The sequence below is a fragment of the Desmodus rotundus genome, chromosome 5 (genome assembly GCF_022682495.2).
Source record: "Desmodus rotundus isolate HL8 chromosome 5, HLdesRot8A.1, whole genome shotgun sequence".
NCBI lineage: Eukaryota > Metazoa > Chordata > Mammalia > Chiroptera > Phyllostomidae > Desmodus > Desmodus rotundus.
This window is the reverse complement of record NC_071391.1, coordinates 89,701,019-89,845,197: the sequence shown is the minus strand read 5'-3', so window position 1 is coordinate 89,845,197 and position 144,179 is coordinate 89,701,019. Positions and strand designations below refer to the sequence as shown.

Below are 144,179 nucleotides of genomic sequence, written 5' to 3'. Positions count from 1 at the left end.
GAAAAAGGGACTTACCAACTCCAGTAATCAAAGGAGTAACAATAGCTCAGCCTTGAATTGTGTGTACAAAGGGTAAATTGGCAAGGAAGGGACTTTACCAATGTGTCAGCTTACAGAAAGAATTGCCCTATTCAAGGAACAAAATAGAGAACATAAAAAAGAGTGATCCACACATGAAACTGAACTGAGCCAATGACAAATGTGAGACTGTGTAAGCACCTAATCTGTGTGCACTGATACCTTCTCACCAAATTAACCCAGGTGGAGTGTCCTACACATATCAATTGCAGATTGCACACAGCCACAACCAGCAGGGAACAAGTGAAAGTGGCAAGGGTATAGATCTAGTTCATTTTGGAGGAGAAAGTCCCACAGGTTTCCCAGTGACAACAGAAAGTTAACCCAAGCAAGTGTTCATGAAATTTTACCAGAAGACTGTTTTGAGGGCTCTGGGTCTCATTAATTGGCAACCCCACTGCTTTCCCCATCCATGTCTCATGCACAAAAACAAGCCTGTTTTGTCCTGTAGCCAACACCTCTCTCTGAGAGTCCTCACCTACCCTAACTCTCCAATTTTATTTCCCTATAAATTTCTAATGCCCACCTGTGTTCCACACAGACTGTCACTGTTAAACAAAAAGATGATGGACTGCACTGAAACAATTAAAATGGGTTGTACTATCTTGATGGTGTTTACCTATTCCAAAACACAGCGCTAACCCATCCCTGTTAATTTACCTTCAATACCATGTTATAAGTGTGTGTTCATGGCTCTGTCTGCTGCTAATGGCAAGTATTCTTGCAAATTAAATATTAATTAGTTTAAGTGCAAAATTTACTTTATAGAAATCCAGTGAGTGGTGATCCAAGAAATAAATTTTGAGGGCAAAGTAAATCTTTAATTTGGCAATAATGATTTGGGATTCTGTGGAGTACCAGGAAATTGTATGTTCTAATACTATTCAGTAATGTTTGTTGGTGTTTTTTAGTATTTGAATATTCACTGTGGGTTGGTTATAGTCATTGTAATTTATTTTATCTCATTTTATTTTTAAATCCTCACCTGAAGACACATTTATTGATTCTTTTAGAGAGAGAAGAAGAGAGAGAGAGAGAAAGAGAGAGAGCATTGATGTGAGAAACATCGATCAGTTGCCTCAACCAGGGACCAAACCTGCAACCTAGGTATGTGCCCTGACCAGGAATGGAACCTGTGACCTTTGTGTTATGGGATGACACACCAACCAACTGAACCACAACAGCCAGGGATCATTTGTAAATATTTTAACAGAACAAATGCAAACAGAGGAGATGTGAATGTTGCAGAATACACTGACATGAGATGAAAAAATTTATTTAAAATCAGAACTTGCGAAAGTAATACCAATTTCAAAAAAAAGCAAGCAGACAAAATATTTTCATTGTTAAAAGGGAAATGAGCTTGTATGAAGCAACATTTACTCTAATGCCTAATTTATGGATGCTTTTGGATGTATTTTTAGCAATTTGACTGACATTAATGAAAATAAAAATTTCTTTTATATCTAGAATATCTGTCACAAAACAAAGACAAAGACTATTATATAGGGCAATTAATGCTCTATGTGTTTAAATTTTTTTTAAGAATGCTAACTTTTAAATACTAAATTTGGTAGCAATATCAATTTTTAAACTGATGTTCTTTTTTAGAAGATTTTATTTATTTTTAGAGAGGAGAAGGAGGAAGAAAGAGAGGGAGAGGAAAGGTCAGTGTGTGATTGCCTCTCGAGTGCCCCCTGCTGGGGACCTGGCACGCAACCCAGGCATGTGCCCTGACTGGGAATAGAACTGGCAACCCTTTGGTTTGTAGGCTAGTGCTCAATCCACTGAGCCACACCAGCCAAGGCTAAACTGATTTTCATTTGCCATTTATTTTGTGTTAACTTTTCTCTGGTTTATTTAATTAATTAATTTATTTTTAATTTAAATTTATCAGGGCAACTGGTTAATAGTATCACATAAGATTCAAGTATACAGTTCTCTGATACATGATCTGTATATTGCATTGCGTGTTAACTTTTTAAATTATACTTCATTGATTATGCTATTACCATTGCCCTGATTTCCCCCCCATGCTCTTTCCACCTAGCACCCCTATTACCTCAGGCAGTCCCCCCACCGTTGTTCATGTCCATGGATCATGCCTATAAGTTCTTTGGCTACTCCATTTCCTATATTGTACTTTATATCTCCATGACTATTCTGTAACTACCTATTTCTACTTCTGAATCCCCTCACCTCTTCTCACATTACTCCAAACCCCCCACCCATCAGGCAACCATCAAATAGCTCTCCATAGTCATGATTCTGCCTCTGTTCTTCTTGTTTATTAGATTGATTTTTAGATTAGATTGTTGATAGATATGTACTTTTTGCCATTTTATTGTTCAAAGTTTTGAACTTTTTCTTACATAAGTCCCTTTAACGTTTCATATAATTGTGCTTTGTTGATGATGAATTCCTTTCGTTTTTTCTTTTCTGGGAGCTCTTTATCTGTCCTTTGATTCTAAATGATATCTTTCCTTAGTAAAGCAATCTTGGCTATGGGTTCCTGCTTTTCATGACTTTGAATGTTACTTGCCAATCCCTTCTAGCCTGAAGTTTCTTTTGAGAAATCAGCTGACAGTCTTATGGATACTCCACTGAACATAACTAACTGCTTTTCCTTGCTGCTTTTAAGATTCTCTTTTTATCTTTAACCTTTGGCATTTCAATTATGATATGTTTGGAGTGAGCCTCTTTGCATCCATCTTGCTTGGGACTCTCTGTGCTTCCTGGACTTGCATGTCTATTTCCTTCACCAAATTAGGGAAGTTTTCTTTACTTATATTTTCAAACAGATTTCTGATTTCTGCTCTTTCACTTCTCCTTCTGGAACCCCTATGCTATGAATGTTCGACCTCTTGAAGTTTTCCAAGAGGCTGCTTATACCATCCTCTTTTTTTGTATTCTTTTTTTCTTGCTGTTCTGATTGGTTATTTTTTGCTTCCTTACTTCCTAAATCATTGATTTGATTATCAGCTTTGTCCGCTCTACTGATGTTTCCCTGTAAATTCTTTATTTTAATTAATGTATCCTTCGTTTCTGAATGGATCTTTTTCATGCTGTTGAGGTACTCACTAAGTTCCTTGAGCATCTTTATAACCAGTGTTTTGAACTCTGCATGTGATAGATTGCTTAAGTCCATTTTGTTTAGCTCTTTTTCTGGAGTTTTGATCTGTTCTTTCATTTGGGCCATGTTTTTTTGCCTCCCCATTTTGGCATCCTCCCTGTGTCTGTTTCTGTGTATTAGGTAGCGCTGCTTTGACTCCATGTCTTGGTAGTGTGACCTAATGTAGCATGTGCCTTATAGGGCCCAGTGGCACAGCCTCCCCTATCACCCAAGCAGGGTACTTGAGGTGCACCCTTCATGTGAGCTGACTACACCCTCCTCTTGTAGTTGAGCCTTGGTTGCTATTGGTAGATCAGTGGGAGGGATTTACCCAGGCCTTTCAGCTGCAAGGACCAGCTGTGGCCACTGACCACAAACCTCTGCTCTCTGTAAAGGATCAGCTGTGCAGGGGCAGGGTGGTGGTGCCCCAATGTGGTCTATAGCTGTCCACTGGGTGTGCTGGCCCTGGGGTTTCCTGGGTGATCCAGGCCAAGGTCAGCACACACCTGTGTTTTGCCCAGGGCTACCCTGCCTGAACTATAAAGTAATCTGAGATGGCTGCTACTTGTGCTGGGCTTGAAATTTCCTAGGTGAAGCCAACCTCTGAATCTAGGTGGTTGCTGCTAGTGCTGGGCCTGAGGCTCACTGAGGCCAGCTATTTCTAGTTTGATAGGAAGATGTGAAGCATGAGCCAAGACCAGCCATTTATATGGAAAAGTAGCTTAGATGGGTCCATAAGTTGGGTGGGGCAGAGTTTCTGGGGATCTCCAAGGAGGGTCAAACAGTGTTAGTGAGGTTGATGGAGTGTCAGATATTGAACCAGCTTACCAGCTCTGTGGAGGAGGGTTTAGAAAAGGGACAATGGGCTCTGCTCACCTTGATACAAGACACTTTGGTTTCTCCCTGTATACTATTGGTGCCTTTCAAGCTGCAACTCTGCTGCTGGAGCTTAGAGGGTATGAGTCTAAGTAGGTGAGTCCATGTGTATGTTCTTTAAGAGAAACTGCTGGAAACTGCCTGGGGTTCCAGCAGTTTCTTCCACCAACTCAATCACTGCTGGTTTTGCAAACAGAAGTTGTGGGGACTTATTTTCCTGGCACTGAAACCCTAGGTTAGGGGCCTGGTGTGGGGCTGGGACTCCTTGCTCCCAAGATATCCCCCCCCCCATATTTTTATCCTCCATGCATGGGTGAGGGACCAGCCTGTTCCACATCTGTGCCCCTCCTACCAGTCTCAATAGATGTGATTTCTTTAATTCTGTAGTTTCTTGCTTCCATCCTATTTGATTTTTGATGGTTCTGAATGATCATTTTAGTTGTAATTATGATGTGGTTATGCAAAGAAGTGAGACATGTCTGCCTATGCTACCATGTTGACAAGAAATATCAGGAGACTCCTCTTAAAGGACCTACAATGGTCTTAGGAGTTATGCAGACCAATGCCCTCTGGGATTCAGCAACAGGGCAACACCTGAAAGGGCAGAAGTAGCATATGGGGAGAAAGTGAAATGACTGGCAAGAGGGTGAGTGCTGGGAGACAGCTTCCTCCTGGACAACTCTCCAGAGGCCAGGCAGCAGTTTGGGCCCTCTCTGAGCCATCCCCCACACAGTGCCACAGAACAGTGACATAGGTTACACCGCCTTGGTCATAACCTAAGGCTCTGCCCCATACAACTTACAGGGGCACTTTTCTACAATAGACCATGCTACTAAGACAGGGATTCACAGCAGCTCTACCTAATACATAGAAACAAACACTGCCAAATTGAGAAGGCAAAGAAATATGGCCCAAATGAAAGAACATAACAAAACTGCCAGAAAAGAACTAAACAAAATGGAGAAAAGCAATCTACCAGATGCAGAGTTCAATACAGTGGTTATTAGGATGCCCAAAGAACTCATTGTGTACTGCAACAGCATAAAGAATACCCAGGCAGAAATGAAGGTTACATTAACTGAAATAAAGAAAAATCTACACGGAATCAACAGTTCAGGGGATGAAGCTGAAAATCAAATGAATGATTTGGAACATAAGGAAGTAAAAAGCATTTGATCAGAACAGCAAGTACAAAAAAGAATTCATAAAAACAAGGATAAACTAAGGAGCCTCTGGAACATCTCCAAATGTACCAACACCTGAATCATAGAAGTGCTTGAAGGAGAAAAATAAGATCCAGAAAAGGAAAACTTATTTGAAAAAGTAATGAAAGAAAACTTTCCTAATTTGGTGAAGGAAATAGACATTCAAGTCCAGGAGGCACAGAGAGTCCCAAGCAAGTTGGACACAAAGAGGACCACACCAACACATATAATTAAAATGCCAAAAGTTAAAGATAAAGAGGGAATCTTAAAAGCAGCAAGGGAAAAGTAGATAGTTACCTGCAAAGGAATTCTTATAAGACTGTCAGCTGATTTCTCAAAATAAAGTTTGCAGTTTAGAAGGGACTGGCAAGAAGTATTCGAAGTGATGAAAAGTAAGGACCTACAACCTAGATTACTCTACTCAGCAGAGCTAACATTTAGAATTGAAGGGTAGATAAAATGTTTCCCAGAAGGGTAAAGCTAAAGGAGTTCATCAATACCAAGCCATTATTATATCAAATGTTCAAGGTAATTATATAAGAAAAAGAAGATCAAAACTATGAACATTAAACGACAATAAGTTCACAACTATCAACAATCTAAAAAATAAACTAAGCAAACAAGCAGAACAGGAACAGAATTATAGATATGGAGATCATTTGGAGGGTTATCAGCTGGGAGGAGTAAGGGGCAGAATAGAGGAAAAGATGCAGGGATTAAGAAGTACAAATTGGAGAACCAAGATGACGGCGTAGGTAGACACACTGCGCCTCCTCGCACAACCAGAACTGACAGAGAATCGAACAGCAAGGGGGACCGACACCAAGAAAATAGAAAATAACCATTCATCCAGACTGGTAGGAGGGGCGGAGACGGGCACCGGGGTGGAGAGGACTCGCGTGGCTGTGGCGGGACTGAGACTGGCGGAGTGTGGGACAAATGGCGCAGGCAGTCCGAGCACTAGCAGACCCTGCGGCCCCACATTTGCACAGATAAACCCAGAGGGCCGGACTCGGAGTGGCGGAGAGCGGGGCAGGCAGAGCAGCGGGTAGCACCCCGCGGCACCACATTCGCCCACAGATAAACCGGACAAACGGCAGGGAACAAAGCAGACCGCGTAACCCAGGGCTCCAGCTCCGGGAAATAAAGCCTCAAACCTCTGATTGAAAACCCCCGTGGGGGTTGGGGCAGCAGCAGGAGAGACTCCCAGCCTCACAGGAGAGGTTGTTGGAGAGACCCACAGGGGCCTAGAGTGTGCACAGGCCCACTTACTCGGGAACCAGCACCAGAGTGGCCCAGTTTGATTGTGGGCATCGGAGTGAAAGATTGAAATCCGGAGGAGAGTGAGGCGGGCGCCATTGCTCCCACTCGGCCCCTCCCCCTCGTACAGCGTCACAGCACTGCGACCAGCATTACCCCGCCCTGGTGAACACCTAAGGCTCCGCCCCTTAAAGTAACAGACTCGCCAAGACGGAAAAAAAAAAAAAAAATGGCCCAAATGACAGAACACTTCAAAGCTCCAGAAAAAATACAACTAAGCGAGGAAGAGATAGCCAACCTATCGGATGCACAGTTCAAAGCACTGGTTATCAATATGCTCACAGACTTGGTTGAATCTATTCGAAAAACAGATGAAAAAATGAAGCCTATGCTAAGAGAAACAAAGGAAAATGTACAGGGAACCAATAATGATGAGAAGGAAACTGGGACTCAAATCAATGGTGTGGACCAGAAGGAAGAAACAAACATCCAACCAGAAAAGAATGAAGAAACAAGAACTTGGAAAAATGAGGAGAGGCTTAGGAACCTCCCGGACGCCTTGAAACGTTCCAACATCCGAATTATAGGGGTGCCAGAAGGAGAAGAGGAAGAACAAAAAATTGAAAACTTATTTGAACAAATAATGAAGGAGAACTTCCCTAATATGGCAAAGGAAATAGACTTCCGGGAAGTCCAGGAAGCTCAGAGAGTCCCAAAGAAGCTGGACCCAAGGAGGAACACGCCAAGGCACATCATAATTACATTACCCAAGATTAAATGCAAGGACCTACATCCAAGATTACTGTATCCAGCAAAGCTATCACTTAGAATGGAAGGGAAGATAAAGTGCTTCTCAGATAAGGTCAAGTTAAAGAAGCTCATCATCACCAAGCCCTTATTATATGAAATGTTAAAGGGAGTTACCTAAGAAAAAGAAGATCAAAAATTGGAACAGTAAAAATGACAGCAAACTCACAGTTATTAACGACCACACATAAAACAAAAACGAGAGCAAACTAGGCAAACAACTAGAACATGAGGGTTGTCAATAAGGGAGTGGGAGGGGGAGAGGGGGGTAAAGGTACAGAGAATAAGTAGCATAGATGATAGGTGGAAAATAGACAGGGGGAGGGTAAAAATAGTGTAGGAAATGTAGAAGCCAAAGAACTTATAAGTATGACCTATGGACATGAACTATAGGGGGGAATGTGGGAGGGAGGGGGGTGGGCAGGATGGAGTGGAGTGTGGGGGGGGAATGGGACAACTGTAATAGCATAATCAATAAATATATTAAAAAAAAAAAAGAAGTACAAATTGGTAGGTACAAAATTTACAAATATCTGTTAAGACCAGTATAGGAAATGGAGTAGCCAAAGAACTTATATGCATGACCCATGGAAATGAACTAAAGGGTGGGATTGCTGGAGGGAATGGGGAGTACTGGGCAGAGGGGGGCAAAAACTGGGACAACTTTAATAGCATAATCAATAAAATAAATTTTTAAAAAATTATAATGTGTCTTGGTGTGGTCCTCTTTGCATCCATCTTGTTTGGGACTCTGTGCTTTCTGGTCTTGTATGTCTATGTCCTTCTCCAAACTAGGGAAGTTTTCTTTCATTAGTTTTTCAAATAAATTTTCAATTTCTTGCTCTTTCCTCCTTCTGGCACCCCTACGATTTGAATATTGGTAGTTTTGTTCTGTTCTTTCATTTGGGCCATGTTTCTTTGCCTCCTCATTTTGGCAGCCTCCCTGTGTTTGTTTCTGTGTATTAGGTAGAACTGCTTTGATTCCCTGTCTTAATAGCGTGGCCTATTGTAGAAAAGGCATCCTTGAGTTGGCTGGGGTGGAGCCTTAGCTAATCACCAGGGCGGGGCAACCCATTTGAAGCAAGTTGATGGATTCAAAAAATAAGGTGTTGCTGTTGTGTAGCTCTGTGGGGGGGGAGGGCACAGAAAATGGACAATGGTCACTGCCTGGCCTTTGGAGTTTTTTCTGGGAGGAAGCTGTCCCCAGATAGTCACCCTGATGCCAGATACTTCCACTCCTCCCTGCATGCTACTGGTGACCTTCCACCTGCTGCTGTGGTGTTAGAGCCCAGAGGGAGTGAGTCTACACAAGTCCTAAATCCATTGCAGGCCCTTTAAGAAGAGACACCTGAGAATCACAGTTTCTTCCTCTGCTCCAATCCCCACTGGTATTTACAGACAGAAGTTATGGAGATTTATCTTCCTGGCACTTGAAACGTGGGCTGGGTGGTCTGGTATGGGGATGGGATGCCTTGCTCCCAAAGTATCTCTCCTGATTTCTACCCACCACACATGAATATGGAACTGCCCATTCTGTGTATCCCTGTCTCCATGTCTCTGCCCTTCCTATTTATCTGGGTGAATGTGACTTCTTTAATTCCTTCTTTGTAGAATTTCCATGCAGCTCACTTTTCTGATGATTCTGGGTCATAGTTGTTTTGTAGTGTAGTTGTAATTTTTGCTGTGGTTGTGCAAGGAGGCGAGTTGTGTTTACCTCTCTTTTCACTTTCTTGGTTATGTCTTTTGAAGGAAAAAAATATAAATTTAATGAAGTCTTATTGATCTTTTTATTTTGTCCTGTGTGCTTTGGTGTTATATTTAAAAAGGCTTTGTCTAACCTAGGGTTATGTTATCTTCTAAGAATTTCATAGCTTTAAACTTTTAAATTTAGGTCTGTGATCCAGTTTAATTAATTTTTGTGAAGGAATGCGGCAGGCGGAAAACTTGGAAAGAAAAGAGCAGTGATCCCTTCCACCAAGAATGTACTTTTTTCCAAGGAACCACAGTTGTGTGGATGCGGGTAGACTTTTTACATGGGGACAAGTTCTTCCAGCATTTTTACCTGCACGTTCCAAGACAGTTGGGCACATTGGTTCTTTCAGCAGAACCTGCCTTAGGCACTTAACCTTTCATGGCTCACGCACCCAAGACAAAAAAAAAAAAAAAAGGCCCAAATGAAAGAACAGATCAAAGCTCCAGAAATAATACAACTAAGTGATGAAGAGATAGCCAACCTATCAGATGCACAGTTCAAAATACTGGTAATCAGGATGCTCACAGAATTGGATGAATTTGGTCACAAATTAGGTGAAAAAATGAAGGCTATGTTGAGTGAAATGAAGGAAAATGTACAGGGAACCAATAGTGAGGTGAAGGAAACTGGGACTCAAATCAACAGTGTGGACCAGAAGGAAGAAAGAAACATCCAACCAGAAAAGAATGAAGAAACAAGAATTCAGAAAAATAAGGAGAGGCTTAGGAACCTCCAGGACATCTTGAAACATTCCAACATCCTCATCATGGGGGTACCAGAAGGAGAAGAGGAAGAACAAAAAATTGAAAACTTATTTGAACAAATAATGAAGGAGAACTTCCCCAGTCTGGCAAAGGATATAGACTTCCAGGAAGTCCAGGAAGCTCAGAGAGTCCCAAAGAAGCTGGACCCAAGGAGGAACACACCAAGGCACATCATCATTACATTATCCAAGATGAAACAGAAGGAGAGACTCTTAGAAGCAGCAAGAGAAAAGGAGACAGTTACCTACAAAGGAGTTCCCATAGGACTGTCAGTTGCTTTCTCAAAAGGTTCCTTGCAGGCAAGAAGGGGCTGGCAAGAAGTGTTCCAAGTTGTGAAAGGCAAGGACCTATATCAAGATTACTCTATCCAGCAAAGCTTTCATTTAGAATGAAAGGGCAGATCCTGGAAGATGGCGGCAACATAGGTGGGAGCGGAGTCCACTTCCCCTCAACGTCACGGAAATACCTAGCTGATCTGAGGAGCAGAGCGAACAGCCAACAGTATTCCAGCATATATGAAGATCAGAGACCAAAGATAGAGGACATTGAAAGAGCTGACGGTAAGAAGAGTGCTTAAGGACAATAAGGTCCCCGGGACCCGGGTCCCGGGACCGCGTGGTACAAGGGCGGCAGAAACACCAGCCCAGGCGCAGGGGCTGCTGCAGGAGTCTTGGGAGAGGGCCAGGCTGAGCTGTAAGCAGCCAGGTGCTTGATTGGACCAGGGGGGCTTGAATAGGAGGAATTTCTCAAAAAGAAAAAGAAAATAGAGACACTCAGGGGCTAGTTAGAGAGCTCTCGGCAGCAGCCCCGGCCCCTGGCGCCCCTCCCCCCTCCGCCCCTGGACGGTGAGCGCCAGATAAGCAGCCCTGGCGCTCACCTGAGGCCAGGTTGTGCGCACACGATTAGCGAACTGGGGGCACACACATGAAACCCCGGAGGGGTGCCAACACCTGAAACCTCCGAGAGCATCTGGAGCAGAGGTTAGCTGCTCCACCCACAGGCCCAAAACCTCGGACCCGAGTGCCGCGTGATTCAGTCCCAGGGCGCCCCGCCCCCCGGAGAGACTCAAGCCCAGGGCAGCTGGATCAGCTGGCTGCAGGCTCCAAGCACAAAGCCGCTTGAGAGCTTCACAAACCCAAAGCGGCTGGAGCCGCCGCTTGCGCGTCCCAAGAACAAAGCTGCTGGATTGGCTGATCAACGCCCTGATTGCCTGCCAGGGACCACACCTACAATGCCTACCTAACACCTGCACACAGAGCTCTGCAGGGCCTACTAGCTCTCTAGGACAAAGGCAGAACACCCAGCAGAGGGGAGCTGCAGGTCTAGGGGAGACTGCAGGCTGAACAACAGCGAAGAGTGTGGCCCAGGAAGGGAGAAAAGTGAAACCAATCCTTCCAACCACCGCCTCCCGTTGCACAGACAGGACGACCAGCAGAACTAACCTGACCGGTTTAAAGCCAGCAGAAGACTTTTTTTTTTTTTTTTTACTTTCCTCCTTTCCCCCTGAATTCCTTCTTCCTCTCTCTTTTTTTTTTCTTCATTCCTTCTTCCTCCCATCCTTTATCATTTTTATGTCTTCTTCCTGCCTTCTTTTATCTATTTCTATGTTTTAATTTTTGTTAAAATTCCTTCTTATCTTGCCTCCGATCATTCTTTATTCCTTCTTCCCTCCTTCCTTCCTTTCCTCCTTTTCTATTTCCTTTTTCCCTCCTTCCCATCTTGTTTTTTTTTTTTCTTTCTTCCCCCCTTTCTCTTTTTCCCACAGGTGAGACAACAAAACCTGGAGTGCTGAAAAGATTAGAGTTAGACCGTCTTAAACCCATAAACGTCAGCTCAAGACCAGTGAGCACAGGAGATTAAGGAGACAGCTCCACAGAATCCCATTGGCATTCTACCATAGAAGTTCATACAATAAACACAGGGAGTCAGAACAGAGCAATTTAAGAAGCAGAGTCCAACAAGAAGAGTCTCACAAACAATGGGAAGACAAAGAAACAATTCCCAAATGAAAGGAAAGGAGGAAGTCTCAGAAAGAATGCTAACTGAAAAAGAGGCAAGTCAACTATCAGATACTGAGTTCAAAGCAATGGTCATCAGGAAGCTCACTGAGCTCTCTGAGCTCAAAGAGAACTACCAGAAACTACAAGGAAACTACAATGAACTCACTGCAAACTATATCAACATGAAAAAGGAAATAGAAACTATCAACAAGAGCCAAGAGGAAATGAAGAATACAATTTCTGAATTGATGAACACAGTAGAAGGAATAAAAAGCAGACTTGATGAAGCAGAGGATCGGATCAGCGAGCTGGAGGACAAAGTAGAAAAAAACACCCAGAAAGAGCAAGAAAAGGAAAAGAGGCTCAGAAAGAATGAAGAGGCAATAAGGGAAATGCAGGACAACATGAAACGTAACAATATCCGTATAATAGGAATACCAGAAGGAGAAGAAGAAGAGCAAGGGATAGAAAACCTGTTTGAAAAAGTAGTGACGGAAAACTTCCCTAATATCATGACAGAAAAAGTCATACAAATCCAGGGAACACAGAGAGTCCCAAGCAAGAAGAACCCAAAGAGGCCTACTGCAAGACACATCATAATTAAAATGGCAAAATTCCAAGACAAAGAGAGGATCTTAAAGGCAGCAAGGGAGAAACAGGAAGTAACATACAAGGGAGCCCCAATAACGTTAGCAACTGACTTCTCAATGGAAACGCTCCAAGCCAGAAGAGAATGGCAAACAATATTCCAAGTAATGAGAACCCGAGGCCTGCAACCAAGACTACTTTACCCAGCAAGGCTCTCAATCAAGATAGAAGGCCAAATAAAGAGTTTCCCAGACAAAAGAAGTCTAAAAGAATACACTTCCACCAAACCAGCTCTGCAAGAGATGCTAAAGGGACTGCTTTAAGGAAAGGAAGGAAAAGAGAAAGAGAGAGGAACACAGGTAGGAAAAAATGGCAATGAATAACTACCTATCGATAATAACCTTAAACGTAAATGGATTAAATGCTCCAATCAAAAGACATAGAATAGCTGAATGGATAAGAAAACATGACCCACACATATGCTGCCTACAAGAGACCCATCTCAGGACAAAAGACTTACACAGACTGAAAGGGAAGGGCTGGAAACAAATTTTCCAAGCAAACGGACAGGAAAAAAAAGCAGGGGTAGCAATACTCATATCAGACAAAATAGACTTCCAAAGAAGGGCCATAAAGAGAGACCCAGATGGTCACTTCATAATACTCAAAGGAAGAATCCACCAAGAAGACATAAACATTGTAAATATATATGCACCCAACATAGGAGCACCCAAATACATAAAGAAAATCTTGGAGGATTTCAAGAAAGATATTGACAGCAACACAGTTATAGTAGGGGACTTTAACACCCCACTGTCAAAAATGGACAGGTCTTCCAAACAAAATATCAACAAAGATATTGTGTCACTTAACAATACCCTAGAGGAAATGGACTTAACTGATATATACAGAGCTTTTCATCCCAAAGAAGCAAAATACACATTCTTTTCAAGTGTCCATGGAACTTTTTCAAAGATAGACCACATGATAGGACACAAAGCAAGCCTCAACAAATTCAAGAAAATTGAAAACATATCAAGCATCTTCTCTGACCACAAGGGTCTGAAACTAGAAACCAACCCCAAGGGTAAAAACCCAAAACACTCAAAATCATGGAGACTGAATAGCATGCTATTAAACAATGAATGGGTCAAGAACGAGATTAGGGAAGAAATCAAAAACTTCCTGGAAACAAATGAAAACGAACTCACAACAACCCAAAACCTATGGGAAACAGCAAAGGCAGTCCTGAGAGGGAAGTTCACAGCAATACAGGCCTACCTTAAGAAGTTAGAAACAGTTCAAACAAACAACCTAACCCTACGCCTACAAGAACTGGAGGAACAACAACAAAGACAGCCCAGAGCAAGCAGAAGGAAGGAAATAACCAAGATCAGAGCAGAACTAAATGAAATAGAGACTAAAAGCACAATTCTAAGGATCAATGAATCCAGTGGCTGGTTCTTTGAAAAGATAAACAAAATCAACAAGCCTTTAAGTAGGCTCATCAGAAGAAAAGAGAGAGGATCCAAATAAACAGAATTAGAAATGAAAGAGGAGAGATTACAACTGATACCACAGAAATACAAAGGATTGTAAGAAATTACTATGATGAACTGTATGCTAAGAAATTTGAAAACGTAGATGAAATGGACACATTTCTAGAAAAATAGAATCTTCCAAAACTGAATGAAGAAGAAGCAGAAAACCTGAACAGACCAATAACAGCAAAGGAAATTGAAGCAGTCATCAAGAAACTCCCATCACACAAAAGCCCTGGACCAGATGGCTTCACAGGAGATTTCTACAAAGCATTTAAGGAAGAACTAACCCCTATCCTTCACAGACTATTCGAAAAAATCCAAACTGATGGAAGACTCCCAAACTCTTTTTATGAAGCCAACATCATCCTAATCCCAAAACCAGATAAAGACACAACGAAGAAAGAACACTTCAGGCCACTATCGCTGATCAACATAGATGCTAAAATCCTCAACAAAATATTAGCAAACCGCATCCAGCAATATATTAAAAAGATCATCCACCATGACCAAGTGGGATTCATCCCAGGGATGCAAGGATGGTACAATATTCGCAAATCTATAAACATAATACATCACATCAACAACAGCAAAGACAACAATCACATGATCATATCAATAGATGCGGAAAAAGCGTTCGATAAGATACAGCATCCATTTCTGATAAAAACACTCAGCAAAGTGGGAATAAAGGGAGCAGTCCTCAACATAATTAAGGCCATATATGAGAGACCTACAGCCAACATCACACTCAATGGACAAAAACTTAGAGCTTTCCCACTAAGATCAGGAACTAGACAAGGATGCCCTCTCTCACCACTCCTATTCAACATAGTATTGGAAGTCCTAGCCACAGCAATCAGACAAGAAAAAGCAATAAAAGGCATCCAAATGGGAAAGGAGGAAATGAAACTGTCATTGTTTGCAGACGACATGATAGTGTACATGGAAAACCCTATAGACTCCACTCAAAAACTACTCGACCTAATAAATGAATTTGGCAAAATAGCTGGATACAGAGTCAATACCCAGAAATCAAAGGCATTCCTGTACACCAACAACGAAACTGCAGAAACAGAAATCAGGAAAAAAATCCCATTTGATATAGCAACAAGAAAAATAAAGTACCTAGGAATAAACCTAACCAAGGAGGTAAAAGACCTATACTCAGAAAACTACACAACACTGAAAAAAGAAATTAAGGAAGATACAAACAAATGGAAGCATGTACCATGTTCATGGATTGGAAGAATTAACATCATCAAAATGGCCATACTACCCAAAGCAATTTATAGATTCAATGCAATCCCTATTAGAGTACCCATGACATATTTCACAGATATACAACAAACATTGCAGAAATTCATATGGAACCATAAACGACCCCGAATAGCTGCAGCAATTTTGAGCAAGAAGAACAAAGCAGGAGGGATCACAATACCTGATATCAAACTGTATTACAAGGCCACTGTAATCAAAACAGCCTGGCAGTGGCATAAAAACAGGCACATAGACCAATGGAACAGAACAGAGAGCCCAGAAATAAACTCAAGTCTATACGGTCAATTAATATTTGACAAAGGAGGCAGGAGCATAAAATGGAGCAAAAACGGCCTCTTCAACAGATGGTGTTGGGAGATCTGGACAGCTACGTGCAAAAAAATGAAACTCGATCACCAACTTACGCCATACACAAAAATAAACTCAAGATGGATAAAAGACTTAAATATAAGTCGTAACGCCATAAAAGTCCTTGAGGAAAACATTGGCAGGAAAATCTCAGACATTCCACGCAGCAACATCCTCACAGACACATCCCCTAAAGCAAGGGACATAAAGGAAAGAATAAACAAATGGGACCTCATCAAAATAAAAAGCTTCTGCATGGCTAAAGAAAACAGCACCAAATTACAAAGAGAACCAACAGTATGGGAAAACACATTTGCCAATGATACCTCAGACAAGGGCCTGATCCCCAAAATATATAAAGAACTCACACGACTCCACTCCAGGAAGACAAACAACCCAATTAAAAAATGGGCAAAGGACTTGAACAGACACTTCTCCAAGGAAGACATACAGAGGGCCCAGAGACATATGAAAAGATGCTCAGCATCACTAGCCATCAGAGAGAAGCAAATCAAAACCACAATGAGGTATCATCTCACACCAGTCAGAGTGACCAACATAAACAAATCCACAAACAAATGTTGGAGAGGATGTGGTGAAAAGGGAACCCTAGTGCACTGTTGGTGGGAATGCAGACTGGTGAGGCCACTGTGGAAAACAATACGGAATTTCCTCAGAAAACTAAAAATGGAAGTGCCCTTTGACCCAGCAATTCCCCTGCTGGGATTATACCCTAAGAACACTGAAACACCAATCCAAAAGAACCTGTGCACCCCAATGTTCATAGCAGTACAATTTACAATAGCCAAGTACTGGAAGCAACCGAAGTGCCCATCAGCAAACGAGTGGATCCAAAAACTATGGTATATTTACACAATGGAATTCTATGCAGCAGAGAGAAAGAAGGAGCTTATATCCTTTGCAACAGCATGGATGAAACTGGAGAGCATTATGCTAAGTGAAATAAGCCAGGAGGTGAGGGACAAATACCATATGATCTCACCTTTAACTGGAACATAATCAATAGAAGAAAAAAGCAAACAAAATATAACCAGAGACATTGAAGTTAAGAATAATCTAACAATAGCCAGAGCGGGGGAGGGGGGTGTGGGGGCGGGGACAGTGGGAAGAGGGGATTACAGGAACTACTATAAAGGACACATGGACAAAACCAAGGGGGAGGGTGGAGGTGCGGGAGGGAGGTGGTTTCACCTGGGGTGGGGTGGAGGGATGGGGAGAAAAGGCATACAACTGTAATTGAATAACAATAAAAATTAAAAAAAAAAAAGAATGAAAGGGCAGGTAAAGTGCTTCTGAGATAAGGTCAAGTTAAAGGAGTTCATCATCACCAAGCCCTTATTATGTGAAATGTTGAAGGGATTTATCTAAGAAAAAGAAGATAAAAAATATGAACAGTAAAAATGACAGCAAACTCAGTTATTAACAACCACACCTACAACAAAAACAAAAGCAAACTGAGCAAACAACTAGAACAGGAGAGAATCACAGAAATGGAGATCACATGGAGGGTTATCAGCAGGGGAGTGGGAGGGGGAGAGAGGGGGAAAAGGTACAGAGAATAAGTAGCATAAATGGTAGGTAGAAAATAGACTGGGGGAGGTTAAGAATAGTATAGGAAATGTAGAAGCCAAAGAACTTATGTGTATGACCCATGGACATGAACTAAAGGGGGGGAATGTGGGTGGGAGAGGGTGTGAGGGCGGAGGGGAATAGAGGGGGGGAAAATGGGACAACTAATAGCATAATCAATAAAATATATTATTAAAAATATTTTGTGTATGGTGTAAAGAAGGGGACAAACTGCATTCTTATGCTTGTGGCTATCCAATTATTCCAAGTACTGTCTACGGAAGACTATTCTTTCCCCATTGTATTGTCTTAGCACCCTTGTTGAAAATCAATTGACCATAAAGGTAACAGTTTACTTCTGTAGTCTCCAATCTGTAGAAGTACATGTTTGATTACTGTAGCCACCTACTATTTTTAAATAAAGTTTTTATTATAAGGTTTTCAGGAACAACTATAAAGGACACATGGACAAAACCAAGGCGGGGTGGAATCAGGGGAGGGAGGTGGGGATGGCTAGGGTGGGGGGGAGTGGTGGGGGAAAGGTGCAGACAACTGTACTTGAACAATAAATAAAATAAAATAAAATAAAATAATAAAATTCTAACACCTCAACACAAGTACAGTTAATAAATTAGTATATTTTATCCCTTCCTTGTTTTTATGTCATGGGGTTTATTTTTTAACATATCTGAGATTATAATATAGATACAATTTATCTTCTGCTCTTATTTTTTATTCCGGAGAGAAAGGAAGGAGGGGAGAGAGAGAGAGGGAGAGGGAGAGATAAATAGATCGATAGATAGATATCAGTTGCCTCCTGTATGTGTCTCTACTGGGGACTGAACTCACAACCCAGGCATGTGCCCTGACTGGGAATCAAACTGGCAAACCTTTGATTCACAGGCTGGTGCTCAGTCCACTGAGCCACACCAGACAGGGCAGAAAGGAGCTTTCTGAGTAAAGAAGATATTAAAGGATATAGAGATATCTGGAAAGGTGCTTTTCTTAAAAAGTAGAGGGATGAAAAATATGGGATAAGAGTAAAACTATCCATGTTTGAAAAAGATAGTAGCTCTCTGTCACCAGCTCAAATAGCCAAGTAAGTTGACAAATGTACCCCTTAGCAAAGCACTAAGATTTTGGGAATTCCCATACTCAAAAATCTCCAAGCTTAAGTTTCCAATTACTTGCATATAACTTTGAACTTAAGTTCCTCAGGACTATGATAAAGATCTAAGTGGTCTTATATTTGGAAAAGATTTCAGTGGGATGGTGGTGCTGCAAAAGTGATGTGAAGCTATTATCTATTTATCCCCAAGACAGGAAAAGAAAGGCTAAACTTAAAAACTGTCTTAGGGACAGTCATGGGTTAGCTGTCTAAAGGATAACCAACTGTTAAGAGGTGTGAATCTCTGAAACAGGTATTAGTAAAAATCTGTACAAGTCTGTTTGGTTACTTTGAGGAAAGATTCCTTGGTGACTCTTTGTAATAGTCATGTCTTAACATAGAATGGGATGGACTAACTAATTTGGATTCCAGCTAGTCCATTTAAGGTGATATAAATTCAAAAAGTATGACCTCAAGGGCCATGACATCATCACATCTTCCAACCATTTCTGAATTAGACAAGCCCATTAACATGCAGGGATTCTGGGCATGAGTGGGAATCCCACAAAAGTCATACTGTGAGGTTGAAGGTAAGGGGGAATACCAGACCGGAACCTGACATTTCAGACTGCTTCCCTGATAGGACTTTTTCAAAGAAACAAGAACTGAAATGTAGCTTGAACTGGCATGCAAAGCAGGCTGCTATTTCAGTCTGAATCATGAGTAGGGGCCATAGTAGGTATATCTGAAACTGAAGGGCAAAAGAAAACCAAACACTAAGGTATGAACTGCATATAATAAAGAATTGAAACTGTCCAGGCGACTAGACAGTTCCAAGCATAACTATGCTGAAACCTGGGCCACGAAGCAGAATTTTATAGCATTTTCTTTCTGGTTAGATCCATGCAACAGTGATCTTCTCTTCTGCCCCCCTTCCCCAGGATTGCTGTGGTCCTGTGGTTTATAGCGGGACAGGAGGACAGTGGGCCTCTCAGCATTGTTTTGCCTTGTACTGCAATGTTGCCACACCACCTAGTCCTCTGCCCCTCCCCCTCAAGGAGCTGGCATCACCCAGACCAGAAGGCAGAACTGTGGTGGAGGTGGCCTTGTCATTGGTACCCCAGAGTGTTTATGTGCCTTCCAGTCCCCCAATACAAGCATCTGCCAATGACTCTCAAGTTTACTCTGCTTTCTTTGGCCTTTAGAAGTGAATAGCTGTCATGAAAAGAAACCAAAGAAAACTCTAATGGGAAAAGATTTTCAGGCTTCTTTCCTGAAGCACCTTTCCTGCTTTTTTTGTGCTAAGTCATCTTCCTCTCTCCCTCATATTCCTGTGTATCTCCCCTTCTGGAAAGCTTTCCTTAATCCTAAGATCCATTCACTGAGGTTCCTGTTCATCTCTGCTATGAGCATTAGAAGAAAAGAATTTTTCATTCAAACTTTCTCCTAACAAGGGAAGTTAAAGTGTTCAGAAAAAATAAATTAAATTTAATATTGGCTTAAGTTACACATATATGTCTTCAGTACAAAGTAAGCGCCAAGTGTATTTAACTTAACTGAAATCAGATTCAAACACTGTATGTACTTGAGATCCAAGGAAATTTTCATTTTTAAATTATTTACTCAGAAATAATTATTAAAATCTTAGAATCTTGATTTAGACAGACCTAAGTTTAAATCTAGGCTTTACTGATTTCTATTTGTGACCTTGGGTAATTTACTTTAGTTCTCTGAACTACCTTATTTTATAAAATGAAGACCATAATAACATACCTACTAGGGCTTTTGAGAAGATTAAATGTGATATTCTACACAAATGAGCCACTGTTCATACCTGTGAATAGTTAGGCAACAATGCATCATTCCCTGTATATATATATATATATTTTTATATGTTCTTCCTGTGTTCCTCTGCTCTTTGACCATGATCTCTGTAAGGGCAGTGCCAGGCTGTGCCACCTGAGGAACTAGAGTTGTCTAGCTGACTGATCCTACATGCATACTCCCAAGAGAGCTCAGATATAGTCTAATGGTATTTGGGTTATACTTAGGAGAAAGGCCTGGATCATTGATCTTGAGACACAGAATTAACATCTGCATAAAGAACCAAGCATACTACTATGTATCAGGCCTTGATACATAGCTGTGATGTTTTAGGAAACTCATGCATTTGTTTATTGGTTTATTCACCCTAATAGATGGTACTGAACATCTATTATGTCTGAGACTACAATGTTGAAACATACAAGGTCTCTTTCTACCTAAGCTTACAGTTCAGTTTAACCCAAAGAAATAATGAGGCAATTTAATTAATAGCCATTGGGGGGAAAATTCACTATGCAAGGAAACATTGTGCTATATTAAACAAAACCAGAACGTTTAAAGTTTAGGTGTTGAAAGAACTGGCCGACCAAACAGTCCTGAATCTGTCCCGGTTTCCTCTTTCTCAGGTTTCCTGTGTCTTCACTGTTCCCTTAATAGCCATGTACAAGCATAGATTTTAAAACTTTTGTTTGTAAATGAAATGGGTTGGAGGCTCCAACAAAATGCTTTACCAAATAAAGGAGAACAAAAGGACACTCTTGAAAGCTATGAAACAATGTTATGACTTTCAAAAATCACTTAGCAGTATTTATTAGAGTTGATCATTCATATATGTATATAAAATGATCTTGATATATGTATAAAATGACCCAGCAATTTCATTCCTAGGAATGTACCCAATGTGTATTTTTTGTGTGCATTTGTTTGCTACAACCAAATACTAGCTAAAAATAAGTAAATAAAACAAACAAAACAAAAGCAAAAAAACCCGTATACAAGGATATTAATAGCAGTACTATCTGTAGTAGCCAAGTATTGGAGACAACCTAAATGTCCATGTGCAATAGAATGAACAAATTGGGGTGTCTTCACACAATGGAATACTATACAGCACAACAACAACAAACTTTAACTATGTACAAGATGTGGGGAATCTCACCAACACAATGCTGAGCAAAAGGGGATATACTTTTAAGAGTGATTCTACTTCACCTAAAACCTGTATAATTTGTTAACTAGTATAACTCCAATAAATTCAATAAAGAGAAAAAAAGAATGTTTCTACTTATGTAAAGTTCTAAAACAGGCAGAACTAAACTGCAGTGTTTGGAGTCAACATGGAGTTTGTTATTGGGGCTAGTGACTGAAAAGGACACTGGGACTCCTGGGGAGCTGGCGATATTCTATGTCTTTGATTTGGGTGCTGGTTACATGGGTGAAAACTCATTAAGGCATACACTTCTTATGTGCACCTTTATATCTGTAGACTACACTTCAATAAAATGTTTTTATAGAAAATAGTATAGAACAGTCTGATGGCCTAATTATTTCATATTTAACCGACTCATGACCTTGGATTGAATGATCTATAATCCACTCTCAGCTTGGACAAATGACCAAGCACTTTGTATATGTTCCTGTTTTCCCAGTTTCTTAAACACACATTGGGAGCAGGCATGGTCTTATTTCCCACTACACAAGAGCTAATGTCTAGGCAATTTTGTCCCCTGGATGGCTTAAGTTACCATCTTGCTGGGTCTTGTCGGTCAGTCCCTATCTCCCAACCAAGGGATTTTTCAGAATCCAGAGGACTAGTAGGGCTTTGGTGAATAATTCAGTGAGTAGGTATATTGTTTGTGTGAGATCCCAGACTCTGTATCTAAAAGGGGCTATGCCCCTAATATAAACCCAATAATAAAAATAATACTTTAACAAAACAATTATTACTGCATTTACACCATGAATTCTCCCCACCTATAGAACACAATAAGCTCCAGGAGAGCAAAATTTTTATTCATTGCTTCATTTTCAAAATATTTTTTAAATTTTTCAATTATAGTTGACATACTATGTCATATTAGTTTCAAGTGTGTAACATAATGATTAGTTAACTTACAGAGTTGTCACTCCAATAAATCTAGTAACCATCTGACACCATATATTGCTTTTACATTATAGACTATATTCCCCATCCTGTACCTTACACCCCTATGACAATTTTGTAACAACCAATTCGTACTTCCTAATCCCTTCCCCCTTTTCACCCTTCCTCCTAATGCCTCTCCAATCTGGAACCCGTTAAAATGTTCTCTGTATCTATGAGTCTGTCTCTGTTCTGCACGTTTGATTTTTTTTTTTGTTTTTTGTTTTTAGATTTAATTGTTGATAGATATGTATTTAATGCCATTTTCTCATCCATATTTTCTATCTTTTGTTTTCTACTTCTATTTTAAATTACTTTATTATTGTTCAATTACAGTTCTCTTCATTTTCTCCCTACCACTCCTCCCAACCCCAGCCAAACCCACCTCCCTCCCTTGCTTCCACCCTCCCCCTTGGTTTTGTCCATGTGTCCTTTATAGTAGTAGTTCCTGAAAACCCTTCTCCCCACTGTTGCCTCCCCCCTCCCCTCTGGCTATTGTTAGATTGTTCTTAACTTCAATGTCTCTGGTTATATTTTGTTTCCTTTTTTCTTCTATTTATTATGTTCCAGTTAAAGATGAGATCATATGGTATTTGTCCCTCACCACCTGGCTTATTTCACTTAGCATAATGCTCTCCAGTTCCATCCATGCTGTCGCAAAGGGTAGGAGCTCCTCCTTTCTTACCGTTGTGTAGAATTCCATTGTGTAAATGTACCGTAGTTTTTGATCCGCTCATTTACTGATGGGTACTTAAGTTACTCCCATCACTTGGCTATTGTAAATTGTGCTGCTGTGAACATTGGGGTGCATTATTTTCTACTTCTTAAAGAAGACCTTTCAACATTTCATATAATACTGGTTTGGTGGTGATGAACTACTTTAGCGTTTTGTTTTTTGTTTTGGTCTGGAAACCTCTTTATTTGTCCTTTGATTCTAACGGAGAGGTTTGCTGGTTAGACTAATCTTGTTTGTAGGTCCTTGCTTTTCATCACTTTGAATATTTCTTGCCAATCCCTTCTGGCATGCAAAGTTTCTGTTGAGAAACCAGCTGACAGTCTTAGGGGAGTTCCCTTGTAGGTAACTAACTGCTTTTCTCTTGCTACTTTTAAGATTCTCTCTTTGTCTTTAACTTTTGGCATTTGAATTAGGATGAGCTTTCATGTTGGCTTCTTTGCGTTCATCTTGTTTGGGACTCTCAGTGCTTCTTGGACTCGTATGTCTATTTTCTTCAGTAAGTTAGAAAAGTTTTCTGTCATTATTTTTTTTAATAGGATTTCAATTTCTTGCTCTCCCTCTTGTCATTTTACCATCCCCATGATGTGGATGTTGATATGCCTAAATGTCCCAGTGGCTAATTACGCTACCCTTATTATCTTTTTTGGACTCTGTGTTCTTTTTAATCATCTGATTATGTGTCTTTTGATTTCTTACATTCCAAATCACTGATTTGATTCTCAGGTCCATCCACTCTACTGTTGACTACCTATAAATTATTCTTTAAGAAATTTTTAAATTGTTATTCAATTACACTTGTCTGCATTTTTCTCCCCATCCCCCCACCGCCCGAGACACACCCACCTCCCTCCCCCACCTCCACCCTCCCCCTTGATTTTGTCAATGTGTCCTTTATAGTAGCTCCTGTAAACCCCTCTCCCCATTATCGCCGGCCCACTCCCCTCTGGCTATCATTCCATTGTTCTTAACTTCAATATCTCTAGTTATATCTTGTTTGCTTTTTTCTTTTGTTGATTATGTTCCAGTTAAATGTGGGATCATATGGTATTTGTCCCTCACCGCCTGGCTTATTTCACTCAGCATAATGGTCTCCAGTTCCATCCATGCTGTTGCAAAGGGTATAAGCTCCTTCTTTCTCTCTGCTGAGTAGAATTCCATTGTGTAAATGTACCATCGTTATTGGATCCACTCATTTGCTGATGGGCACTTCAGTTGCTTCCAGTACTTGGCTATTGTAAATTGTGCTGCTATGAACATTGGGGTGCATAGGTTCTTTTGGACTGGTGTTTCAGGGTTATTAGAGTATAATCCCAGCAGGGGAATTGCTGGGTCAAAGGGCACTTCCATTTTTAGTTTTCTGAGGAAATTCCATGCTGTTTTCCACAGTGGCCTCACCAGTCTGCATTCCCACCAACAGTGCACTAGGGTTACCTCTTCTCCACATCCTCTCCAACATTTGTTTGTGGATTTGTTTATGTTGGCCACCCTGACTGGTGTGAGATGGTACCTCATTGTGGTTTTAATTTGCATCTCTCTGATGGCTAGTGATGCTGAGCATCTTTTCATATGTCTCTGGGCCCTCTGTATGTCTTCCTTGGAGAAGTGTCTGTTCAAGTCCTTTGCCCATTTTTTAATTGGGTTGTTTGTCTTCCTGGAGTGGAGTCGTGTGAGTTCTTTATATATTTTGGGGATCAGGCCCTTGTCTGAGGTATCATTGGCAAATATGTTTTCCCATAAGGTTGGTTCTCTTTTCATTTTAATGCTGTTTTCTTTAGCCATGCAGAAGCTTTTTGTTTTGATGAGGTCCCATTTGTTTATTCTTTCCTTTATGTCCCTTGCTTTAGGGGACATGTCTGTGAGGATGTTGCTGCGTGGAATGCCTGAGATTTTCCTGCCAATGTTTTCCTCTAGGACTTTTATGGTGTTTCGACTTACATTTAAGTCTTTTATACATCTTGAGTTTATTTTTGTGTGTGGCGTAAGTTGGTGATCAAGTTTCATTTTTTTTGCACGTAGCTGTCCAGAACCCCAAGACCATGTGTTGAAGAGGCTGTTTTTGCTCCATTTTATGCTCCTGTCTCCTTCGTCAAATATTAATTGACCGTGAAGACTTGAGTTTATTTCTGGGCTCTCTGTTCTGTTCCATTGGTCTATGTGCCTGTTTTTATGCCACTGCCAGGCTGTTTTGATTACAGTGGCCTTGTAACACAGTTTGATATCAGGTATTGTGATCCCTCCTGCTTTGTTCTTCTTGCTCAAAATTGCTGCAGCTATTCGGGGTCATTTATGGTTCCATATAAATTTCTGAAATGCTTGTTCTATATCTGTGAAATATGTCGTGGGTACTCTAATAGGGACTGCATTGAATCTATAAATCGCTTTGGGTAGTATGGCCATTTTGATGATGTTAATTCTTCCAATCCATGAGCATGGTACATGCTTCCATTTGTTTGTGTCTTCCTTAAGTTCTTTCTTCAGTGTTGTGTAGTTTTCTGAGTACAGGTCTTTTACCTCCTTGGTTAGGTTTATTCCTAGGTACTTTATTTTTCTTGTTGCTATATCAAATGGGATTTTTTTCCTGATTTCTGTTTCTGCAGTTTCATTGTTGGTGTACAGGAATGCCTTTGATTTCTGAGTCTTGACTTTGTATCCAGCTGTTTTGCCAAATTCATTTATTAGGTCGAGTAGTTTTTTGGTGGAGTCTATAGGGTTTTCCATGTACACTATCATGTCGTCTGCAAACAGTGACAGTTTCATTTCCTCCTTTCCCATTTGGATGCCTTTTATTGCTTTTTCTTGTCTGATTGCTGTGGCTAGGACTTCCAATACTATGTTGAATAGGAGTGGTGAGAGAGGGCATCCTTGTCTTGTTCCTGATCTTAGTGGGAAAGCTCTAAGTTTTTGTCCATTGAGTGTGATGTTGGCTGTAGGTCTCTCATATATGGCCTTAATTATGTTGAGGACTGCTCCCTTTATTCCCACTTTGCTGAGTGTTTTTATCAGAAATGGGTGCTGTATCTTATCGAATGCTTTTTCCGCATCTATTGAGATGATCATGTGATTTTTGTCTTTGCTGTTGTTGATGTGATGTATTATGTTTATTGATTTGCGAATATTGTACCATCCTTGCATCCCTGTGATGAATCCCACTTGGTCGTGGTGTATGGTCTTTAATAATGTATTCCTGGATGCGGTTTGCCAATATTTGTTGAGGATTTTAGCATCTATGTTGATCAGCGATAGTGGCCTGAAGTTTTCTTTCTTTGTTATGCCAGTATCTGGTTTTGGGGTTAGGATGATGTTGGCTTTATAAAAAGAGTTTGGGAGTCTTCCATTTTCTTGAATTTTTTGAAATAATCTGTGGAGGATGGGGATAGCTCTCCCTTAAATGCTCCGTAGAATTCTCCTGTGAAACCATCTGGTCCAGGGCTTTTGTGTGTTGGAAGCTTTTTGATGACTGTTTCAATTTCATCAGGCGTTATTGATCTTTTCAGGCTTTCTGCTTCTTCTTCATTTAGTTTTGGAAGGTTATATTTTTTGAGAAATTTGTCCCTTTCATCTAGGTTTTCACATTTCTTGGCATATAGTTCTTCATAGTAATTTCTTACAATCCTTTGTATTTTGGTGGTAACAGTTGTAGTCTCTCCTCTTTCATTTCTGATGGTGTTTATTTGGGTCCTCTCTTTTTTTCTTGATGAACCTGCTTAAGGACTTCTCGATTTTGTTTATCTTTTTTTTTCAATTTTTATTGTTATTCAATTACAGTTGTATGCCTTTTCTCCCCTTCCTTCCACCCCACCCCAGCTGAACCCACCTCCCTCCCCCACCCCCACCATCCCCCCCGATTTTGTCCATGTGTCCTTCATAATAGTTCCTGCAATCCCCTCTTCCCACTGTCCCCACCCCACTCCCCCCTGGCTACTGCTAGACTGTTCCCAACCTCAATGTCTCTGGTTGTATTTTGGTTGCTTTTTTTCTTTTGTTGATTATGTTCCAGTTAAAGGTGAGATCATATGCTATTTGTTCCTCACCGCCTGGCTTATTTCACTTAGCATAATGCTCTCCAGGTTCATCCATGCTGTTGCAAAGGGTATAAGCTCCTTCTTTCTCTCTGCTGCGTAGAATTCCATTGTGTAAATATACCATAGTTTTTGGATCCACTCGTTTGCTGATGGGCACTTCAGTTGCTTCCAGTACTTGGCTATTGTCAATTGTGCTGCTATGAACATTGGGGTGCACAGGTTCTTTAGGATTGGTGTTTCAGGGTTCTTAGGGTATAATCCCAGCAGCGGAATTGCTGGGTCAAAGGGCACTTCCATTTTTAGTTTTCTGAGGAAATTCCATACTGTTTTCCACAGTGGCCTCACCAGTCTGCATTCCCACCAACAGTGCACTAGGGTTCCCTTTTCACCACATCCTCTCCAACATTTGTCTGTGGATTTGTTTATGTTGGCCACTCTGACTGGTGTGAGATGGTACCTCATTGTGGTTTTAATTTGCATCTCTCTGATGGCTATTGATGCTGAGCATCTTTTCATATGTCTCTGGGCCCTCTGTATGTCTTCCTTGGAGAAGTGTCTGTTCAAGTCCTTTGCCCATTTTTTAATTGGGTTGTTTGTCTTCCTGGAGTGGAGTCGTGTGAGTTCTTTATATATTTTGGGGATCAGGCCCTTGTCTGAGGTATCATTGGCAAATGTGTTTTCCCATACTGTTTGTTCTCTTTGTAATTTGGTGCTATTTTCTTTAGCCTTGCAGAAGCTTTTTATTTTGATGAGGTCCCATTTGTTTATTCTTTCCTTTATGACCCTTGCTTTAGGGGACATGTCTTGAGGATGTTGCTGGGTGGAATGCCTGAGATTTTCCTGCCAATGTTTTCCTCAAGGACTTTTATGGTGTTACAACTTATATTTAAGTCTTTCATCCATCTTGAGTTTATTTTTGTGTATGGCGTAAGTTGGTGATCGAGTTTCATTTTTTTGCACGTAGCTGTCCAGATCTCCCAACACCATCTGTTGAAGAGGCCGTTTTTGCTCCAGTTTATGTTCCTGCCTCCTTTGCAAATATTAATTGACCGTAAAGACTTGAGTTTATTTTTGGGCTCTCTGTTCTGTTCCATTGGTCTATGTGCCTGTTTTTATGCCAGTACCAGGCTGTTGATTACAGTGGCCTTGTAATACAGTTTGATATCAGGTATTGTGATCCCTCCTGCTTTGTTCTTCTTGCTCAAAATTGCTGCAGCTATTCGGGGTCGTTTATGGTTCCATATAAATTTCTGAAATGTTTGTTGTATATCTGTGAAATATGTCATGGGTACTCTAATAGGGATTGCATTGAATCTATAAATTGCTTTGGGTAGTATGGCCATTTTGATGATGTTAATTCTTCCAATCCACGATTTTGTTTATCTTTTCAAAGAACCAGCTCCTGGATTCGTTGATCCTTATAATTGAGCTTTTAGTCTCTATGTCATTTAATTCTGCTCTGATCTTGGTTATTTCCTTCTTTCTACTTGTTCTGGGTTGCCTTTGTTGTTGTTCCTTGAGTTCTTGTAGGTGGATGGTTAGGTTGTTTATTTGAGATGTTTCTATTTTTTTAGGTAGGCCTGTATCTCTATGAATTTCCCTCTCAGGACTGCCTTTGCTGTGTCCCATAGGTTTTGGATTGTTGTGAGTTCATTTTTGTTTGTTTCCAGAAACTTTTTGATTTCTTCACTAATCTCATTTTCACCCATTTATTGTGTAATAGTAGCATGTCCATGGGTCATACTTATAAGTTCTTTGGCTTTACATTTCCTGCACTATTTTTACCCTCCCCCTGTCTATTTTACACCTATCATCTATGCTACTGATTCTCTGTATCTTCCCCCCCTCTCCCCCTCCAACTCCCCTATTGACAACCCTCATGTGATCTCCATCTCTGTGGTTCTGTTCCTGTTCTAGTTGTTTGCCTAGTTTGCTCTCGTTTTTGTTTTAGGTGTGGTCGTTAATAACTGTGAGTTTGCTGTCATTTTTACTGTTCATATTTTTGATCTGCTTTTTCTTAGGTAAGTCCCTTTAACATTTCATATAATAATGGCTTGGTGATGATGAACTTCTTTAACTTGACCTTATCTGAGAAGCACTTTATCTTCCCTTCCATTCTAAGTGATAGCTTTGCTGGATACAGTAATCTTGGATGCAGGTCCTTGCGTTTAATCTTGGGTAATGTAATTATGATGTGCCTTGGTGTGTTCCTCCTTGGGTCCAGCTTCTTTGGGACTCTCTGAGCTTCCTGGACTTCCTGGAAGTCTATTTCCTTTGCCAGATGAGGGAAGTTCTTCATTATTTGTTCAAGTAAGTTTTCAATTTTTTGTTCTCCCTCTTCTCCTTCTGGCACCCCTATAATTTGGATGTTGGAACGTTTCAAGATGTCCTGGAGGTTCCTAAGCCCTTCTCATTTTTCCAAGTTCTTGTTTCTTCATTCTTTTCTGGTTGGATGTTTCTTTCTTCATTCTGGTCCACACCGTTGATTTGAGTCCCAGTTTCCTTCTCATCACTATTGGTTCCCTGTACATTTTCCTTTGTCTCTCTTAGCATAGCCTTCATTTTTTCATCTGGTTTTCGAACAGATTCAACCAAGTCTGTGAGCATATTGATAACCAGTGTTTTGAACTGTGTATCCGATAGGTTGGCTATCTCTTCCTCACTTAGTTGTATTTTTTCTGGAGCTTTGAAGTGTTCTGTCATTTTGGCCTTTTTTTTTTTTTTTTTGGTCTTGGCGCATCTGTTACTTTAAGGGGCAGAGCCTTAGGTGTTCACCGGGGCAGGGTAATGCTGGTTGCTGTGCTGTGATGCCGTAAGTGGGGGAGGGGCCGAGAGGGAGCATGGCGCCCGCCTCACTCTCCTCCGGCCTTCAATCTGTCACTCCGACACCCACAATCAAACTGGGCCCCTCTGGTGCTGGTTCCCGAGTGGGTGGGCACAGGCCCCGGTGTGTCTCTCCAACAACCTGTCCTGTGAGGCTGGGAGTCTCTCCTGCTGCCACCCCAGTCCCCATGGGCGTTTTCAGTCAGAGGTTTGAGGCTTTATTTCCTCTGTGCTGGAGCTCTGGGTTGCGCGGTCTGTTTCGCTCCCCGTTAGCCCGGTTTATCTGTGCGCAAATGTGGTGGCGTGGGGTGCTACCCGGTGCTCTGCCTGCCCCGTTCTCCACCACTCTGAGTCCGGCCCTCTGGGTTTATCTGTGCGAATGTGGGGCCGCAGGGTCTGCTAGTGCTTGGACTGCCTGCGCCGTTTGTCCCACACTCCACCAGTCTCAGTCCCGCCACAGCCACGCATGTCCTTTCCACCCCGGTGCCCGTCTCCGCCCCTCCTACCGGTCTGGATGAATGTTTGTTTTCTATTTCCTTGGTGTCGGTCCCCCTTGCCGTTCGATTCTGTCAGTTCTGGTTGTGCGAGGAGGCGCAGTGTGTCTACCTACGCCGCCATCTTGGTTCTCCCACAATATCTTTGTTGATATTTTGTTTGGAAGATCTGTCCATCTTGGACAGTGCGGTATTAAAATCCCCTACTATAATTGTGTTGCTGTCAATATCTTTCCTGAAGTCCTCCAAGATTTTCCTGATGTATTTGGGTGCTCTTATGTTGGGTGCATATATATTGACAATGTTTACGTCTTCTTGGTGAATTCTTCCTTTGAGCATTATGAAATGACCATCTGGGTCTCTCATTATGGCCCTTCTTTTGTAGTCTATTTTGTCTGATATGAATATTGCTACCCCTGCTTTTTTTTTTCCTGTCCATTTGCTTGGAAAATGTGTTTCCAGCCCTTCACTGTCAGTCTGTGTAGGTCTTCTGTCCTCAGGTGGGTCTCTTTCAGGTCTCATATGTGTCAGTCATGCTTTCTCATCCATTCAGCTATTCTATGTCTTTTGATTGGAGCATTTAATCCATTTACATTTAAGGTTATTATTGATAGGTATTTATTCACTGCCGATTTTTTGTACCTGTGTCCTATCTCTCTTTTCCTTCCTTTCCTTACAGCAGCCCCTTTAGCATCTCTTACAGAGCTGGTTTGGTGGAGATATATTCTTTTAGACTTCTTTTGTCTGGGAAACTCCTTATTTGGCCTTCTCTCTTGATTGAGGCCGTACTGGGTAATGTAGTCTTGGTTGCAGGCCTCTGGTTCTCATTACTTGGAATGTTTTTTGCCATTCTCCTCTGGCTTGGAGTGTTTCCATTGAGAAGTCAGTTGCTAACGTTATTGGGGCTCCCTTGTGTGTTACTTCCTGTTTCTTCCTTGCTGCCTTTAAGATCCTTTCATTGCCTTGGAATTTTGTCATTTTAATTATGATGTGTCTTGCAGTGGGCCTCTTTGGGTTCCTCTTGATTGGGACTCTCTGTGATTCCTGGATTGTGTGACTTTTTCTCTCATCAGATTAGGGAAATTTTCCATCATTACTTTTTCTTTTCTTTTTTTTTTTTTACCACTTTGGTGGGGCAGTTAAGTCATTTTTTTGGTATATTTATTGATTATGCTATTACAGTTGTCCCATTTCCGCCCCTTCACTCAACTCCATCCTGCCCACCCTCTCCCTCCCACATTCCCCCCCTATAGTTCATGTCCATGGGTCATACTTATAAGCTCTTTGGCTTCTACATTTCCTACACTATTCTTACCCTCCCCCTGTCTATTTTCCACCTATCATTTATGCCACTTATTCTCTATACCTTTCCCCCCTCTCTCCCCCTCCCAATCCCCTATTGATAACCCTCCATGAGATCTCCATTGCTGTGGTTCTGTTCTTGTTCTAGTTGTTTGCTTAGCTTTCTTTTCTTTTAGTCTTAGGTGTGGTTGTTAATAACTGTGAGTTTGCTGTCTTTTTACTATTCATATTTTTTATCTTCTTTTTCTTAGATAAGTCCCTTTAACATTTCATATAATAAGGGCTTGGTGATGATGAACTCCTTTAACTTGACCTTATCTGAGAAGCACTTTATCTTCCCTTCCATTCTAAATGATAGCTTTGCTGGATAGAGCAATCTGGGATGTAGGTCCTTGCCTTTCATGACTTGGAATACTTCTTGCCAGTCCCTTCTTGCCTGTAAGGTCTCTTTGGAGAAATCAGCTGAGAACCCCTTTGTAGGTAACTGTCTCCTTTTCTCTTGCTGCTTCTAAGATTCTCTCCTTCTCTTTAATCCTGGGTAATGTAATGATGATGTGCCTTGGTGTGTTCCTCCTTGGGTCCAGCTTCTTTGGGACTCTCTGAGCTTCCTGGACTTCCCGGAAGTCTATCTCCTTTGCCAGATGAGGGAAGTTCTCCTTCATTATTTGTTCAAATAAGTTTTCAATTTTTTATTCTTCCTCTTCTCCTTCTGGCACCCCTATAATTCGGATGTTGGAACATTTCAAGATGTCCTGGAGGTTCCTAAGCCTCTCCTTATTTTTCCGAATCCTTGTTTCTTCATTCTTTTCTGGTTGGATGTTTCTTTCTTCCTTCTGGTCCACACCATTGATTTAAGTCCCAGTTTCCTTCGCCTCACTATTGGTTCCCTGTACATTTTCCTTTGTTTCTCTTAGCATAGCCTTCATTTTTTCATCTGGTTTTCGAACAGATTCAACCAATTCTGTGAGCATCTTGATAACCAGTGTTTGAACTGTGTATCCGATAGGTTGGCTATCTCTCCCTCACTTAGTTGTATTTTTTCTGGAGCTTTGAAGTGTTCTGTCATTTGGGCCTTTTTTTTTTGTTTTTTGTCTTGGTGCTCCTGTTATGTAAAGGGGCTGAACCTTAGGTGTTCACCCGGGCAGTGTAACAGTGGTCGCTGCGCAGTGACGCTACATGGGGGAGGGGCTGAAAGGGAGCAATGGCGCCTGCTCTACTCTCCACTGGATTTCAGTCACTCCCTCTGCTACCCACAATCAAATTGGGCCCCTTTGCTGCTGGTTGCCGAGTAGGTGGGCTTGTGCACACTCTAGGCCCCTGTGGGTCTCTCCAACGACCTCTCCTGTGAGGCTGGGAGTCTCTCCTGCTGCCACCCCAACCCCCACTGGCGTTTTCAGTCAGAGGTTTGAGGCTTTATTTCCCCGAGCTGGAGCCTTGGGTTACGCAGTCTGCTTTGCTCCCCACAGTTCGTCCCGGTTTATCTGTGTGCGAGTGTGGGGCCACGGGGTGCTACCCGCCGCTCTGCCTGCCCTGTTCTCCGCCACTCTGAATCTGGCCCTCTCAGTTTATCTCTGCGTGAATGTGGGGCCACAGGGTCTGCTAGTGGTCAGACTGCCTGCCCCTTTCGTCCCACACTTCGCCAGTCTCAGTCCCGCCATGGCAACGCGAGTCTTCTCCGCCCCGGTGCCCGTCTCCGCCTCTCCTACCTGTCTGGATGTATGTTTCTTTTTTATCTACTTGGTGTCGGACTCCCTTGCCGTTGGATTTTCTTTCAGTTCTGGTTGTGCAAGGAGGCGCAGTGTGTCTACCTACGCCGCCATCTTGGTTCTCCCATCATTACTTTTTCATACAGGTTTTCTATCTCTCGGTCTTCCTCTTCTCCTTCTGGTATCCCTATTATATGGATATTATTACGTTTCATGTTGTCCTGCATTTCCCTTAACCCCTCTTCATTCTTTCTGAGCTTCTTTTCCTTTTCTTGCTCATCTGGGTGTTTTTTTCTACCTTGTCCTCCAGTTCGCTGATCCGATCCTCTGCTTCTTTGAGCCTGCTTTTGATTCCTTCTACTCTGTTCTTCAGTTCAGAAATTGTATTCTTCAGTTCCTCTTGGCCCTTGTTGATAGTTTCTATTTCCTTTTTCATGTTGATATCGTTTGCAGTGAGTTCATCGTAGTTTCTCTGTTGTTTTTGGTAATTCTGTGTGAGCTCATGGAGCTTCTTTATAACCAATTCTTTGAACTCAGTATCTGATAGTTGACTTGCCTCTTTTTTATTTAGCATTTTTTCTGAGACTTCCCCCTTTCCTTTCATTTGGGGATTGTTTTTTGTCTTCCCATTGTTTGTGAGACTCTTCCTGTTAGCCTCTGCTTCTTAGGTTGCTCTGTTCTGACCTCCTGGTTTTTTGGCATAAACTTCTGTGATAGGATAACTGTGAGATTTAGTGGTACCGTCTCCTTGATCTTCCGATCTTACTGATCTTGGGCTGCGGTTTATGTTGGCTCTGTGTGTTTGGTTTTTGATTCTTTTGGGTCTTTCTTTGGTGGGTCTTTCCCTCCAGCTGGTTATCTGAGGGTCAGTCTGTTCGCCACCTCTTGCTTTCTGTTGTGCAGGTGTGGGCAGGTTGTTTTGGAGCTGGTTCTTCTGTGTGTAGAAGGTTTTGAAGCTTTTCTCTTGCTCTTGTTCAGTTGTTTGTTCATAGTAATTTCTTCACTATTTATTTGTATTTTCAGATAGGCCCTGGGTTGACTTAGTGTGACTTCCACTACTTCCTTCACCTTCTTCTGTTCTTATCTGTTGGTGTTTCCTTTGTTGGTGGGTTTCCTCTTCCAGGAGGTATCCTGGTGTTCCTGGCTTCTACCCCCTCTTCTTTATGGTAGGCCTCCTCCAGGCTATGGGTGTGCGTGCAGAGCCTTCCTTGATTCACACTCTCCCCAGTGCCTGTGGTCTCAGTTCCCTCCAAGATGAGGTGCGGACACTCCCCGGTCGATGCACTCAGTCCCCAGTGGGTGTGCACACTCCCAGGTCACTGGGCACACTCCCCAGATGGGTGGGTGGCCAAGTGGAGAGGAGACCGGAGCTGTTGCTTCAGGGGAATTCCCCAAAGTACACCCAAGGGTATTTTCTTTTTGGGAAAATCCTCCTGCTCAATCCTGAGGCTCCCTCCATACAAGGAATGGCCTGCCCTCTCACACAGCCCACCTCTCCAGCTAGACCGGGGACTGTCCCGGTCAGGGTCCTGCATGGCCCAACTCTCAACTCTCCCCAGCCAGTGCCCGTGGTCTCTCTACCACTTTGTCCTTATTCTCCTCCCTGTGACTTCAAGCACCCAGGTCTCTCATGGTGTTGTTCAGGCCTCGTTTGGTAGGGGAGGGAGCCGTTAACCCGGCTCTCTCCCAGGAGTCCTGCGGCAGGCCCAGCAGGGGCAGGCCTGGGGCTGCAGCTGCCCTGGTCCCCGTGCTGGTCCCAGGGACCTTTTTGTCCTGAAGCAATCCCCTTACCGTCTGTTTTCTCAGTGTTCTCTGTACATTTTCGTCTCCTATCTTCATAAACGCTGGGGTGCTTTTGGCTGTTCGCTTTGTTCCTCAGTAGATTGGGTAGGTGTTTCACCCAGGTGCAGAGGGAAGTTGACTCTGCTCCCACCTAAATCGCCACCATCTTCCTGACTTAAGACCCTATAAATTATTCTTTATTTCAATTAGTGTATCCTTAATTTCTGAGTGATTCTTTTCTATGCTGCTGAGGTTCTCACTAAGTTAATTGAGCACCCTTTTAATTTTGAACTCTCCATCTAGTAGCTTGCTTGACTCCATTTTGTTTAGTTCTTTTTTCTGGAGTTTTGATTTGTTCTTTCATTTGGACCATATTTCTTTGTCTCCTCATTTTGGCAATCTTCCTGTGTTTGTTTCTATTTATTAGGTAGAGCTGCTATGACTCCCTGTCTTGGTAGCATAGCCTAATGTAGTAGGTGTCCTATGGGTTGCAGTGACACTGCCTCCCCTATCAGCCAAGCTGGGTACTCAAGGTGCACTACCAGTGTGGGCTCTGTGCACCCTCCTGTTATAGTTGTGCCTTGATTGCTGTTGGCACATCAAGGGAAGGATTTGCCCAAGCCAATCAGCTGCAAGGACTAGCTGTGACTACTGACACCTCCAACCACTTGGGCCCACTCCACAAAGCAGGATTTACTTCAGCAAAGCCCTGGTGCCCTCTGGGTCCACCCCTCTAGTGTGTCACTTGTGGAGGTGGTTGGGTGGTGGTGCTTTGATGTGGTCTGAAGCTGTCTACTAGATGTGCTGGTTCTTGGGCCTCCTAGGAGGTGCAGACCAAGGTCAGCCCCTCCAGAGTTCTGCCTAGGGCACCTGGCAGAAGCTACGAAGTGATCTGCAGATGGTTGATACTTGGAGGTGCCCCATCATGGCCAAGCTATGTACCAAGGCTGGCTGCTGCTAGTGCCAGGCCTGGGAACACTTAGCAAGGGGTACACAGCTCACTGAGGTCATATGTTGCTTGTTTGAGAGAATTTAAGACAATCTGAAGCATGAACCAAGGCTGACCATTCTTATGGAAAAGCCACTGGAAACAGCTTGGGTGTGCCTGAACGTTTAGTGGGTGAGGCCCCCAGGAATCACCAATGTGGGCCAAAGAGTGTGAACCAGGTTGATGGAGTCTCTGGTATGGCACCCACCTTCTAGCTCTTTGGGGAGAGGGATTAGAAAAAGAACAACAGCCTCTGCCAGCACTTCTATCTGACAGAAAGTTGTCCTCTAGCTCTTGCCCTGATGCTGGACAATTCAGCTACCACATATGTCTCTGGTGCCTTTTGAGCCACTGCCCCAGCACTGGAGATTCAGAGGGAGTGAGTCCAAGTATGTCTGTATCAGGCCCTTTAAGAATAATGCTTGGGACTCTGGGAGCCCTCCATCTCACATAGCCACAATCCCCACTGGTTTTTATAGCTAGGAGTTATGGGAATTTTTCTTCCTGACACTGGACCCTGGGATGGGGGGCCTTATGTGGGACTTGGACTTCTCACTCCTCAGGTGGGATGTCTGAAGCTGAGATGTTTCTATTTTCACCATTCACACGTGGGATGAGACCAGCCCATTCCATGTCTCAGCCCCTGCTACCAGTCTCAATGTGGCTTCTTCTTTAATTCCCTAGTTGTAGGACTTCCACTCAGCCAGACCTCTGTCAGTTGTGAATGATGGTTGTTCTATAGCTTAGTTGTAATTTTTATGTGGTTGTGGTAGGAGGTGAATACTACAGTCACCTACATAGCTGTTGTCCTGGTAATTCTCACCCTATGTCTTTCTACTGGAGCATTTGATATATTTGCATTTAAAGTAATTGTTGATAGGTATGTAGTTATTGTCATTTTATTATTTATATTTTTGATCTTTTTATCTTCTTCTTGAAAAAAGTCCCCTTAACATATCTTGTAATACAGGTTCGGTGGTGATGAACTCCTTTAGCTTTGTATTGTCTGGGAAGTCCTTTATTTCTCTTTCAATTTTAAATGATATCCTTATTGGGTAAAGTAGTCTAGGTTTTAGTCCTTGCTTTTCATCACTTTGAATATTTCTTGCCAATTCCTTCTGGCTTGCAAATGTTCTGTTGACAAATAAGCTGACAGTCCCCCGTAGGTAACTAACTGCTTTTCTCTTGCTACCTTTAAGATTCTCTCTTTGTCTTTAACTTTTTGCACTTTACTTATGATGTCTTGATGTGGGCCTCTTTGCGCTCATCTTGTTTGGGACTCTCCACTCTTCCTGGCCTTGTATGTCTATTTCCCTCACTAATTTGGGGACATTTTTCATCATTATTTCTTCAAATATGTTTTCAATTCATTGATATCTCTCTACTTCTTTGGGGCCCCTATGATGCAAATGTTGGCATATTTGATGTTGGTACCTCTAACACTTTCCTCATTTTTGTGTGTGTGGGTTTTTTTGTTGGGTGTTTTTTTTTTTTTTTTTTTTTTTTGCTGTTCAGATTGAGTTTCCTGCTGCCTTATCCTCCAAATTGCTGATTCCATCATCTACTTAATCATGTCTATTGTTGATTCCCTGTAATGTATTTTTCATTAGAATTATTGTATTCTTTATTTATGACTAGTTCTCTTTTTATGTTCTCTATCTTCATTTTTATGTTTCCTATATCTTTGTTGGGAGTATTTAGCATTCTTTTTTTAAAGAAAATATTTTATTTATTTTTTTTCTCTCTCTCTTTTAACAAAATTTTTATTGTTATTCAATTACAGTTGTATGTCTTTTCTCCCCATCCCTACCCCCCACCCCAGCTGAACCCCCCTATCTCCCTATTTATTTTTTAGAGAGAGGGAAAGGGAGGGAGAAGGAGAGGGAGAGAAACATCAATGTGGCAGAGACACATCGATAGGTTGCCTCTCGCACACACTAACTGGACACCTGGCCTGCAAACCAGGCAGGTTCAGGAACCTGAATGGGAATCGAACCATTGAACACTTTGGTTCATGGGCCAGCACTCAATCCACTGAGCCACACCAGACAGGGCAATATTAAGCATTGGTTTTTTTTAAGTATTTTTTATTGATTATGCTATTACAATTTTCCCAATTTTTCCCCCTTTATCCCACCTCCACCCTGCCCCTCCAATCCTCCAGCATTCCTCCCCGTTAGTTCATGTCCATGGGTTGTACATGTAAATTCTTTGAGTACTCTGTTTCCTATAACGTTTTTTATCTCTCCCGTCTATTTTATGCTTACTAATTATGCTTCTTCTTCCCCATACCTTTTCCCCCCATTCCTCCCTTCCCCCTCCCCACTGAAATCCTTCTGTGTGATGTCCATTTCTCTAATTCTGTTCCTGTTCTACTTGTTTGCTTAGTTTTTGTTTTCATTGTTTTTCTTTACTTTTAGGTTCATTTGTTGATAGTTGTGAGTTTGTTGTCATTTTACTCTTCATAGTTTTGATCTTCTTTTTCTTATAGGCTTCCTGTAGAAGCCTATAGGATTCTACATTTCCTATACTATTCTTACCCTCCCCCTGTCTATTTTCTACCTACCATTTATGCTACTTATTCTCCTCCTTCCCCCCTCTCTCCCCTCCCACTCCCCTGTTGATAAACCTCCATGTGATCTCCATTGCTGTGATTCTGTTCCTATTCTAGTTGTTTCCTTAGTTTGCTTTTGTTTTTCTTTTAGGTGTGGTTGTTAATAACTGTGAGTTTGCTGTCTTTTTACTGTTCATATTTTTCATCCTCTTTTTCTTAGAAAAATCCCTTTAACATTTCATATAATAATGGCTTGGTGATGATGACCTCTTTTCACTTGATCTTATCTGAGAAGCATTTTATCTTCCTTTCCATTCTAAATGATAGCTTTGCTGGATACAGTAATCTTGGATGTAGGTCCTTGCCTTTCATGACTTGGAATACTTCTTGCCAGCTCCTTCTTGCCTGTAAGGTCTCTTTTGAGAAATCATCTGACAGTCTTATGGGAAGTCCTTTGTAGGTAACTGTCTCCTTTTCTCTTGCTGCTTCTAAGATTCTCTCCTTCTCTTTAATCCTGGGTAATGTAATGATGATGTGCCTTGGTGTGTTCCTCCTTGGGTCCAGCTTCTTTGGGACTCTGAGCTTCCTGGACTTCCTGGAAGTCCATTTCCCTTGCCAGATTAGGGAAGTTCTCCTTTATTATTTCTTCAAATAAGTTTTCAATTTTTTGTTCTTCCTCTTCTCCTTCTGGCACCCCTATAATTTGGATGTCGGAACGTTTCAAGATGTCCTGGAGGTTCCTAAGCCTCTCCTCATTTTTCCGAATTCTTGTTTCTTCGTGCTTTTCTGGTTGGATGTTTCTTTCTTCCTTCTGGTCCACACCATTGATTCAAGTCCCAGTTTCCTTCGCCTCACTATTGGTTCCCTGTACATTTTCCTTTGTTTCTCTTAGCATAGCCTTCATTTTTCATCTAATTTGTGACCAAATTCAACCAATTCTGTGAGCGCCTTAATAACCAGTGTTTTGAACTGTGCATCTGATATGTTGGCTATCTCTTCATCACTTAGTTGTATTATTTCTGGAGCTTTGATCTGTTCTTTCATTTGGGCCTTTTTTTTTTTTTTTTTTTGTCTTGGTGCTCCTGTTATGTAAAGGGGCTGAACCTTAGGTGTTCACTGGGGCGGGGTAATGCTGGTCACTGCACTGTGGCGCTGTACATGGGGGAGGGGCCAAGAGGGAGCAATGGCCCTTGCTCCACTCTCTGCTGGATTTTAGTCACTCCCTCTGCTACCCACAATGAAACTCGGCCCCTCCGGTGCTGATTCCCGAGTGGGTGGATGGGCTTGTGCACGTTCTAGACCCCTGTGGGTCTCTCCAACAAACTCTCCTGTGAGGCTGGGAGTTTCTCCTGCTGCTGCCTCAACCCCCACGGGTGTTTTTGTAGAGGTTTGAGGCTTTATTTTCCCGAGCTAGCGCCCTGGTTTGCGCAGTCTGTTTCGCTCCCCCACAGTTCCTCCCAGTTTATCTATGCCCGAATGTGGGGCCACGGGGTCTGCCAGTCACCACCTTGTGGGGTCTGGTAGTTGCAGCCTGGCCTGCCCCACTCCACAATCCGACTCTTCGCTGGGTCCACCAGCTCCCACCTTGCCGCGAGTCCTCTCTGCCCGGCTGCCTGTTTCCGCCTCTCCTGCTGGTCTGGATGAATGTTTGTTCTTTATCTCCTTGGTTGTCAGACTTCCATAGAGTTCGATTTTCTGTCAGTTCTGGTTGTTTTTTGTTTTTAAATTGTTGTTGTCCTTCTTTTGGTTGTGCAAGGAGGCACAGTGTGTCTACCTAAGCCTCCATCTTGGCCGGAAGCCTTCCTTCATTATTTGTACAAATAAGTTTTCAATTTCTTGCTTTTGGTCTTCTCCTTCTGGCACTCCTATAACTTGGATATTGGAACATTTCAGGTGGTCCCAGAGGTTTGTAAGACTCTCTTCACTTTTTTGAATTTTTGTTTCTTCATTTTGTTCCAGTTGGATGTTTATTTTTTCCTTTTGTCCCACCAAATTGTTGCTTTGAGTCATGGTTTCCTTCCTGTCACTACTGGTGACCTGAACATTTTGCTTTATCTCACTTTGGGTATCATTCATTTGTTCTTTCATTTTTCAACCAAGCTCAATCAGTTCTGTGAGCATTTTGATTACCAGGGCTTTAAATTCTCCATCAGGTAGGTTGGCTATCTCCTCATCACTTAGTCCTCATTCTGAGGTTTTGCTCTGTTCTTTCATTTGGGCCATATTTCTTTGTCCCAGCGCACATGATAAGTTGTAAGGGGCCGGGGCCCTAGGTATTCTCCTGGGCAGGGCAACCCTCTTTCTTTGGCTGTGGTGCTGCCTATGGGAGAGGGGCCAAAGAGGGACAATTCAGCTCGCATGCTTGTCTCTAGTGCACTTTCCAACAGACTCTCATGTGAGACTGGGAGTTTCTACCACCATGGCAACCGCCGTAGTCCATAGTCAACTCTGAGTCTGAGTTTCGCCTTCAGCCAGCCCCACCCACGTGGTGTGCCACCTTACTGGTCTGGTTGTTCTGGCTGATTTTTTCTTTAATTCCTTGGTTGTCGGAGTTCCATGCAGTCTGATTTTCTGGCACTTCTGGTTGTTTATTGATTTGAGATTGGTGTTATCCTCCTTTTGGTTGTGCAAGGGAGCGAAGGGTTTCTACCTACACCTCCATCTTGGCCAGAACTCCAAAATCAAGATTCAAACATTCTTATAGAGCTGCTTCTTCTCCTGATCTTGGTAAAGTGGTCTTATGTAATAGGTGTCCTGCTGGGCCCAGTGGTGCATGTCCCTGACCACCTGAGTTGGGTGTTCCAGATGTGTTCCTTATGTGAGTTGTGTGTGGGTTCCCATTGTAGTTGAGACTTGATTGCCATGGGCACATAAATGGAAGAGATTGACTCTCAGGCTGATCATTTGTGAGAAGTGGCTGTGATTTACATGTAGGAGCTGTTGTGCAGGGGCTGACTCTATGCAGCAGGATTCTATTTAGGGGGTCTCTGGTGCCTGCCAAACTTGCCCTTTGGGTGTGGCATTTGCAGAGTTAGTTTTGTGATGGTCTGGTGTGGTCTGAATCTGGCCATGGTGGAGTGTTGGTTTGGGAGCCTCTTGGGAGTTGCTGCCTGTGCCATGCCTGAGGCCACTTGGTATGAGCTGCAATATGATCTCAATATGGTTGCCACTTGTTCTGGGCTTGGAGGTGTTAGAGAGGTTAAGCTGATAACTGAGACCAACTGCCTCTAGTACTGGCCTTGGTGCTGCTTAGCAAGAGGTATGGAGCACACCAAGGCCAGATGCTATTTGTTTGGGATTTGTGAATGTTTGAGAGATTTTTGAAAAGTCTGAGTCATGAGCCAAAACTGGCCATTTGTATGGAAAACCCACTGGAAGTGGCTTGGGTGGGCCTGAAAATTGGGACGAGCTGGGGTCAGGGGATCATCAGGATGGGGTGAACAGTGGTAGCTAGGTTGGTGGAAACTCAGACACAGCACTGGCATGCAGGCTGGGTGGGGTTGGGGGGTGCTCAAGAAAGGAACAATGGCTTCTGCCAGCACGTCTGTCTAGATGAAAGCTGCCCCTCTAGTCCTTGCCTTAAAGCCAAACAATTCAGTTTCTCCCCATTTGTTCCTGGCAACTTTCAAGCTGCTGCCCATGGCTTCTTCTGTATATCCTTAGTTGTAGCACCCCTTTTTGGCTAGACTTCAAACATTTCTCAGTGGTGGTTGTTCTGTAGTTTAGCTGTAATTTTGATGTGGTTGTGGGAAGAGGCAAGCACATTGCTTTCCTAATCCACCATCTTGACCAGAACTTTCATTACTTCATTTTATGTAGCCCCAGCACCTAGAACATTTCCTGGTACATAGTAGGCTATTAGGGACCGCTCGAAGTGGTTTCGAAAATTGTAGCCCTGTCAGAGCAAGCTCTGAAAGGGGCTAGTAAGTCTCCCTGGAAAGCAAGGTCATAACGCAGGTGGCAGGCATGACTCGATTCTAACACCGAGGGTCCTGTGGGAATCAGGTCTGAAATGTACATTTTTGTCCTCTGAAGCCATCTCTGCTCAGTGATAAGACCTGTTAGTATAACCCAGATGCTTGAGTTCAAGGCGTAAGGAGTAAAACTCCCTACTTCATGATATATGCCTTTACAACCATCTGGTGTCTGCATGTCTCACAGACCCCAACCTGAAAAGATGTCTTTGTTTCTTTAATTGTTATCTATAGTGTTAGTTTTTTTTATGACTATAGCCTGTTTGACATTGATTGAAAGCTATGCATGTGTGTTGTATCCCCCTGCACTTCCCAACCCTAATAAAAACTGGAGGAGAAGAGCTTGGGCATTCTCCACTAGAGGGAATCGCCACCCCTTTTCCCACTGGAGCAACAAGATTGTGGCCAGGACAACTCATTATTTCCATCTACAGTAGCCCCAGCAGACCTTGCTGGCCAAATTCCCCCTCAGTGGGCATTCAATAAAAGGTAAGAGTGTAAGTTCTAGAATTGGACTCCTTAGATTCAAATCTCAGCCCTTCACCTGCTAGCTATGAAATGTTAGACAAATTATTTCCTCTATCTTCACCTTGGATTCTTCATCTGTAAAGATGGAAATAGTGCCAGTATCTCCTCTTAGGGTTACTATGAAGTTTAAAGAACTCATATAAAGATAATGTATGAAACAGTTTAGTGATCACTATGCCAAAAGTTGGTTTTTCCTATCTTTTAGAAACACAGGAAAATTGAAGTCTTCTGACCATCTGTGTGGTATACAATGGAATAAGCAATAAAAAGAAATGAAGAAAACTTTAAGAACTGTTAAAATCCAAGATTCCAGCAAAATTTTTGTAGGTATAGGAAGCTATTTCTAGAATTTATATGGAAAGGCAAAAAACCTAGAATAGTGAAACAATTTTGATAAAAAGAAAAAAGTGGGAAGAGTCACTTTATTTCATGTTAAGTTTTACAATATAGCTACAGACTCACAATAAAGTTGCAGCAATGAAGACCATGTGAAGTGATAGACACATAGATCAATGGAACAGACCAGAGAACCCAGGAACTGACTTACACAAATAGGCCTAACTGATTTTTGACAATTTGCAAAGCAATTCAATAAAGGAAGGATAGTCTTTTCAATAAATGGTATTGAAGAAATTGGACTTCCATAGGCAGAAAAGAAAAAAGGGAAAAAACCCCCAACAACTCTTGACCTAAATTTCACATCTTATGCAAAAGTTAATTTAAAATGGGAGAGAGGGGGAGGGTTAGGGGTGAGCAATAGGGAAAAAGGCGGGACAACTGTAACTGAACAACAATAAATTATTTATTTATTTATTTCCAGAAATCATGAAACATGACTATATATGGAGAAAATGTATCATTTAAATGTAAAATATGAAATGTGAAAAATGTATGATTCCATTTATATGATATTCTCAAACTGACAAAATTGTAGAGATGGAGAAATGATTAGTGGTTCTTAGGGGACAGGGATGGGTGTGTGTGTGTTGCTCAGAAGTATAAAGGGTTAGCACAAGGGAGTTCTGTGTGATAGAACAGTTCTTTTTCTTGATTGTGGTGGTAGGTCTACAAATCCACACATGGCTTAAAATTGTGGAGAACTACACATACAGGAATTAATGCACACAAAAAGAGCAAAAATCAAATAAGATCACCATTGGAGAAGCTGGGTGAAGGACCAACGGGACTTTATCTATGTGCTATCGTTTCAGCTTTCTGTGAGTCTATAATTACTACAAAATAAAAAGTTTTTAAAAATGTAAAACATTTCTCATAGCATGTGATACAAAGTGTTTAATAAACATAACCATTATTCATTTTTAAATTATCATCACCATTATTATTATAAAAGGAGAATTACTCATTCACATTCTGCCTGGCATAAAGTTAGCAATCAATAAATATGTGTTAAATGAATGAATGAGTGAATTATATGTATAGGGACAAGATGGAAGGGTAATAGATTTAAAAATTGGGTCACATAGGAAGCAGCCTTCATGGAACTTCCATTCAATGGAGGGAACAAACATGTAAACAATCAAACATAGGATCTCATAGAAGTGGTGGCCTTGAACTGAGGCTCTGAGAATAAGTAGATGGAAAGAAGAATGAAGAACATAATGGGAGATAAGAATATGAAGGTATATTGAGGAGGGTTCTGAATGCACTTAACAAGTTTGCCCCTTTTCCTGTGGGCAGAGAAATATCATTAAAAAGTTTGTATAGGATAACTGCAGGGCAGTGTGAAGGGTGGATGACTACAGAAACGTGTAGGCCAAGTAAAAATATATAGTCCCCTATGAGAAGATTACAGTTTAATTCTGAGTTAATAAGGATGTGTTTATATTAACATGTCAGGAGTAACATGACTATGACCAACTTTACTCTGCTTTGGATAGACTTTTTAGAGGAGATGAATCCTGAGCTGTTACAAAAGGGAAATAAAAAAGATGAATAAAGGTATTCCAGACAACTCCATTAAAATTATTTATTTATTTAGGCTTAAAAAAATTTAGGAGAATTGGTTAATAACATAAATTTCAGTTATATAACATTATAATTTGATATCTGTATACTGTATTGCATGTTTACCACCAAAAGTCTAGTTTTCTTCTGTCACCCTATATTTGACCACTTTTACTCATTTGGCCATCCTCCATCTCCTTTTCCCCCTTGTAACCACTATTCTGATGTTTGTACCTATGAGTTTGTTTTTGTTTTGTTACTTAATTTGTGGTTTTGTTTTATTAGTTAATTTGTTTTATGTTTCACATAAGTGAAATCATATGGTAGTTGTCCTTTTCTGTCTAGCTTATTTACTTAGCATAATACCCTGAGGATCCATTCATGTTGTCACAAATGACAATCTTTCATTTTTTATGGCTGAGTAGTATCCTACTGTATGTGTGTGTGTATCACATCTTCTTCATCCATTCATCTGTCAGTGGACATTTAGGTTGTTTTGTAACTTGGCTATTGTAAATAATACTGCAGTGAACATGGGGGTTCATATATCCCTTTGAATTAGTGCTTTGGATTTCCCCAGGTAAATACCCAGAAGAGGAATTGCTGGATCATATGATAGTACTATTTTAAATTTTTGAGGAATCTCCACACTGTTTTCCATAGTGGCTGCACCAATTTACAATCCCATAAACAGTACACACGGTTCCCTTTTCTTCACATCGTTGCCGACACTTTTTGTTTGCCTTTTTGATAATAACCATTCTGATAGGTGTGAGATGATATCTAATTGTGGTTTTGATTTGCATTTCCCATAAATTAGTGATGTTGAACATCTTTTCATACAGTAATCTTCATTTTGAGTTACATTTGTTTTCTAGAATTCCAAGACCGGGTGGAAATGAAGTCACTGTATAAGCTTTTTCCTTCAGAGATAATTCTTAACTTCCCAGACAAATAGATGACTTGCAGAAAAAAAAACAAAGTGTTAAATTTAAGGAGCTTCCAGCCAAGATGGAGGCGTAGGTAGACACACTGCGCCTCCTCGCACAACCAGAACTGACAGAAAATCAAATGGCAAGGAAGTCCGACACCAAGGAGATAAAAAATAAACATTCATCCAGACCGGTAGGAGGGGCGGAGACGGGCAGCCGGGGCAGAGAGAACTCGAGTTGCCATGGCGGGACCGAGACTGGCAGAGTGTGGGATGAACGGGGCAGGCAGTCTGACCACCAGCAGACCCTGTGGCCCTACATTTGTGCACAGGTAAACGGAGAGGGCCGGACTCAGGAGTGGCGGAGAACGGGGCAGGCAGAGCGGCGGGTAGCACCCCGAGGCCCCACACTCTCGCGTAGATAAACCGGGACAAATGGCGGGGAGTGAAGCAGACCGCGTAACCCAGGCCTCCAGTGCAGGAAAATAAAGCCTCAAACATCTGATTGAAAACACCCATGGGAGTTGGGGCAGCAGCAGGAGAAACTCCCATCCTCACAGGAGAGGTCGTTGGAGAGACCCACAGGGGCCTAGAGCATGCACAAGCCCACCCACTCGGGAACCAGCACCAGAGGGGCCCAATTTGATTGTGGGTAGCAGAGGGAGTGATTGAAATCCGGTGGAGAGTGGAGCAAGCGCCGTTGCTCCCTCTCGGCCCCTCCCCCACGTACAGCACAGCAACCAGCCTTACCCCGCCCAGGTGAACACCTAAGGCTCCGCCCCTTTATGTAACAGACACGCCAAGAAAAAAAAATGGCCCAAATGAAAGAACAGATCAAAGCTCCAGAAATAATTCAACTAAGCAGCGGACAGATAGCCAACCTATCACATGCACAGTTCAAAACACTGGTAATCAAGAAGCTCACAGAATTGGTTGAATTTGGTCGAAAACTAGATGAAAAAATGAAGGCTATGCTAAGAGAGACAAAGGAAAATGTACAGGGAACCAATAGTGAGGCGAAGGAAACTGGGACTCAGATCAACAGTGTGGACCAGAAGGAAGAAAGAAATATGCAACCAGAAAAGAATGAAGAAACAAGAATTCGGAAAAATGAGGAGAGGCTTAGGAACCTCCAGGACATCTTGAAACGTTCCAACATCCAAATTATAGGGGTGCCAGAAGGAGAAGAGGAAGAACAAAAAATTGAAAACTTACTTGAACAAATAATGAAGGAGAACTTCCCTCATCTGGCAAAGAAAAGAGACTTCCAGGAAGTCCAGGAAGCTCAGAGAGTCCCAAAGAAGCTGGACCCAAGGAGGAACACACCAAGGCACATCATCATTACATTACCCAGGATTAAAGAGAAGGAGAGAATCTTAGAAGCAGCAAGAGAAAAGGACACAGTTACCTACAAAGGGGTTCCCATAAGACTCTCAGCTGATTTCTCCAAAGAGACCTTACTGGCAAGAAGGGGCTGGCAAGAAGTATTCCAAGTCATGAAAGGCAAGGACCTACATCCCAGATTGCTCTATCCAGCAAAGCTATCATTTAGAATGGAAGGGAAGATAAAGTGCTTCTCAGATAAGGTCAAGTTAAAGGAGTTCATCATCACCAGGCCCTTATTATATGAAATGTTAAAGGGAGTTACCTAGGAAAAAGAAGATAAAAATATGAACAGTAAAAAGACAGCAAACTCACAGTTATTAACAACCACACCTAAACAAAAACAAAAGCAAACTAAGCAAACAACTAGAACAGGAATGGAACCACAGAAATGGAGGTCACATGGAGGGTTATCAACAGGGGAGTGGGAGGGGGAGAGAGACGGGGAAGGTACAGAGAATAAGTAGCATAAATGATAGGTGGAAAATAGATAGGGGGAGGGTAAAAATAGTGTAGGAAATGTAGAAGCCAAAGAACTTATAAGTATGACCCATGGACATGAACTATAGGGGGGGAATGTGGGAGGGAGGGGGTGGGCTGGATGGAGTGGAGTGAGGGGGGGAATGGGACAACTGTAATTGCATAATCAATAAATATATTTTTAAAAATAAATAAATACCTAAATCCTGGACTTTTCAACTTGCATGAGTGCCTGTACCACATATAGCCTTCATTTGCCCCCCCCCACCCTATTCATTTACTTTGTATTTTGGCTGCAAGTTAAACTAATTTTTAATTTTCCTGTGTGATGCATTGTTTTGGATCACTATTTTGAACCAAATTCCTTCCTTCCTTCCCCAATGTTTAAAGAGTCTACAAGACATTAAAAAACAAAAATAGTTGTCTCTTGCTCCCTTCACCCCTTTTCTTACTCAATTTCTATTGTGATTCCTTTGCATATTCTACCATATTTGAATAATATAGTTATACTGCTACTTTCTGATTTTTCTGTTTTAGATATTATCCTTTAGCTTTCACATATAGAAGATGAAGAATTATCCCTCTTTCACACCCACCAGTATTGCCACCATCTCCATACTGCCACCACCGCCAGCACATGTTCATTGTCCCATCCCCTATTCCCCAATATAATTATATTAAAACTTTGGTTATTTAGTGTCATTAATGTTATTAAGTCATTAAGACTATGTAATTGCTGTTCACGAGTGAGACATATAGTGTGCTATTTTTACTTTTCCTTTCCGGCTAAACTTTTTGCTTCCTGGAAATTAATGATAACTTTTTGTTTGTTTGTTTAAATGCTTAATTTTCTATGTACTTATTAATGAAGGTTGAAACTTTCTCCCAACTGTGAAATTCTAATTCAATACATTAAGTGCTTTCGGGGTTCTATTGTTTTCATTTTGGAAACATCTCTCCAGGAGTCATCTGACAAACTCCAATCTGGACTGGTTGCTATGACCCCTGGTGCACAGCTGTCTTCTTGGAACCACCTTTCGTCATCATCTTAAGATTCTCTTTACCTTCCTCTGTGTTGCTTCTTCTCATCCCCTGTTTTCCTCTTTGGTTTAGTTCTTCAATTTGGTAACATATATCCCTCAGTACCTTCCTGAACAAAGCATAGCTGGGAAGTAAGTTTTTGGAAACCTCACATGCTTGAAAATAGTTTTCCTTTTATACTTTATAGTTTGGCTATATTTGGAATTCTAGGTTATGTCCCTTCATTGCTTTCTAGCTTCCAGGGTGGCTGCTAGTAGGTCTGAAGTCATTTTGTATGTAGCCTATTCTATGTAGCCTATTTTCAATTAGGTTTTTGTTTGTTTGTTTTCCTTTTCTAGGACCTGTGCTTCTCTTTGTCCCTGATTGTCTGATATACCTTGATGAGGTGTCCTGTTGTGGGTCAGTTTTCATTAACTGTGCTGGCATTGGATGGGACATTGCAATCTGGAAACTCATGTTCTCCGATTCTAGGGAATGTTCTTTAATTACTCATTGGGTGATTACCTCCCCTCTGATTTCTCTGTTCTGTTTCTCTTGAGCAGGTATGATTTAGATGTTGGATCTCCTGGTCTAATCCAATTATCTTGGGGCTTTTTTTTTCTTCCCTCTATTTTCTACTTTGTCTTTTCCTCTGTAAGATCTCCTCAACTTTATCTTACAAATTTTCTGTTAATATATTAAATTTTTTTTCTGCTACCATATTTCTAATATTCAAGAGTTCTGTCTTGTTTATGAATGTTTCTTTTTATGGTATACTATTCTTCTTTCATTAATTTAATAGCTTCTCATTTCTCTGAAGATATTAGTGGTAGATTTTTAATTTAACATTTTTATGAAAGAAGTTTAAATTTCCAAAAAATTTCAGGAATAGTTTAAAGAAAGTTTTCCTAAACTATTTATGAGTGAACTGCCAACATGATTCCTATCATCTCCAATACTAGTGTGTAGTTCTTCAAACAAATATTCTTCTACCTAACAACACAATGATTAAAATCAACAAATTAATACTGATACATGACTGCCATAAAATCCATAGACTCTAATAAAATTTCTCCAATTGTCTCAATACAGTCCTTTTAGCAAAAGGAGTCAGTACATTGCCTCCTGGACAAATGTTGTCATGAAAGAGACAATTATTGTGGTCTCTTTCAATCTGAAATGATTCTTTCTTGGTGTTTATTTGAGTTATATGACCTTGACAATTTTTCCAGGCCAGTTATTTTGTAGGATGTCCCCTAGTTTGAATTTCCTCTTGATCAAATTCACATTATACATTTTTTTGACAGGAATAGCACAGAAGCAATGCTGTGTTCTTTTCATGCCTCCTATTAGGTGGTAACTGATTTTATTTTATTATTTTAAATTTTTTTCATTGTATTTTTTTCCATTACCATTTAGTCCCCTTATACCTCACTACCTCCCACAATCACCACACTATTGTCCATGTCCATGACTCCTTTTTCCTTTTTGCTCAAGCTCTCCTAACCTCCCCCTTCTAACCTCCTCCCACTTAGCTGTTATCCTGCTCTATCTGTAAGTCTGTCTCTATTTTGCTTGTTAGTTCATTTGTTCATTAGATTCCATATATGAGTGAAATCATATGGTATTTGTCTCTGACTGGCTTATTTCACTTAGCATAATGTTCTCCAGGTCCATCCATACTTTCACAAAGGGTAAATTTTTCTTCTGTATTATGGCTGGTGGTAACTGATTTTAATTTGTCCCATTACTGAGAATATTAACTTTGATCACCTGATTAAAGTGGTATCTGATATGTTTGTCCATTATGAAGTTACTCATGTTTTTTGTAATTAATAAGAATTATGTGGGGAGGTACTTTGAGACTATGTACATATCCTGTACCTCATTGAACTTCAAGTAATTAATTTTAAGCTGTTTTTGCTGAATGAATCTTACTATGATAGTTTCCAAATGGCAATTTCCAACTTCATTATTCTTTATAAATTTATAAGTTGCCATTCTAGTAAAAAGAAAATTTTTCTCTTCTCCTCACTTTTTAATTTATATCAGATACATAAGTTCCTATTTTATTCAATGGATTATAACCTTTAATTGTTATTATTTATTTATTTATTTTTATTTATTTTATTTTTAAAAATATATTTATTGATTATGCAATTACAGTTGTCCCATTCCCCCCCTCACTCCACTCCATCCAGCCCACCCCCTCCCTCCCACATTCCCCCCCTATAGTTCATGTCCATGGGTCATACTTATAAGTTCTTTGGCTTCTACATTTCCTACACTATTCTTACCCTCCCCCTATCTATTTTCCACCTATCATTTATGCTACTTATTCTCTGTACCTTCCCCGTCTCTCTCCCCCTCCCACTCCCCTGTTGATAACCCTCCATGTGACCTCCATTTCTGTGGTTCCATTCCTGTTCTAGTTGTTTGCTTAGTTTGCTTTTGTTTTTGTTTAGGTGTGGTTGTTAATAACTGTGAGTTTGCTGTCTTTTTACTGTTCATATTTTTATCTTCTTTTTCCTAGGTAACTCCCTTTAACATTTCATATAATAAGGGCCTGGTGATGATGAACTCCTTTAACTTGACCTTATCTGAGAAGCACTTTATCTTCCCTTCCATTCTAAATGATAGCTTTGCTGGATAGAGCAATCTGGGATGTAGGTCCTTGCCTTTCATGACTTGGAATACTTCTTGCCAGCCCCTTCTTGCCAGTAAGGTCTCTTTGGAGAAATCAGCTGAGAGTCTTATGGGAACCCCTTTGTAGGTAACTGTGTCCTTTTCTCTTGCTGCTTCTAAGATTCTCTCCTTCTCTTTAATCCTGGGTAATGTAATGATGATGTGCCTTGGTGTGTTCCTCCTTGGGTCCAGCTTCTTTGGGACTCTCTGAGCTTCCTGGACTTCCTGGAAGTCTCTTTTCTTTGCCAGATGAGGGAAGTTCTCCTTCATTATTTGTTCAAGTAAGTTTTCAATTTTTTGTTCTTCCTCTTCTCCTTCTGGCACCCCTATAATTTGGATGTTGGAACGTTTCAAGATGTCCTGGAGGTTCCTAAGCCTCTCCTCATTTTTCCGAATTCTTGTTTCTTCATTCTTTTCTGGTTGCATATTTCTTTCTTCCTTCTGGTCCACACTGTTGATCTGAGTCCCAGTTTCCTTCGCCTCACTATTGGTTCCCTGTACATTTTCCTTTGTCTCTCTTAGCATAGCCTTCATTTTTTCATCTAGTTTTTGACCAAATTCAACCAATTCTGTGAGCTTCTTGATTACCAGTGTTTTGAACTGTGCATGTGATAGGTTGGCTATCTGTCCGCTGCTTAGTTGAATTATTTCTGGAGCTTTTTTTTTTTTTTTTTTAATATATTTATTGATTATGCTATTACAGTTGTCCCATTTCCCCCCTACTCCACTCCATCCTGCCCACCCCCCTCCCTCCCACATTCCCCTCCCTATATGCTTCTCAGATAAGGTCAAGTTAAAGAAGTTCATCATCACCAAGCCCTTATTATATGAAATGTTAAAGGGAGTTACCTAAGAAAAAGAAGATCAAAAATTGGAACAGTAAAAATGACAGCAAACTCACAGTTATTAACGGCCACACATAAAACAAAAACGAGAGCAAACTAGGCAAACAACTAGAACATGAGGGTTGTCATTAAGGGAGTGGGAGGGGGAGAGAGGGGGAAAGGTACAGAGAATAAGTAGCATAGATGATAGGTGGAAAATAGACAGGGGGAGGGTAAAAATAGTGTAGGAAATGTAGAAGCCAAAGAACTTATAAGTATGACCTATGGACATTTCTGGAGCTTTGATCTGTTCTTTCATTTGGGCCATTTTTTTTTCTTGGCGTGTCTGTTACATAAAGGGGCGGAGCCTTAGGTGTTCACCTGGGCGGGGTAAGGCTGGTTGCTGTGCTGTACGTGGGGGAGGGGCCGAGAGGGAGCAACGGCGCTTGCTCCACTCTCCACCGGATTTCAATCACTCCCTCTGCTACCCACAATCAAATTGGGCCCCTCTGGTGCTGGTTCCCGAGTGGGTGGGCTTGTGCATGCTCTAGGCCCCTGTGGGTCTCTCCAACGACCTCTCCTGTGAGGATGGGAGTTTCTCCTGCTGCTGCCCCAACTCCCATGGGTGTTTTCAATCAGATGTTTGAGGCTTTATTTTCCTGCACTGGAGGCCTGGGTTACGCGGTCTGCTTCACTCCCCGCCATTTGTCCCGGTTTATCTACGCGAGAGTGTGGGGCCTCGGGGTGCTACCCGCCGCTCTGCCTGCCCCGTTCTCCGCCACTCCTGAGTCCGGCCCTCTCCGTTTACCTGTGCACAAATGTAGGGCCACAGGGTCTGCTGGTGGTCAGACTGCCTGCCCCGTTCATCCCACACTCTGCCAGTCTCGGTCCCGCCATGGCAACTCGAGTTCTTTCTGCCCCGGCTGCCCGTCTCCGCCCCTCCTACCGGTCTGGATGAATGTTTATTTTTTATCTCCTTGGTGTCGGACTTCCTTGCCATTTGATTTTCTGTCAGTTCTGGTTGTGCGAGGAGGCGCAGTGTGTCTACCTACGCCTCCATCTTGGTTCTCCAATTTATTTATTTTTTAAGATTTTATTTATTTTTATTGAGAGGGGAAGGGAGAAAGAGAGGGAGAGAAACATCAATGTGTGGCTACCTCTTGGGCACCCCCAAGTGGGGACCGGGCCCACAACCCAGGCATGTGACCTGACTGGGAATCGAACCAGTGACCCTTTGCTTCCCAGTCCAATGCTCAACCCACTGAGAAACACCAGCCAGGTAATTCATTTTGATGCTCAGATTTGGTTAGTGGGTGTCCCCTTCAAGCCCTTTCTTCATCATTTTTACATGTCTTCATTATTTTGGGTTTTGGAGTTTTTTTTGTTTTTTTGTATTTTTTTATAGAGGGGAATGGAGGGAGAGAGAGAGGGAGAGAAACATCAATGTGTGGCTACCTCTTGGGCGCCCCCAACTGGGGACTGGGCCCACAACCCAGGCATGTGACCTGACTGGGAATCAAATTGGAGATTCTTTGGTTCACAGGCCAGTGTGCAATCCACTGAGCCACACCTGCCAGGGCTGTCTTCATTATTCTTTATGTACTTTTTTACTTTCTGGCACAGAAAGATGGTTCAGGTCTATCTTATACTCTCCCTTCTCAACTCTGGAATCAACAATTTCTCCAGGGATCCCTGGTTTCTTTCACTGGAGAATGGCATTCAGAGACCAAGATTTGTGCATTAGGGGTGTTAATTGCTATTGAAGTACAGCTGTTTCCAAGCTCTGTCAGTGCATAAAGCTAGGGAGCATGTATATGTGTATATATTTTTACCTTTACATCTATATTTATATCTCTAGCTAACCCAATGCCACAGTACCCCCCCCCCGCTTTTCCCTGTTTGCAAATTTCTTCTTGTTCAGTGAAAAACCTGGTTCCTATTTTTCTAAATATACATATTTATTTGATCCATTCCTTCCTGAATATAACCAACTTCCTGCTTTTGCTGCCTCAACCTTACATCATACTGATGACTGCCTCACCTCATTAATCTCCCAAACCCTGCTGTAGGCACATGCCTTCCCTCACCTCAGTCATGTTCCTCTTTCTGTTTAGGCACCCATAATCTGCTTTGGGACATTGTCACATACAGCCCTTCACCCCACACAGATGGCATCTTCCCTCCACTTGAGCTCCAATACACCACATTGGTGGTGCAAGAATGACTCCTCACTCTGATCTCTTGGGAGACTCTGATCTCCTAAGCTGTGTGGCTGCCTTTGCCTCTTGCCTCACATGGACAGACGCCCTCCTTGCCATGCTCAGGGCTCTGATACCCAGGTTGGAGCTATTGCCACCCACCTCTCAATACTCAATGGCCTCTTTGACTCATCTGAGTACAAATACCCTGCTATGCTGCTCCTGCTGCCACCCCTACCCCCTCTGCATATGCCCTCTTTACCCCAATACCTGTGTGGATCCTTATCACCCTACTTGGACTTCAACATTTCACACCTGGCTGCCAGAGTCACCAACCTCTATCCCCACTCCACAGAAGTCCCTCTCACCCTGCTCTGATACCCCCCACCAACCCCCCACACAGATAGCTACCTTGCTCATACCCATGTAATGACTTCGTAACTAAATTGCTCAAGAGGAAGGAAAGGGAGGAAGGAAGGCAGGAAGGATGTTTCTACCTAGTCTGTTTTCTTTACACTAGTTTTTTTATTCTGTTTGTTTTGGTCTCTCCTTCATATAAGAGAATTTCATCAAATAACTAGTAATACTTGGTTGTCTGTTGTGGGTACATGGGTAGAGGAAAGTGTTTGCTTATCATTTGGGCACTTTATTGGTCTGACTGGGCTGTTTCAGTGAGGAACATCCAAAGGCAGTATCGTTAGCTCTTGTCTGTTTTACCTGCTCCAGAAACTAGACTTCCAGCCTTCTGTTGAAATGAGGGAAGGGGGAGGAGCAGTTGCCCAGCTGCTTGGAGCTAGTGAGGAATATCTAACTGCATATTAAGCAGACTTTCAATCAATTTGTTTGGAGTCACTTCTCACCACAACTTCCAGAGGTACCTGTGTCAGTTCCTGAGCCTTTGGAAATTCTGTGGTGAAGATCAGTTGCTTCTTGGCTTTCTCTCTGTCAGTTTTGGATACAGGTTTCCTGGTTCTGCTAACTGGGCTGTTCATTCCCTCTCCTGTTCTCTTTGTTCTTAAAATTTTTTGAAAAGCCTTTTCTGTCATTTTAGGGAGTTTTAAAAGGGAGTGAAATTAAATACGGTTTTAGTCTGACATCCCTTACCAGAACTCCAATTTGAACTTTCAGGCTTTTAATTTGTCTTCACTATTCTCAGCATCCAGGAGCAAGGATGCAATTCCTTTGAGTCACACATTCTTTTAATCCCTCATCCTTTTATTTTTTTGTGTTTTCTTCTATTGACTGTTCTTGTCATTGACGTCTTTGCCATCTTTTTCACTCTGCCCTATAGAATCCTCATTGCAAAAATAATAATAACAATAATCATAAAGAAATCTTGACTTTTCCCTTACCATCACACCAAATTTGTCCCCAAGGCCTATTCATTTTCCTCCTAAATATCTCTAGGCTCTGCCATTTTTCTCCCTCTGCACTGAATCCCAGTTTGAACCTTCATTGTCACCTGGATTACCTTCTGGTCTTTCTGCTTCTAGTTGAGCTCCATTCCATGCATTCTAATTTCTTTTTCTAAAATACAAGTATGGCCATGACACTCCTTTTCCAGGGTCATGGTTTTAAAACTTGACTTTGAATGCTTTCAGCTAAGTGTGTGTTCTCTTAGAGTCTTGGCAGTCTCCACCACTCCCTCATTTATTTAGGTCAACTGCCTTGTTTCTGAAAGTGATTGAGCTTTTGATCACATGCTTTAACAAGTTTCCATTGCCATAAGGTAAACTACAAACTCTACCTGACCTACAAGACTGTTAAGGATCTGGTCCCGAAGATGGCGGCGAGATAGATGGGAGCGGAGTCCACTGCCCCTTGGCACCAGTGAAACGCCTAGCTGATCTGAGGAACAGAGTGAACAGCCAACTGTATTCCAGCATATATGAAGATTGGAGACCAAAGACAGAGGATATTGAAAGATCTGACGGTAAGAAGAGTGCTTAAGGACAATAAGGTCCCTGGGACCAGCGCAGGGACCAGGGCGGCTGAAGCCCCTGGCCCGGGCGCAGGGTCTGCTGCAGGATTCTTAGGAGAGAGCCAGGCTGGGCTGTGTGAGAGGCCAGGTGCTTGTTTGGACCAGGGGGGCTTGAATAGGATGAATTTCTCAAAAAGAAAAAGAGAAAACAGAGGCATTCAGTGGCTGTTTAGAGAACTCTCCACAGCAGCCGTGGCCTCTTGCACCCCTACCCCCTCAGCCCCAGGACTGTGAACGCAGGATAAGCAGCCCCAGCACACACCTGACGCCCGGTTGGCGCACACCCAGATCAGCAGACTAGGTGCCCACACCTGAAACCCCGGGTGGGCACGCACTATGATCAGTGGCCCGGCTGCCTGGGAGCACAGGCCTAAAGTGCCCAGGTGGGTGCGTGCCCCAGTCAGTGGCCTGGGCGCCCACAGATGAAACCTTGGTGGGTGCACACCCTGATCAGCAGCCCCGCTGACTGGGAGCACAGGCCCAAAGCCTGGGATCGGTGGGCAACCCAATCAACGGCCTGGCTGCCCAGAGACAACCACACCTGAAGCACCGGTTCTGAACATCTCCCACCTATCCCCTGTGCACAGAGCCCTGCAAGGCCTACTCACTCTCTAGGAGGAAGGCAGAACACCCAGGAGAGGGGAGCTGCAAGGCTAGAGGAGACTGCACTCCCCCGAAAGACTTGACCCAGTAGGGGGTTGAACTACCCTGAAGGAGCACTGAGAGCCCCTAGCATCTAAGACAGCAAAGAGCAAGAAGGTGGAGTGTGCGTTGTCCCTAACTGGTGCACGTCAAGGACAGCACAAATGGTAGACTAAAGGCCTAGGGGGGAGCAGAAGGACCCTGAGGAAATGGACTGGAGGCTGGACAACAGCAAAGAGTGTGGATCAGGAAGGGAGAAAAGTGAAACCAATCCCTCCACCCACCACAGACAGGAAGACCAGCAGAACTGACCTGACGGGTTTAAAGCCAGGAGAAGACTTTTTTTTCCCTTTCCCCGAAAATTCCTTCTTCCTTTCTGTCCTGCTTTCTTTTTTTTATTCCTTCTTCCTGCCTTCTTTTATATATTTTTTTATTTAAATTTTTGTTAAAACTCCTTCTTCTTATCTTTCCTCCAATCTTTTTTTATTCCTTCTTCCTTCCTTCCTTTCCTTTCCTATTCCTTTTTCCTTCCTTCACTTTTTCTTTTTTTTTTCCCTCTTTTCCCCACAGGTGAGATAATAAAACCTGGAGCTCTGAAAAGACCAGAGTTAGATCCTATTAGACCCATAAACGACAGCCCAAGACCAGCGAGCTCAGGAGATTAAGGAGATGGCACCAGTGAATCCCACTGGCATTCTACCATAGAAGTTCATACCATAAACACAGGGAGTCAGAACAGATCAATTTAAGCAGAGGCTAACAAGAAGAATCTCACAAACAATGGGAAGACAAAGAAAAAATCCCCAAATGAAAGAAAAGTAAGAAGCCTCAGAAAAAATGCTAAATGAAGTAGAGGCAAGTCAACACTATCAGATACTGAGTTCAAAGCAATGGTTATAAGGAAGCTCAAGGAGCTCACAGAGAATTACCAAAAACTACAGGGAAAGTACAATGAACTCACTGCAAACTATATCAAAATGAAAAAGGAAATAGAAACTATCAACAAGGGCCAAGAGGAAATGAAGAATACAATTTCTGAACTGAAGAACACAGTAGAAGGAATCAAAAGCACACTTGATGAAGCAGAGGATCGGAGCAGCGAACTGGAGGACAAGGTAGAAAAAAACACCCAGAAAGAGCAAGAAAAGGAGAACAGGCTCAGAAAGAATAAAGAGGCAATAAGGGAAATGCAGGACAACATGAAATGTAATAATATTCATATAATAGGGATACCAGAAGGAGAAGAAGAAGAGCAAGGGATAGAAAACCTGTTTGAAAAAGTAGTGACGGAAAACTTCCCTAATATCATGACAGAAAAAGTCATACAAATCCAGGGAACACAGAGAGTCCCAAGCAAGAAGAACCCAAAGAGGCCTACTGCAAGACACATCATAATTAAAATGGCAAAATTCCAAGACAAAGAGAGGATCTTAAAGGCAGCAAGGGAGAAACAGGAAGTAACATACAAGGGAGCCCCAATAACGTTAGCAACTGACTTCTCAATGGAAACGCTCCAAGCCAGAAGAGAATGGCAAACAATATTCCAAGTAATGAGAACCCGAGGCCTGCAACCAAGGCTACATCACCCAGCAAGGCTCTCAACAAAGATAGAAGGCCTCTAATAAAGAGCTTCATAGACAAAAGAAGTCTAAAAGAATACACCTCCACCAAACCAGCTCTGCAAGAGATGCTAAAGGGACTGCTTTAAGGAAAGGAAGGAAAAGAGAAAGAGAGGAACACAGGTATGAAAAAAATGGCAATGAATAACTATCAATGATAACCTTAAATGGAAATGGATTAAATGCTCCAATCAAAAGACATAGAATAGCTGAATGGATAAGAACACATAATCCACACATATGCTGCCTACAAGAGACCCACCTCAGGACAAAAGACATACACAGACTGAAAGTGAAGGGTTGGAAACAAATTTTCCAAGCAAACGGACAGGAAAAAAACACAGGGGTAGCAATACTCATATCAGACAAAATAGACTTCCAAAGAAGGGTCATAAAGAGAGACCCAGAAGGTCACTTCATAATGCTCAAAGGAAGAATCCACCAAGAAGACATAAACATTGTCAATATATATGTACCCAACATAGGAGAGCACTCAAATACATAAAGAAAATCTTGGAGGACTTCAAGAAAGATATTGACAGCAACAAAATTATAGTAGGGGACTTTAACACCCACTGTCAAAAATGGACAGACCTTCTAAACAAAATATCAACAAGGATATTGTGTCAATTAACAATGCCCAATATGAAATGGACTCAACTGATATATATACAGAGCTTTTAATCCCAAAGAAGCAAAATACACATTCTTTTCACGTGTACATGGAACATTTTCAAAGATAGATCACATGATAGGACACAAAACAAGCCTCAACAAATTCAAGAAAATTGAAATCATATCAGGAGAACCAAGATGGCGGCGTAGGTAGACACACTGCGCCTCCTCGCACAACCAGAACTGACAGAGAATCGAACAGCAAGGGGGACCAACACCAAGAAAATAGAAAATAACCATTCATCCAGACTGGTAGGAGGGGCGGAGACGGGCACCGGGGTGGAGAGGACTCGCGTGGCTGTGGCGGGTCTGAGACTGGCAGAGTGTGGGACAAATGGCTCAGGCAGTCCCAGCACTAGCAGACCCTGCGGCCCCCCATTTGCACAGATAAACCCAGAGGGCTGGACTCAGAGTGGCGGAGAGCAGGGCAGGCAGAGCAGTGGGTAGCACCCTGTGGCACCACATTCGCCCACAGATAAACCGGACGAACGTCAGGGAGCGAAGCAGACAGCGCAAACCAGGGCTCCAGCATGGGGGAAATAAAGCCTCAAACCTCTGATTGAAAACGCCCGTGGGGGTTGGGGCAGCAGCAGGAGAGACTCCCAGCCTCACAGGAGAGGTTGTTGGAGAGACCCACAGGGGCCTAGAGTGTGCACAGGCCCTCTTACTCGGGAACCAGCACCAGAGTGGCCCAGTTTGATTGTGGGTAGCGGAGTGAAAGATTGAAATCCGGAGGAGAGTGAGGCGGGCGCCATTGCTCCCACTCGGCCCCTCCCCCTCGTACAGCGTCACAGCACTGCGACCAGCATTACCCCGCCCTGGTGAACACCTAAGGCTCCGCCCCTTAAAGTAACAGATGCGCCAAGACAAAAAAAAAAAAAAAATGGCCCAAATGACAGAACACTTCAAAGCTCCAGAAAAAATACAACTAAGCGAGGAAGAGATAGCCAACCTATCGGATGCACAGTTCAAAGCACTGGTTATCAATATGCTCACAGACTTGGTTGAATCTGTTCGAAAAACAGATGAAAAAATGAAGCCTATGCTAAGAGAAACAAAGGAAAATGTACAGGGAACCAATAGTGATGAGAAGGAAACTGGGACTCAAATCAATGGTGTGGACCAGAAGGAAGAAACAAACATCCAACCAGAAAAGAATGAAGAAACAAGAACTTGGAAAAATGAGGAGAGGCTTAGGAACCTCCCAGACGCCTTGAAACGTTCCAACATCCGAATTATAGGGGTGCCAGAAGGAGAAGAGGAAGAACAAAAAATTGAAAACTTATTTGAACAAATAATGAAGGAGAACTTCCCTCATCAGGCAAAGGAAATAGACTTCCAGGGAGTTCAAGAAGCTCAGAGAGTCCCAAAGAAGCTGGACCCAAGGAGGAACACGCCAAGGCACATCATAATTACATTACCCAAAATTAAATGCAAGGACCTACATCCAAGATTACTATATCCAGCAAAGCTATCACTTAGAATGGAAGGGAAGATAAAGTGCTTCTCAGATAAGGTCAAGTTAAAGAAGTTCATCATCACCAAGCCCTTATTATATGAAATGTTAAAGGGAGTTACCTAAGAAAAAGAAGATAAAAAATATGAACAGTAAAAAGACAGCAAACTCACAGTTATTTTTTTAATATATTTATTGATTATGCTATTACAGTTGTCCCATTTCCCCCCCACTCCACTCCATCCTGCCCACCCCCCTCCCTCCCACATTCCCCCCCTATAGTTCATGTCCATAGGTCATACTTATAAGTTCTTTGGCTTCTACATTTCCTACACTATTTTTCTCCTCCCCCTGTCTATTTTCCACCTATCCTCTATGCTACTTATTCTCTGTACCTTTCCCCCTCTCTCCCCCTCCGACTCCCTTAATGACAACCCTCATGTTCTAGTTGTTTGCCTAGTTTGCTCTCGTTTTTGTTTTATGTGTAGCCGTTAATAACTGTGAGTTTGCTGTCTTTTTACTGTTCATATTTTTTATCTTCTTTTTCTTAGGTAACTCCCTTTAACATTTCATATAATAAGGGCTTGGTGATGATGAACTTCTTTAACTTGACCTTATCTGAGAAGCACTTTATCTTCCCTTCCATTCTAAGTGATAGCTTTGCTGGATATAGTAATCTTGGATGTAGGTCCTTGCATTTAATTTTGGGTAATGTAATTATGATGTGCCTTGGCGTGTTCCTCCTTGGGTCCAGCTTCTTTGGGACTCTCTGAGCTTCTTGAACTCCCTGGAAGTCTATTTCCTTTGCCTGATGAGGGAAGTTCTCCTTCATTATTTGTTCAAATAAGTTTTCAATTTTTTGTTCTTCCTCTTCTCCTTCTGGCACCCCTATAATTCGGATGTTGGAACGTTTCAAGGCGTCTGGGAGGTTCCTAAGCCTCTCCTCATTTTTCCAAGTTCTTGTTTCTTCATTCTTTTCTGGTTGGATGTTTGTTTCTTCCTTCTGGTCCACACCATTGATTTGAGTCCCAGTTTCCTTCTCATCACTATTGGTTCCCTGTACATTTTCCTTTGTTTCTCTTAGCATAGGCTTCATTTTTTCATCTGTTTTTCGAACAGATTCAACCAAGTCTGTGAGCATATTGATAACCAGTGCTTTGAACTGTGCATCCGATAGGTTGGCTATCTCTTCCTCGCTTAGTTGTATTTTTTCTGGAGCTTTGAAGTGTTCTGTCATTTGGGCCATTTTTTTTTTTTTTTTGTCTTGGCGCATCTGTTACTTTAAGGGGCGGAGCCTTAGGTGTTCACCAGGGCGGGGTAATGCTGGTCGCAGTGCTGTGACGCTGTACGAGGGGGAGGGGCCGAGTGGGAGCAATGGCGCCCGCCTCACTCTCCTCCGGATTTCAATCTTTCACTCCGCTACCCACAATCAAACTGGGCCACTCTGGTGCTGGTTCCCGAGTAAGAGGGCCTGTGCACACTCTAGGCCCCTGTGGGTCTCTCCAACAACCTCTCCTGTGAGGCTGGGAGTCTCTCCTGCTGCTGCCCCAACCCCCACGGGCGTTTTCAATCAGAGGTTTGAGGCTTTATTTCCCCCATGCTGGAGCCCTGGTTTGCGATGTCTGCTTCGCTCCCTGACGTTCGTCCGGTTTATCTGTGGGCGAATGTGGTGCCACAGGGTGCTACCCACTGCTCTGCCTGCCCTGCTCTCCGCCACTCTGAGTCCAGCCCTCTGGGTTTATCTGTGCAAATGGGGGGCCGCAGGGTCTGCTAGTGCTGGGACTGCCTGAGCCATTTGTCCCACACTCTGCCAGTCTCAGACCCGCCACAGCCACGCGAGTCCTCTCCACCCCGGTGCCCGTCTCCGCCCCTCCTACCAGTCTGGATGAATGGTTATTTTTTATTTTCTTGGTGTTGGTCCCCCTTGCTGTTCGATTCTCTGTCAGTTCTGGTTGTGCGAGGAGGCGCAGTGTGTCTACCTATGCCGCCATCTTGGTTCTCCCCAAACTCACAGTTATTAAGGGCCACACATAAAACAAAAACGAGAGCAAAGTAGGCAAACAACTAGAACATGAGGGTTGTCATTAAGGGAGTGGGAGGGGGAGGGGGGGAAGATACAGAGAATAAGTAGCATAGATGATAGGTGGAAAATAGACAGGGGGAGGGTAAAAATAGTGTAGGAAATGTAGAAGCCAAAGAACTTATAAGTGTGACCCATGGACATGAACTATAGCGGGGGAATGTGGGAGGGAGAGGGGTGGGCAGGATGGAGTGGAGTGGGGCGGGGGATGGGACAACTGTAATAGCATAATCAATAAATATATTTTTTAAAAAAAGAAATCATATCAAGCATTTTCTCTGACCACAAGGGGCTGAAACTAGAAACCCACCCCAAAGGAAAAACACCAAAACACTCAAAATCATGGAGACTGAATAGCATGCTATTAACAATGAATGGGTGAAGAACGAGATTAGGGAAGAAATCAAAAACTTTCTGGAGACAAATCAAAACGAACTCACAACAACCCAAAACCTATGGGACACAGCAAAGGCAGTCCTGAGAGGGAAGTTCATAGCAATAGAGGCCTACCTTAAAAAGTTAAAACATTTCAAACAAACAACCTAACACTATGCCTACAAGAACTGGAGGAACAACAACCAAGACAGCCCAGAGCAAGTAGAAGGATGGAAATAACCAAGATCAGAGCAGAATTAAATGAAATAGAGACTAAAAGCACAATTCTAAGGATCAATGAATCCAGGAGATGGTTCTTTGAAAAGATAAACAAAATTTACAAGCCTTTAAGTAGGCTCATCAAGAAAAAAAGAGGCAGGATACAAATAAACACAATTAGAATTGAAGGAGGAGAGATTACAACTGATACCACAGAAATACAAAGGATTGTAAGAAATTACTATGAAGAGCTATATGCCAAGAAATTTGAAAACCTAGGTGAAATGGATACATTTCTAGAAAAATATAATCTTCCAAAACGGAATGAAAAAGAAGCAGAAAACCTGAACAGACCAATGACAGCAGACAAAATTGAAGCAGTCATCAAAAAACTCCCAACACACAAAAGGCCTGGACCAGATGGTTTCCCAGGAGAATTCCACAAAGCTTTTAAGGAACAGCTAACCTCTATCCTTCACAGACTATTCGAAAAAATCCAAAATGATGAAAGACTCCCAAACTCTTTTTATGAAGCCAGCATCATCCTAATCCCACAACCAGATAAAGACACAACGAAGAAAGAAAACTTCAGGCCATATCACTGATGAACATAGACGCTAAAATTCTCAACAAAATATTGGCAAACTGCATCCAGCAATACATTAAAAAGATCATACACCATGACCAAGTGGGATTCATCCGAGGGATGCAAGGATGGTACAATATTTGCAAATCAATAAAGACAACACACCACATAAACAAAAGCAAAGACAAACACCACATGATCATATCAATAGATGAGGAAAAAGCATTTGATAAGATACAGCACCCATTTCTGATAAAAACACTCAGCAAAGTGGGAATAGAGGGAACATTCCTCAACATAATAAAGGCCTACAGCCAACATCATACTCAATGGACAAAAACTTAGAGCTTTCCCACTGAGATGAGGAACAAGACAAGGATGCCCTCTCTCACCACTCCTATTCAACATAGTATTGGAAATCCTAGCCACAGCAATCAGACAAGAAAAAGAAATAAAAGGCATCCAAACTGGAAAGGAGGAAATGAAACTGTCACTTTTTGCCGATGACATAATAGTGTACATGGAAAATCCAATAGACTCCACCAAAAAACTACTCGACCTAATAAATGAATTTGGCAAAACAGCTGGATACAAAGTCAATACTCAGAAATCAAAGGCATTCCTGTACACCAACAATGAAACTGCAGAAACAGAAATCAGGAAAAAAATCCCATTTGATATAGCAACAAGAAAAATAAAGTACCTAGGAATAAACCTAACCAAGGAGGTAAAAAGACCTGTACTCAGAAAACTACACAACACTGAAGAAAGAACTTAAGGAAGACACAAACAAATGGAAGCATGTACTATGCTCATGGATTGGAAGAATTAACATCATCAAAATGGCCATACTACCCAAAGCAATTTATACATTCAATGCAATCTTTATTAAGTACCCATGACATATTTCACAGATATACAACAAACATTTCAGAAATTCATATGGAACCATAAATGACCCCAAATAGCTGCAGCAATTTTGAGAAAGAAGAACAAAGCAGGAGGGATCACAATACCTGATATCAAACTGTATTACAAGGCCACTGTAATTAAAACAGCCTGGTACTGGCATAAAAACAGGCACATTGACCAATGGAATAGAACAGAGAGTCAAGAAATAAACCCAAGTCTTTACAGTCAATTAATATTTGACAAAGGAGGTAGGAGCATAAAATGAAGCCAAAACAGCCTCTTCAACAAATGGTCTTGAGAGATCTAGACAGCTACATGCAAAAAAAATGAAACTCGATCACCAACTTACACCATGCACAAAAATAAATTCAAGGTGGATAAAAGACTTAAATACAAATCATAACACCATAAAAGTCCTAGAGGAAAACATTGGCAGGAAAATCTCAGACATTCCACGCAGCAACATCCTCACAGACATGTCCCCTAAAGCAAGGGACATAAAGCAAAGAATAAACAAATGGGACCTCATCAAGACAGAAAGCTTCTGCATGGCTAAGGAAAACAGTATTAAAGTGAAAAGAGAACCAACAGTATGGGAAAACATATTTGCCAATGATACCTCAGACAAGGGCCTGATCTCCAAAATATATAAAGAACTCACACGACCCCACTCCAGGAAGACAAACAACCCAATTAAAAAATGGACAAAGAACTTGAATGGACACTTCTCCAAGGAAGACATACAGAGGGCCCAGAGACATATGAAAAGATGCTCAGCATCACTAGCCATCAGAGAGATGCAAATTAAAACCACAATGAGGTACCATCTCACACCAGTCAGGGTGGCCAACATAAACAAATCCACAAACAAATGTTGGAGAGGATGTGGAGAAAAGGGAACCCTAGTGCACTGTTGGTGGGAATGCAGACTGGTGAGGCCACTGTGGAAAACAGTATGGAGTTTCCTCAGAAAACGAAAAATGGAACTTCCCTTTGACCCAGCAATTCCGCTGCTGGGAGTATACCCTAATTACCCTGAAACACCAATCCAAAAGAACCTATGCACCCCAATGTTCATAGCAGCACAATTGACAATAGCCAAGTACTGGAAGCAACCTAAGTGCCCATGAGCAAATGAGTGGATCCAAAAACGATGGTACACTTACACAATGGAATTCTACTCAGCAGAGAGAAAGAAGGAGCTTCTACCCTTTGCAACAGCATGGAAGGAACTGGAGACCATTATGCTAAGTGAAATAAGCCAGGTGGTGAGGGACAAATACCATATGATCTCACCTTTAACTAGAACATAATCAACAGAAGAAAAAATCAAACAAAATATAACCGGAGACATTGAAATTAAGAACAATCTAACAATAACTAGAGGGGAGCAGGGAGGGGACAGTGAGGAGAGGGGATTACAGGAACTATTATAAAGGACACATGGACAAAATTAAGGGGGAGGGTGGAGGTTGGGGAGGGAGGTGGGTTTGTGTGGATTGGGGTGGAGGGATGGGGAGAAAAGGCAGACAACTGTAATTGAATAACAATAAAAATTAAAAAAAAAAAAGGATCTGGTCCCCACTCAGTTCGCTTCAGTCTTATTTTACCCCATAACCCCGTTCTCCAGCAATCCTGAGCTAATTTATTTTAAATTTGCCAAACTCTATCTTTCCTCAGTGCTTTTTGTATGTTATTCTCATTCTTCCCCTCTCATTCCTCCAGCTAATTCTCAGTCATCCTTCAGGTCTCAATATAGACATACAATACTTTCCTTTGGGAAGCCATGGCAGGTTTGTGCCCGTCCTGCTGACTCTCCTTGGGTACTCTATTGACTTCCTCTGTAATAGCACTTATCACAAATGTAATTATCTATTTATTATTTTATTTTATATGCCATACCTTATTATTGGCACACAGGAGAATCTCAATAAATATTTTCGAATTAATAAATACACTTATTAGGTATCTTACAATTGGTCAGGCACAGGGATACGCTTATATAATTATCTCCTGTTTTTTCTCTTTAAAATATAGTTTATTGATTATGCTATTACACTTGTCCTATTTTCCCCCCTTTGTTCCCCTCCACCCTGCACCCCCTCCCACCAGCCTTCCCCTCTCTTTAATTCATGTCCAAGGGTCATACATATAAGTTCTTTGGCTTCTACATTTCTTATATTATTCCTATCCTCCCCCTGTGTATTTTATACCTACCATTTATGCTACTTATTCCCTTAACTTCCCCCCCCTCCCCTCCCCCTGCCCACTGACAACCCTCCATGTGCTCTCCATTTCTGTGATTCTGACCCTGTTCTAGTTGTTTGCTCAGTTTGTTTTGTTTTTGTTTTTTCAGGTATGGTTCTCGATAGTTGTGAGTTTGTTGTCATTTTACTATTCAAATTTTTGGTCTTCTTTTTCTTAGGTAACTGCCTTTAACATTTCATATAATAAGGACTTGGTGATGGTGAACTCCTTCAACTTGACCTTACCTGGGAAGCACTTTATCTGCCCTTCCATTCTAAATGATAGCTTTGCAGGATAGAGTAATCTTGGATGTAGGTACTTGCCTTTCATGACTTCAAATACTTCTTGCCAGCCCCTTCTTGCCTGCAAGGTTTCTTTTGATTAATCAGCTGATAGTCTTATGGTAACTCCTTTGTAGGTAACTGTGTCCTTTTCTCTTGCTGCTTTTAAGATTCTCTCCTTGTCTTTAATCTTGGGTAATGTAGTTATGATGTGCCTTGGTGTGTTCCTCCTTGGGTCCAGCTTCTTTGGGACTCTCTGAGCTTCCTGGAAGTCTATTTCCTTTGCCAGATTGGGGAAGTTCTTCTTCATTATGTTTGCAAATAAGTTTCCAATTTCTTGCTCTTCCTCTTCTCCTTCTGGCACCCCTATGATTTGGATGTTGGAATGTTTAAAGTTGTCCTAGAGGTTCCTAAGCCTCTCCTCATTTTTTTGAATTCTTGTTTCTTCATTCTGTTCTGGTTGAATGCTTATTTCTTCCGTCTGGTCCACACCATTGATTCAAGTCCCAGTTTCCTTGCCATCACTGTTTGTTCCCTGTATATTTTCCTTTATTTAACTTCTCATAGCCTTCACTTTTTCCTTGTGTGTGTGTGTGTGTGTGTGTGTGTGACTATACTCAATCATTTCTGTGAGCATCCTGATTAGCAGTGTTTTGAACTGTGCATCTGATAGGTTGTCTATCTCTTCATCACTTAGTTCTATTTTGTCTGGAGCTTTGATCTGTTCTTTTTTGGGCTATTTTTTTTTCTCAGCATGCCTGTTATGTAGTAAGGGGCAGAGCCTTAGGTATTTGCCAGGGTAGGGCAACCCATTTCTGCCCTGTGGCACCTTGTGATGGTGGGAGAGGTCTGAGAGGGAACAATACAGCTTGCTCAGCTCTCAGCCAGCTTTCAGTCACTTCCTTCACTATCCACAAGCAAATTTGGCCCTTCTGGTGCTTATTCCTGGGTGGATGGGCCTATGTACATACTAGGACCCTGTGGGTTTCTCCAATGAACTCTCCTGTGAGGCTGGGAGTTTCTCCCACTGCTGCAACACCCATAGGTTTTTTCAGTCAAAGGCTTTGAGGCTTTATTTCTCCAAGCTAGAACCCTGGGTTGTGCAGTCTGTCTCGCTCCTCAGTTGTTCCTTCTGGTTTATCACACATAAATGTGAGACTGCCTGCTCTACCAGCCGCCGCCCACCCTGGTCCTCCAGCCACTGCCTTCCCATGAGTCCTCTCTGCGCCCACTGCCCACCTCTGCCCCTCCTACCAGTCTGGATGAATGTTTCTTCTTTAATTCCTTGGTTGTCTGACTTCCACACAGTTTGATTTTCTGGCAGTTCTGGTTGTTTTTGTTTTTAACTTTGTTGTCCTTCTTTTGGTTGTGTGAGGAGGCATGGTGTATCTACCTATGCCTCCATGTTGGCTGGAAATCCTAAAGTATACTTTATATTAATTTTAAGAAAAAAAAACCCAAAAGACAACCTACCAAGTGGGAAGAGATATTCATTAATTGTACCTCTGATAAGGGGTTAATATCCAAAATTTATAGAGAACTCATACAACTTAACACCAAAAAACCAAACAATCCAATTAAAAAATGAGCAGTACACCTGACTGATGTGGCTCGGTGGATTGAGTGCCAGCCTGTGAACAGAAAGGTTACAGGTTTGATTCCCAGTCAGGGCACATGCCTAGGTTGTGGGCCAAGTCCTTGGCTGGGGGCATGCAAGAGGCAACCAATTGATGTATCTTTCACACATTGCTGTTTCTGTTCCTCTCTTCTCCCTCCCTTCTCCTCTCTCTAAAAGTAAATAAAGAAAATGTTAAGAAAAATTTTTAAAATGAGCAGAGGACCTGAATAGATGTTTTTCTAAAGAGGACATATGGTTGGCGAATAGACATATGTAAAGATGCTCATCAGAGTAATGCAAATTAAAAGCACAATGATATATCACCTCACACCTGTCAGAATGGCTATTAATTAGTAAATCAACAAACAACAAGTGCTGGAGAGGATGTGGAGAAAAGGAAACCCTTGTGCACTGTTGGTGATCATGCAGAATGGTGCAGCCATTATGGAAAACAACATGGAGTTTACTCAAAATATTAAAAAATAGAACTACCTTATGACCCAGCAATTCCACTCCTGGGTATTTAATCAAAGAAACCCAAAACCTGAATTTGAAAAGATATGTGCATCCCCATGTTCATTGTTGCATTAGTTACGATAGCCAAGGTATGAAAGCAACCTTATTGTCCATCAATAGACAAGTGGATAAAAAAGATCTGGTACATATATACAATAGAATATTATTTAGTCATAAAAAGAATGAAATCTTACTGTTTGTGACATCATGGATTGACCTAGAGGGTATTATGTTAAGTGAAATAAATCAGACCTAGAAAGACAAATACCATGATTTAACTTAATGTGGACTCTAAAGAACATAATAAATGAACAAAGAAAATAGAAACAGTCTCACAGATACAAAAACTGATGGTTGCCAGAGGGAAGTGGGGTTAGGGAACTGGGTGAAAAAAGTAAAGGGATTAAGAAATAAAAATTGGGCCCTGACTAGTGTGGCTCAGTGGACTGGATGTCATCCCACAAATTAAAAGCTTGCCGGTTTACTGATGGGCACATAGGTTGCTTCCAGTACTTGGCTATTGTCAATTGTGCTGCTATGTACATTGGGGTGCATAGGTTCTTTTGGACTGGTGTTTCGGGGTTCTTAGGGTATAATCCCAGCAGTGGAATTGCTGGGTCAAAGGACAGTTCCATTTTTAGTTTTCTGAGAAATTCCATACTGTTTTCCACAGTGGCCTCACCAGTCTGCATTCCCACCAACAATATACTAGGCTTCCCTCTTCTCCACATCCTCTCCAACATTTGTTTGTTGATTTGTTTATGTTGGCCACTCTGACTGGTGTGAGATGGCACCTCATTGTGATTTTAATTTGCATCTCTCTAATGGCTAGTGATGCTGAGCATCTTTTCATATGTCTCTGGGCCCTCTGTATGTCTTCCTTGGAGAAGTGTGTTCAAGTGCCCATCAGCAAATGAGTGGATCAAGAAACTATGGCACATTTACACAATGGAATTCTACACAGCAGAGAGAAAGAAGGAGCTCCTACCCTTTGCAACAGCATGGAAGGAACTGGACAGCATTATGCTAAGTGAAATAAGGCGGTGAGGGACAAATACCATATGATCTCACCTTTAACTAGAACATAATCAACAGAAGAAAAAAGCAAACAAAATATAACCGGAGACATTGAAGTTAAGAACAATCTAACAATAGCCGGAGGGGAGTGGGGAGGGGTTAGTGGGGAGAGGGGTTTTCAGGAACTACTATAATCGACACACGGACAAAACCAAGGGGGAGGGTGGAGGTGGGGGAGGGAGGTGGGTTTGGCTGGGCTGGGGTGGAGGAGTGGGAAGAAAATGCAGACAACTGTAATTGAACAACAATTAAAAAAAAAAAAAGAAAGTAAAAAAAAATTAAAGCTTGCCGGTTTAATTCCAGGTCAGGACAGCTGTCTGGGTTGTGGCAGCATTCAAGATGCCAATCAATGTTTCTCTTCCTCTCTTTCTCCTTCCCTCCCTTGCCTGCTCTCTAAAATAACATAATAATATTTTTACAAAATAGCATGGATTTTATTATCACACATACCTGTGTCCAAATTGACTCTTGCTATTAGTAACCCAAATTGCTTATATAAGGTGCCTCCCAATCTCTCCAACCTTATCTCCTGCCTCTCCCTCTCTCCTTCATGCCTTACCTGTACAGAATGTTAGTCTGGATACCAAACTCATAGAGAAAGAGTTTAGATTTGTGGTTACCAGAGTCTGGGGGTGGGGAAATGCCTCTTGGGTGTTGTCTTAATCAGTTCAGGCTGCTATAACAACATACCAGACACAAAGGTTCATCAACAACAGAAACTTAGTTCTCATATTTCTGGACACTAGAAGTCTGAGATTAGGGTGCCAGCATGGTCAAGTTCTGGTGGGAGCCTTTTTTGGGCTGCAGACAATTGACTTCTTATTTTTTCTTCACTTGGCAGAAAAAAGAGTGATCCAGCTCCCTGGCATCTTTTTATAAGGACATTAATCCTACTCATGAGGGTTCAACCCTCAAGACATAATTACCTCCCAAAGACCCTACCTCCAAACGCCATCCATCACATTGGGAGTAAAGTTTCAACATATTTCCCAATATGAATTTGAGATGAACATAAACATTCAGTCTATTGTAGGCATCCATCTCAATATATGGGGCTGGTGGTTAGGGGTGAGGTCCGAAGTGAAGATAGAAAAAAATGTCATCTTCATAGAGATGACAGTTAAAATGAAAATAGACATGATATCCCAGAAAGGTGGGTGGCACTGAGGCAGGAGGAGAAAAGTTGAACTCAAGTAGGAACACTTGTGGGAGTCCAGCAGAGGAAGAGGATGTGGCAAAGGAGGCCAAGAAGGAGAAAACAGTCCAAGGATAACAAGGAGAAAGTGGGAATCCAGCAGCCAAAGGGAGAGGAAACCACAAGAAAAAAGTTATGTCAAGTGTCACAGGAGTTCAATAAGATGAGGACTAAAAAGCATCCTTGGGTGTTTTCAGGCAAATACAAGGTCACTGATAACCTTGGTCAGACTATTTTCAGTAGACTGCTAGGCAGACTATAGATTTTAGTGAGATAATAATGTTTATTGAATGCTTATTATGTGCCAGGCATGTGCTAAGTGTTTTCTGTGAATGATCTAATTTAATCCTCACAGCAACTCTCTGAGGTAAGGCAGTCACAGTTTTTTGTTTGTTTGTTTGTTTTTTTCAGGCAAAGAAGAGATCAAGGCACCTTGTATGCCAATCTATGAAGCTTGGATTTTATTCTATGGAAAACTAGAACCAGCAGAGTCTTCAAACTGGGGAGTGAAATGAACAAATCTGTTTTAAGCAGTCAATTCCAATAGAATTGTGAAGAATAGATTGGAATAGGGAGATCACTGGTATATGAAAAACATTCTGTGAGCTGTTGCAAGAATGCAGGGAATAGATTTAAAAAATGTGTACATAAAGACAATGGCAGTGGATACAGACAAAAAAGAGCTAAAATGGTATATAATATTTCTGAAATAGTTGATCAATTTAAATAAATTAGAGTGGTAAGATAATAACAGGATTCAAGGCTAAGACCTTTTGGTTTCTGGCTTAGATGCCTGGTGATACCATTAACCAAGATATACAATACAGGAACGGAAGAGAGGTTGGGGGAGGGGAATTGGACACAGTCAAAACAAAGGGCTAATGAGACAGCTAGAATAAATATACATAGTCACTAGATAGTGATATAGGCCTGGGGGCTTTGTGACTTGGTGGCTGTCAACAAACTAATTTCTGGTGATCCTATGATTATGGGTGAGATAATCTTCAAAGGAAAAAAGAAAACCAGGAAAAGTGGAGTCCTGGGAGCCAATAAAGGAAAACATGGAGAAATAGTGAGTACTCAACAGTATCAAATGCTAGAGAGTAAATGTTCTAGTGTGTGAGTTGTTAAATCCCTCAGGGTGTTTGGTGGCATTCTACTGACACAGGCATTCCAGAAGTCAGGGGACCCCAGAGTCTGTGATCCACTGTGGGCTCTTGGCTTCTTGTGGGAAAGAATTCAAATTCAAGCCAGCATAGAATTGAAGTGAAAGTGAGTTTGTTAGTGAAACAGTGAGACAGAGAATAGGCTACTCCACAGACAGGGCAGCCCAACTTAAGTGGAATTAGCTTTCTTTATTGAGGTTTATTTAATTGAGGGGTAGGGTATTCAATGATGGGAAGGGATATTCAGGATCTTTCCAGGGAGGGGGGTGGATATTTCTCAGAGGAGCTCCATCAGCTATTTGTACCCTTATATGGGTTTTTGTTTCTGATCATGGGGGCACAGGGTGTGTTGTTTAGCATACTAATGTATTATATTACAGTGAGCATCTAATGAGGCTACAGGGTACCCTTAGGTTAAATTAGTCACCATGTTGGATCAAGCTGATCTCTGCAAGTTTTAAGCCATCAATAGGGGTTACTACCTTCTTGACAGTTCCTGTAGCTTATTTTAAAAAATTTAAATATTTCATTTATTTATTTTTTAGAGAGAGGGGGAGGGAAAGAGAAAGGGAGAGAATCATTGACGTGTGGTTGCCCCTCATGTGCCCCCCCACTAGGGACCCAGCCCACAACCCAGGCATGTGCCCTGATGTGCCCTGACTGGGAATCCAACCTGCAACCCTTTGTGTCGCAGTCCGGTGCTCAATCCACTGAGCCACACCAGCCAGGGCCAGTTCCTATAGCTTTTATCAAGAGCGGCTGTTACACCACATACACTTTCTCACTACTGGCAGTGTGAGAGAACAAAGAGAGCTATAGTTTGGAAAATACTGAACTAAACAAATTTAAACACATTTCTTTTGTGTAGGATTTTACATTAAGTATGTTCACATTGTGAATTTCCCAGAGGGAAACATTGATTCATTTAGTTCAACAAATATTAAATATCTTTTATGTGCTGGAATTATAGGGTTACTTAGTAACAAAACAGACAGGGTTCCTGCCCTCAAGAGTTGACATTTCTCAGGAAAGTCAGCCATTAACTACTTAAACAAATTAATTAACTGCAATTGTGCTAAATGATACAGAGTTTTAGCACAAGGTCCTACAAAAATATCTAATAGGAAAAACATGAACACAGTTTTTCACCAGAGCAGCTCAAGGGACTAATGTTGTACAGAATAAAATTGAGGAAATGTGGCTGTGGGAAGGTAAACATTTATTGAGCACCTACCAAATTTCAGGCCATGTGGTAGGTGGTGGACCTATAGAGAAGAATAAGGCATAGATAGATCCAGTGTTTGTGGAAGGCAAGCCTAAAACCAAATTAACTGTGATACTACGTCATGTGCACAATAATAGAAATTTTCACAATGGTGGCACAGAGGTGGGAACGCTTCACTCTCCCTGGGGTACTAGAGGGAAGAGATGTCAGGGAAGGAGGTAAGGCTAGATTTTGTGGAGATGAGTCTAGAGGTGGAGAAGGGAAATTGAGGAGCACTAACCTTCATGAACTTGACTTTTCCCATGAAGTATGAGGCAGTCATCTGCTGCAAGTAGGTAACAGGTTAGAAGACTTGAAGGAATGCTATATATTCTTGGCTGCTTTCTCCATAAGCAAGGTGGTTGGATTTGTACCTTCAGAATCCAGTATGATAACAAGGCCCTAGTCACCGGGCATTTTATGCTCATCCAGAGATATTATCGAGGACATAGATCCCAAAAAGTCTTAATTTCCTCTGTTACTTATTATTACTCTATTACTTATTCAATAATATTTAATAAGCATGTATTGTGTACCTAACATAGAATGAACAAAAGAATAAATTGTTGAATGAAGAACTATAGCTTGTCATTGACACTAGAAACAAGATTTAACTAAAAATTTGATAACAATTATATTTTAAGTTATCTCACCTTTAGTATCAAAACAGGCTTTGAAGGGCCGAGATTGCCCATTGTTAAAAATAGCTATTGTTTATTAAGGCTTGCCATGAATCAGACCCTATGCTAAGCATTTTACATATACAAGTATTTCTCATTTATTCTTCTTACAGTCTCCACTGGGGCAAATGTATCATCCTGATTTTACAGATGAGAAAACAAGTTTAGAGAGGCTAAATAGCTTAGGAATTCAAGCCCTGGTCTTATTATTCCAAAGTCAGATCTCGACACTGTATGTTTTTATTCTTCCCATGCTTCCAAAAGACATTATGCTTTTGCATAAACATTAGTTGATCATTTGAACCTGTATCCTTTTAATTACTGAAAATGTTAGGAGTGAAGTTATCTGAAGCTCCTATATTTTTGCTTGCTGGGAGAACTCAGAGGCATGCATTTGCAAATAGGGAAAGTGATCTTTGACCCTCCTGCCACGGACCATGGGTACCTAACCTGATATTTCCTACCATTGTCATCATTTCACTGTTTCCTGCACATTAACCACACAGTAAGTATTGAGCATCTCAATATCAACCAATTTATACATATGAACCAATTTTGCTATGTGGAATGGGGAATTATAAGACATGATACTTGCCTTCAAAGAGCTTCCAATCTAGTAGAAGACAAAAGACCACACACACACACACACAAAAAAAACCCTCAATAAAAGCAAACAAGCCAGTGTGTACTTGGGTACTAAATTGTATGTCACAGTCTATTTAAAAACAGCTTGGGAGACGTGACATTTGGAATCATCTGGGGCAATTTATTGAACTTTTTAGAAAACCTAACACACCATGTGTTAGATAGCATGCTAGACTCTTCAGATACATTATCTCATTTTAATGTATCATCCAATCATATTTAACAAAAGCTTCTACATTTATACAAAATACCTTACTAGGTGTTATTGGTGAAGGAAATATAAACATGACTTTATTCCTGTCCTCACGAGCTTAAAAATAAGACATTTATTCACATGACTATGGTACAGGGCTATAAATACAGTGATTATAGAATTTATCATTCAAAGTGGAACACCTTGGAGAATAAATAGGAGCACTATTAATAATTACTGTGGAAAAATCCAGGCATAAACCCAGACTCTTCTAAACAAACCACCTCCTTTCATGTTAGCAATGAAAGAGCTTGAAGTGGTGGGGAGCACAAAGGAACAGCTAGGGTAAATTAGCAAACCCAGTGGTAAAAGTGGATTTGAGTTGGGCTTGCTGTTTGGGAGGCAGAGGTGATAAATACGTGAACAAAATAATTTCAGATGGCTTAGCCGGGTAAAGAATAAGTGGAAAAGGAGTCTGATTTGAAAAGGATGGTCAGGGTCCTCAGAAGAGGTAACATTTAAGCTGAAACTAGAATGATGAGAGGGATGGATTTCAAAGACAAAAAGAAAATCACAAGAACAGTCTTATCTCAGCAATGATGTGAAGGTCAGTGGGCTCAACCTCCTACTCACGGGTTATAGAGTGAGGAGGTTCCAGGGGCCTCCTATTTTTTCTGAAGATTGATGAAGGGATTTTAACTTTGTTCTCTTCGTAATAATCATTAGACTCTTGAGCAGGATAGTAATGTGACTGGAAAAATTACACTGGCACTAGTATATAGAGTGGGTTAGAGAGGGGAAGAGGCAGGAAGTCTAGGAATTTACTGAAATAGTCTGAATAGAAGTAACTGCTGGATTGGGATGGCAGCAGTAGTAATGGAGAAACAGAGATGAAAGTGATACCCTGCAGCAAGAAGAAATAGGACTTTGCAACTGGTTGTCACTGTGCATTGTGCTTGTCCCTGGAAGGCCCTCAGTGAATGCTAGCTCTTCCCTTTCTCGCTCAGTACACAATGGAACTGAGAGATTGTTTTTGTTTGCTGTTTAGAAAGGAGAAAAACTTGGGCATGAATCCAGGTTAAGGGGAAGGCCAGCATAGAGGAAGATATTAAAAATGTAAGGGAAAGGGAGTAACTGATGGAATACTTTACTTAAAAAGGAAGGGATGTATGGGTCAGTTAGCCTTACATCTAAAGTATGATATGTCATTCTCTAAGTTGGTAATAAACAGAAGACTGTCTGAGAGAGGTGGAAAGTGAATAAAACTTCTTTGATATGGCTTTGATTTGAATGTGGACTTAGAATAGAAGAAAAGATTTGGAATGCTGCTGTGGGAAATAATTGTCCTTTAAGAACAGTGCTTCTCATCCTTGGCTGCATATGAAAATCTTCTTACGAGCCTTAAAACAAAAAATGATGCTGGGCCCCCAGCCCCACGGATTCTGATTTAATTCCTCAGGGATGGTGCCCAGCATGTGTTTTTAAAAGTGCCTGTGCTGGGGGAAAAAACAAAAACAAAAAAACCCACCCTGGCTGGTATGGCTCAGTTGGTTGGAGCATCGTCCTGAAAACTGAAAGGTCACTGGTTCAATTCCTGGTCACATGCCTAGGTTGCTGGTTTGGTCCCAAGTTGGGGAGTGTATGGGAGGCAACCAACTGATGTTCCTCTCACATCGATGTTTCTGTATCCCTTCCTTTCTCTCTGAAATCAATCAATGTATCCTCAGATGAGTATTAAAAAGAAAGTGCCTGCATTGGTGCTAATGAGCAGCCTTGATTAAGAACTACCTGTAAAAAGCTTGCAGAGCCACAAAAGGGCTGGGCTGAGGTATGGGAACAGAAATTTGTTGTCGAGCCAATCTGCCTGGCTCTCTCCAGCACCAACATCCCTGCAGCAGAAGCTGTGAAATTAGAGTCTGGAACTTGTTTACTGAGGTTGGTGAGGCACTAAGCTGAAGAAGTAAGATACTTAGAGGCTGGGGGGCAGGGGGAAACTGAATTGGCCAACCAAGAGCTCTAATCTCATAGAATAAGAAGAGGTTCTGATGAAAGTCAATGAAATAATAATAGCAACATCAAGTAAAAAAAAAATTAGGGCTATCTACCAATCACTAAAATAAGTGATTTATACAAATTCTCATTTACTCTTACAATAGTTCTAGGCCTTATTAGTTCCACTTTATAAATGCAGAAATTGAAGCTCAGAAGTTAAGAAAGCTTCCCAAGTTCATGGAGTTAATAAGTGGCAGAACTGGGATTTGAACCTAGATCTAACTAACTCTAAAACCTGAACTTTGAAGGTGTAACAGAGGGAAATGCTAACCCTCCGACTCTATCTTAACTCTAACTTGCATAGCTCCTGCTATAAGAGGAATTCTGCTTGGATTGAGGCTTGAGTTTTTGGAAGAACAGCCCCTTGCCAGAAGGTGCCTCTGGAAGAGGTGGGGAAATATATACAAAATGAATGACTGTTTATCAAAGATTTGCAGGAACCTTAAGACCAGAGTCAGATCAGCAGGGGTCAATGGACCAGGAACAAAGAGATTTAGAGATTTCTCACTCTTCCTTGGATCCCTGTTGGCATCCAGATGTCTGCAGTTGTCAATCACCATTGCCCCTCCTATTCTCCCTAAACCTGACATTTAAAAAAAGCCTTCATTCTGGGCTCGAGGAAAATGGATTTTAGGAAACTCTTTAGTCCTCCATCTTGATTTGGTACATTTTTGATCAATAAACCTTCCCTTACTTCAAACTCTGTTGTTTTGAATATTGGCCTTTTGAAGTGACAAGCACACAAATGTTGCAAGGTAACAGCTGGGGGAGAGCAAGCAGTGGGAAGGTGGGAGGATAGGAGTTTGCGAAAATCTGTTGGGTTTTGAATGGGCTTTAGACAGGCCCAGATGAAAGGAAATGAGAGGATTTCCAAAACAGACAATCAAATGTGAGGAAATGGGTCCTATTTAGGAGAAGAGAGTAGCAAACATATTGGATGAAAAGTGGGAAGTCAGATTGGCTAGGCACATTGGCAGTCCCCATTTGTCAATGAAGTATAAACTCCGTGTGGTAAAAAGAAACTGGGAGACATTAGAGGTTTATTTAGGGGGTGGTTGACATGATAAATATTTAAGTCATCGTGCAGATGAAGGGTTAGGAAGGTTACTAAGGAGACCTCTGCACTGCAATACTCCCCTCACACCCTGCCTGTCCTGTCCTCGCCCCCATCCTTTGTTCCCTGTCTTGTCCTGGTAATCACAGATATTAGGTAATATAACGATGGCACTCAGGACTGAAGAGGTTGCCTACTCTTTAGCTATAAACTGCCTTCCCAGGGGTCATTCCTAAGATCACAGTTCTATTTTCAAGGACCAGTACAAGGCTCTGTAAATTGACTGGTAGCAGGAAACCAGAGCTGGGCACATTTCATGATTGTTGCTACCCCTGTACAGAAGGTTATTCAGAAATATAATCTTGCTTACAAAACCCTGGGTACAAAGTAGGCATGGTACACATAACAAACCATGACAATTCTGCAAAATTGCCATGGCCCACCCCCATCATAAGTTCAGAGGCGTTAACCTGTCAGCAACCACCTATGAACTAACTCAGAAAGGACACGAGGAGACCAAGGCATCATAGATGGGGACAGCATCAGTTCTTTCTTGATCTAAGGGACTAAATTAAATTTATACCTAAAAAACTAGTTTGTGGATTTCAGTGTCTTCCCAACCACACATTATTTTCAAATTAATGAATAAGTTAAAATTGCTGGTGAACAGTAATTTTAGAAAAATTGAAGAAGCAAAATGAATAGCTAGAATTCTGAGTGATGACCAAAATGTAAACCATGCTGGGACCTAATGAGATCAAAAGACATCTGGTAGGCCGAGCTAGCTTATTGTGGTGCCCTGGGATGGGGAAATGGTATCTGTCAAAAAGAATATAAATTCTACAAACTAAACCTGGTAGTTTTGGGGGAAAGTGTTTAACCCATTTTAACCCTCCGTTTGTAATATTGCTTTCCTACTTTTCAGTTTGAGTTTGCTACGGAAGTGGAACATTTATGCCAACAAAATGTGCCTGGTGTGGTCTCTCAGTGATTAAAAACGCCTGCTTAATATGCATTAACCTAAGTGTAGTACCTGTACTTCTCTGAGGACATTTCTACTCAGCCCTCAGTAGGCTGATGCTGCTTTATTTTCTTCAGGTGTATATACTGAAGGGGCAATTTTTCTTTCTTTTCTTTCTTTTTTTTTTTTTACCCACTATGAAGTCAAAAGACAAATGGTACTTGACTGCTTGGGCTCATTAGCCTTTAATCTTAACGACTACAAGATGTTGCTAAAGCATAGTTTATCTGTTGAAACTTCTTTTGGAAATCAGAATATTATGCTGCAAGTCATGAAAAAAGAAAAATGTTGAGGTATTAAAGCTTAGCCAGATGTGATATAATCATTATTGAGTATGGTATGGGCAAAAATCATTATTCTTTAGTGAACACATTTGCTTATAGTTTGAAAAAAAGGTATTGTTTCCTTTAAAAAACTTATAGAAAGTTAAAAGTGTGAATTCCATTTTCGCATGTTAAAAACATTTGAGTTTTAAGATAGTAACACAGATGTAAATAAATCCAACTTCAAATTACTTGGAATTATAAATTCTAAATATTTTTAATTGAAGTTAAAATGAAATCAAGTGTAAATTAGCCTGTGACTTTTTTCCTCTGGTTATTTTTAGGTAAATAGGATGTGAGACTGGCAAATAATGTTTGCTAGGAGGACCCATTATTGTGATTGCACTCCAAGTAGTATTTATTTGCATCTCATTCTTTCAAAAAAAAGAATCTTATTGTGTTCTACATAGACCTACTGAAAACCTCAATTCTGTTGGGTTGGCCAAAATGTCCATATGGCTTTCTCCGTAACATACAAGACATTTTTCATTTTCAGCAATAACTTTATTGACTTGAATATTTTGAGTATGTTGGCTATCTCCCACTACTGGCTTCTAGTGTATAGAGACCAGGGGTGCTGCTAAACATCTTTCAACGCATAAGACAGCCCTAGACCATAGAATTATTTGGCCAAAATGTCAATAATACCAAGAAACTTCGCACGCCAGTTGTGACATGTTCAATCAGTTATAGCACCTTCTCCATACACTGCACAAATCTTTTGCGTTTCAGTTGCATTTTTACCTTTCTTGAAATAATCAAGCATAATATACCGAAAATGTTGTGAATCTTCTTCCATCTTCAATATTAAAGTACCTGCACAAAAATTCACCAGTTTTGATAAGTTTTTTAAAAACACACACTGATACAACAGCTGTCACAATACAATCTAACAAACTTGTTTCGAATGAAAGACAACTAAGCACTACTAGATCCATCTTACAGAAAAACACGTAACAGACTTTTTGTCCAACCCAATGTTTTTGAATCCTTTTTTATTTTATTTTTTTAAAGATTTTATTTATTCATTTTTGAGAGTGGAGGGGAAACACCAATGTGTGGTTGCCTCTTGTGTGCCCCCTACTGGGGACCTGGCTTGCAAACCCAGGCATATGCCCGGATTGGGAATCAAACCAGTGACCCTTTGGTTCACAGGCTGGTGCTCAGTCCACTGAGCTACACCAGCCAGGGCTAAACCCTTTTTAAAAACATCTTTTCTACAGATTCTCTAGAAGTCAGCCAACAATCCAGGCCTCCCACTTTCGCTAACAGCTTCGTATTTTAAAACTCAAAAAGTAGGGTAGGAAGGAGGTGAGAGTGACTAAAAACAAAATGAAAATGGATGTATATCTTGGGAAGTACTTTATTACAATAAATAGGTGCCTTCACTTGCTATAGCACACTCTGCCGAAACCATATTTACCACAGAACACCCAAACAATTATATTCAATATTAACTAAAAGGATTGAATTTGTGTAGTACTTTTTAATATACATTTTGTAATATAAAATATATAAGGATACTGTGTACATTATCAAACAATTCGCCCGTGTTACTAAAGTGTAATGTTTTCTATGATTCATGTTAATCTGTTTGAATTAGAGAGAAAAAAGTATTGAGACAGTGGCCCTAGCTGGTGTGGCTCAGCGGATTGAGTGCCGGCTTGGGAATCTAAAGGATCAACAGCTTGATTCCCAGCCTAGGACGCAGGCCTGTGTTGTGGCCCAAGTCCTCAGTAGGGGGCCTGCAAGAGGAAACCATACACTGATGTTGTTCTCCCTCCCTTGTCCTCTGTAAAATAAATAAATAAAATCTAAAGCATTGAGATAGTTGGATTGGACCTACCAACTACTTAAATTGAACACCAAAGATCCAAGGGGTTCATAAGCTTATTCTATTACCATCTATGCTTCTCATCTGAAAACCGAAAAAAAGATTGACATAAATACATTATAAGGCTATCTGACTATATTATAAGTACATTATGCAGAATCTTTATAAGTCTTAACTCTGGCAGGATTCCTAGGGGAGAATGGGCAGGTACTTCATATTTTACTTCTGATTGCCTCCTCACTTTTTTGGGGCGGAAGGGTTGGGGGGGTCATGACTTCAACCAAGCTTCTTTGGAAGGTCAGTTTCCTTTGCCTGGTCTCATTTCTTGAGTGGTATAGGAACAGACCCCACCAGACAGTGGCCTGTTTTAAATCTTTAGGCTCCTCTCCCCTTAACATTCACGCTACTTGGAAATATAGTGAGGCAAACAAGGCCTCACATTTTAACATTAAGGAACTATTTTGCCACTTCTCTCTAGGATGGGCACAAGGTGTAGGGCCATTCCCTTACATGAGTGTTTTAAACTGAGATGACATGCTACAAATTAAAGAGTTTTTAATAATTCTAAGGAGAATCTTCTTTTTAATCTCAAGAGCAGCCTTTTCACACTTCTCTATTGACTGTTGGAAATAAAGAATAAATTAGAGCAGATTGGAGGGTGTTGGCAAGGGGAAGTTGGACACAGACTAACTAGAAGAGGGGCATCTTGTATGACTAATTGGAGGAACATATTTGACTTTCTCTGATGGGTCCCCAGAGTTGGAAGCAGAGGCGAAAATTAGGGAAGCTGGAAGTCAAAGACCATTCCTGCTCATTCTGGGCTGATTTATTGCCGGGCTGTGGTTTAACTTCCCTGGCTGGTTGGTGCAGATGTTGTGGGTCAGAGTTCTGTCCTCACATGGTCTGGCCATTGTCCTGTACTTTCAGTCTCTCTCAGCTGATTGAGACACGGGTTTTTCTTTTCCCTTGACCTAGCTAGCTTTCTAGCTTCAAATTTTTGTTTTACCTGAACAACATAGCTTTCCGATTATTTCTGTTATGGCTAAAAGGAGACATGAGAATATGAAAAGTATTCATGGGGACAAATACATAAATATTTTCCTGGTGAGGGTCAGCCCGGAGACTTACTCTGGGTCTATCGGTTCCTCTTTCCTCTACAGAAGTAGTTTTCAGCACAACTAACTCCTTAGCAACTGTCCTTCTTTGGGGACAGCCCACTGGGGCCGGGAGGACGGTCGCGCCCCGGGCCTCCTTCCCAGCGCAGCCCCCGTGCAGCGCCCCCACCTCCGCCGCGGCCTGTGTCCCCGCGGAGTCCACGCGTAGGGACCCTGCCCCCGCGCTCCCCTTGGTCCTGCCAGCCTCCTTCCGGCCGCCTCCCCAGGCGCGCGCGGCGTGTCGTGGCCACCAGTCCCGCGCGTTCCTGGACTGCCGCGCCGCGCGGCCCTGCAGCAGCCTCCCGGGCCCGCCGGAGACGTCAGGTCAGCACTCCCGTCCCCGAGCCGTTGCGCCCAGAGGCCACCCTTGGAGTGCGTCCTGGGTCAGCATAAGCAGATCCTCTCTGGTTATAATCCCCGATTTCCATTTTGGGGGGCGCCAAAACAGGCCGGGACCTTCCTAGTTACCATTCTCCAGTCGTCTCCTCTCAGCTGTGGAAAAAGCAACCCTCCTTTCCCTTCTGAGCGTAACTTTATTTCCCCTTCACCTTTCCTTTACTCGGGCATCCGCGAGCCCTTGTCGGTGTGCGAGTACGGCCCTCCATTTTCTCTTCAGGCAGCTTCCCCGGCCCCGGTCCCCCGCCGAGAAGCAGGACAAGCAGGGGAGCGGGGCTGCTGCGGCGGCGGCGACGGCGGCAGCGGCGGCGACTGAACTCTCGCCATTTTGTGTGGAGGCGGAGCCGCGGCTGCCGCCATGCGGAGAGGCGGAGAGCGAGGCGGGGTCGGGGAGCGGCGGGCGAGGGAGGGGCAGAGGAGCCGAGTTAGCCCGGGCGGCGACTTCGGTGGCGCGGTGAGAACGGGCGGCGGCGGAGGTAGGGCCGGCCGACCCGGGTAGCTCGGCCGGGGGCAGGCAGGCCGGACGGCCAGAGTGCAGGGCGGGGTGGGCTGTGGCGGATGAGGCAGCAGCCAGGGGTCGGGTGGGGGCGGGCGGAGATTTCCGAGGAGGAAGGAGCTCCGCCATTTTGGGAGCTTCGAATCAACAATAAAGGACCGAGGGGGCGAGCGGGAGTGGCCTCCGTGGTAGGACTCGGGCCCGAGCCGCGGGGAGTTGGGTGAGGTGTGTGGAGTGGGAGGGTCGAGATCAGCGGTGCAGTCGGGGTTGCGGGAGGCCCCTCAGCATGCGTGGAGGGCGCTGTTAGGCGGCGGCCTAAGGCCTCGGATGGGCCCTGGGGAGGAAGGCCGGCGGCAGCTGTGGATTGGGGGCTCTTTAGAAGAGTGGGATAGGGAGATGTGCGCGGCGGCGTCCTTAGAAGGAGGAGGCCAAGTACTCGGAGGAGTTTTATGGAGGCGAGGGGATGAGCGACCCTGGGAGTAGCAAGGACTTAGGGCGATGGTGGAGGTTACAGGGTAGTAGGCAGCCCTATAGGGGGCGGCAGGGATGTGCAGTAGTGGACGATTCGCTTTAGAAGGGGGACCAGCAGTAGCTTGACTGGAAGAAGGCCTTCTAGGTCGAAAACGAGAGGGTGATACTGGAGCCCCCGAATCGTGGAGGAAATTAGGGTTTTCTTGGTTAAGGGTTTCTGTTTGGGGGCCTTACAGGGAGAGTCCATATTGTTTCCTACCCACGAGCTGGTTCGTTCCCTGCTCTTGTTGCGCAGATTGGATTGCAGGGCCCCAATTCTTTTGTGTCTATGGTCAGAGGGAGCCGACTTGAAGTGTGGGTGCTTTGGGGGGAGTGGGGAAACAGGGAAAGCAAGAAATTATTTTGTGTAATCACAGGGTTGAAATAATCGGCTTTTTTTCTTTTTCACAGTCCCCTTTCACAATAAAACATGTCACTCCAACGTGCAGACCCACCTTAGGGAAATTGCGCTGGAGATGACGATAACTGTTTTGGGTGTAAAACTCAGTTGCTAACTACAGTCTGGGAAGTCCTATAATTAATTCAGCATCGGTTTTCTCCCAGTTAGTCTTAAGTTTCGTTCACACTTTTGGAAATGTAGAAATATAAGTTGTAAATCTAGATTGGGAAGGGATAAGAGGAATATTTACTCTTCTGAGACAATGCTGCAATGCAGCTTTCAGTTTTAATTAAGAGGAGCAGTTACCACATTTTGGATCTTGAGATATAAGGCCTTCCATGCTTGATGGACAGTAGTGATACCATTTAATCATTGGAGGTTGTCCTCTTCATCATCTTCTTAGTACTTTGCAAACAAGTTTTCTGGTGTGAACTGTTGGTTCATAATATAAACCTGTCAATACCGGATACCATTTATGGCCTTGAACTGAAATTAGGTGGCTGTTAACCACTGTCTGCTTAAGAGGTTAATCAGATTCTGGGAGACTTAGAAATAATGCCTCTTCCTGTGAGTGGTAATCAGGATTTGCCTGCGAGCAACTTTATTTTCATGTTTTTTAAAGACATCAGTGTTTTAGGAAAATTTTACTGTTTGAGAAGCCTTGGTGTATGGCAAAAAAATAACACTAACTAAATAACACTAATTAATAAACTAACGTATTTTTGGTAAGAAATGTAAAGGAGTTAAGGAACAAACACCACAGGGTAGGCCTTTATTTTCTGGCCTTTGTAAATTAAGTTTTTATTTACTACTTTTTAAAATAAGAATTCGGTTTTGGGAATAATAAAAAATGGAAGAGGTTAATCAGTTCTTTGTTGAAACAACTATTAATTAGTACTGTGGGGTTCTTGGAAAGTCTAGTGTGTTCAGCCTTTCACAATTTTTTTTAAACAAGGCACAATTTTTAAAATAATTTTTAGAGTAATACTATTTTAAGTTAGGTTATCCTTTTTAGAAAGTGTTAATTGAAATGTAGCTAATAGTTTTTTAGTATTCAAATTACATTAAGGTAGCTAAAGAGTTTCTTGGCTGTTTTTCAAGCAAAAGATTTTGACATGTACACGTCTGTATCCCTGCTTCAGTTATTGTTTTAAAGGGCAAAAACTTACGGGGGGGGGGGGGGACGGGACGACGTGTTTTTCTTCATAAAGTTTAACTTTCGTAATTGAAATTTGTAAGGGCACAAATGGGTTTTTTATTTCTGAAAGCATAAATTTTCTTGCCTTGTACATGTGTAGATTTACTTAAGTTGTGAGATATACTGAGTTGTAATGCAATGAAGGGAAGAGATTGTTATTTGACAACTAGTGCTAATTTAATCACTGTATTTTTCTATCTAATCTCTGGGTTGCTTTGAACTGACAATTTAAAATGAGATTGGTTTCATTGTGGGTTTGGTATTTGGGGCAGTTCATCTTTTTGTGTCTCTCTTAGCCTGGTTAATGATTTGCTCTAAGTGCAGCTGTAGTCTTAATTCTTAAATTTAAAAGAGAATTAAGGAAAACAGTTTTTTTTCTAACCTTCTGTGTTTACTAACTTGACTCTTTTTTTGTTTCAGATTGAAGTGAGTGAATTCAGATTCATAACTCAACCTTGTTAGAGAGCTTTTTTAAAAAATAAAAAGTTGATTTGGTGCATGAGAGCAAGTTACTGCTGCTTACTGGTCAGAGACTTTACAGGTGCTTGCCTGCATTGCAATAAAAGACTCAATATTGAGCAAGACTTACATATATCTCTTCGTTTTGGAGAGCCTAATAAACTGTATTTCAGTTTCTCTACTGACTTTCAAGTTTTGAAGTTTGAAAGAGACATCTTTACATTTAATACAGCATGAGCACGGCCAGAACAGAGAACCCTGTTATAATGGGTCTATCCAGTCAAAATGGTCAGCTGAGGGGCCCTGTGAAACCCAGTGGTGGCCCTGGAGGAGGGGGCACACAGACACAGCAACAAATAAACCAGCTGAAAAACACCAACACAATCAATAATGGCACTCAGCAGCAAGCACAGAGTATGACCACCACTATTAAGTAAGTGTCGGAATAATAAACATTCTTGGGGGAGGAGCCAAGGAGATTTCTTTTTGTTACTCTGTTGTTGACTACTCTTTGTATATGTTAACCATTTTAATTGCAAGTAGAGAACAGATGACTGTTTTATGGCTAGTAGGTACTTGCAATAGAATAATATATTCTTGTCATAATTCAGGTTTATTAAGTAATGAATACAGATAGAGATGATATATATTAATTTTGTATAGGTGTTTTTTTTTTGTTTTTTGGTTTTTTTGGGTTTTTTTTTGAAACATTGCTAGCTTTCATAATTAGCACAGATTCATCTTGTTCTTGCCTGTATGGCTTTTCCCCAGTATTAAGTTTATGCAACTTTGCTCTTCTTTTTTTTTTTAAAAAAAAAAAAAGAAAGCTTTTTCCTCCTCTTAAACACACAAAATAGCAAGCGGTTAAATATCATAGACACTCAGGATTTTGAACTCTTGGAAACACATCTCTGAATAGTCCTAATCCCCCTTGTTGACTAAAAATTTAAGAGCCTCGATCTTACGCTAGAGTGTGTTTTCTTTTAAATTGGAAAGATTGTAGGCTGTCATCTTTTAAATGTTCACTGTAAATTATTTGAATGGTAAACATCACTCTAAAGATTTAGTTAATAGAAAATTAACATTTTAAAACTCAGTGCATTTGAGGTTTGGCCTTGTTAAGAATCCAGCCTACAACCCTGATCCATGTGGCTAAGTTGGTTGTCTTCCTGTGAAGCAAAAGGTCGCCAGTTCGGTTCAGTTCCTGTCAGGGCATGTGCCTGGGTTGCGGGCCAGGTCCCCCCTGTAGGGTGGAGAGACAACAGATTGATGTTTCTCTTACACATCAATGTTTCCCTCCCTCCCTTTCTCTGTTCCCCTCTCTTTAAGAATAAATAAATAAAACCTTTTTTAAAAAATCTAGCCATATAATTGATTTAACCTCTAGAAATCTAAGATGATTAAACCAGTTCAATGAACTAAAGTTTTTTTTTATTACAACCTAGATCTTGCCCATGCTTAAGAAGCACTTCCTCAAGAAAAATAGCCTTTATAAGCTACCAGGATATCATACAGGTGGTTACTGCTAGGTGGTTCACCAATGACATGTAAGAACTTCCAGTAGAATTGGTTTGGTCACTAGGAGAGTGGTTATTAATGCATATTCTGTTTTTAAGCTCAATGCTTTAATTAGAATATTTTCTAAATTATAGTTTGTCATGACAAATTGAATAACTAGCAAAATTTAGGCTAGTTTTAATCCTTCAGAATAGAACCATCTCCCTGGCTGGTGTAGCTCAGTGGATTGCATGTGGGCTGAGAAACAAAGGGTGGGGGATTTGATTCTCAGTCAGGCACATGCCTGGGTTGTGGGCCAGGTCCCCAGTAAGGGGTGTGTGAGAGGCAACCACACATTGATATTTCTCTCCCTCTCTCTCTCTTTCCCTTCTCCTCTCCCTAAAAATAAATAAATAAAATGTAAAAAAAAGAATAGAGCTGTGTGGTTTCATTGAGTATTTTCTACTTAAATTTTAATTTAAGATGGCAGTGGATTTTTTACCCAGGTGCTTTTTTGCTTTTCTTAGGATTAATGATTTCTTTTCAATTTTGTGGCTTCTTTAAATTTTAGTTCAAGTGTCATCTCTGTGAAGGCTTCTAGATCCCATCAGCTGTTCAGAACTCTTTTAATACTTTATCACTTATTTCTCATTTTAATTACTTTGGTTTATACTCTGTGGACAGATTTTCATAGTATCTTCTGTATTTTATCACTACTGAATTTGACAGTGTGGTAGGCTGGCCTACCAGGATATTCAGCTGACATTTTTTGCTCAGGAACTTCGGTGTGGTATAGGCTGAGGTAGAAGGCTTTAGTACCTTTGGAAGTGGTAGCAAATAGCTATGGGACCTAGCTTTAAGTAAAATAAGTGTTCTTTCTAAATCAAGACTTGAAATGTTTTGGGGGTCAGCAGTGTGGCTATAATGAAGTAAATGAAAACTTACTTTAAAGGCAGTACATAGCATTGCTTGTGTTATTGCCAGTATTTTTCTGTTAGATGCTTTGAGATTATGTTAGAGGTTTTTGCCTGACTTAAAAGATTTTAAAAATTAAATCTTCCTTCTTTTTATTCTCTTCCATAGTTTCAAGCATCCCTGGTAAAAAAGATTAAGAGAGATGTTCATTAACAGCTAATACTGAGTTCTTTCTTTGCCAGGCATTGTGCTGAATGCATAATATAAATTATTTGATACAATTATTAACTCATTTTATGTATGAGAGAAGGGAAGAGTGGCTGCTGCAAGGTCACAGAACTAGTAAGAGGTAGAGTCAGACCTTGAACTCGGGTGTGAAACTTCAGAGCTCTTGGTTTCAACCAGCCACTAGAAGTTGCAAGTGAGAGTGTACTTGCCCATCAAAGGGACCAGCTGCTTGATTTTTCAAGTCCAGTAACTAAGTTCTGTCAAGCTATTGTCATACAGAAATTTAGCCAATGTTGCTAAAGCTTCCAATTTTTCAGGAAAAGCCAGAATCTGGACTTTCACACAAAATCTTCTAATTTCTTAACATTGGTAACTAATTTAAATTAAAACAAATACATGGTATGTAGGTCAAACCACATTGGTCCCCAGTTGTAACAACAGTTGCTCTATTGTCACGTTCTACTGCTTCTCTTAAGAAGATGGTTGCCTTATTTCCTTCTTATATACTTTTTATTCTCCCTAGGTTGTTCTTTGTAAAGGGAGCTTTTCTAAAGTTTTTTAAAAGTCTCAACTATAATAAGTAAATGATATATTAAGTTTTCTGTGCTTTTTATAACTTGTAGTTGAGATGAATTATCTTTGTATTAGAACAGTCGTGCTATGAATTCTGATACTTCATTTTTACTATATTCTTTCTAGACCTGGTGATGACTGGAAAAAGACATTAAAACTCCCTCCAAAGGATCTAAGAATCAAAACTTCTGTAAGTTGGTTGTAAAATTTAACTTAAAATGCAGAAACTCTAAAAATGAAGTAGTTACTTACTAGTAACAATGGGCACTACGGGTTTACTTTTAAATAAGTTGAAATGATTGAAATTGTATTGGGTTAGCCAAAAAGTTTGTATGGTTTTTTTCTGTAAAATAAAAGATATTTTTCACTTTTACTAATAACTTTATTGATTTGGATATTTTGAGTTTGTCAGCTGTCTTTCACATGGTATAACATTGCTTGTTCTCAGTTAATGTCTCAATTTGATCTCTATCAACTTGAACTGGTCTACCTAACCATGGAACATCATCCAGCAAGAAATCTCTGGCGCGAAACTTTGCAAACTACTTTCGACACATTCGATTAGTCACAGCATCTTCTCCATACACTGCACAAATTTTTTTTTTTTTTTGCGTTTTTACCTTTCTTGTAATAAGCATAATACACTGAAAGTGTTATGTATCTTCAACCATCTTCAATATTAAAATGGCTACATAAAAATTCAGCAATTTTGATAAGTTTTTTATGCACGCTGATAATGACAACTGTCGTAATACAGTCTAACAAAATTGTTTCGGGTGAATTTAACGACAGCTAAACACTACTAGAGCCATCTTACAGAAAAAAACCAAATGAACTTTTTGGCCAACCCAGTGGATCATGTGGTGAATTGCCAAAAATGCTCATTATTTGGAGGAATTATATCAATATGTGTATTTACACATTAATATTTCATTTATATGTATATATATCTTATTTATAGAATAATGGTTTTCAAGGCATATTCTCTTTTGTTCGGTAAGAGTGAGGCTAGGGCCCTGGCTGGTGTGGCTCAGTGGATTGAACACTGGTCTGTGAATCAAAGAGCTTCCTGTTTGACTCCCAGTCAGGACACATGCCTGTGTTGCAGCCAGGTCCCCAGTTGGGGGCATGCAAGAGGCAATCACACATTGATGTTTCTCCCTTTCTTTCTCCTTCCTTTCCCCCCCCTCTAAAAATAAATAAAATCTTTAAAAAAAAGAAAGAGTAAGGCTAGGTATTATCTCCATTTTGTGGATGAGAAATTGGAGTTGACGGGTTAGTTGATGGCTTGTATTAGTAGTTATTCTTAAGGAATAGTTGAAATGTAGATCAAGACAGCTAATATGCATATATTTATATTTCAAATAGGATAAAGAATTAGTTTCTCAAACAAACTTTCTTAAACGTGCTAACTACCAAAGGAACATAGTTGTATTTTATTCTTTTATTGTTGTTTTGTTTGGTTAATTAGGATGTAACCTCCACAAAAGGAAATGAGTTTGAAGATTACTGTTTGAAACGGGAGTTATTGATGGGAATTTTTGAAATGGGCTGGGAAAAGCCATCTCCTATTCAGGTATGTTTCCACTTTTTATCACATGTGTAATGTTATAAGTGAAGCATTACTATGTACTTCTTATTTTCATCTGTGGGGATAATAAAATGGGCCAATATTTCTTTTGTGTGTGTACATACCCACACATGTTTACATTTACCTACACACACTCTTTTTCTGAGCCTTTTAAGGGTAGGTTGTAAAATCATGGCCCGTGATCTGAATATTTTGGTGTATTTCTCAAGAATAGAGATATTCTCTTGTATAACTATAGTATAGTTATCTGCAGTCAAATTAACATATAATATTTCTATCTCATCTGTATTCTAATTTGTAATTGACCCCAAAATGACCTTTTTAGCATTTTTTTCCTCTTCTGTACAGGATCCATCCTAGGATTGGGTATTGCATATAGTTATGGTTTCTTTAATAATGAGCATTTCCCTGATCTGCTTTGGTCTTTTATGACATTGACAGTAAAAATATAGCCCCCTTCCTTTTTTTAATAGAACATTCTTCAGGTTGGGTTTGTCTCCTGTTTCTTTGTGATTAAAGTCATTTTTAGCCAAAATACTGTAGATATCATGTTATGGCCTCCTCAGAGTATCATTGTTGGAGGTATACACATTGTCTGTTTATTTCTTATTGGTGATTTTAATTTCTGTTACCCTATCAAGGTTGTGTCTGATTTTTCTACGATATAATTGCAGCTTCTTTTCCCTTCTCCCTTGCAACTAGTTAAGTGGTCTGTAGGGATCATGCAGAGATCCAGCTCTTCATTAAAGTTTCTCCTAATCTTAGCACCCATTGATGATCCTATCTTTGTTGGATTATGATGAGTTTCCAACTCTAGGACTACTTCCCCATTTGGCCTTTTGAAAAATAGCCTTCCCTTATCTCTTCCTTATGTATCTATATATTACCGGTATGGGGTCATGGTGTTTTTTTTTACCATGCTATTTTTGTGCTCAAATTCCCAGATTTGGCCAGTGTGAGCTCCTTCACAGTCGTTTCACAATGTGCCCCTCTTTTTTTCTAATAGATTGTTTTTTAGAGCAGTTGTAAGTTTACAGCAATTGAGTAGAAGATAGAGATATCCCATATATCCCATCCCCACTTATGTGTAGCCCCCCCCCTTACAAGAGTGATACATTGTGATATATTTGTTACAACTGGTGACTTATACATTGACATGTATCACCCACAGTCCATAGTTTACATTAGGGTTCACTCTTGGTGTTGTATATTTTGTAAGTTTGGACAAATGTATAATGACATGTATCTACCATTATGGTATCGTACAGAGTAGTCTCACTGCCCTAAAAAATCCTGTGTGCTCCACCTCTTCACCCCTCCCTTCCTCCTTCATTTTTATTTACTTTTTGGCATATTGTGATACCAAGCTTATCTGTACCTACCCTGCCCCAGCCTGGAATCAGCTGTTACTCCAAGGAGCCCTGGTTCCAGTCAGTGGGGACTAGTATTAGAGGCAAATATCTAAGCACTAGGGGCATTTGTTCTTTGTTCCTTTCAGTGGAAAGAGCAAGGGAATATATAGTATGTATACATACACATACATGTAGACATAAACATGCATTATACACATACAGATTTGTTAAACATGTCTGTTTTCCTCATGTATATTAAAACTATTGCATCCAGGCTGTATTAAGGACGAACTCCTATAACATCATTGAGCACTTTTTCATTGAGCAAATAGTGAGTGACCTAGGAAGTGTTAGATGGGATGTTGTGATGAACAAGGCAGAAGGGGTTCCTGCCTTCACAGTCTGGTAGGAAGGGCAACTAATTGTACAGATAATTTCTGTATAATAATACTTTCTAGTTGAAATTGCACATATATGTAGCCATTAGAGGAGGATGGAACAATCTACAACCAGGAAGAAGAATCATCAATTCATGTTCTAAGCCCAGAATTCTAGGATAGTAATTGCTTTGTGGACAAACTGAAAGAAGTTTAATATGGCTAGAGAAAGTATCAAGGTAAGGTCATATGACGGGGGATCCCCAAAAAACTGAATTATCTTCTGGAGGATGGGCCCCTTGTAGTACAGGCTCCCTGCGCAAGGTGAGTGTGTTAGGAACCCATCTGTATCAGTGTACCAGCTGGCATTGTTGTGAGAGGCTGCATTCATCTTCAGTGAATTTTTTTTTTTTTTTTTTTTAAGTCTCATTGCACATGTTTGCCCATTTTATGATGGGTGACTTGGGAGCACACCTGCCCACACCATGCTGAATGTTCAGCAGTTTTTAACCCAAAACAACATAACCCCCACGTCCCACCCTCCCACTTCACCCGATCTTACCCAGAACCGCCCCCCCCCCCCCCCACTGCGGATGAAAAAAAATCCTCAAAGGGAAGTATTTTGCTGATGTGGAAGAGGTGAAAAAAAAAGGCAGAAGCACTAAAAGACATCAAATTGACATGTTCAAAAACTGTTTAGAGTAGTGGAAAAACTCAATAAGTATATTGCATCAGCTGGAGAGTACTTTGAAAGTGACCGAAGTTTAAACATGTAAGAATACATACACAGTTTTTAATAAATTCTGGGGGATATTGGGGCTCCCCCTTACATGTCATCAGATAGGTAATATAAATGTAGATACTGAAAATATTTAGGAACTACTTTTCTACAATGTAGTTCTGCAGGAATGAAAAGTCTTAGGAGAGCTCTTCTGTGGGGTTTGTATCTCTGATACTTAGCAAGGTTTATGGAAGAAAGTAGGCCCTCAGATGTTCAATTGTACTTAGAATGCTTTGATGAAATTGGGGTTAACGTATGTCAGCAGGTGAACTTGGTCTAGAGAACTGTTAGCACTTGATTTGCAGTCAGACTGCCCAGGTTGAATCCCAACTCCACTCCTTTCTAAAGTGGTTGTTTGAGATATCTTAATAAACCTTGGTTTGCTGACCTATAAAATTGATATTACAGCATATACCATAGTGCTTTTGTGAAGATTAAGTGAGGTGATTAATGTTAGTGTGCTTAATGTAGTGCCTAGTGCGTGATAAATGCTTAAGAAATGTTATGGCTTGTTACTCCATATGATAGTTTTATTTAGCAAACCCTAGCTGGCTTCTATTTCCCACCTTCGTATTAAACTTAAAAATTGACTCTTATAAGCAATTAATTCTCCAACCACTTAACCGAAGTATTATATCCCTTAGACTACCATTCACATTGCCTTTTTCTTTACCATTTTGCCTAAGAATTTGAGGAAAACACAATAATGTGTTTATTAGAATTATTCAGGGTAGTAAATCATAAATATTAGGATTTTAGAACCAAAAAGCTATTTAGTAATTCTCTAGCAAAATCCAGCCTCATCACTGGCTGCCTTCTACTGTTCATTCTGTTTTTACCACCTTCTCTCTTTACTTGCTCTCCTGTTTTGGGTTTTCCCCCCCCTAAAAAAAAGTATTGTTTTAGCAGGCATTTTTCCCCCAGATAAAAGCCTTCTTGATCAAATGGGTATCATCTTCATTTGAATCTTTTTTAAGACATGGAACATGGTTGCATTTGGGTATAAGGTTATTGGAGAGTGAGGCACTTAAAATGATATCCTTGCAAAGGAAGATTTTACACTGATAGGCTAGAACCAGGTATACTACAGATTGCTCCCACACATCTTTCTTTGGTCCACCATCTGTGACTCTAGTCCTGTGTGCCCAGCAGTGTAACTGTGACATTTTAAAGACATCTTCATATAGAAACAGACTGTGGAGGGCATAAGAACTTGCTGTGTTATTTTGCTTAACATTGTGAAACCTTATATTAACTTTGAGATGATTGAGAGGTGGCAATTTTTGCTGCTTCCAGACTCTAGACACAGCTTTTGAAGAAATTTTAGATAAGGTGATAAAATGGCAGGCAGTCCATTATAGAAGGAAACATGGACGTTTCTTATTGTTGTTGACTCAATTCCATATCAGACCAAGAATCTGAAATTATTTTGCCAACCGAGTCTAATAAGGATTGAGTTTATTATTTGTAGTTAAGTTCGTAGGCCCCCACTGAATCCACTGAGCTACACCAGCCAGGGCATGTAGTTAGGAATTAAAGCATTCTTAATCATTTTGTAAATCGTTCTTCCTGCTAACATGGACTTACTATGGCTAAAAGAATTTTTTTCCAAATTAAAAAAAAAAAACCTTTAAATGCATTTTCCCATTGATTACTGTGGTAAAATTGGATGTGTTCTTTTAAGTTAGATATTGTTGAAATTATTATCTTCATTTTCTTTTTTCTAGGTAGCAGTAGGTATTTGTGACAACCATTGCTATCTCCTGCACAGTGCTCATGTTCCCCGCTGAAATTTAGGTTCGTAAGCCCATCTGGCCCTTGGAAGTAAAGAGCAGCAGCTGCTCTAAAAGCAGCTAGTTGGGCAATTTTGAGCTTTTTCAGGTACCATACTTGTGTAAAGTGCCCCTCCTCAGTACTAGGAAATTGGAAGCTGTGCCATTCTTATAGGCAACAGAAACCAACTTGGGCTAACTTAAACAAAAGGAAATTTATTAGAAGAATATCAGGAGTTCACAAGGTTAAGGAGAAGTCTGGAGGAGCACACTTGGAATTAATTGGCCAAGAACTGAGGAAGCTCTGAAGGGCTTAGGAAGCTGAGTTGTTAATAGGATGCGCTATAATAATTTGAATTCTGCGAAGGGATCATTCAGCTGGCCTGGCTTTAGTCATTGTCTATCATTTGCCTAAGGAGGTTAACTAGACTATTGACATATTGGGGTGGGGGAGATGTAATTCCTCAGAAGGAAGTTAGGGTGCTTCTAAGAAAGGGGAATGGATACTAAGGTAACCAAAACATGGAACATAGACCTGAAGAGCTCCGGTGCATGGTTTTGCTGCCATCAAACCTAAGTTTGTGGGGTTGATGGGTTATATTAAAATACAAATCACATATTGTTCAATTCACACATTTAAAGTATACAATTCACTGGTTTTTAGTATATTCACAGTTGTGCTATGGTAAATTTTAGAACATTTTCATCACCACATAAAGAGCTTTAGCAGTCATTCCTCATTTTACCCTAGCCCTAAGCAACTACTAATCTACATTCTGTCTGTGGATTTGCCTGTTCTGGACATTTTGTATAAATGGAATTATATAATATATGGTCTCTTGTGACTAGTTTCTTTGACTTAGAATATTTTTTAGGGGTCATCCATGTTGTAACGTATCAATAAATCATTTTTTTTAATTGTTGAACATTTATTGTATGGCTGTACCACATTTGGTTTATCCATTCATCAGTTGGTAGAGTTGTTTCCACTGTTAGCTATTAGGAATAATGCTGCCATGAACATTCATGAACAAGTTTGGCGTAGAGATGTTTTCATTTTGGGGTTATATGTATCTGGGAGTAGAATTGCTGGTTCTTATGGTAATGCTCTTTAACCTTTTGAGGAGCCACCAGGCTGTTTTCCAAAGTGGCTATACACTCCCCCTAGCAGTGTATGAGGGTTCTGATTTCTCCACATCCTCACACGTTATTTCCAGACCCAAGTTTAAATTTTGGTTCTAGGATTTTTTGCCTTGTGACCTTGGGCAAAACAATTATTCTCTGAGGATCCTTTCTGTCAGTTGTAAAACAAAAGGTACCAACTTGAATGGAAATAAATAATATAAGGTAACTACCTAGCAGAGTACCTTGCATACAGTGAGTGTTTAAATAATTTTTAGCTTCCTTTCTTTCTCTCTTTTCCTTGGCAGTTTCCCATGATTTCCTCTTGGGTTTCAAAGCTGTCTGAGCCAGACTTGAATTTTCTTGCTTCATTACCTAATCTCGTAGGAGAAAGTGGATGCACTGAATTTCCAGACTAATCATGATGGCCATAATACTGGGCAAAATATGAGTGTATTTTAACTTAGAGACTAGGTTTCATGCTTTGTTAAAGCCTTATCCTTAAATAGTTTCTGTAGGGCATAAGCCCTGTCAAAGAGAGCAGAGGAATAGAAGTCAGTGGCCTCAATCTAAATCAAAAGACATACCCAAAATGTGAATGAGAATACCCTCAAATTAATTCTACCTGCCTCACTTAATTGAAAAGTTTATAGTTTTAAAGGACCTGGCTCAGAAAAATCATTAGAAGACTCATGGAGACCATCTGGCCTCTTCTCTCCTCCCCCCCCCCCCCCCCCCCGCCCCCAAACTACAGGTAGCCTTTCAAAAATCATAGAAGAGAATGAACCAATGGGGATAGGGGATAATGGATCTCCAGAACAGTTGACAGTTGACGCAAAGTTGGAGGAAAGAAATTCAAACCAGGTGGTCAAAGCCAAGGTTTTCTTCTTTGACCTGCTTTAACGTAACAAGTAGACTGTTTAATGCTGGTTATAGGAACAAGATAACAGTATTGTCATTGGACCATTTTCACAGTTCTGGCCGCTATGTTATTCTGATCACATGGAAACCCTGTGATTGGGGTTCTAGGTACGATAGAATGAGTGTCATGGTGGGAAATGGAAATCATTATGCTTATGACTTAGTTTTGTTTTGGGTGCTGGTTGTTTTTTTTTTTTTTTTCTTTTAAGATTTTATTTATTTTTTTAGACATGGAGAAGGGAGAAAGAGAGGGAGAGAAACATCAATGTGTGGTTGTCTCTCACACACCCTCTAATGGGGACCTGGCCTGCCACCCAGGCCTGTGCCCTGGCTGGGAATTGAACTGGCAACCCTTTGGTTCATAGGCCCAGCGCTCAATCCACTGAGCCACACCAGCCAGGGATTATGGCTTAGGTATTTTTGCAATAAAAATTTTTAAAGTGCTAGAGAGATTATTTCTGGTCATTAGCTTAGGCATAGAAAGAACTAGTTATTAACAGTGATTATAAATCTCTTTCCTAATTTATTTTCCTAATTTTTTAGTTTTAGAAACTAAAATTAATTTTTTTTAAGAAACAGGAATGTTCTGCCTCCTTGTTGTTTATGCCTGTTCTGCCTTTTTAGTTTCTGTATGTATTTAATTTTCATTAATTGTTGAGAAACCTTTGCTGCTGTTTGGGAAATTTGTCCTGAGTTAATAGGAAATTTGTCTTCTGCAAAAAACGCGTGACAGAATAATTTAAATATTAAAATGAGAGTCACCCTCAGTGGTGTGTCCATGGATTGAGATAACTTAAAATAGAATTGAGTCTCTAAGCACATTTTAGGACAGAAGTTGGCTGTGAGGCAGCCATTATAATAAACAAACATCAAATAGGACCTGAAGTTAAACTTTTTCAGCCTGTTCCTGCTTTGTGCAAGAATAAGTTGTCCAAGCTACAATTTTTCATTGTAAAATTGGCTTACTAATCTTAAAATACCATATATATAGTCTTTGTTTTTGTGTAATTTTTTCCTCCAATTTTTAATTGTGAAATGACTTCTGCTTTTTTTCCGCTCTGTTTATGTGTCAGCCCATGTTTCTCCTTTCTTTGTTCTCTTATTGTCGATGCTGGGCTTCCTTGGCCATAAACACTCTCACACATACACACTCAACATGTACAGTTTTTATTACATTGGGATACAATATAAAATGTATTCCACAAACAGTTTTGGTAAATAATTGGTTGATAATGAAGGTGATGTTGACTTGTCCTGCTAATTTACTTGGTCTCTACTTAGTCTTATAAAATGCAAATGTAGGGCACTTTGAAGCAGTACCGAAGAAGTATGCCTTCAGTGTATTTTAGAGAAGAATTTCTTTATGTGCTGTTTTTATTCACAAGTAATTTGCATTATCTTATCTCTTTTAGGAGGAGAGCATTCCCATTGCTTTATCTGGTAGGGATATTTTAGCTAGAGCAAAAAATGGAACAGGCAAGAGTGGTGCCTACCTCATTCCCTTACTTGAACGGCTAGACCTGAAGAAGGACAATATACAAGGTTAGCTGTTTAAACTAAAAATGACAGTTTAAATCTTGTAGCTATGTATTAATAGAAGATAATTATCTTTTGTTAGAATTTACATAATCTGGAACCAGTATTTACCCTTTCTTTTCACAGCTCTTTAAAGAGATTTGTAGTTTTCAAAATATTTTTACATATTACACAGTTTTGACAGTATTCGGTGAGATAAGCAAAGTAAGTTACTGTCTTATAGATAGGAAAACTAAGATCATGAGAAGTTCAATTATCTCATGTTACTACTTAAAAACTATGAACTGTGATTTTACTTATATGTGGAATCTAATGAACAAAATAAACATAAAACAAGAAAACTGGAACTGAATTGTTTGTGGCAACTTGTGTGTCTGCAAGATTCTTATAGAAACATGAACTTATATTTTTAAAGCCATGTGGTTTTAGGATTTTAAGAGCTTAGGCAGTAGGGAAGAAACAAATTTCCGTAATTATACCCAGAGTTAGCTAATAGAGTTTAGTTTTCACTTCTAAAGCATTTTCTTAAATCTTCAGCTTTTGTGAGCTATAATTATCATTCTCCCATCTTCACTTTACATGCTTCGTATGATGTAAATGAACCTGGGCAGCAGGAGTTTCGTATTTGAGTGTTTAGTGAGTCTCATACTGAAATATTAAATTAATAAACCTTCAACAAGTTGCCCACTCAAAGAATCCTTTAAAGTTTTATAACTAAGAATAGTACAAGACTTAAACTGTTAAAATATATGTTGTTTGTTTCTTTTTTCTCTGTTGATATTTTCCAGCAATGGTGATTGTTCCTACAAGAGAACTTGCTCTACAGGTCAGTCAAATTTGCATCCAGGTCAGCAAACACATGGGAGGAGCCAAAGTGATGGCAACCACAGGAGGAACCAATTTACGGGATGACATAATGAGGCTTGATGATACAGGTAGGAAATAACTTATATAAGGTGGCCTAGCTCACCAACTGTAATTTCACACCCAGGTAGTTCCTTTCTAAAACTTATTAAAAATTGTTTTTAAGAATTAATGAGGAGCAGAAATGTTGTAGTAGAAAAATGAGTAAAGGAAATGACAGTTTCATCCAAGAAAATATAAATAAAAACAGCAAATTACTATGTGCCTTCTGATTGGTGAGACCAAAGAAACATCAGTAGCCAATAATGTGAGTTTGTGGCACAATAGTCTGTCTTGCATCATAGGTGTATAAGACAAGTTGGCATTATATTTCAAAATTATAAATGTATTTTCAAGAATCTTTCCCGAAGAAATGATTAGGCAAATACAAGGTTTACTACTGTGTGGTTGTGTAGTAGTGAAAAGCTGTAACAACCTGAACATAGAGGATAGTCTGAATGGAATTCCACATAAACATTAAAGAATGAAGCTTATCTGTATTAATTTTTATGAAGAGTTCTCCATGATACATTATTGTGTGAAAAAACCTAAAACAGCAAGAATGAGATACACTTAATATAAAAATTTATACATAGACTTTTAGTCAGAATTTCATAATTGTGATTAGATTAACTACAAAATTCTTCATACTGCAGTTATTTAAAATTATTATCTCCTTTGATTCTTACAATGATCTTGTGAAGACCATTACTTTAGTCAAGAAGCAGTCTTCTATATCAGAAGCCTGGTATGCCTTTTGTTATTCATTAGGGATTGTCCTAAGACAGGAAAATATGCCCTTCATTTAGAGCAGGTGATTTGGGAAGCTGTAGTTCACCCCATGTATAGGTGAAACAAACAGGTATTCTCTTAGCCAACCTAAGATGCAATGGAAATCCATATCTTAAAACACATCTTTGCCTCTTTGTGCTACAGTCCTCCCTTGCTTTTGAGGGATATGTGCTAAGACACCCCTGCCCTCGCCCTTGGATGCCTAAAACTTAGGATAGTACCGAACCATGTATATAATGTTTTTTCCATATATGTATACATACCTATGATAAATTTATAAATTAGGCATTTATTGACAATGAAAACTAGTAATAAATTGGAACAGTTATAGGAGAATGTGCTATAAAATGTGGCCCCTCTCTGTTCACATCTACCACCCCAGATTTAATGCCTTTTCCATCTTAACTAAGTATTTATATACACTGTGGCCATAACTTTCTCGTTTTGAGGTGCAGCAGCAAAATTAGCACAATTTTTTTTACCCACAATTTCTCAGGTGGAAGGTTGGTTCACGTCATAGATCTTAGCAAAGTCAGCATACAGTTTTTTTCTTATGTCAAGAACTTTCACCTTTTCACTTAAAGAAAACATTTTTACTTTTTCACCTGGAGAAGCACTTGGGCATACCCAAATTGCCACTCTTGTGCTTTGGGCCATTTAATTGTTAGGTTGGCCAAAAAGTCCATTTAGTGTTTTGTTTTGTTTCTGTAAGAAAAAAGACATTTTTCATTTTCACCAATAACTTTATTGATTTGGGTATTTTGAGTATGTCAGCTATCCCCCACATGGTACAACATTGATTGTTCTCAGTTAATGTCTCTTATTTGATCTCTATTTACTTCAACTGGGCTACCCAACCGTGGAGCATCGTCCAGCTAGAAACTCTAGCACGAACTTCACAGACCTCTTTTAACACATTCAATCAATCACATTACCTTCTCCATATACTGCATAAATCTTTTTTTGAGTTTCAGTTGTGTTTTTATCTTTCTTGAAATAATAAAGCATAATCTGAAAATTGTTGCATATTTTCTTCCACTTTCAATATTAAAATAGCTACACAAAAATTCACCAATTTTGATACTTTTTAAAAAATGCACACTGATATAACAGTTGCCACAATACAATCTAACAAAATTGTTTTAAATGAAGTTAAAGACAACTAAGCTCTACTAGGACCACATTAGGAAAGAAACCAAACACTTTTTGGCCAACCCAATAATTTAAATGTACACAAGCACTGAGGTAGAGCAATCTGACCACCTAGATGTCAGCTAAGCGATGTAACAGGTGGGTAGCAGAACATTAGACAAAGGGGTAATTTACATTCTGGGCAGGATATACTGGGAGGGTGGCAGTTTTCATGACACTACTCAGAATGGCATGTGATCTAAAGCATATAAATTGCTTATTTCTGGAATTTTCCATTTAATATTTTCAGACTGCATTTACCATGGAAAGTGAAACTGGATAAAGAGGACTACTGAATTCCTACCTCTGCAACAATATTTCTGATAAAATATATATTTTAAAAGGTTTATATATGTATACAAACCTTTACTACATCTTTTTGGCCCAAGCTAAAATTAATGAGAATGTGTTTTCTAATCTTGTGTAGTGCACGTGGTAATAGCTACCCCTGGGAGAATCTTGGATCTTATCAAGAAAGGAGTAGCAAAGGTTGATCATGTCCAGATGATAGTATTGGATGAGGTAATGTCTCTTTATTTGGGAAGATATTACTCTGTAGTATTTTCAGCTTTGTTACTGTCAGTAACTGAAGCAAAGGTTCTGTGTGTTTTATGACCTTCTAATAGACATGACTTTTGTCAGTTCAAACTAATTTGCTTATAAACTTTTTATAGGAAGTATGATCTTTATATACTCTTGTATAGATGGAAAAATGTTTTACAATTGAATATGTATTATTTTTGTTAAAACTATACCTTAAAGAGCTTTAGAGTAAAAATATAATTCACATGAATAAAAGGGGCACTAGATGATGGGAATTTATAGGAATAGTTCCACCTTGTGTCTGTCTTGGGGATGCAAGATAGTTTGGGGTTTTTTCTTGTTTTCCAAGAAGAGTTGTTGTTGAATAACTCAAACCAAGTTAATTCTCTTTCCATTCAGTGATACATATTAAAAAGCATGTAATATCTCTGACTACTTATTTAGCATGTAACACTTTGTACTGTTTGGTTTTTCAGTCTGTTACACATGTTATCTCACCAGGTAATGAGTGCCTTTTAAATACTTACCTCTGTCTTTGGGCTCTAGTGGTGTTTTATATCTACAGTAATGTCAGTGTTAATAGTTTAAAATAAAGTTACCTTCCTTGTTGGTCTGTGTTTTAGATAGCTAGATCAGGTTGATTGTGGTCTAATTCAGATCAGAGTTTGTTCTTTGTTTTTTAGTAATGAGAGATAACATATTAGTCATATGTACTAACACTAAATACTTCATAAGTTCTTTTTTTAACCCTTTAAGGTAAGTATCCTGTACTTACCTTAAAGTAAGTAGTTACTACTAAAGTAGTTACTACAGTGAGTATACATCCTAATTTTAAAATTATGGAATCTGAAGTATTGATTGGTTAAGCAACCTCCCAGTGTAGCTAATAAGTGAAGGAGACAAGATTTCAACCCAGGTAATTTGACTCTGCAGCCTGTACTAATACTTAACCACTGTACCATACTGCCTCTTTAATAGAAATCACATTAAAATTCTGTTAAGGGGGCAAGGATTACATCTGTCTAGGATTCCCCTACCTCCACCCCCAAAGATGGGCATTAGAGTCCTTTTCCCTTTCTGAATCACTGGGCATATGTCTTGGTGCCATTGAATTATGCGGTGTTGCAGAGAACTTAATGTTTACAACTAGGAACATTCCATTGAGTACTCTTATATTATCCAAAGACCTTGACATTATTTGATTGTTTAAAAAATTACCTTCTCTTTGTATCACAGGCAGATAAGTTGCTGTCACAGGATTTTGTGCAGATAATGGAGGATATTATTCTCACGCTACCTAAAAACAGACAGATTTTATTATATTCCGCTACTTTCCCTCTTAGTGTACAGAAGTTCATGGTAAGTATAAGACAAACGTACTTGGAAGCAGTGCCAACCTGTTGCCCATGAGTATACCTTTACCCATCATTTATCTCATCAGTCTATACTTTGGGATGATTATTTCAAGTTTTTGGCTTTTTGGCTTTTTCTTCAGCTGATTAGTTAAGGTTTGTTGTGCATAAATTAACTGATTTGTTTTAAAGCAGTGATAGTAATCTGATTAAAATCTTCATTGATCACTTAGTGTTTGGTGTAAGGCTGATATAGCCACAACACTAGATAAATTGCTTACAGTATAATCCTATATACAAAGTACAAAATAGTAACTTAGCTATGTATCTGAATGTTAGATCTCCCATTTAATTATATTTCTTCCATGACAAATTTTGTAGACTTGTTTTGAAGAGAGCCACATCCCCTAAAGGAAGAGTTTATCAGAGTTTATCAGACAGATATGTATAGGATATGTTTGGAGTTTAAGAGATACACTCTGTTTTTCACTTAAGAACAAGACTCTTCTTTTTTTTTTTCCTCCCAGAATTCCCATTTGCAGAAACCCTATGAGATTAACCTGATGGAGGAACTAACTTTGAAGGGAGTAACCCAGTACTACGCATATGTAACTGAGCGCCAAAAAGTACACTGCCTGAACACACTTTTCTCCAGGGTAAATAATAGGCTTCAGCTGCTGAACATTATCCATTACTTTATCCCAGTAAAACTGTCCTAGCCCCAGCTGGTGTGGCTTAGTTGGTTAGGCATAGTGCCACAAACTGAAGGGTTGTGGGTTTGATTCCTGGTCAGGGCACGTGCCTGGTTTGCAGGTTTGGTCCTCAGTTGGGGAGCATTCAGAAGGTAGCCAGTCCTCCCCTTTTCTTCAAATTAAAAAATAATAAAATTAAAACAGACAATTGTATCAGTTTTCCCACCACTTTAAATGTTTAAAAAAAAAAGGCCTTAGCTTTTCCTAAAAGGCAGTTTCAGTTGAGCTGAACTTGATAGGGTATAATTGACAAATCACAGGCACTTTTTAATTTAATTCTAAAATAGTTTGATCCTAATTACAATTGATGCTCATTGTTTGCAGTAATTGTAGTCCTCATTATTTGCAGATTTTGTATTTGCAAATTTGCCAACTTGCCAAAATTTATTTGTAGCTACAAAATCAATACTTGCGTGCTTTTGAGGTCATTTGTGGACATGCATAACTCAGTGCGAATTTTGAGTCATTGTGCATATTCCTAACAGGTCAAACAAGGTAATACTACCTTCTTGTTTCAGCTCTCATATCATATGCCAGTATTATTATTCTCGCAACCTATTTAATGCCACTTTTTTTTCATTTTTGTACCTTTTTTTGTTGATCTCATTTTATTTTTTTTAAAATGGCCCCTAAGCATAGCGCTAAAGTGGTGTTTTTGTGTTTCATTTATTTTTAGAGAGTGGGGGAGGGAGGAAGAGAGGGAAACACCAATGTGTGGTTGCCTCGAGTGCCCCCTGCTGGGGACCTGGCCTGCAACCCAGACATGTGCCCTGACTGGGAATTGAACTGGTGACCCTTTGATTCGCAGGTGACACTCAATCCACTGAGCCACACCAGCCAGGGTACTAAAGTGATGTTTAGTGCACCTAAATATAGGACTGATGGACCTTGCAGAGAAAATGTGTGCTAGACGAACTTTGTATAGGCATGAGTTATGGTGCTGTTGGCCATGAGTAAATACAGTGTCTTTAAATGGTAACACATATAAAACAAGCTTGTCTTATTAATTCATTGATGAAAAATTTATGACCAGCAGCTCACAGAAACTACCCTGTATTTCTCCTAGGAGCATTGGTTCTATATTCACTAATTCAGTGTTTGCAGCAACTTTATAGAATATAACTATCACAAATGATGATAATTGGCTGTATTTTACTCTTGCTAGCAATCACGTGTCTTTATGAAATATACTTGTCAGTAAAACCTATAAACTGTTTTCTGCAGCTATTAAGTTAATGAATAGTTTTTACAGTTTTGCATTTCTTGTATCATAAGATTCTTCTGAAGTCATAGACCATGGTTTTAACATTTGTTTTCCAGTCAGTATTTTCAAGATGTGCAAAAGTAAATAAAGGGTTTTATTTCCTCCTTGTGCTCAGCTTCAGATAAACCAGTCGATCATTTTCTGTAACTCCTCTCAGCGAGTTGAATTGCTAGCCAAGAAGATTTCTCAACTGGGTTATTCTTGCTTCTATATCCATGCTAAAATGAGGCAGGTGAGTGTAAAACTAGAACTTGCACAGGTTTTTATAAAATCTTCTAAGTGTTTTCGGATTTTGTTCTAATGCTCCTCCAGATGCCCTGAGTTAAAGAAATTATTCCTTAGTAGGCAGAGGAACCCTTCATTTTAACTTCTCAGAGGTTCAGTTCTGACTATGAAATAAAGATAATAATACATATTCATCACATAAAGAAGATTGAGACAATGTACAAATGTTTGTAAACTCATTGTTTGCAGTAATTGTAGTCCTCGAGCATTATACAAATGCAAGACTTTATTCCCTTCTTTCCCCAGGTAATCTCTAGATTTGCACTATTTAATAAAATAATCTTCAGCCACACGTGGCAATTTAAATGAGTTAAAATTAAATAAATTTTAAAATTTAGGTTCTCAGTTACATTAACTACATTTCAAGTGCCACATTACATGTCACTAGCAGCTACAGGTTTGGACATAAGAATACAGAACATTTCCATTATGGCAAAGGTTTTATTGGACAACACTGCTGTGTATTTTTAATGTATCTTTGTACCTTCTCAACCAAATGATTTCTCTGTAATATTAGCCTGAAGAAGAGGATGGAATTTCTAAATTTCTGAACTTGGTTTAACGAAAAATAAAATCAAAACCATAACAAGACATTTTTTGTGTATGTACTAACTCTAACTGAAATTTCACTAGGAGAAAGCAGTTTCTCTGTAGACTTGTCAGGTTAAGAATTTAAACTAGTCAACTCACATTTGGTTTTCAAAGAAGCTTAATGTCATGGATCAGATACCATTATCACAGGAAATGAATGTATTAAGCTGATAAAATATTTTAAAGTGGAAGAATGTTGCACTGAAAAGTTAAGCCACTTTGCCAGATGCTAGATTGATCACTTCTAGAGTCATTGTATATGTTTTTATTTTTTGTTTTTAAATTGGAAAGTGTTCTTTTTTAGCTTTTGTGTATAATTACTAAAAAGGTAAAATAGGTGTTTTGGTCAAGCTAAACTTTTGGCATCCGCTGTTTGAAACATTTTTAAAGTGTACATATACAAAAACATAGTGAAAATTGTTACTTAAAATTCACTCCAGGAAAAAACCATAAATGCCTTTAAGAGTTAAAATAAATGTTACGTATAGATATGCACAGATAGGTATTAAGTTGCTTAAAAATTCCCAGGGGTAACCGATTTATGGGGGGGGGGTTAACCTATTTTTATAATATCTGTGTATTGTCTCTCATTTGTGTAAACAAATTTTGTATAGAAGAAATAATGGGAATTTGGGGCTATGTGTATGACCTCCAATCAAATCAAATGCATTGCTTTATTCCTAGGAACATCGAAATCGTGTCTTTCATGATTTCCGAAATGGCTTATGCCGCAATCTTGTTTGCACTGGTAAGTATTTCCTATTTCTTGTAACGAATGCTTTTTCCCCTAGTTCTGCTTTGCTTTCTCTCTTCCATGGTATGCAGCAGGAGCCTGTCACATACAGCCTAGCTCACCCAACTACCACTTCTAGAATTTCTAAAGTTGAGAACTTCCGAAATTAGGTTCTATACCTGAAACTGCAGAAGACTTGTTCCGGTGCTCATGTCTTACCTTTTAAACCAGTTTGGAGTTTGTGTGTTTTCTGAATAGTTTTAGCTAGCATACAGGAGTAAATTATATATAGCATATGCAAAATTAATCACATTATGAAACCATCTGTTTTAGAAATTGTTGTGGCCTTTTAATTTTTTTTGCCAGAAGCCAACTAGTCTCACTTTTATTGTATTTTATTACATGAAGAATAACACTGGCGAGGCAGGTGGACATTCAGACAACACAAATGGATTCAGTGTCTTCCCATGTTAACACTGGGAATATAATCTTAGTATTGGTATGAGGTTAACAATCTTCTGGATGGAGAAAACAACCTAGAGATTTATTTTTTTTAATTATTGAGGCATACACACACAGATAAATGAATCATAAATATATTATTAGAATTTTTGCATGTTTATACACTCATGTAACCAACACCCAGATCAAGATTTAGAGTACTTCAAAATTTGTATTTTATTTTTATTATATTATTTTTTTAATCCTCACCCGAGGACATGCCCGTTGATTTTAGAGACAAGGAGAGAAACATTAGTGTGTGAGAGAAACATTGATGGGTTGCCTGTTGTATAAACCACAACCAGGGACTGAAATGGCAGCCTCGGCATGTTCCCTGACTGGCAATCAAATCCATTACCTTCCTGTGATGTGATGATGCTCCAACCAACAGAAACACACTGGCCAGGGCTCAAAATTTGTATTTTTAAAAACTGCCCTGGATGGTGTGGCTCAGTGAATTGAGTGCCAGCCTGCGAACCAAAAGGTCCTGGTTCAGTCAGGGCACATGCCTGGGTTGCAGGCCAGGTCCCCTGGTAGGGTCATGCCAGAGGCAACCAATCAATGTTTCTCTCACAGATTGATGTTTCCCTCTCTTTCTCCTTCCTTTCCCCCATCTCTAAAAATAAATACAAATCTTAAAAAACAAAACAAAACAATAAGTCTGCTTCCCTGGCCAATTGTGGCTCAGGTTGGTTGGATTATCATCCTGTAACCAAAAGGTTGTGGGTTCAATTCCCAGTCAAGGCACATACCTAGGTTGTGGGTTTGGTCCCCTATCCTGGTGCATATGATCCCCCATCTGGGTGCATTTGGGAGGCAACTGACCAGTGTTTCTCTCTCTCCCTTTCTCTCTTTCTAGAAGCAATGGAAAAATGTCCTCAGGTGAGGATTAAAAAAAAATACTGCTATAGAAATAAACTCCAACAAATTTTTTTAGCAGAATATTAAATTTGTTAAGTTACAGGAATCAAAAAAAGGACTGTCAAATATCTTGTACACCTGTTTATCTTGTTTCTCTGCCTCACCTCCGAAAGACAGTTAGTATAGCTGAATTAATACATTTATATCTGTATTTATCAATACCTTTGACTTTTAAATATACTGAAGTATTCAAAATATAAAATACTTGATTAAGTGGAAGGAATACCAGACTACTGAATTTTAAGATTGGAGTCCAAGGTCCTGCCTTTGTTTACCTCTAATCATAGGGCCTTAAGCAATTTACCTTTTTCTTTTATGCTGTTTTTTAAAAATATGTAAAACAGGGATACTTTAAGTTGAATTCTGGACAAATATTTATTGTAAGTTATTCAAAAAATATTTATTGATATTCAACAAATATTTATTCTTTGCCAGGTACTTAGCTAGGTGCTGCAAAACTATATGCTCCCCTACTTTATGTGATGTGTATTTTACCACAATTAAAAATTTGGGGAGCCTATAACCTACATGAGGAAATAATCAATGAATTGTTTAGAATTGTTAAGCAAATTCAAAATGTATAGGCAAATAGAAGGTGTCATTTGCCGTTAAGCAGTTCCCTACTTTTCTTTTAAGTTTCTTTTGTTGTTGTTGTTGGTTTTGGTTTTTGTTTTTGATTTATTCATTTCTAGATAGAGGGGAAGGGAGGGAGAAAGAGAGGGAGAGAAACATTGATTAGTTGCCTTTCGTATTCCCCCGGCTAAAGACCTGGCCTGCGATCCAGACATCTGCCCTGACTGCAAATCGAACCAGTGGCCTTTCTATTTGCAGGCTGGTGCTCAACCCTCTGAGCCACCACTAGCCAGGGCACAGTTCCCTATTTGAATGAGAAGTGTTTTTTTCCAACAAAGTTCATTGTGCTTTATAGTACTTAATACGCTGATTTGAATTATTATGGCTAATGGATTTTATTTTTAATCATTACTTAACAAGGTTGCCCTCATAAGTTTTTGAAGTGTTAGTGCTTTCTCCTATCTGATTTTTCAGAACAACAATATATCATTAAGTACTGAATAACATGTATTAAGTGTATAAATAAACAGATGCAAAGTACCATCCCTTTCTTCAATGTGCAATGGTTTAATCTGTGATAAAAAGGTAAACAATATTAAGAGTCTAAGGCAGGGCCTGCACACTTTTTCTGTAGAATGACAGGTAGTAAATATTTCAGACTTTGTACAACATGTGATCTCTGGTATGAGTTACTCAACTCTGCATTCTAACTCAAAAACACCCTTAGACGTACATAAACAATGGGCATGACTATGAGGCAGCAAAACTTTATTTGCAAAAACAAGTCTTGGGCTGGATCTATAAGGGAATAAAGGTAATTTGCAAATGTGAGGTATGTACACTGTTGACCCTTGAACACCACGGATTTGAACTGCGTGGATCCACTTATATACAGATTATTTTTTAATAAATATAGTAAGTATTTACTGAAACGTAAATCTAAAGAAAATGTTAAGATAATAACAAAAATTCTTTATTATAAGAATATAATATATAAAACATATCATATAAAATATGTGCTAATCAACTACTTATGTTATCAGTAAAGCATCCGGTCATTAGTAGGCTGTATTAGTAGTTAAATTTGGGGGGAGTCAAGTTATACACAGATATTTCAATTGTGCCAGGGGTAGGTGCCCCTGGACCCTGCCCTCCCTTCCATATTATTCAAGGGTCAACTGTAGTAAGCTTAAATTTTCATATGAGAGGGAAGTAACTAGCTGAGGTTATCTGAGATAGGTGGAATTTTAACTGACTTTTATAAGCTAGATAAGTTTAATTTAGGGGACTGGTATAAAAAGTGATCCATAGAAGGCTAAAATATGTTCAAAGAAGGATGAGTTTGGTAGAGAAGAAGGGTTGAGGAGTGTCAGGTATGTTAACAGCAAAATACAGAGAAGAGGACCTTGAATGTCAATTTTAAATTTTATCTGGAGGCAGTTTAAAGTAATGAGTTACAAAGTCAGAGTAGTATTTTAGAAATACTATTCTGACCATCATGGATTATTTTGTTGGAGTGTGGAGCTGATACAGGCAGGGAAACCTAGTTATTAGCCTGTTTCTATTTATAGTTTTCAGAGCCTAAATTACCATGGTAATTGTGAGACTAGAAAAGATTAAAAGAGATAGCTTTGCATATTAGCATACTTCAGACCTATTATAAATAATTCAGCAGAATGGGATGAATAAATACTAAACAACAATTATTACTAGTGTATTACGGTATTCTGCCATGTGTAATACACACCCACATTTTGTGCGCATTATACACAGGATTATTATGCCCATGTGTGATGTGCATCCTTATTCTTTCCACAAAACTTGGGCCAAAAAAAAAACCCCAAAATGGTGCGCATTTTGCACAGCAAAATATGGTATCTCCTTTTTTGAAGTATTCGGTGTTACAGAACAAAATTTTTTTTTAATTTTTATTGTTACTCAGTTACACTTGTCTGCATTTTCTCCCCATCCCTTGACCCCACCCCAGCCAACCCCACCTCCCTCCCCCACCTCCACCCTCCCCCTTGATTTTGTCCATGTGTCTTTATTACTATAAAAGGAGCTACTATGCTTCTGTAAACCTCTCTCGCCAGTATCCCCTCCCCACTCCCTTCTGGCTATTGTTAGATTGTTCTTAACTTCAGTGTCTCCGGTTATATTTTGTTTGCTTTTTTCTTCTGTTGATTATGTTCTAGTTAAAGGTGAGATCATATGGTATTTGTCCCTCACCACCTGGCTTATTTCACTTAGCATAATGGTCTCCAGTTCCATCCCTGCTGTCGCAAAGGGTAGGAGCTCCTCCTTTCTTACTGTTGTGTAGAATTCCATTGTGTAAATGTACCGTAGTTTTTGATCCACTCGTGTACTGATGGGTACTTAAGTTACTCCCCTCACTTGGCTATTGTAAATTGTGCTGCTGTGTACATTGGGGTGCATTATTTTCTACTTCTTAAAGAAGACCTTTCAACATTTCATGTAATACTGCTTTGGTGGTGATGAACTACTTTAGCGTTTTGTTTTTTGTTTTGGTCTGGAAAACTCCTTTTTCTTTTTCTTTTTTAAATATATTTATTGATTATGCTATTACAGTTGTCCCATTCCCCCCCCTCCCCCACTCCACTCCATCCTGACCACGCCCTCCCTCCCACATTCCCCCCCTATAGTTCATGTCCAGGGGTCATACTTATAAGTTCTTTGGCTTCTACATTTCCTACACTATTCTTACCCTCCCCCTGTCTATTTTCCACCTATCATTTATGCTACTTATTCCCTGTACCTTTCCCCCCGTCTGCCCCTCCCACTCCCTTATTGACAACCCTCCATGTGATCTCCTTCTCTACGGTTCTGTTCCTGTTCTAGTTGTTTGCCTAGTTTGCTCTTGTTTTTCTTTTAGGTGCGATCGTTAATAACTGTGAGTTTGCTGTCAATTTTACTGTTCCTATTTTTTTATCTTCTTTTTCTTAGGTAACTCCCTTTAACATTTCATATAATAAGGGCTTGGTGATGATGAACTCCTTTAACTTGACCTTATCTGAGAAGCACTTTATCTTCCCTTCCATTCTAAATGATAAGATTTGCTGGATACAGTAATCTTGGATGTAGGTCCTTGCCTTTCATGACTTGGAATACTTCTTGCCAGTCCCTTCTTGCCTGTAAGGTCTCTTTGGAGAAATCAGCTGACAGTCTTAGGGGAAGTCCTTTGTAGGTAACTGTGTCCTTTTCTCTTGCTGCTTCTAAGATTCTCTCCTTTTTTATCTTGGGTAATGAAATGATGATGTGCCTTGGTGTGTTCCTCCTTGGGTCCAGGTTCTTTGGGACTCTCTGAGCTTCCTGGACTTCCTGGAAGTCTATTTCCTTTGCAAGACTGGGGAAGTTCTCCTTCATTATTCGTTCAAATAAGTTTTCAATTTGTTGCTCTTCCTCTTCTCCTTCTGGCACCCCTATAATTCGGATGTTGGTACGTTTCAAGGCGTCTGGGAGGTTCCTAAGCCTCTCCTCATTTTTCCAAGTTCTTGTTTCTTCATTCTTTTCTGGTTGGATGTTTGTTTCTTCCTTCTGGTCCACACCATTGATTTGAGTCCCAGTTTCCTTCTCATCACTATTGGTTCCCTGTACATTTTCCTTTGTTTCTCTTAGCATAGGCTTCATTTTTTCATCTGATTTTCGAATAGATTCAACCAAGTCTGTGAGCGTCTTGATAACCAGTGTTTTGAACTGTGCATCCGATAGGTTGGCTATCTCTTGCTCGCTTAGTTGTATTTTTTCTGGAGCTTTGAAGTGTTATGTCATTTGGGCCTTTTTTTTTTTTTCTTTTTGGTCGTCTTGGTACGTGTTACTTTAAGGGGTGGAGCCTTAGGTGTTTCCCAGGGCGGGGTAACACTGGTCCCCGCTCTGTGACATTGTATGTGGGGGAGGGGCCGAGAGGGAGCAGTGGCGCCCGCTTCACTCTCCTCCAGATTTCAATCTTTCACTCCAATAACCACAATCAAACTGGGCCCCTCTGGTCCTGGTTCCTGAGTGGGTGGGCCTGTGCACGCACTAGGCCCCTGTGGATCTCTCCAACCACCTCTCCTGAGAGGCTGGGAGTCTCTCCTGCTCCTGCCCCAACCCCCAGGGGTGTTTTCAATCAGAGGTTTGAGGTTTTATTTCCCAGCACTGGAGCCCTGGGTTGTGTGGTCTGATTTCGCTCCCCGTTTGTCCAGTTTACCTGTGCGCGCATTTGGGGCCGCCGGTTGCTACCCGCTGCTCTGCCTGCCCCGTTCTCCACCACTCTTGAGTCTGGCCCTCTCGGTTTATCTGTGCTCGAATGTATGGCCGCATGGTCTGCTAGTGCTCGGACTGCCTGCGCCGTTCGTCCCACCTCCGCCCGTCTCGGTTCTGCCACAGCTACGCGAGTCCTCTCTGTCCCGGCTGCCTGTCTCTGCCCCTCCTACCAGTCTGGATGAATGTTTATTTTTTATTTCCTTGGTGTCGGACCCCCTTGCCGTTGGATTCTCTGTCAGTTCTGGTTGTGCAAGGAGGCGCAGTGTGTCTACCTACGCCGCCATCTTGGTTCTCCCTCTCTTTTAATTTCTTATATTCCAAATCACTGATTTGATTCTCAGGTCCATCCACTCTCGTGTTGATTACCTATAAATTATTCTTTTAAAAAAATACTTTATTGTTACTCAATTACACTTGTCTGCATTTTCTCCACATCCCCCCACCCCCCCCAGACAAACCCACCTCCATCCCCCGCCTCCACCCTCCCCCTTGATTTTGTCAATCTGTCCTTTATAGTAGCTCCTGTAAACCCCTCTCCCCATTATCCCCTGCCCACTCCCCTCTGGCTATCGTTAGATTGTTCTTAACTTCAATATCTCTAGTTATATCTTGTTTGCCCTTTTCTTTTGTTGATTATGTTCCAGTTAAAGGTGGGATCATGTGGTATTTGTCCCTCACCACGTGGCTTATTTCACTTAGCATAATGGTCTCCAGTTCCATCCATGATGTTGCAAAGGGTAGAAGCTCCTTCTTTCTCTCTGCTGAGTAGAATTCCATTGTGTAAATGTACCATCGTTTTTGGATCCACTCATTTGCTCATGGGCACTTAGGTTGCTTCCAGTACTTGCCTATTGTAAATTGTGCTTCTACGAACATTGGGTTGCATAGGTTCTTTTGGATTGGTGTTTCAGGGTTCTTAGTGTATACTCCCAGTAGCGGAATTGCTGGGTCAAAGGGAAGTTCCATTTTAGGTTTTCTGAGGAAACTCCATACTGTTTTCCACAGTGGCCACAACAGTCTGCATTCCCACCAAAAATATACCAGTATATACTATACTACCCTTTTCTCCATATCCTCTCCAACATTTGTTTGTGGATTTGTTTATGTTGGCCACCCTGACTGGTGTGAGATGATACCTCATTGTGGTTTTAATTTGCATCTCTCTGATGGCTACTGAGGCTGAGCCTCTTTTCATATGTCTCTGGGCCCTCTGTATGTCTTCCTTGGAGAAGTGTCCATTCAAGTCCTTTGCCCATTCTTTAATTGGGTTGTTTGTCTTCCTGGAGTGGAGTCGTGTGAGTTCTTTATATATTTTGGAGATCAGGCCCTTGTCTGAGGTATCATTGGCAAATAGGTTTTCCCATACTGTTGGTTCTCTTTTCATTTTAATGCTGTTTTCTTTTGCCATGCAGAACCTTTCTGTCTTGATGAGGTCCCATTTGTTTATTCTTTCCTTTATGTCCCTTGCTTTAGGGGACGTGTCTGTGAGGATGTTGTTGTTTGGAATGTCTGAGATTTTCCTACCAATGTTTTCCTCGAGGACTTTTATGGTTTTACAACTTATATTTAAGTCTTTTATCCACTTTGAATTTATTTTTCTACATGGCGTAAGTTGGTGATCGAGTTTCATTTTTTTGCACGTAGCTGTCCAGATCTCCCAAGACCATGTGTTGAAGAGGCTGTTTTTGCTCCATTTTATGCTCCTGTCTCCTTGGTCAAATATTAATTGACCGTATAGACTTGAGTTTATTTCTGGGCTCTCTGTTCTGTTCCATTGGTCTATGTGCCTGTTTTTATGCCAGTACCAGGCTGTTTTGATTACAATGGCCTTGTAGTACAGTTTGATATCAGGTATTGTGATCCCACCTGCTTTGTTCTTCTTGCTCAAAATTGCTGCAGCTATTTGGGGTCATTTATGGTTCCATATGAATTTCTGAAATGTTTGTTGTATATCTGTGAAATATACAACACAACTATGTGTTTGTATATCTGTGAAATATACAACTCCCTATGTTGGGAGTGAAATATGTCATTGGTACTCTAATAGGGATTGCATTGAATCTATACATCACTTTGAGTAGTATGGCCATTTTGATGATGTTAATTCTTCCAATCCATGAGCATGGTACATGCTTCCATTTGTTTGTGTCTTCCTTAAGTTCTTTCTTCAGTGTTGTGTAGTTTTCTGAGTACAGGTCTTTTACCTCCTTGGTTAGGTTGATTCCTAGGTACTTGATTTTTCTTGTTGCTATATCAAATGGGATTTTTTTTCCTGATTTCTGTTTCTGCTGTTTCATTGTTATTATACAGGAATGCCTTTGATTTCTGAGTATTGACTTTGTATCCAGCTGTTTTGCCAAATTCATTTATTAGGTCGAGTAGTTTTTTGGTGGAGTCTATAGGATTTTCCATGTACACCCTCATGTCATCTGCAAACAGTGACAGTTTCATTTTCTCCTTTCCAATTTGGATGCCTTTTATTTCATTTTCTTGTCATACTGCTGTGGCTAGGACTTCCAATACTATGTTGAATAGGAGTGGTGAGAGAGGGCATCCTTGTCTTGTTCCTGATCTTAGTGGGTAAGCTCTACGTTTTTATCCATTGAGTATGATGTTGGGTGTACGTCTCATATATGGCCTTTATTATGGTGAGGAATATTCTCTCTATTCCCACTTTGTTGAGTGTTTTTATCATAAATGGGTGCTCTACCTTATCAAATGCTTTTTCTGCATCTATTGATTTGATCATGTGGTGTTTGTCCTTGCTTTTGTTTATGTGGTGTGTTGTCTTTATTGATTTGCAAATATTGTACCATCCTTGCATCCCTGGGATGAATCCCACTTGGTCATGGTGTATGATCTTTTGAATATATTGCTGGATGCAGTTTGCCAATATTTTGTTGAGGATTTTAGTGTCTATGTTCATCAGCGATCTTGGCCTGAAGTATTCTCTCTTTGTTGTGTCTTTATCTGGTTTTGGGGTTAGGATGATGCTGGCTTCATAAAACGAGTTTGGGAGTCTTCCATCTTCTTGAATTTTTTGAAATAATCTGTGGAGGATGGGGGGTAGTTCTCCCTTAAATGCTCTGTAGAATTCTCCTGTGAAACCATCTGGTCCAGGGCTTTTGTGTGTCGGAAGCTTTTTGATGACTGTTTCAATTTCATCAGGCGTTATTGGTCTGTTCAGGCTTTCTGGTTCTTCTTCATTGAGTTTTGGAAGGTTATATTTTTCGAGAAATTTGTCCCTTTCATCTAGGTTTTCACATTTCTTGGCATATAGTTCTTCATAGTAATTTCTTACAATTCTTTGTATTTTGGTGGTATCAGTTGTAGTCTCTCCTCTTTCATTTCTGACTGTGTTTATTTGGGTCCTCTCTTTTTTCCTTGATGAACCCGCTTAAGGGCTTGTCGATTTTGTATATCTTTTCAAAGAACCATCTCCTGGATTTGTTGATCCTTACAATTGTGCTTTTAGTCTCTATGTCATTTAATTCTGCTCTGAACCTGGTTATTTCGTCCTTCTACTTGCTCTGGGTTGTCTTTGTTGTTGTTCCTCAAGTTCTTGTAGGTGTATTGTTAGGTTGTTTGAGATGTCTCTATTCTTTATAGGTAGGCCTGTATCTCTGAATTTCCCTCTCAGGACTGCCTTTGCTGTGTCCCATAGGTTTTGGGTTGTTGTGAGTTCATTTTTGTTTGTTTCCAGAAACTTTTTGATTTCTTTCCTATTCTAATTTTTCACCCATTCATTGTGTAATAATAGCATGCCGTTCAATCTCCATGTTTTTTAGTGTTTTGGGGTTTTTTCCTTGATATTTGTTTCTAGTTTCAGTCCCTTACAGTCACAGAAAATGCTTGATATGACTTCAGTTTTCTTTTACATGTTGAGGGTTCTTTTGTGTCCTATCATGTGATCTATCTTTGAAAATGTTCCATGTACATTTGAAAAGAATGTGTATTTTGCTTCTTTGGGATGAAAGGCTCTATATATATCAGTTGAGTCCATTTCATATAGGGCGTTGTTCAATGCCACAATATCTTTGTTGATATTTTGTTTGGAAGATCTGTCCATCTTGGACAGTGGGGTATCAAAATCCCCTACTATAATTGTGTTGCTGTCAATATCTTTCCTGAAGTCCTCCAAGATTTTCCTGATGTATTTGAATGCTCCTATGTTGAGAGCAAATATATTTACAATGTTTATGTCTTCTTGGTGGATTCTTCCTTTGAGTATTATGAAGTGACCATCTGGGTCTCTCTTTATGGCCCTTTTCTTGAAGTCTGTTTTGTCTGATATGAATATTGCTACCCCTGCTTTTTTTTTTTTTCCTGTCCATTTGCTTGGAAAATGTGTTTCCAGCCCTTCACTCTCAGTCTGTGTAGGTCTTCTGTCTTGAGGTGGGTCTCTTGTAGGCAGCATATGTGTGGGTCATGCTTTCTCATCCATTCAGCTATTCTGTGTCTTTTGATTGGAGCATTTAATCCATTTACATTTAAGGTTATTATTGATAGGTACTTATTCATTGCCGATTTTTTGTACCTGTGTCCTATCTCTCTTTTCCTTCCTTTCCTTTAGCATCTCTTACAGAGCTGGTTTGCTGGAGGTAATATTCTTTTAGACTTCATTTGTCTGGGAAAATCCTTATTTGGCCTTCTATCTTGATTGAGGCCGTACTGGGTAATGTAGTCTTGGTTGCAGGTCTCTGGTTCTCATTACTTGGAATGTTTTTTGCCATTCTCCTCTGGCTTGGAGTGTTTCCATTGAGAAGTCAGTTGCTAACGTTATTGGGGCTCCCTTGTATGTTACTTCGTGTTTCTCACTTGCTGCCTTTAAGATCCTTTTATTGCCTTGGAATTTTGCCATTTTAATTATGATGTATTTTGTAGTGGGCCTCTTTGGGTTCTGCTTGATTGGGACTCTGTGATTCCTGGATTTGTGTGACTTTTTCTCTCATCAGATTAGGGAAGTTTTCCATCATTACTTTTTGTTTTTGTGGGTTTTTTTACCACTTTAGTGGGACAGTTAAGTCTTTTTTTTTATATATATATACACTTATTGATTATGCTATTACAGTTGTCCCATTTCCCCCCCCCACCTCACTCCACTCCATCCTGCCCACCCCATCCCTCCCACATTTCCCCCCTATAGTTCATGTCCATGGGTCACACTTATAAGTTCTTTGGCTTCTACATTTCCTACATTATTCTCACCCTCCCCCTGTCTATTTTCCACCTATCATTTATGCTATTTATTCTCTGTACCTTTCCCCCCCTCTCCCCTTCCCACTCCCCTGTTGATAACCCTCCATGTGATCTCCATTTATGGGGTTCTGTTCCTGTTCTAGGTGTTTGCTTAGTTTGCTTTTGTTTTTGTTTTAGGTGTGGTCGTTGATACCTGTGAGTTTGCTGTCATTTTTACTGTTCATATTTTTTATCTTCTTTTTCTTAGATAAGTCCCTTTAACATTTCATATAATAAGGGCTTGGTGATGATGAACTCCTTTAACTTGACCTTATCTGAGATGCACTTTATCTGCCCTTTCATTCTAAATGATAGCTTTGCTGGATACAGTAATCTGGGATGTAGGTCCTTGCCTTTCATGACTTGGAATACTTCTTGCCAGCCCCTTCTTGCCTGTAAGGTCTCTTTGGAGAACTCAGCTGACAGTCTTATGGGAACTCCTTTGTATGTAACTGTCTCCTTTTCTCTTGCTGCTTGTAAGATTCTGTCCTTCTGTTTAATCTTGGATAATGTAATGATGTGCCTTGGTGTGTTCCTCCTTGGGTCCAGCTTCTTTGGGACTCTCTGAGCTTCCTGGACTTCCTGGAAGTCTATTTCCTTTGCCAGACTGGGGAAGTTCTCCTTCATTATTTGTTCAAATAAGTTTTCAATTTTTTGTTCTTCCTCTTCTCCTTCTGGCACCCCTATAATTCGAATGTTGGAACGTTTCAAGATGTCCTGGAGGTTCCTAACACTCCTCATTTTTCAGAATTCTTGTTTCTTCATTCTTTTCTGTTTGGATGTTTCTTTCTTCCTTCTGGTCCACACCATTGAATTGAGTCCCAGTTTCCTTGGCATCACTATTGGTTCCCTGTACATTTTCCTTTGTTTCTCTTAGCATAGCCTTCATTTTTTATCTAGTTTTCGACCAAATTCAACCAATTTTGTGAGCGTCTTGATAACCAGTGTTTTGAACTGTGCATCTGATAGGTTGGCTATCTCTTGCTCGCTGAGTTGTATTTTTTCTGGAGCTTTGAAGTGTTCTGTCATTTGGGCCTTCCCCCCCCCCACCCCCTTGGTGCGCCTGTTATGTAATGGGGTGGAGCCTTAGCTGTTCACCAGGGCGGGGTAATGCTGGTTGCAGCGCTGTGACACTGTTCGAGAGGGGCGGAAGAGAGTAATGGCGCCCACTCCACTCTCCACCAGATTTCAGCCACTCCCTCGGCTATCCACAATCAAATTGGGCCCCTCTGGTTCTGGTTCCTGAGTAGGTGGGCTTGTGCACACTCTAGGCCCCTGTGGGTCTCTCCAATGACCTCTCCTGTGAGGCTGGGAGTCTCTCCTGCTGCTGCCCCAACCCCCATGGGCTCTTGACATCAGAGGTTTGAGGCTTTATTTCCCGGCACTGGAGCCCTGGGTTACTCGGTCTGCTTCGCTCCTAGCTGTTTGTCCCGGTTCATCTGTGTGGGAGTGTGGGGCTGCGGGGTGCTACCCGCCGCTCTGCCTGCTCTTTTCTCCCCCACTCTGAGTCTGGCCCTCCCAGTTTATCTCTGTGCGAATGTAGGGCCGCAGGGTCTGCTAGTGGTCAGACTGTCTGCCCCTTTTGTCCCACTCTCCGCCAGTCTCCGTACCGCCAAGGCCACAGGAGTCCTCTCCTCCCCGGTGCCCATCTCCGCCCCTCCTACCTGTCTGGATGTATGTTTCTTTTTTATCTACTTGGTGTCGGACTTCCTTGCCGTTGGATTTTCTTTCAGTTCTTTTTGTGCAAGGAGTCGCAGTGTGTCTACCTACGCCACCATCTTGGTTCTCCCATCATTACTTTTTCATACAGGTTTTCTATCCCTTGGTCTTCCTCTTCTCCTTCTGGTATCCCTATTATATGGATATTATTACATTTCATGTTGTCCTGCATTTCCCTTAACCCCTCTTCATTCTTTCTGAGCTTCTTTTCCTTTTCTTGCTCCTTCCGGGTGTTTTTTTCTACCTTGTCCTCCAGTTCACTGATCCGATCCTTTGCTTCTTCGAGCCTGCTTTTGATTCCTTCTACTCTGTTCTTTAGTTCAGAGATTGTATTCTTCAGTTCCTCTTGGCCCTTGTTGATAGTTTCTATTTCCTTTTTCATGTTGATATCGTTTGCAGTGAGTTCATTGTAGTTTCCCTATAGTTTTTGGTAATGCTGTGTGAGCTCATGGAGCTTCTTTATAACCAATTCTTTGAACTCAGTATCTGATAGTGTTGACTTGCCTCTATTTCATTTAGCATTTTTTCTGAGGCTTCTTCCTTCACTTTCATTTGGGGATTTTTTTCTTTGTCTTCCCATTGTTTGTGAGACTCTTCCTGTTAGCCTCAGCTTCTTAGGTTGCTTTCTTCTGGCCCCCTGGGTTTTTTGCATAATCTTCTGTGATAGAATAACTGTGAGATTTAGTGATACAGTCTCCTTGATCTTCCGATCTTACTGAACTTGGGCTGCGGTTTATGTTGGCTCTGTGTATGTCTTTGGTTTTTGATTCTTTTGGATCCTTCTTTGGTGGATCTTTCCCACCAGCTGGTTATCTGAGGGTCAGTCTGTCCACCACCTCTTGTTTTCTGTTGTGCAGGTGCGGGCAGGTTGTGTTGGAGCTGGTTCTTCTGTGTTTAGAAGGTTTTGAGGTTTTTCTCTTGCTCTTGTTCAGTTGTTTGTTTGTTCTTAGTAATTTCTTCACTATTTATTTGTATTTTCAGATAGGTCCTGGGTTGACTTAGTGTGACTTCCACTCCCTCCTTCACCTTCTTCTGTTCTTTCTTATCTGTTGGTGTTTCTTTTGTTGGTGGTTTCCTCTTCCAGGAGGTATCCTGGTGTTCCGGGCTTCTATCCACTCTTCATTAGGGTAGGCCTTCTTTGGGCTATGGGTGTGCACGCAGAGCCTTCCTTGATTCGTACTCTCCCCAGTGCCTGTGGTCTCAGTTCCCTCTGAGATAAGGTACGGACACTCCCCAGAGTGTGTGCACACCCCCCAGAGTGGCGGGTGGCCCGGTGGAGAGGAGACCGGAGCTGTTGCTGCTGGGGAATTCCCCAAAGTGCCCCTGAGGGTCTTTTTCTTTTGGGGAAAATCCTCCTGCTCAATCCTGAGGCTCCCTCCATACAAGGAAAGGCCTGTCCTCTCACACCGCCCACCTCTCCAGCTAGACCGGGGACTGTCTGGGTCAGGGTCCTGCATGGCCCAACTCTCAACTCTCCCCAGCCAGCTCTCATGGTCTCTGTGGGTTTACCACTTCTTCCTTATTCCCCTCCCTGCGACTTAAAGCAACCAGGTCTCTCACGGTGTTGCTCAGGCCTTGTCTGGCAGGGGAAGGAGCCGTTAACCCAGCTCTCTCCCAGGAGTCCTACAGCAGGCCCGTCAGGGATGGGCTTAGGACTGCAGCTGCCCTGGTCCCTGTGCTGGTCCCAGGGAACTTTTTGTCCTGAAGCAGTCCCTTTACCATCTGTGTTTTCAGTGTCCTCTGTACTTTTTGGTCTCCTATCTTCATAAACGCTGGGGTGCTTTTGGCTGTTCGCTTTGTTCCTCAGTAGTTTGGGTAGGTGTTTCACCCAGGTGCAGAGGTAGTTGACTCCGCTCCCACCTATCTCGCTGCCAGGAATAGAACAAACTATTTTTTAAGATAATTTGCTGTTTAATGTTAAATACTAGAATACAGACTAATGGAAATAAATTATAGATCATTTCTGAGATCCATTTAAGAGCTTACCAGCTACCCTGGTATCTACCTATATTTCCAAGAGGTAATACCTCCAAAGAGAAGAGGGAGTCTCTCTCTTCCCTTTCTACCCAATACTCAAGCCCAGGGCTGGAAGATGAAACATATTAGTAATGTTAAATACCATTTTCTTTTTCTTTATGTGGAGGAGTTGATAATGCAACTGCAGTTCATCCGCACTGTAAATACATGTATTTAAAAAAAAAATTCCCAAGTAAAAATTTTTTCTGGACTGAGTAGATGCAACATCATCGCTCCCAAAGGAAAGAGCAGTCTATATCATTGCAAGAGCCATATGACAAGCCTTTGTGCTCTGTAGAAGAACACTAAAGACTGGTTTACATACGCCTCCATTAGCAGTCATAGACCCTTTTCTAAAACTTCCTTATGGAACTGGGCTAAGATGACTTGTAAACAGATAGTTATTTATGGAAATAATACATGAAAGGTAATGCCAGTAATCTGTAAATGTATTTGAATTACAAAAAAAGATAAACTAATTTAGGTTATACTAGAAATATCTGTTAAATAGTAGTGATTATGGTACCAAGATGGTTAAAATTGCTTAAATGCCAAAAAATTGAAAGATGTAATGGAGGGGTTTTTTTGTTTGTTTTGTTTTTAAGATTTGTTTACCCGAGGTATTGATATACAAGCTGTGAATGTGGTAATAAACTTTGACTTCCCAAAGCTGGCAGAGACCTATCTCCATCGTATTGGAAGATCAGGTGAGGAAAAGAAAGGAAATGTTCTTTATGGAAGAGTTTTTTGAGAAGTTTATTCATTAAATTCTGTTTTTCTGTGAAATAGAGTGTGGTAGCAATGAGAACAGTGAGTTAAAACTAATATAGTTGGTTGGTATTTAAGGCTAATTTCTCGTTATTCTGGAATACTTACTCAGAAACGTTAGCTACCATATGTGTAACTTGAGATAAAATTCACAAAGGAGAACCTAACTTTTTTTCATTAGGTGGTACCATCAGTAACTACTATTCAGTATGTGTATTTTGGCAATTTTTTTTTTCTAATGTTGTTTTTAAAGTGATTCTGCTTTTTCCTGTGTAAATAATGGCCTAACCTATTCCCAAGTCCCGAACACAGTCTCTTGGTTTTGGCAACTTTTGACACAAATAAACATGCATGTTGTCATTTGAAAAAGGTAAAATAGAGTACTAGTTTGGGCTTTAAACCTGAAATAACATGAATTTGAGGAGACTAGAAAAACTGGCTTTGTATATCCAGAATGGCACTGAACAAAAACGTAAATCTTCTATGGTTTTGACGCTTGCAGACTTGCACACACACATTGATTCTCATATTTAACTATTTTTTATATTAATTAAAAAATTTGTTGTCTTAGGTCGCTTTGGTCATCTTGGCTTAGCCATCAACTTGATCACATATGATGATCGCTTCAACCTGAAAAGTATTGAGGAGCAGCTGGGAACAGAAATTAAACCTATCCCAAGCAACATTGACAAGAGCCTATATGTGGCAGAATACCACAGTGAGCCTGTAGAAGATGATAAACCATAACAAGCATGTGCGTACCCTATGATGTAGCTAAGTGAGCATAATATTAAAAGGAAAGAAATCAAGATCCTCTTTTGTGGGGGAAATTTGATGTGCCCACCATACGTAATAGTGGTAGAGGGTAAAACACTTGTTGGCATAAATGACAATAAAACGGAGCATCTCTTGGGTGAAGCTGTGGTCTGTCTCATTAGAGAAGAATCCATACTGTTCTTTTTTTTTTTAAGATTTTTTTTATTTAGATGGGAAGGGAGAGAGAAAAAGAGGGAGAGAAACATCCGTTGTGTGGTTGCGTCTTTAGTGCCCCCTACTGGGGGGACCTGGCCTGCAATCCAGGCCAGTGCTCAATCCACTGAGCTGCACCAGCCAAGGCAGAAGAATCCACACTGTTCTTGAGTGCAGTCTTCCAAAGTAATGTGATATGTGAGCAGTACTAAGACAAATTCAAACTTCAAATATAATAAAAGCAAGGAGAATCTTTTTCAGCAATTTTTGAATGTGAAAATATTTTCTTTTATCATTCTGTTATCTCTGTTAGAATTCACTCTTAATTTCTAATGTGTACCTCAATAAATCAGGTTAAATTACCTGTAATACCTTATTGCTAAATGTGTGATCAGGTTATGAGGGTAACTATCTTTTTTTTAAATGCCCACCCACTGGCTTCCTGCACCTCCCTCTCATTTCATCTTTTGGTGACTCTTGGGCCTGGCTAGAAATGCTCAAAACAAGGCTCAATATAAGGGAAAGTAGACTGTTTTTGGAGTTTTTTCTAAGGAAAATCTTGATTTAATTTGAGGGATGATGGTTTCCAAATTAGGAATGAACATTTTACCTGCCTCAAATTATTCTTTTTACTTTTTAAAAAATTTAAATGTCAGCCCTGGCTGGTGTAGCTCAGTGGATTGAGTGCGGGCTGCGAACCAAAGGGTTACTGGTTTGATTCCCAGTCAGGGCACATGCCTGCGTTGTGGGCCAGGTCCCCAGGAGGGGTCACTGTGAGAGACAACCACACATTGATGTTTCTCTCCCTCTCTTTCTCCCTCCCTTCCCCTCTCTCTAAAAATAAATAAATAATCAATCTTTTTTAAAAATAAAAAAAAAATTTAAATGTCAAACAAAACCTCAGCCAAACATAAAACCTAGCCAGTGTTTGCTAGTATATTGGCAGGCTATTTATTAAGTTAATGTAAGATTTTTAAAAAATGTTGATTTAAGTGTTGTGAATGACTGCTGGCTGTTAACAGAATTTTCAGCCTCTCATTCTGTCTCTAGGATGCCTAGCAGAAATTTTTAAGCCCATGTGGCTTTGTACGGTAGGCGAAATCTCAGTAGAAACTATCAAAGAGAGAATATTTGGGATGGGGATTGTGAAAACATATACTATAATTCATATTGCTTTCAAAGGTGTTGATTTTATGTTTCTTTCTTCTTTAGGCTTTGACAAACTAAAGAAGGCTTGTTCGGATCTGTGACACATCATTTTGGGGGGATGCTCTTCTCTTTGTGGGTTTTCATCTTTTGTTTTGGAACTATGAAGACTTAAAAGAGCTCAGACATTTTTTTCTTTTTTTAACTGGTAAAGAGAAAAAAGCTGAAAAGAAGGAATTTACCTTTTTTGTTCCACTTGTTTGCACTGTGTGCTGACTGAACATTAGTTGCACTAACTGCTGGTTTTTTAAAAATGTTTTCTGGGGAAGAAGGGGGACAAGGAAGGAGGAGAAAGAAGAGAAGGGAAGAAACCCTAAAAAGAGAAGAATCTTGACAAACATACAAGCTTGTCTACAATTTCAGAATTCTCAAACAGCTGATCGTTGAGTGCATTTCAACTTCTCCCTGATTACTCATCTGTGTTTTAAGCCTGGAGAGCTTATTACTTATTTGTGCGAAGTGCCTTATGCTATGAGACCATTCAGAATATCCTCTTTTAAACACAGCCCAAGAAATCAACAATTATTCTTTCTTTCCTTTTTTCTCTTTAAAATTTTTTCTTTCATTTTGGTTTCAAGTTGGAGTCTCTCTCTTCCCTTTCTACCTAATACTCAAGCCCAGGGCTGGAAGATGAAACATATTAGTAATGTTAAATACCATTTTCTTTTTCTTTAAGTGGAGGAGTTGATAATGCAACTGCAGTTCATCCGCACTGTAAATACATGTATTTAAAAAAAAAATTCCCAAGTAAAAATTTTTTCTGGGCTGAGTAGATGCAACATCATCGCTCCCAAAGGAAAGAGCAGTCTATATCATTGCAAGAGCCATATGACAAGCCTTTGTGCTCTGTAGAAGAACACTAAAGACTGGTTTACATACGCCTCCATTAGCAGTTATGGCACTTGATGTGTAGACATGTCAGCCTTGACCCTCTTTCCTCTGTGGCAAAATGTGTCCCATAGAAAATTGGGTGTGTATACTTGTATAAACTTTGTAAATAAGTTTTTTTCTGGGTTCATATATATATATATATATATATACATATACACACACACACACACACATATATATATATATATATTTTTTTTTTTGATGAAGGTTGCTGGGATTAAGGGGATTAGAGTGATTATGGGAGCAGCTAAAGATGAGAGGGGCTCAGTTTTCCGCAACACTAAATTCTAAAAAGTGCTTTGGCCTCCTACTGTAGAGAGCAGACCTCTCTGGGAACCCTATGGTAGAAAAGGGCCCCAGACGTCTTCACTGTTTGCTGCCACACACTCTCATGTAGTACCTTCAGAGGAGGCCTGTCAGAGGGTGCAAGGAAGTTCCAAAACTTTTAATTCATGCTGTTATTTTTGAGAGGCGCTCTCTGATTTTGCTTCTTTCCCCTTTTTAAGAGTTAGAAACTTTTCAAGCTTTGCAAAAGGGGACAGAGATTAATCTGCCTTGCAGTGTGGGACTTCAATTGAGTGGCAGTGTCTGAGCAGTGTATGTATAGAGCATGGATCTGTATTTCACAATATTAGCCAGATACCAGCTTTGGTTAAAGTTAGCAGTTCCGGGACTTAATTTCTGTGGGTCACCTGTACTGTGCAAGTGTTGCCCTCTGCCCACCTGGATACATAAACTTGAATGGGCAACCTGTGAGAGCTGTTAACTTTCATGCTGCAGAAAGGTGCTTGCTATCCTCTAGCTTTGTGACCAGAATTATTTGTCGTTTTGCATTGTAAATTGCTGGCAAATGCTTTACAGTCAATAGTGTTGCATTAAATTGTGCCCCTCCCAACATGCTTGATGTTTGGCCTGATCTCCAGGCAAAAGGAGTGAGCTAAATCAAAACCAGTGAACTTTTTTTTTTTTTAATGTTTTTAATTCCCTTCTAACCCAGTGTCCTAGGTCAATCAGGAGGCATCTAAAGTTTAAAATAATAATAATACAAAAAAAGAATGTTTAAAATTTTGATTTATGTGTTTCATTGTTTTTCAAAGCCCTAAAATATTAGAGTCCTGCAAATGCTTTTATGCTTGACTCATCTGGATAAAGAAATCAATTATTCATAGTTGCAGTTTTTGCTGTCTGGTTCTAAACAAAAACTTTGTGACTTCACCCAGAATATCTTGATCAAAATCCTGCAGATGCCTCCTGATCAGACGTAGCCCTAACTCCTTAAAAACTGTAGCAAGAGCTGCACAGTACAAACTCAAAAAAGAATAAGCTCATTTTTTTTGGTATCCAGCCAATGTTGGCTACTAAATACAAGTCCTAATTAAGGAAGTAACTTTTTTTCCCCAGGGAGGGATAGGGGGAGGGGATTTAAAAGGCATCAACTTTTCACCAAAAAAAATCTTGCCCTAGTACTGATGCAGCACTCTTTTTCTCCTGCACCTCTGGCAAGATAAGAGGGATCATTATTTAAAAAAAAAAAAAAAAAAAACTCGTAAATGCAATTTTGTGTCTTGCTAGAGAATGTGGGTGACTATAAACAGCACAGTCCTCTTTGCCATCCTCAGACTGTGTGTGCTTGGTGCCACATGCCTGTGGGTCCTTAAAGCACAGACTTGAAGTATTACTGAAGTACAGCCTCTGACGAGGAGTGGCACTTAAACTGTTGGAACACCAATATTGGACACAGTCTTGTACAGGCAGCTGTCCAGTTTTGGTGCTTGACTCTTGGAATAGGAATTGTTCAATGGAAAGATGCTCTATAAGAACTAGGTCAAAGCCTAGTTTCTTTTTAAATCCCCCTAACAATAAGGAGCATTTGTTACTATTAGAAATTTTCATGTTCTTCCAGTATCGGGTGTTTATTTTTAATGCTAACATTTTTTCCAGTGGTTCATTTGGATGAAAACTATTATTTTCAATATTTAAATAATGTCCAGCCCATGGGTTAGCCTGTGGTTGTATAGTTGTGTAATGGGTTATGGACTGTTACACACCTTGTTGCCTCTGGGCCTATTTTATTTTGTCTTTCTTTTTCCATACTGATGGAGGAACTTTTTTGCCTTTCCCTTAGGAATGGAATAAATTCCAAAATGATGTTCCATGGGAAGAAATAAGGGAGAGGGAAACCTAAAAATGTCTCTAAATTATTTTCAAGTTGTCCCTGCACCGGTAAGGGTTGACCCCAAAGGCTGGGGGTGGGGGGAGGCAATTGGTTATCGATATTTGTCTTCAGAATGAGATGGGAGCATCTTTCCTCTGCTGTGTGCTGTGTTTGATACCATCATGCTTGGGTTAGAACCAGACAGCTCAGCATGAGTCAAAACATCTCATTCTGATCACTCGGTTTATTTATTTTTATTGTTTTAATAGGGGTGGGAGGGAGGTGACTGTGCCCCAAAAGGGAGGGTGTCTGCGTTAAGGATTTACAAACACTTTGAAAGATCATAACCTCATCAGAAACTGCCTTGAGCCACACTCCTGACCTTATAGATGAGTAACAAAAAGACGAAATAAATTCTTGGGAATTAAGCCATGTTATTTTAATTTGCCACTTTTTTCAGTGTTCTATGTATCTTAAAAATTGTTATTGTGGAATCATCTTTCGGCAAAATATCTTTGTCAAAATTATTGGCCTTGTGGGAGCTGAAGTTAGTCAACTTTTTGGTAAACTTGGACTTTTGTGAGCTTGTAGTTTTACTGTACATCCTTAAAGATAGTTCTTTAAAAACTCCCAAAGAAAATCTAGTCTCCTGATCTAAAAACTCATCTTCAGGGTAGAGTTAAGGGTCCAAAGTTTATAACAGTTCATGAGGTCAGAGGGAGCTAGCCTGGCACCTGGACTCTGCCCCTCCACAGCTGACAGATTCCAACAGGAGGTGTATTTAAATTCTCCAATACACATACTGGGCAGGGGAGGGGGTAGGGTTGGGTTATTAAGATACAGACTACTGTATTTTAATCAATGGTTGTGGGGGAGGGGTGCCTGGAGAAAACAAAGTGACATCCCGTTTTTGAAAACTTAAAACCTGAAAAAAAATTTTTGTTCAAAAAAAAAAGATAGGGTAGAATTTCATTGTCCCTAGCCACAAGGGACCAATTCCACTGAGATGTGAATAGTGGGGACTCAAAATTTTGAAAACATTTGGGGAAAGGGGAAATTGGCTTTCTGTTAATTGGCAAGTGTTCCAGTGGGACTTTTTTTGTTGGGATGTGTTACCTTGTATGTGCATATATAGACCAGAGTCTCTGCTGAGTTTATAGAGTTCAGGAAAGATGGTTGGTGAAATCTTGATTTTGTTAATTTATCTCAATAAAAGCCCACTGGAACTCCAAATGTGTGTGTGTGGTGTGTTTATTAAGCAGAAGGCTATGCTATCTGAAGTAATTCATACTGAGTTGAAACAGTATGGCTATGCTATTGTGAGCCCTGTAGAATAGTCAGAACACCGCTCAGCTCTCTTATGTTTCACCTTGTTAGTTTTCATTTCATAAACAACTGAGAATCATTTGCAAAGGAAAAAGATGTTGGTTCACAAGGTGTCCAAGGGGACGACCAGTAGTCATCACCTCCCAGATGTTTCAGAAATAGGAATGTGCTCACAAAATACATGAATAAATCTAACACTTGAGTGGCATTTGTATGCTGAGAACTACAAAGTACTGTGGAAAGAGATCAAAACGAGAAATTCAGAAAGCTGAATACTCCCCCAGAGATACTTAGGTATAACTAATGGTGGGGCAAAAGTAGGTGCACAGTTGCGAGTACACAGAACAGTTTATTGTATTATATGTTAATTGTATTTTACATAGGAATACACCTAGTTTTGCTCACCCGGTTTATGCAAGGCTATTACTAATCTAATTGTAGAAAGTACTGAGTGCACTGGCTGGGTGGCTTTATTGGTTGGGAGTGTTGTCCCACACACCAGGAGGTTGCAAGTTTGATCCCTGGTCACAGTGCATACAGGAGGTAACTGATCAATGTTTTCTCTCTCTTCCTCTCTAAAGTCAGTAAATATATCCTTGGGTGAGGATTTAAAAACTTTTTAATTAAAAAAGTATACTGGGTATTTCTCTGCCTCAGCTCACCTGGGTTTCCCCTACACCTCTACATTTGTACATAGGGTGTATGTAAATAAACTGACCTAGATTTCCTCCCGTTGCAACTGTGGCCTCTGTTTTTTGTTGGGACCCAGATAGTATTAGGGATGGGAAGTTGCCGCGGTCCAGCTGCAGCAGAGTCCAGGGGGTCCCGAAGGTGTTATGAGGCGTCAGTGCGGGGAGATCAGGCAACTACACAGCTCAAAGGCAGGTGAAGCACTGACTCGTTTATTGCAAGTACAAGTGGATTTTTATATTTTCCTTTTTGGCATAGATTAACATTTGCAAGTGTATAGCATGATCAGTTAAGCAGAAAAATCAATACAAAGGTAACCAGAAAAGTATGAAAGTTTCCATGGATTTAATTATATTAAACAAAGATTGTTTTGACCAAAGTTTTCATAGATTCAGCTATAGTGAACAAAGATCATTTTAACCAGGAGAGTCATAAATCAGACAATTAGACATTTTCAGAAATTGTTCATAGGGCAAAAGTATATGGTAGATTGAGCAGAGGCAATAAGGCCTTTGTGATATCTAACTTAACTATCTTCTGTCTAAAATATTTCTCTGTGTACTATAAACTTTAACTTCATAGTAACTTTCTATATGCTTAATAGCTAACCAGCTTTTCTTATTTCTAGGGCTGTCTAATTGATATATATTCTTATTTAAGGTAAAGGAGGAGCTGTTACTCTAACGACTTTTAGACATTCAGGGACTTGTTGACTAGAGATGCATTGGTCTGATTATATCCTGTTTGTGTCAGCTGCGGGTCAATTCTAAGAGTGGTGATCATTTCTAGGAGGTTCCAGATGATTAAGGCAGTAAAAATACAGATTCCAAGAAAGAGAAAGAACAAAATCACACACAGATCCCAAGTAATGCCACGTCCTCCAGGCCAGGATACACTTCCTTGAAGACATATCCCCCATGTCTGGACCTTGTCAAACAACATGGTTGACCGTACTGGAACTGGACGTGGCAGGAAGTGACCTCAAGAAACACGTTTTTGTTTTTTTTTTTAGGGGAAGGGAGGGAGAAGGAGAGAAACATAAATGTGTGGTTGCCTCTCATGCGCACCCCCCACTGGAGACCTGGCCTGCAACCCAGGCATGTGCCCTTGACTGGGAATCAAACTAGTGACCCCTTGATTCGCAGGCTGGCACTCAACCACTGAGCCGCACTAGCCAGGGCAAGAAACATATTCTTATATGTTGAGATCAATAATAACCTTATGGGGATTGGTGGAAGGGAGGCAGGGGATGAGACATGTATAACCTATGGCATACAGTGTCATAATTCAAATTTTTACTAGTGGTACCATGGGATGAACTGCAGGTGAAGGAAAATAAAGCCATGGAGAAATCAAGGGGTTGTAGCAATTTGGAACAATAGGCTCTTGATTGCATACATAAGACAAAAATTAAAACTATGAACATGCAGTTAACATATGAAGAGAAGAAGGCCTCTGGGAGTTTTGAAGAGGGATTCTTACCTGTAGATACCTTTATCCTTAGTAGTTGACTACAGTGTCCCTAGAACAGAATAGATGGCAGCCTTCTAAAGTTTTACGTCATTTGTATGCACAGAAAATATATCTGATGAGAATTCCAACTTGAGCCAGTCTGTTGAACATCTCTAAGTTAGGCTTGAGTCAGTTCACTGACAGAAGCCTCTTCAGTAAAAGAGAAGCTGGGTACCCCTTCTAATCTTCCTCAGAAGGACTTGTGACTATTTACTAGGTTGATTGTTGTATTGGAAAAGAAAAAATATTATTTTTGAGGACTACTGAGACCCAATATGCTACATAGGTCACAGTAAAGATTTATGGAGGTCAAGTGATCCATGGAGTTTTGTATTTCTTTTGTACTATATCTATATAGATTTTTAAATTCCCATCCTCCCTTCCCCTACCCTTTGGCAACCATCAGCTAATTATTCTCTATATCTGTGAGTCTTTCTGTTTTGTTTATTCATTCTTTTTCTTTTTTTATAGATTCCACATGTTAGTGAGATCATATGGTATTTGTCTTCATCTGACTTAATTTACTTACATAGTAATACCCTTTAGGTTCATCCATGTCACAAACAGCAAGATACTGTTTTTTCTTATTGCTTAATAATAATCTATTATACACCACATCTTTATGCATTAATCTATTCATGGACATCTAGGTTGCTTCCATGTCTTGGCTATTCATAGTAACACTGCAGTGGACATAGGGGTGCATATATCTTTTTTAAAATTTATTTTTTATTTTTAAGTATATTTTATTGATTATGCTATTAACAGTTTTCCCAATCATCCCCCCTGTATACCCCTGCATCCTGCACCCCCCAACCCTCCAGCATCCACCCCAACTTAGTTCATGTCCATGGGTTGTACATGTAAGTTCTTTAGGTTCTCTGTTCCCTATACCATTGTTTATCTCTCCCCGTCTATTTTATGCCTGCCAATTATGCTGCTTCTTCCCTGAACCTCTCCCCCGCCATTCCTCCCTCCCTCCTCCCCACTAAAATCCCTCCATGTGATGTCCATTTCTCTGATTCTCTTCCTGTTCTACTTGTTTGCTTAGTTTTTGTTTTCATTGTTTTTCTTTTCCTTTAGGTTCCTTTGTTGATAGTTGTGAGTTTGTTGTCATTTTATTATTCATATTTTTGATCTTTTTCTTAGATAAGTCCCTTTAACATTTCATATAATAAGGGCTTGGTAATGATGAACTCCTTTAACTTGACCTTATCTGGGAAGCACTTTATCTGCCCTTCCATTCTAAAGGATAGCTTTGCTAGATAGAGTAATCTTGGATGTAGGTCCTTGCCTTTCATGACTTCAAATACTTCTTTCCAGCCCCTTCTGCCTGCAAGGTTTCTTTTGAGAAATCAGCCTATAGTCTTAGGGGAACTCCTTTGTAGGTAACTGTCTCCTTTTCTCTTACTGCTTTTAAGATTCTCTCCTTATCTTTAATCTTGGCTAATGTAATTATGATGTGCCTTGGTGTGTTCCTCCTTGGGTCCAACTTCTTTGGGACTCTCTGAACTTCCTGGAAGTCTATTTCCTTCACCAGATTAGGGAAGTTCTCCATTATGTTTTCAAATAAGTTTTCAATTTCTTGCTCTTCTTCTTCTTGGCACCCCTATGATTTGGATGTTGGAACATTTAAAGTTGTCCCAGAGGTTCCTCAGCCTCTCCTCTTTTTTTTTTTTGAATTCTTGTTTCTTCATTTTGTTCTGGTTGAATGTTTATTTCTTTTTCTCCAAACTGTTGATTTGAGTCCCAGTTTCCTTCCTGTCACTCTTGGTTCTCTGTACATTTTGCTTTATTTCACTTTTCATAGCCTTTACTTTTTCCTCAATTTTGTGACCTTGCTCAACCATTTCAGTGAACATCCTGATTACCAGTGTTTTGAATTCTGAATCTGATAGGTTGGCTATCTCTTCATCACTTAGTTGTATATTTTCTGGAGCTTAGATCCATTCATTTCTTTGGGCCTTTTTTTTTTTTTTTTTTTTTTGTCTTGATGCACCTTTTACATAGTAAGGGGCAGAGACTTAAGTATTGGAAAGGGTTGGGCAACGCACATTGCTGCTTTGTGGCTGTGTATGTGGGAGAGGGGTCTGATAGACAACAATGCTGCTTGTTCAGCTCTCTGCCAGCTTTCAGTCACTTTCTCTGTCACCCACAAGCAAATTGGGCCCTTCTGGTACTGATTCCTGGGTGGGTGGGTTTGTGTTTGTTCTAGGACCCTGTGGGTCTCTCCAGTGAACTCTCCTGTGAGTCTGGGAGTTTCTCCTGTCGCCACAACCCCCACAGGCTTTTTTCAGTAAGAGGCTTGAGGCTTTATTTCCCCATGCTGGAGCCCTGGGTTACATGGTCTGTCTCGCTCCCCAGTTGTTCCTCCCGGTTTATCTGCTCACAAATGTGGGTCGCACAGTCTGCCAGACGCCCCCATGCCTGCCCCGGTCCTCTAGCCACTGCCTTGCTGAGAGTCCTATCCTTTCCAGCTGCCCATCTCTGCCCTTCCTAGCAGTCCAGATGAATATTTCTTCTTTAAGTCCTTGGTTGTCAGACTTCCATACAGTTTGATTTTCTGGCAGTTCTGGTTTTTTGTTTTTAAATTTGTTGTCCTTCTTTTGGTTGTGTGAGGAGTCATAGTTTATCTGCCTATGCCTCCATCTTGGCCAGAAGTCCTCCAAGTACCTTTAGATTTCTTCCTTGACCTTGTTTTTGATCCATTCATTGTTTAGTAACATGTTATTTAGCTTCCATGTGCTTATGTTTTTCAGGAGTTTGTTTTGCAGTTGATCTTGATTCTTAACATTGTGTTCAGAGAAGATGCTTGATATGATTTAAATCTTCTTAAACTTATGAAACTTGTATTGTGTCCTAACGTGTATTTTGATAGGTATTGCATTGAATCTATAGATTGTTTTGAGTACTATGCAGATTTTAATGGTATTATTGCTGTCCATTAGCATTTTTCCATTTTGAGTACAAGTCCTTGTTACCTCATTGGCTAAATTTATTCCTGAGTATTTTAATTTCTGATGCAGTTATAAGTGGGATTGATTTTCTAATTTCTCTTTCTGACAGTTTCATTGTATGTCTTTTTAAATTTAATCTTTATTGTACTTTTTGGTCATTACCATTTAATCCCCCTTATACTGCTCTCCCTTCAGCAATCATAACACTGTTGTCCATGGCCATGAGTCCTTTTTCTGTTTTGCTCAGTCCCTCCACTCTTACCCTCCCCACCCCTTCTGTCATTCTGCTCTCCATCTATGAGTGTCTCTTTTTCGCATGTTAGTTCAGTTTGTTCATTAGATTTGACATATGACTGAAAGCATATGGTATTTGTCTTTCTTTCTCTGCCTGGCTTATTTGACTGGGCAGAATGTTCTCCAGGTCTATCCATGTTGTCACTAAGGGTAAAATTTTCATTTTTTTTATGGCTAAGTAGTATTCCATTGTGTAAATGTCCCATAGTTATTTTACCCACTCATCTACTGATGGACACTTGGGCTGCTTCCATATCTTGGCAATTGTAAATAATGCTGCATTGAACATAGGGGTGCTTATGTTCTTTTGAATTAGTGTTTTGAAACTTCAGATATATTCCCAGAAGTGGGATCACTGGGACAAAAAGCAGATTCATTTTGAATTTTTTGAGGTATCTCTATATTGTTTTCCACAGTGGCTGCACCAATCTGCATTCACACCAATCTGCATTCACACCAGTCTGCATTCCCACCAACAGTGTAAAAGGGGTCCCCTTTCTCCATATATTGGCCAACACTTGTTGTTCTTTGAATTATTGATAATAGTCATTCTGATAGGTGTGAGATGATATCTCATTGTGGTTTCAATTTGCATTTCTCTGATGATTAGTGACACTGAGCATCTTTTCATATGTCTATTGACCATCAGTATGCCCACTTTGGATAAGTGTCTATTCAGGTCCATTGCCCATTTTTTAATTAGATTGTGGTTTGGTGTTTTGTTTTGGTTTGAGTTTTGTAAGGTCTTTATAAATTTTGGATTTAACCCCTTAACAGATGTATCAGCGAATATGTTCTCCCATTCTGCTGGTGGTCTTTTTATTTGTTGATGATTTCCTTTGCTGCGCAAAAACTTTTTAATTTGATATAGTCCCATTTATTTAATTTTCCTTTTGTTTCGCTTGCCTGAGGAGATATATCCAATAAAATATTGCTATGAGCAATGTCCGAATTTTTCTGCCTATGTTTTCCTCTAGGATTTTTATGGTTTTGGGTCTAACACTTAAGTCTCTGATCCATTTTGAATTTATCCTTGTGTGTGGTATAAGAAGCTGGTCTACTTTCATTTTTCTGCACTTATATGTCCAATTTTCACAACACCATTTATTGAATAAACTATCTTTAGCCCATTGTATGTGCTTGCTTCCTCTGTCAAATATTCATTGACTATAAAAGTAGGGGTTTATTTCTGGGCTCTCTATTCTGTTCCATTGATCTATGTATCTGGCTTTATGGCAGTACCATACTGTTTGATTACTCTGGCTTTATAGTGTAGTTTGATATTAGGCAATGTGATTACTCCAACTCTGTTTTTCTTTCTCAGGATCGCTGTCACTATGCAGGGCCTTTGTGGTTCCATAGAAATTTTTGAAATATTTGTTCTAGTTCTGTGAAATATGTCATTGGGCTCTTGATAGGAATTGCATTGAATCTATAGATTGCTTTGGGTAGTACGGACATTTTAATGATGTTAATTCTTCCTAACCAAGAACATGCTATCTGCCTCCACTTATTTGTATTTTATTCAGTTTATTTCTTCAGTACCTTATAAATTTCTAGGTAAAGGTCTTTTACATCCTTGGTTAGATTTATTCCTAGGTATTTTATTCTTTTTTTGTAACAATTGTAAATGGATTTTTAAAAAATTTCCCTTTCTGTTAGTTCATTATTGGCATATAAAAATGCAACTGGTTTCTGGATACTAATTTTGTATCATGCTGATTTGCTGTATTCATTTATGACTCCCTATAGTTTTTGGTGGAATCTTTGGGAATCTGTACGTACAGTATCATGTCATCTGCAAAGACAGTTTTACTTCTTCCTTTCCAATTTGAATGCATTTTATTTCTTCTTTTTGTCCAATTGCTGTGGCTAGGACTTCCAGTACTATGTTGAATAAGAGAAGTGAAAATGAACATCCCTGTATTGTTCATAATCTTAAGGGGCATGCTTGTAGTTTTTGCCCATTGAGTATGATGCTGGCAGTGGGTTTGTCATATATGGCCTTTATTATCTTTTGGTATTTTCCCTCTAATCCCACTTTACTGAGAGGTCTTTTTTTTTAAATCATAATTGGGTGCTGGATTTTATCAAATGCTTTTTCTGCATCTATTGATATGATCATGTGGTTTTTATCCTTCATTTTTTTAATGTAGTGAATCACACTTTATTGATTTGTGAATGTTGTACCAACCTTGCATTCCCAGAATAAATCTCACTTGAATATGGTGTATGATCTTTCTGATCCATTGCTGTATTCAGTTTGCTAACATTTTGTTGAACCCTTTCATTTCAGATTTTATTTGTGTTCGCTTTTTTTTTTTTTTTGGATCAGTCTGGCAAATGGTTTATCAATTTTGCTTCTTTTAAATAATCAGCTCTTGGTTTTATTGATCTTTTGTATTGTTTTTCTTAGACCCTATTTCATTATTTCTGCTGTGATTTTATTATTTTCTTCCTTACACTTACTTTGGGATTTGTTTGTTCTTCTTCTTCTAGCTCCTTTAGGTATAGGGTAATATTGTTTATTTGACATTTTTCTTGTTCCTTGAAGTAGGTCTGTATTGCTATAGATTTCCTGCTTAGGATTGCATTTACTGTGTCCAATAAATTTTGGCTTATTGTGTTTTCATTTTAATATTTTTCAAGAAATATTTTGATTTCTTCCTTCATTTTTTTGTTAACCCATTCATTGTTTAGTAGCTTCTTGTCTAGCCTCCATGTGTTTGTTTTTTTAGTTTTCTCCTTGTAATTGATGTTTTAGTTTCATACCATTGTGACTGGTGAAAATGCTTGATATAATTTGTCCTCTTAAATTCATTGAGGCTTGTTTTGTAGCCTAATATATGCTGTGTCCTGGGAAATGTTTCATGTATGCTTAAAAAGAAGGTATGTTCTGCTGCTTTTGGGTAAAATGCACAGAAAATATCAGTTAAATACATCTGGTCTAATACATCTGTTTTCTTATTGATTTTCTGTCTGATGGTCTGTCTATCCATTAATGCTTATGGGGTGTTAAAGTCCTTTACTGTTATTGTCTTACTGTTGACCTCTCCCTTTATATCCACTATATTTGCTTTATATATTTAGGTGCCCTTGCATTGGGTGTGTAGAAGTTTACAAGAGTTACATCCTCTTGTTGTATTGATTTCTTTATATTATGAAATGCCCTCTATGTCTCTTCATATACCCTCTGCTTTAAAGTCTATGTTCTCTAACTATTGCTTCTCCAGCTTTTATTTTCATTTCCATTTGCATAGAATATGTTTTTCAGTCTGTGTGCTTTTCAATTTGAAATGGGCCCCATAGGCAGAGTATGTACAAGTCTTGGTTTTTCTTTGTTTGTTTGTTTAATCCATTCAGCCACCTTATGACATTTATTTGGAACATTTGGTCCATTTCCACTTAACATAATTATTGGAAGCTATGTAGTTTTTCCATTTTAATAATTATTTCCTAATTTTTAATTTTTTTCTTATTTTCATTGTTCAATTACAGTTTTCATCATTTTCCCCCCATTACTCTCTTCCACCCTCCCCACCCCTACCTCCCATTATCCTCTCCCACCACATTGTCTTAAGTGTCCATGGGTCCTTTATATATGATCCTTGCTGACCCTTCCCCTTCTTTTTTTTAAAATATATTTTATTGATTATGCTATTACAGTTGCCCCAAATTTTCCCCATTTTATCCCCCCTCCACCCTGTACCACCCCACCCTCCAGCATTCCCCCCACCCTTATCTCATGTCCATGGGTTGTGCATATAAATTCTTTGGTTTCTCTGTTTCCTATACTATTCTAAACCGACCCCTGTCTATTTTAGGCCTACCAATTATGCGTTTTATTCCTTGTACCTTTTCCACCCCATTATCCCTTCTCCCTCCCCACTGATAATCCTCCATGTGATCTCCATTTCTGTGATTCTGTTCCTGTTATAGTTATTTGCTTAGTTTTCATCCTTTAGGTTCAGTTGTTGATAGTTATGAGTTTGTTGTCATCTTATAGTTCATAGTTTTTGATCTTCTATTTCTTAGGTAAGTCCCTTTAACGTTTCATATAATAAAGGCTTGGGGATGATGAACCCCTTTAACTTTACCTTATCTAGGAAACACTTTATCTGCCCTTCCATTTTAAATGATAGTTTTGCTGGATAGAGTAATCTTGGATATAAGTCCTTGCCTTTCATGACTTCAAATACTTTTTTCCAGCCCCTTCTTGCCTATAAGGTTTCTTTTGAGATATCAGCTGATAGTCTTATGGGAACTCCTTTGTAGGTAACTGTGTCCTTTTCTCTTGCTGCTTCTAAGATTCTCTCCTTCTGTTTCATCTTGGATAATGTAATTATGATGTGCCTTGATGTGTTCCTCATTGGGTCTAATTTCTTTAGTTCCCTCTGAGCTTCCTGGACTTCCTGGAAGTCTATTTCCTTTGCCAGATTGGGGACATTTTCCTTTATTATTTGTTCAAATAAGTTTTCAATTTCTTGCTCTTCCTCTGCTCCTCCTGGCATCCCTATGATTTGAATGTTGGAGTGCTTAAAGTTGTCCCAGAGGTTCCTCAGCCTGTCCTCATTTTTTTTTTTTTTTGAATTATTATTTCTTCATTCTGTTCCGGTTGGATGTTTATTTCTTCCTTCTGTTTCAAATCGTTGATTTGAGCCCTGGTTTCCTTACCTTCACTGTTGGTTCCCTGTATATTTTGCTTTATTTCAATTTGCATAGCCTTCACTTCTTCCTCTATTTTGTGTCTGTGCTTAATCATTTCTGTAAACATCCTGATTACCTGTGTTTTGAACTCTGCATCTGATAGGTTGGCTATCTCCTTGTTGCTTAGTTCTTTTTCTGGAGTTTTGACTTATTCTTTCATTTGGGCCATATTTCTTTGTCTTGTTACACCTGTTACATTGTAAGGGGCAGACCTTAGGTATTCACCAGGGCAGGACAACCCACTTCGTTGAGTTGTGGCGCTGTCTGTGGAAGAGTGGTCAGAGAGGGAACAAAACTGCTTGCTCCACTCTAGCCCCACTTTCCAACAAACTCTCCTGTGAGACTGGGAGTTTGTCCACCTTTGCAACACCCACAGTATTTACAGCTAGAAGTTTTGAGTCTTTAGTTTCCCAGTGAACCAGGCCCTCCTTGCCCGCACAGTCTGCTGCCTTGCCACAGCTCCTCTCCACCCACCCAGCTGCCTGTCTCCCCATCTCTGTCCTCACTGATGGTCTGGATGAATGTATGTTTAACCCCTTGGTACTCAAAGTTCCATGAAGATTGCTATTCTGGCAGTTCTGGTTGTTTATTGTTTCTAAATTTGTTGTTATCCTTCTTTTGTTTGTATGCAGGTTTCTGGCTCCGCCTCCATCTTGGCAGAACTCCAAACCTCCCCCTTCCTTCACTTATTATCTCCCTCCTCCCTCCCCTCTGGTTACTGTCAGTTTGTTCTTTATTTCCATATCTCTGGTTCTATTTTGCTTACTTGTTTTGTTGATTAGGTTCCACTTAAAGGTGAGATCATATGGTATTTGTCTTTCACCACCTGGCTTATTTCACTTAGTATAATACTCTCTAGTTCCATCTATGCTGTGGTGAAGAGTAGGAGCTCCTTCTTTCTTTCTGCTGCATAGAATTCCATTGTGTAAATGTACCACCATTTATTGATTCACTCATCTACTGATGGTACTTAGGCTGTTTGTTCCAGCACTTGGCTATTGTAAATTGCACAGCTGTGAACATTGGGGTGCATAGGTTCATTGGAATTGGTGTTTCAGAATTCTTAGGGTATAACCCCCAGTGGAATTGCCAGGTCAAAAGGCAGTTCCATGTTTAGTTTTTTGAGGAAATTCCATACTGTTTTCCACAATGGCTGCACCAATCTGCATTCTCACCCACAGTGCACTAGGGATCTCTTTTCTCTACAACATCACCAGAAATTGTTGTTTGTTGATTTGTTTATGATGCCCATTCAGACTGATGTGAAGTGGTATCTCATTATGGTTTTATTTTGCATCTTTCTGATAGCTAGTGATGTTGGGCATCCTTTCATGTCTGTGGGCCCTCTGTATGTCCTCCTTGGGGAATTATCTGTTCAGGTCCTTTGCCCACTTTTTAATTGGATTGTTTGTCTTCCTGGAGTGGAGTGGTGTGAGTTCTTGATATATTTTGGAGATCAGACTCTTGTCTGAGGTGTCATTGGCAAATATGTTTTCCCATACGGTTGGTTCCATTTTCATTTTGCTGATGTCTTCTGTAGCTGTGCAGAAGCTTTGTAATTTGATGAAGTCCCGTTTGTTTATTCTTTCCTTTATATCCCTTGTTCTAGGGGACATATTGGTGAAAATATAGCTGCATGAAGGAAGTTCCATTTTTAGTTTTTTGAGGAAATTCTATACTGTTTTCCACAGTGGCTGCACTAGTCTGCATTCCCACCAACAGTGCACTAGGGTTTATTTTCTCTACAACCTCACCAGCACTTACTGTTTGTTGATTTGTTTATGTTGGCCATTCTGACTGGTGTGAAGGGGTATCTCACTGTGGTCTTAATTTGTATCTCTCTGATGGCTAGTGATACTGAGCATCTTTTCATATGTCTCTGGAACCTCTGTATGTCCTCTTGGAGAAGTGTCTGTTCAAGACCTGTGCCCATATTTTAATTGGGTTGCTTGTCTTCTTAGAGTGGAGTCATGTGAGTTTTTTGTATATTTTGGAGATCAGGCCCTTGTCTGAGGAATCATTGGCAAATATGTTTTCCCATATGGTTGGTTCTCTTGTCATTTTAATGCAGTTTTCTTTTTCTTTAAATATATTTATTGATTATGCTATTACAGTTGTCCCATTTCCCCCCCTTCTCTCCACTCCATCCTGCCCATCCCCTCCCTCGCACATTCCCCCCCTATAGTTCATGTCCATGGATCATACATATAAGTTCTATGGCTTCTACATTTCCCATACTATTCTAACCCTCCCATATCTATTTTCTACCTACCACTTGTGCTACTTATTCTCTGTACCTTTCCCCCCTCTCTCCCCTCCCACTCCCCTATTGATAACCCTTCATGTGATCGCCATTTCTGTGGTTCTGTTCCTGTTCTAGTTGTTTGCTTAGTTTGCTTTTATTTTTGTTTTAGGTGTGGTTGTTAATAACTGAGTTTGCTGTCATTTTTACTGTTCTTATTTTTTATCTCCTTTTTCTTAGATAAATCCCTTTAACATTTCATATAATAAGGACTTGGTGATGATGAACTCCTTTAATTTGACCTTATCTGAGAAGCATTTTATCTGCCCTCCGATTCTAAATGATAGCTTTGCTGGATACAGTAATCTTGGATATAGGTCCTTGCCTTCCATGACTTTGAATACTTCTTGCCAGCCCCTTCTTGCCTGTAAGGTCTCTTTTGAGAAATCAGCTGACAGTCTTATGGGAAGTCCTTTGTAGGTAACTGGGTCCTTATCTCTTGCTGCTTCTAAGATTCTCTCCTGTTTAATCTTAGGTAATGTAATGATGATGTGCCTTGGTGTGTTCCTCCTTGGGTCCAGCTTCTTTGGGACTCTCTGAGCTTCCTGGACTTCCTGGAAGTCTATTTCCTTTGCCAGATGAGGGAAGTTCTTCATTATTTGTTCAAGTAAGTTTTCAATTTTTTGTTCTTCCTCTTCTCCTTCTGGCACCCCTATAATTCGGATGTTGGAATGTTTCAAGATGTCCTGGAGGTTCCTAAGCCTCTCCTCCTTTTTCTGAATTCTTGTTGCTCCATTCTTTTCTGGTTGGATGTTTCTTTCTTCCTTCTGGTCCACACTGTTGATCTGAGTCCCAGTTTCCTTCGCATAACTATTGGTACCCTGTGCATTTTCCTTTGTTTCTCCTAGCATAGCCTTCATTTTTTCATCTAGTTTTTGACCAAATTCAACCAATTCTGTGAGCTTCCTGATTACCAGTGTTTTGAACTGTGCATCTGATAGGTTGGCTATCTGTTCCCTGCTTAGTTGTATTATTTCTGGAGCTTTATCTGTTCTTTCCTTCGGGTCTTTTTTTTTTTTTTTTTTTTTTTTTTTTTGTCTTGGCGTTCCTGTTGCATAAAGTGGCAGAGTCTTAGGTGTTCACTGGGGCGGGGTAATGCTGGT

General features: G+C 40.4%; 1 protein-coding gene across 5 annotated transcripts; it reads left to right on the top strand.

Annotated features, from left to right (window-relative positions):
- Nucleotides 1-83,682: 83,682 nt before the first annotated feature.
- DDX6 (DEAD-box helicase 6) lies at nucleotides 83,683-130,521 on the top strand. Of its 5 annotated transcripts, none has more exons than XM_024570723.4 (14): nucleotides 83,683-83,862; nucleotides 86,959-87,430; nucleotides 90,337-90,400; nucleotides 91,682-91,786; nucleotides 99,539-99,668; nucleotides 100,451-100,597; nucleotides 102,976-103,070; nucleotides 104,328-104,450; nucleotides 104,971-105,099; nucleotides 106,575-106,691; nucleotides 108,020-108,083; nucleotides 123,905-124,006; nucleotides 124,639-124,821; nucleotides 126,249-130,521. In XM_024570723.4, exons 2-13 carry the CDS (start codon nucleotides 87,231-87,233, stop codon nucleotides 124,812-124,814), a joined length of 1,452 nt encoding a protein of 483 aa, XP_024426491.1. In that variant the 5' UTR covers nucleotides 83,683-83,862; nucleotides 86,959-87,230; the 3' UTR covers nucleotides 124,815-124,821; nucleotides 126,249-130,521. The 5 variants fall into 5 exon arrangements, with proteins under 5 accessions (XP_024426491.1, XP_053779902.1, XP_053779903.1 ...); XM_053923927.1 differs by lacking the exon at nucleotides 83,683-83,862 and adding an exon at nucleotides 84,322-84,410; XM_053923928.1 differs by lacking the exon at nucleotides 83,683-83,862 and adding an exon at nucleotides 84,323-84,388.
- The last annotated feature ends 13,658 nt before the right edge of the window (nucleotides 130,522-144,179 follow it).

What these genes read in the sequence shown, in the direction of transcription:
- DDX6 (XM_024570723.4), top strand. Translation starts at nt 87,231, where the DNA reads ATGAGCACGGCCAGAACAGAGAACCCTGTTATAATGGGTCTATCCAGT. An exon ending in GAAGAAGGACAATATACAAG is followed by an intron (nt 99,669 to 100,450) that starts GTTAGCTGTTTA and finishes GATATTTTCCAG; the next exon opens with CAATGGTGATTGTTCCTACA. An exon ending in AATGAGGCTTGATGATACAG is followed by an intron (nt 100,598 to 102,975) that starts GTAGGAAATAAC and finishes AATCTTGTGTAG; the next exon opens with TGCACGTGGTAATAGCTACC.